At 42.7% G+C, this 144179-nt stretch overlaps 4 protein-coding genes across 5 annotated transcripts in view; 2 read left to right on the plus strand and 2 right to left on the minus strand.

Moving 5' to 3' along the window:
• Window positions 1-40721: 40721 nt before the first annotated feature.
• On the plus strand, window positions 40722-56205 carry LOC119660536 (probable cytochrome P450 28d1). 2 transcript variants are annotated; one of them, XM_038069165.1, is made up of 9 exons: window positions 40722-40801; window positions 40861-41067; window positions 41131-41269; window positions 54458-54565; window positions 54626-54730; window positions 54802-55215; window positions 55413-55536; window positions 55595-55864; window positions 55934-56205. In XM_038069165.1, exons 2-9 carry the CDS (start codon window positions 40874-40876, stop codon window positions 56101-56103), a joined length of 1524 nt encoding a protein of 507 aa, XP_037925093.1. In that variant the 5' UTR covers window positions 40722-40801; window positions 40861-40873; the 3' UTR covers window positions 56104-56205. The 2 variants fall into 2 exon arrangements, with proteins under 2 accessions (XP_037925093.1, XP_037925092.1); XM_038069164.1 differs by having other exon boundaries at window positions 40724-41067.
• Window positions 56206-59217: 3012 nt separating this feature from the next.
• Window positions 59218-60998, plus strand: LOC119659068 (probable cytochrome P450 28d1; the record flags this gene model as incomplete). The annotated part of the gene is made up of 6 exons (XM_038066977.1): window positions 59218-59358; window positions 59419-59523; window positions 59595-60008; window positions 60206-60329; window positions 60388-60657; window positions 60727-60998. Coding segments are annotated over 6 exons (1224 nt in total), but the record flags the coding sequence as incomplete, so codon positions are not given.
• A 23608-nt stretch (window positions 60999-84606) lies between these two features.
• Window positions 84607-108961, minus strand: LOC119659499 (retinal dehydrogenase 1-like). The gene is made up of 7 exons (XM_038067623.1): window positions 108284-108961; window positions 100709-100813; window positions 100551-100651; window positions 90944-91227; window positions 90491-90781; window positions 85057-85406; window positions 84607-84994 (listed from the first exon to the last, which is right to left on the minus strand). The coding sequence occupies exons 1-7, from the start codon at window positions 108311-108313 to the stop codon at window positions 84692-84694; spliced, it is 1464 nt and encodes a 487-aa protein (XP_037923551.1). The 5' UTR covers window positions 108314-108961; the 3' UTR covers window positions 84607-84691.
• Window positions 108962-126809: 17848 nt separating this feature from the next.
• The window catches only part of LOC119658905 (retinal dehydrogenase 1-like), a 23348-nt gene continuing 5978 nt past the window's right edge, over window positions 126810-144179 (minus strand). The window contains exons 2-7 of the mRNA XM_038066711.1: window positions 128543-128647; window positions 128383-128483; window positions 128016-128299; window positions 127668-127958; window positions 127257-127606; window positions 126810-127192 (exon numbers count right to left, since the gene is read on the minus strand). Coding sequence (XP_037922639.1) covers window positions 126890-127192; window positions 127257-127606; window positions 127668-127958; window positions 128016-128299; window positions 128383-128483; window positions 128543-128647 — 1434 coding nt within the window. The 3' untranslated portion in view covers window positions 126810-126889. The remainder of the gene's footprint in view (window positions 127193-127256; window positions 127607-127667; window positions 127959-128015; window positions 128300-128382; window positions 128484-128542; window positions 128648-144179) is intronic.

Genomic DNA, 144179 nt, shown 5'->3' on the forward strand with positions numbered 1-144179 from the left:
AGGCGATGGAAAAACTGTTGGAATATAGACAAAAGTTGCACCACCTGTTCATCGACTTTAAAGCCGCCTATGATTGCATAGCCAGGGTAAAACTGTACACAGCCATGAGAGAATTCGGTATCCCGACGAAATTAATAAGACTGATTAGGCTGACCCTGACCAACGTGCGAGGCCAGATAAAAGCAGCAGGATCACTCTCAAGACCATTCGACATCAACAACGGTCTACGACAAGGGGATGCCCTATCATGCGTCCTCTTTAACCGGGCCCTCGAGAAAGTGATCCGTGATGCTGAGGTGAATGCAAGAGGTACGATCCTCTTCAAGTCCACCCAACTACTGGCCTATGCTGACGATATCGACATCATGGGAAGAACCACCCGAGACGTACAAACTGCCTTCATCCAGATCGAGCAGGCGGCGCGAGATCTTGGGCCGCACATCAATGAAGGCAAAACAAAATATATGGTGGCAACGTCAGCACCGAAGAAGAATCAACCAACAACATCAAACCGCACTGGTCAAACACAAACACGAACAAGAATAAGGATAGGAGAATACAACTTTGAGATCGTTGACAATTTCTCCTATCTAGGGTCGAGAGTCACAACCGATAACAACTACGATGATGAAATCCGCGCACGGTTGCTGTCAGCCAACAGACCCTATTTCAGCTTACAAAGACTGTTCCGCTCGAAACGTCTCACCATAGGGTCAAAGCTCTTACTGTACAAGACTATGATCTTGCCAGTCCTCATGTATTCCTCAGAAACTTGGGTTCTTAGCAAGAAAAATTGCGAACTCTTGGCCGCGTTCGAGAGAAGTATCCTCCGAAGAATTTTTGGCCCCCTACATGAGGATGGACGATTCCGTAGCCTACACAATGACGAAATCTATGAGCGATACCATGACCGTCCGGTTGTGGATAAAATCCGGCTCAATAGGTTACGGTGGGCGGATCACTTAATCCGTATGGATGCCTAAGATAGAGCGATGGCGTGGGCCAGGACGCCAGACAGCTTTTAGGGATATCGATTTGGTGGACCTCGGCGCAAAACCGGGATGTCTGGAGTTCCTTATTAAGGCAGGCCTAGACCGGATACCGGTTGTTGCGCCGTTGATGATGATGATGAACAGATGGTGCAACTGTTGTCCATATTCCAACAGTTTTTCGATTGCTTGCCGCAGAGAGAAAATCTGATCTGTTGCTGATTTGTCTGGAGTGAAGCCTCCTTGGTGTGGGCCAATGATGTTCTGGGCGTATTGGGCTATCCGGCCTAGCAAGATAGTGGAGAATATTTTATAGATGGTACTCAGCGACGTGATACCTCTATAATTGCGGCACTGTGTGATATCTCCCTTTTTATGTATGGGACAGATAATGCCTCGTTGCCAATCGTCAGGCACTGATTCGCTGTCCCATATCTTGGGCACAAGTTTATGAACCACTTGGTGTAACTGGTCGCATCCATATTTAACTAATTCGGCTGTAATTCCATCGGCTCCTGGCGACTTATGATTTTTTAGCCGATGGATTGCACGGATTGTTTCTTCTAAACTTGGTGGTGACAACATTTGTCCGTTGTCTTCAGTTGGCGGGGCCTCCAACTCGCCGATGTTCTGGTTGTTTAATAGCTTATCAAAGTAGTCAACCCATCGCTCCAATATGCTCATTCTGTCGGAAATCAGATTTCCCCCTTTGTCTCGGCAGGATGCGCATCGAGGTGTATAAGGCTTCATCCTGCTGACTTGTTGGTAAAACTTCCGCAAGCCAGATATGTTAGCTGTTGGATCATATCTAGAAAGCTATCGGCATCATTCCAGGAATGGTGCATCTCGTGTCAACCAAGGTGGTCTTGAAGCCAAAACTTCCTCTAACGGCGGTTCTTCTATAAATAGCATTCATATTTTGGGGTTTGTATGTGCAACTGCCCAAGCCCAATTGCCCCTGCTCTACCTACAAGCAGCTTACGAGTAGAATCATGATGTCATTAGACGTCTCACTGCAACCATTCTGCATATGTTATTACAAGTTTAGCCTAGCATCTGTTATCAGAGTAAAGTATTTGAAAGCAGGTTTGCAAGTGATGTCGTCGCTCCCTTTTCTCATACAGGCAAATAAGCTGGTGATTAGCGCGATATGCACTTGGATTCTCTGCCTCACTCCCTGGCAGCAACCCCTTTCTTCTGACAAGTTGTGTATCACCCGATTTAATCGGTAGAGCTTGCGGATTCCTTCGTAAGGTAAGGACATGAGACATTTGTAGCAACTTTTCAAAGATTGCTCTCTTAGTCGGTCGATGCACCATCGAATACGGACTTTTTTTGCCGTGCAAGTTGTCTCTCCTGGTAATCGTATGGTTGCCACGTGTGTGTCAACATTGGCTTTCTAGAGGCTAGTAATACGTATCTCGGGTAAGTTTCGCAGTTTAAAACGTGTAGTGCAGAATTCTCCTTTAAATGTCACCATGGCTAGGTGATTTCGTGCTTTTGATCGTGCACAGCAGCTTTTTCCTAAAGTAAAAGTTTTGCTTGCTCTCACTGGACCTTCTCAGCTTTGACATGAGACCTTTATTTTGGTTACTGCTCATCCTGCTGACATTACACCCTAGGACTTTTGCGAATCAATGTATGATAGGTCCAACTCTGATGCGATTGCTGGTACTACAGTTTGTGTGTCCTTATGCATTTTTGTCGTAGGTGCTCTATGGAGCAATGCAAGCAAGATATTCGACAACGAGGCACTGTGGCCGAGGCATATCGATAAGTAGGCGCCTTCTTGCTCACTTCTAAAATCCTCCGATACTGAACATCCAAGTCCTTTTATTGTAAACTTGCTCTCTGCTTTTTTCCACGTTGGTTTTTAAGGTTTTGTTTCTTATCTGGTTATGTCCAATTTAGTGAAAATCCCACTGTTATCATACTGTAGTAGGCCAAAGTTGTTCTTATTAAAAATAATCAAGAGCCCATTTTGAAGGTTTTGTATAATATAAGATTCACATTCGATCTGAACCGGAGCACACGTTCCATAAAAAATGTGTAAACCGTTAGTCTGTTTTCATTCTCGGGTTCGTCGTTGTGAAATCCATCCTCTCCGATGCTCCTTTCGTGGCTTCCAATGTCAGTTTTTCGCGCAGGGTTGTCAACCCTATTATAAAATATAGAAAGCAATATTAAGCAAGCTGTTCAACTCTTCCTATTACTAACAAAGTTATGATATGATAAGTAGGTATCAATGGGCGTTGTGGTGCGCCGTTTTGATGCCAGAAACTCCTAAGGACGTGACTGCTGTTATGAGACCAAAGAGGCAGAGTCCAGCCGACTCGTATCTTCAGAGCTAGCCCGTAGCATTCACGAAGGAAAACAACTCGCCCACCCTGCAGCTAGAAATCTCTCCCCAGGCAATGGTGTACCCAGTGTCAATAGCCTGACTCTAGCTAGAGCTTGACAATCGCAGAAAAAGTGCATGAGGGCGTCAATTCTTCTCCGCAGCTTCGGCAATCCGAATTGTAGGGTATCCCGAGCCTGTCAGCATGATCCTCTATAGGCTAGTGCCCCGTGCAGACCGCCGTAATCTTGAATGCATTTGTACGCTTCTGACACAGGAGTCCTCGTGACCGGGCTGTGTTATAAGCAGGACAAATCCTCCTTGACTTCGTTCAGCTGGTAAGCCTTCACCATCTAAGGCGAGTAGACTCCGCTCTTGACAGCCGCCAGCGAGACACAGACTGTATCCGCAGAAGGGCTGTCAAGAGCAGAGCCCCACCTGGCCAGTCCGTCAGCGCACTCATTCTCCTCTACTCAGTACAAGGCCTTGATGGGCACTTGACTGTCGGTTAGAATAGTTATGTTACGTTTGGGGCTCGTATCACGCTCCAGCCATCGCCAGACTTCGAATATCGCCAGTACTTCCGCTTGGAATATACCTGCAAAACCTGGGAGACCATGCGACTCGGATACACTGTGTGTATTCGAGAAAACCGCGCCGACTTCACAAACAATTTTTGATCCATTGGTAAAGAATACTGCGTCATAACCTTGCAAAACGCCGCCGGTCTTCCATTTTGCCCTGGTTGGAGAGTCCGCAGTAAAGTTTCTCGTAATCAGACAGCACTGCGCGCTACAACATATTTAATGTGGAGGTCTAGGAGGAGGAGATACAGGAGTATATTGAGCGCATCTGTTGTTCAGGGCTGCAGAGCCCCAGTAGCACCTGCACACGCGGTCTTTTGAATCCTATTAAGTTTCATCCTATTATACTTTTTACTCAGAGCCTGCCACCATACAATAGAGCCGTATGTTAGGATTGGGCGCACCACAGCGGTGTACACCCAGATAACCATCCTTGGTCGGAGACCCCATTTCTTTGCAAAGGTTCTCTTGCAGGCATAGAAGGCTATACAGGCCTTCTTAACCCTCAGTTCTCCTGTGCGGAGTTGCCAAATCTCCCATCAGGCGCGTCCCTTCGTGCGGATAAGGGAATGCTCGGCGAATGTGTCATGGGCGTGCACATGCACGCATCCGGAGATGTGCATGTATGGGCATGCTTATGCGCAGGCCGGGTAGGTGGGAAGTAAACGCCCACCCGTGGATAAAAATTGGCTATGGGAAGGACACCCAGAAATTAAACCAAATATGGAAGAGGAAAAAAGTAGTTTTTTTACGGTGCAGGGCTTCGGAAACCCAGTGCCGGCGGTTTTTGGGAGTGAGCAAACGGGCTCCCGGCCGTCGATATCCAACGACCGCAGTGCCTCAGTAGTGGGAAACTTGGCTACTGTGGCATCTAATGCTACAAGAGATAATGGTGGAGTGGAAATTAGGTCCACACCGGATCCCTTTAGGAGGAGTTCGAAGCTTGGGAGATCACCACCGAGAACAATGGTTCTTTTTGGTAGTCGAGATTCGTCGCGGGACTCTGAAAGAAATACGAATAGTCCCTTAATCGAGATCATTCCTTGTGGCGCAAGGCGCGAAAGCAAACGGGAACATACCGGAATGGCATTCGTTACACTCGGGGAACGAATAAATGAACTGTGCGAGTTCAAGGAGAGGCGAAATATCCACCAAAATATTCGAGCCTTGATAAGAGGCATTAAATTGTCTTATATCAAGGCACTCGAAGAAAAGAATTCCGAAGCGTCAGTTGGCAAGGTCACAAGGGAAACGCAGGTGACGCCTCCCCGTGATAAAGCAGGCGGGAAGACAGGAAAACGGGCTAGAGACGGTACCAGCGAGCCTCTTCGACCACAGCAAGTCCCGAAGAAGAAAAAAGCCTCTTCACCAAAGAAAGCGGAGCCGGCGAAAGTACCCGCGAAAGTCGGTAATCTCACGATTGCAGCCACAACACCTACAAACGTGAAAGAAACTAACGCCCGAAGGCCCGAACAATGGACTAAGCAACAAGAGGAAAAAGGACAAAAAGAAGCTCCGCCCGGAAATAATAATTATTTCCAAGAAGGGAAATATATCCTATGCCGACATCCTCCGAAAGGTGAAGTCAGACCCGGAATTGAAGGATTTGGGGGATAGTGTGAGCCGTATCAGGCGAACACAGAGAGGGGATCTGATGCTGGAGTTAAGTAAATCCGCCGACAAGTCGGCCGATAACTTCCGCGGGAAGGTGGAAAGTGTATTTGGAGAGGAAGCTAAGGTAAGAGCTCGGAAACAGGAGATAGTGGTCGAATGCAAGGACCTAGATGAAGTCACCTCACGGGAGGACATCTGTGCTGCGCTAAAGCAGGAGTTCAACCTTGGCGATATAGACCAGAGTGCCATAAAAAGGATGAAGAAGGCATATGGTGGCACACAGACCGCTATTATTAGTTTGTCGGCGGAATCAGCTATTAAGTTAATTACCGCGGGCAAGGTAAGAGTAGGTTGCGTCGTGTGCAGGCTCAGGGAGCAAATCTCTCTAAGGAGATGCTTCAGATGCCTCGATTTCGGCCATTTTGCGGCGGCATGCACTAGCCAGCAGGAGTTGCAGGAAGTGTGGGGAAGAGGGCCACCTCATCAAAGATTGCACCGGAGATCCACGGTGTATGTTATGTAGTGGGAAAGAGGGCGTGGACGGTCGGCATATTGCGGGAAGCAGCAAATGTCCGGTATATAGGGGGGAGCTGAACCGCACAGGCAAATGAGATTGATACAAATCAATCTCAATCACTGTGAGGCAGCTCAGGACCTGCTCTCGCAAACCATTCGAGAGTCGAATGTCGATGTCGCGGTTATTTGCGAGCCGTACAGAAACTACGGCGGTGCGACTTGGGCGGTGGATGCGTCTGGCAACGCCGCAATCTGGGCGTGCGGAAGACAGGCCATTCAGGAAGTCATGCCCCCCCCCCCCCGGCAGCCGGTTTTATAAGGACGAAGGTCAACGGTGTCCATATTTACAGCTGCTACGCTCCTCCTAGTGTCAACCTTAGCACAATATGAGGAGATGTTAGACAGTCTGGTGTTGGATGCTAGAGACCGCAGCCCTAAAATCATTGCGGGCGATTTCAACGCGTGGGCCCTGGAGTGGGGAAGCCGATCGACGAACACCAGAGATCAAATTCTGTTGGGGTCATTTGCGGAGCTGCACATCGTGCTGGCCAACGTTGGATGCGTGCCCACCTTTCGAGGAAGAGGGTCGGGTTCAATCGTTGACCTGACATTTGTTAGCACTTCACTGGTGAGGGGGATGGCTTGGCAAGTGAGGGAGCACTACACCCACAGTGAGGAGGAATACAGGGATCTGCGAAGCAACCTTAAGAAGGCCATTCGGAGAAGCAAGCAGGAATGCTACCAGAAGCTCTGCATGGAGGCTAATACGAATCCGTGGGGTACAGCCTACCAAATTGTAATGAAGAAGATCCGCGGACGAAAATCATCTCAGGTGACATGCCCACGGCTCTTGTTGCAAATAATTGCAACTCTTTTCCCGCAGCAGGAGCAGGACGAAAGAGAACCCCAACTGGCAGCTCAGCAGCACGTCTTCTCGATCCCTGATGTTACCGAAGAGGAACTTTGAGAAATCTGCAGACGTATTGGGGACAGCAAGGCTCCGGGATTGGACGGAATTCCGAACAGGGCTCTGAAGGTGGCGGTCAAGGCCAGACCAAGGTGGTTCGCAAGCACATTCGAATCGTGCATGGCGGAAGGAGTGTTTCCCGCCCAGTGGAAGAGGCAGAAGCTGGTGTTGCTACCGAAGCCCCGAAAACCACCCGGCGTGCCCTCTTCATATCGCCCTATTTGTCTCTTAGACACCATGGGGAAGATGTTGGAGAGGGTGATATACAACAGGCTGCTCCCGTTCATCGAGCTTGCGGGTGGTCTTTCAGAGCGACAATATCGGTTTCGGCGAGCCCGTTCTACGGTCGATGCAGTAGCAAAGGTCGTGGAGTTGGCTCGAAATGCAATGGCCATGGGCAAATGCTGTGCTCTGGTGACGCTGGACGTCAAAAATGCTTTTAACTCAGCCAACTGGGGCTGGATTAAGGGCGCTTTGGCCAAACTGGGTGTTCCTAGCTACTTGGCTCGGCTCATCGAGAGTTACTTTTCTGACAGACTTCTCTGATAAGAGACGGACGACGGGCCGAAGGAGTACATTGTGACAGCAGGTGTGCCTCAAGGTTCTGTATTGGGACCGCTGCTGTGGAACATAATGTACGACGGAGTGCTTGGCCTTCGCGTGCCGGAGGAGACAACGCCGATTGGTTTTGCGGACGACTTGGCGGTAGTTGCAATTGCAAAGCATCCCGAGGACGTGGAGCTTCATGCAAATGAAGCCATTCATACCATCAAGTTATGGTTACGAATGGCCAAGCTGGACCTGGCAGACGAAAAGACGGAGGCGGTCCTCATTACCAACCGTAGGAAGAACAACACGGTTACCATCCAGGTTGGTAATCGTGAGGTCGTCTCAAAATCGGTTGTCAAATACCTGGGGGCGATGATCGATGAAAAGCTGAGTTTCAAGGGACACTTGGATTATGCATGAGAGAAGGCAGCAAATGCCAGCTCATCCCTTGCAAGGATGATGCCTAACGTGGGAGGGCCGAAGTATAGTCGCAGGCTACTCATCGCGGGAGTGGTGAGGTCGATCCTGCTATACGCGGCCCCTGTCTGGGCGGGAGCGTTGAACCACGCTGTCAACCGGAGGAAGATATGTTCGGCATACCGGCCAATTGCGCTAAGGGTGTGCAGCGCATTTAGGACGGCGTCGACGGAGGCAGTGTGTGTTATCGCAGGAATGATCCCTATAGATCTTCTAGCGAGGGAGGCGCACTGGCTCTACGAAAAAAGGAAGGCGAATCCAGCCGTGGTGAATGCGGATTTCCGAAAAGCCATCAGGAGAGAGTTGTGTGGCAAGTGGCAACAACGATGGGATAACTCCGACAAGGGCAGGTGGACCCATACATTGATCCCGTGCATCGAGAAATGGGTCAACCGAAAGCACGGAGAATTGAATTACCACCTGACACAGTTCCTTACGGGACACGGTGGCTATAAGAAGTACTTGCATCGCTTCGAGTTGGACGAGTCTCCCAACTGTCCTGAATGCGGTGCTACACCCGAGGACCCGGAGCACGTTATGTTCCATTGTCCCAGATTTCTGCAGCAGAAAAGGAGGTTGAACAGCATCTTAGGGGCGGACATCGAGCCCTCCAACCTGGTGGAAGAGATGTTGAAATCGGAGGAAAACTGGATGGCGGTAAATGAGGCAGTAGCCGTGGTGCAGACAAAACTCCTGGAGTTGGATCGAGCTCGGAAGGCGGCGCGACAGAGACGCGGCATGGACGAGCTGGTATAGCGAACCAGAGCATCCCCCGCGAAGTAATACTTCACGGTGGTCCCGCGGGGAGGGGCGGAAGAGTGGGGGTGGTTTTAGTGGGTGTGTATCCCACACACTGCTGCAACCAGGCGCAGCAGCGTCTTTCAAAGATTTCCACCTCCATCCATAAAAAAAAAAAAAAAAACCCTCAGTTCTATGTTCAATTTCCAATTTAGTTTTGGATTCAAGATTACACCCAGATACTTTACATTGGAGGAAAGAAGTAATATTTGTTCATTCAGCCGTGGTAGGGCTCATTCTGGAATTCAGGTATCCTTGTCTTAGTGGAGAATAGCATTAGTTCCGTTTTGGTTAGGTTTATGCCGAGTCTGCATCTTGCGGCCCACACGAACACCATCCGCAACGCTTCTTCCATGAAGTCGCTCATAACAGACGGAAACATCCCTGACACTAATATCATCATGTCTTAGGCATAAACCACTACCTCCACTTCGCTGCAGTCCAATATTCGTGAAACTTCGTCCGTTACTATTAACCAGAGCACCGGAGAGATGGTGCCATCCTGGGGTGTGCCTCTATCCGCAGCTCTGGTTGCCTCCCAGATCCGACTGGATTATCTTGGTACTTAGCATGAATATAAACCAATGCGTAAGATAAACTCCAATCCAATGCTGGTCAAGGGCTCTTTGATGGCGTTGGTACGTTGTTGAAAGCTCCGTCTATATCCAGGAAGGCAGCTTGGGTATATTGCTTGTACTACAGTGACCGGTCAACCATTCCAATTCCCTCGTAGAGAGCGGTTTCTATGGATTTTCCTTTGAGGTAGGCAGTCTGGAACTTAGAGAAAGGTGTTCTCTCCATAATCGTTCTTAAGTGGATATCCAGGTAACGCTCTAGGGTCTTCAGCACGAAAGAGGTGAGGCTGATTGGTCTAAAGTCCTCCGCGTACTCCTCCGCGCCTGCCCGCTTTCGATATGAAAACCACTCGTGCGCGTCTCGAAGTCTGTGGTGTGTCTCCTAAAGAGATGCATATCCGGTAAATCTCAACAAGCCACGGCACAACCCATTCCTACTGCTTCTGTAGCATGACTGGCATTATGCCATCTGGGCCCGGATGCGGAGAAGCTGTTTATAGCCCAGCCGATCTTATCCTCAGTAATTACCGATTTAATAGTCTCGCACTGCGGGGGTGGCCGCAAACCCTGCAATCAACGCTCTGACTCACAGTTCTCCCCGCTGGCGGGAAAGTGCGTCTGAACCTGCAGCTCCAAGGTTTCACCAGAAGATTCCATCCAGGAGCCTTCCAACTTTTTAGGAAATGGTGGGCTCTTATCTTCCTTGGACAGAGTATTGCTGAGGCTTGCGGATTTGCTTGTCTTTTTGATGTTCTGGCAATATTCAAACCAAGAGCGCCTCTTGACGGGCTTGATGACCGACATGTACTTTATCAGGCAGTCCTTGCTTAGCTGTCAATATTTGTGCCTGTAGCAGATGTTGAAGATTTCCCTGGTAAGTTTCCTGAGGCTGGAGAGATTTTCATTCCACGGCGGTGGCAGTGCCTTCTTGCTGTACTTAGTTGGCCACTGGACTGAATGCCTTTTATAGAACCTCGACCTTTGACTCCAGTTCGTCTGTTGTGCCAATTTTACCAATTTGCACACCGGAGAGTTTTTTCTTAATTACTTGACCAAACTTTCTCCAGTCAATCCTCCTGGGGTCTCTAAAGGGTTTGGAAACCTCTGCGGCGAGATCTAGACTGAAAAGTATTCGAATGTGATCTGAGAAGGATCTCTGGTCAGGCACTCTCCAGTTCTCCACCCTAAAAATCCCATTATCCGAGCTGGAGAAATGGAAGGTGGCCCTGGTAATACACCGATAGGTCTCGAAGTAATAATAAAATCAAAGAATGACTCACCTCTCTCATTGATTTCCAAGCTGCCACATTCTCTGCCCCCCGCTTGATCACGACTAAGTCACTGGAACTCAGGTCCGGACGCAGAAAAGCATGCAGACTCTTCTCGCAAGAATACATGCTCTAGGTCTGTCTTGATCAGCGTCTCCTATGCTACAGAATAAATTAAAATATTTGCTTTGGAGCCCTTTGATGATTCGGTCGCCTCCGACCCAGGGCTTCTATATCAGTGCGAAGTCGATATCTTCCCCAAGGAAAAAGCCAAGCAGATTAGCCGAGGCGCACTTCGACCGGTGCAGATTTATCTGCGGTACCCTCAGCATGATCTGCTTGCATGAGAGATTCGTCAGTTCCCGTCGATCCAAGAGCTTGTTGGCGGCGTCGATTGGATCTAGGTCGTCGTTCAATTTTGCAGTGCGGAAAGCTTTCAGTCAGGTTCCTGACTCGGAACCGCACTTTATAGTCAATCTTTTCTAGTGCCTCCAGGTTTGTACGGAGTAGAAACTTTTGGCTGTTTGTCTGGGGTTCCTCCTCACTGATAACAACCCAGTCGCCCCTGGGAATCCTGGAGTTTTGAAGGCGCAAGAATTGGACGAGCTTGTCCTTATCCATGCTGATCTTCCCAAGCGCTGCTAATCTTAGCGACCCACGAACCGAGACAGAGAATTGGTCCTCAGAAGCTATAACGTGGAATCCGCAGACCACCTGAGAAGAATCGTAGCAGGGGATGAATCCCGTGTGTTTGCCTTCGCCATCGAGGAGATGCTTAATGACCATGTCCGACAGTCTGGCTTCAACACTAGCCCACACCTCCGACACTAATTTGTCGCTAGTGGAATTATCATTCGTCAGCGCCATACGTAAGCGGCTCCTGGCCACGTCGCTGAAGGATTTAGTCTTTACTTTTGAGGGATCTCCCGACGTCGAGGGCTTCAGGTTAGGAGTACTATATCTGGTACTCGCTACAGTCAGTTTGACGGCAGTGAATTCCAGGCTGGGAAACACTAGTCCCGCTTTGTTCTGGGAGGTCCCTCCGGTTGGTTTCAGTACAGCGTTGCTACGGCTGACACCGAATGTATTGCTATCAACGGCTACTGTCTCCTGGCTGGATGCCAGCAGCTCATCCCCCGATGATGCGCCAGGCATCACCCTCTCTTCTTCTATCGTTGTTTTCTTTATTTTTAAAATTGAATCCCGGTCTTGGTTCCACGAATAGTCCGGGAAGAATGTCGAACTTGGCTAGCCCGCCCACCAGGGTAAAGCTCTTATTTGATACTGAAGGTACCAATACCTTGGGCAGAGAGGGTTCGCTTCGTTAAGGTCAAGCTCCCCATTGGCCACGCAGCCTTAGGCGTATGCTGTTCCACCTTGACTTGGGGTCCTATTAGCACCTTCTCCAATGCAAGGAGGACGATGCCCGGGCTGTTGCTTCGGTCCATCCCCCGTCAGATCTACTTGCCCCTAACATATGATCAGCACACAAGCAGATCCTCGTCAGCTGGATGAGCCTACTCCCAGCCCGGCTCTACATACTCTTGGCTCATCCGATGACGGTTTCCAGTGGCCACCACGAGAAGGTCGTGTGAGGACTTGCCGAATTATGCAACTTTAACCTGAAGCATAATCAGACCAGGCTGCCAAAATTATGGCAGTACACAATTTTCGGTCTTTCACGTACCTTTAATGAGCTAGAACCTTAATATCATACATCTATGTGTTTCTGCATGATAGAAAGTTTTGTATACTTGAAGACTTGAACTTCCAGTTTCCAAATTACAAAATTAGATGCATTTTTTCTTTATTTGCTAATGTAATTTTCTCAGTACTTAGCAATAAGATTGTGTGACGCTGTATCGCCCCCAAAAGAAATAACCAGAAAGCACACCACCTTCATCAAACATCCAGGAATTACCAGCGTATTGGCACTCCCACTGACCTATCTACTTTTGTTTTCATTAGCCTAGAACCTAAAGTGGTCTTCTTTACTCTCTCTGCTATTGCAAAGCTTAATCGAGGTAATCTGCGGTGCTAACTTGAATGGCTTCCATCTAGAAATTAATTCATCCAGGAAATCCTACATATCCTGATATCGTATTTGCGATGCAGTGGGCTGGTGCGCAAACAATAACTGTCTGTGTCTTATGAAACCAAGTTTCAAGTCCAACACTCACTTCCAATCCTCTGTAGTCTCCGCGGCTTTCCTCTAAATCCATGTGGTTTGATTTAATTTTTGCTTCGGCAACACCGACTTTTAATTTGAAGTTCAAGGCCAGGCTCGACGGAATCAGGAATTAGTAAGTAGTAATTCCCATTAGTTGATTTCACAAATAAATAGAGTCGTGGTTATCCTTGAGTGATTACTTTACTACTATCTTACTACTATCCATCGGCTAAAAAATCATAAGCCGCGAGGAGCCGATGGAATTACAGCCGAATTGGTTAAATATGGAGGCGACCAGTTACACCAAGTGGTTCATCAACTTGTGCTCAAGGTATGGGACAGTGAATCAATGCCTGACGATTGGCAACGAGGCATTATCTGTCCCATACATAAAAGCGGAGATATCACATAGTGCAGTAATTATAGAAGTATCACGTTGCTGAGTACCATCTATAAAATATTCTCCGCTATCTTGCTAGGCCGGATAGCTCCATACGCCCAGAACATCATTGGCCCATACTCCAGGCGAATCCACAACAGATCAGATTTTCTCTGTGCGTCAAGCGTTGGGAAAACTGTTGGAATATGGACAACAGTTGCAACATCAATTCATCGACTTTAAAGCCGCCTATGATAGCATAGCCAGGGTAAAACTGTACACGGCCATGAGAGAATTCGGTATCCGGACGAAATTAATAAGACTGACTAGGCTGACCCTGACCAACGTGCGAGGCCAGATAAAAGCAGCAGGATCACTCTCAAGACCATTCGACATCTACAACGGTCTACGACAAGGGGATGCCCTATCATGCGTCCTCTTTAACCGGGCCCTCGAGAAAGTGATCCGTGATGCTGAGGTAAATGGAAGAGGTACGATCCGCTTCAAGTCCACCCAACTACTGGCCTATGCTGACGATATCGACATCATGGGAAGAACCACCCGAGACGTACAAACTGCCTTCATCCAGATCGAGCAGATGGGCTGCACATCAATGAAGGCAAAACAAAATTTACGGTGGCAATGTCAGCAGTAAAAACCAAACAATCAACAGGATCAAACCGCACTGGTCAAACGGGAAAAATAAAGATAGGAGAATACAACTTTGAGACCGTTGAAAATTTCTCCTATCTAGGGTCGAAAATCACAACCGATAACAGTTACGATGATGAAATCCGCGCACGGTTGTTTTCAGCCAATAGAACCTATTTAAACTTACAAAAACTGTTCCGCTCCAAACGTCTCACCATAGGGTCAAAACTCTTACTGTACAAGACTATGATCTTGCCAGTCCTCATGTATTCCTCGGAAACTTGGGTTCTTAGCAAGAAAAATTGCGAACTCTTGGCCGCGCTCGAGAGAAAATCCTCCGAAGAATTTTCGGCCCCCTACATGAGGATGGCCGATTGCGTAGGCTATACAATAACGAAATCTCTGAGCAATACTATGACCGTCCGGTTGTGGATAAAATCCGGCTCAATAGGTTACGGTGGGCGGATCACTTAATCCGTATGGATGAGGATGATCGCACCAGAAAAGTCTATAAGGGCAATATCAATGGTAGGAAAAAAAGACGAGGCAGACCCTGCCTAAGATGGAGCGATGGCGTAGGTCAGGGCACAGACAGCTTTTAGGGATATCGCGCGGGGGGGGGGATGGAGTTTCTTATGAAGGCAGGCCTAGATTGGAAAGCGGTTGTTGCGCCATTGATGATGATTACTTTGATCGAAATAATAGTTGCTGTTGACAATTAAGAGAGTTTTTAGATACTAGGACAAATTTAAAAATTGAAATAATTGTGGAAAACGTGCACAAATTGTTTGAATTGGTTGCGATCGGTCAAAATTATCTTTATTTATTTGAGAACCGGGCCTTGTGAGGTCGGAAAGAAAGAGACGGGTACTATTTGATTTCTATTTTCTTATTCCCCTTATTTTTATCTGTAGCATAGTATTTCCGTTTAAATTCTTCGCGTTCGTCTTATTCTTAATCTTAAGTGCATCAACATTGTTTTTTATTTACCCCTTTTAAAGGTTTTGTGTGAAACAAAACCTTATTAGAATCGATTCGATGTGTTGTCTGTCTGTCTTTTTTTTTTTTTTTTTTGAGGAGGTGGAAATCTTCAAAAGACTGAAGGTCTGGACACACCAGCGTGTGGGATTTTTACCCACTAAAACCACCCCCGACTCCCTCGCTGCCCCGCGGAACCACCATAAGGTATTACATCACGGGGCGGAGTCAGCTCACTCTAGCTTAATCCCATTTCTTCTATACGCGACGCACGTGACCGCGCTTTTCTTCTTTCCTCTGCCTTTCGCAATTTATCTTGAATAGAAGCGATCATGTAGTTGACCGCATCCCAATTCTCTTGATGTGCTAGCATTTTCGGCACCAGATTTTCTGGTACCAGCACCTCTCCTAGGGTCTCCTCTAGATTCCTCCTTTCTTCCACAAATCGCGGACAGTGGAAGAATACATGCATGCTCTGGGTCCTCTGGGACTCCCTCGCAATTTGGACAGTCGGGTGAAGTCTCCAATTCAAACCTGTGAAGGTATTGGAGATATCCTCCATGTCCCGTGAGAAACTGGGTGAGATTATAATTAATCTCACCGAGTCGTCTCTCCAACCACTCCTTGATGGCAGGAATGAGCCTGTGAGTCCACCGAACCTTTCCCGAGCGTTCCCACCGCTCTTGCCATCTATTTATGGATTTCTCCCTCTCAGCCTTCTTCGTTTGCAATAAGGGAGAGATTGGCTTCGCATTGTATATATTCGCTATCTTCGCTATCCCAAGTATTTGATGGTAGGCCTGGAGGTGATGATATGATTCCCGATTCTAACACAGGCATAATTTCTCTTCCGGCGCTTCGTGATGAGGACCGCTTCTGTTTTTTCCACCGCAAGCGTCAGACCAGAGCTCTCTAACCACCATTTGACAGCACTGATTGCCTGCTTGTGTATAACTCAGCATCTTCGAGATGCTTTGCGACAACAACCAGTGCAATGTCGTCAGCGTAACCCACCACTGTGGCTTCCTCCGGAAGGGGAAGATTAAGTACATCACTGTACATGATGGTCCACAATAGAGGGCCCAATACGGAGCCCTGTGGGACACCCGCGGAAAGAACATACTCCTGGGGTCCATCATCAGTGTCATACCAGAGCCTCCTTTCAGTTAAGTAACTATCGACATTAGCAGCGAGATAGGCGGGAATACCAACCTTCGCTAGGGATTTGCGTATTAGATTCCAATTGGCCGAATTGAATGCATTTTTCACGTCCAGGGTTACTACCGCGCAATATTTGCTGGTACTACCCTTTCCGTGAATTGCATCTTTGCCCAGACCAGTAACCAATTTGATGGCATCAATGGTTGATCTGGCTGTTCGGAACCCATACTGCCGATCTGAAAGGCCGCCTTGGCTCTCAACAACCGAGAGTAATCTATTATAGATTACCCGCTCTAACATTTTCCCCACCATGTCCAAAAGACATATGGGTCGGTATGACGATGGTTCACCTGGAGGTTTACCAGGCTTAGGCAGAAGTACCAACTTCTGTCGCTTCCATCTTGCTGGAAATATTCCTTCGGACATGCACGCTTCCGCTGTCTGTCACAGCCGATTTATTCGGAAACGGCAGGACCGATTGTCACGAAAATTGGTAGGAGTATGTGATCTGCCGTTCCCTTTACATGCAGCATTTTTTGTTAAGTTTAAAGGGACTCCCCATACGTGTGAAAGGAGGGTGCAAAATTTTTTTCCACAGAATGTAGCCATGTGGGATATCAAATGAAAGGTCTCAATTAGTACTTTCCGAAACTGGTTCAATATTTGATATTGGGTGAAAGATAGGGGAGTGAGGGCTCAAAATATAACCATCAAAAAGTGTAACAGGTCTCGTTCTCAGAACCTATCCAACGGAAAAATCTGAAAAAAATTGCAGTAGTGCACCTCTACCAAATCTAGGCCTCAAAATATATCCGGTTCCGATATCTGCACAAATAAAGTTAATAATAGTATATTTCCACATTTTAGAAATTTACCCGATACTCCCCTCATGTTCGTCCCAGAAGTACAAAATTTGGCAGGCGTGTACTGAAGAACATAGTGCACAATTTGGTCAAGTTTGAAGAAAATCAAGCTATTATTAACAAAGTTATAGGGGGTAAAACTTTACAATTTTTTGTGAATTTCGTTCACTCTACAACCTGCATGACGTCATCCTCACATATTAATTCGTCAATACCACAACGAAGTAAGTTCGTATGAATTGGGTGGAAAAGGATTATTTTGTTTTAGTTTTTTAGTCACTTGTATATGAATATCAATTATTCCAACGAGACATGTGTGTATATAGGCATATAGTATGTCCGTGCTAATGGACTTTGCGGGTAGTGCCTAATTAAGATAGATGTAAGAAGTAAATCGGATATATGGGTACGATCAATTTATATACGTGCCTATATGTGTACAGTATTCGAAAATAGGCAGTTTGTTTGTTTAGGGTGAGCGTAACATCTACGACTGTAATATGTACGTATGTCTCGTAGTTTTGTAGCTGTATACGGATAGAAAAATGTACGTTGAAATTTCTTAGATAAGGTGAACACAAAACCTTTATACCCGAAGCGCAAGCTTCCGGTATTCCGACTTGTTTAAATTTTTTTTCTTTCATTTTTTTAAAGGTGTCTGGATTATTAACATTTTCTTATAATGCTTTTATTTTAATTCAAATTATTTTCTATTTATTTTAAGGGGGTCATCCCATGTGTCGGATCCGAGGAATCGAATTTTTTTTGGCATCAATTATATTAGATATAGTGTAGGGTAAAGTGTTTCTTTGACATTTGGAGTCGTTCGGAAATTATAGTGTTAAACATGTGATAAGTTACATGCTAGATTTATATCGATCGCCGTAATTATGCTCGTATTTATCGGTCCAAATGACTTCGCTAAAAGGACAAGAATTGAAGCCAAGGCCGTACATGTGTTTCTTCAAGAAAGCTAATATTTATGGACTAAGTATAGCAAATTGATGGTCAGTTAAGGTTTTATGGCTAAAAATCGCATTCTATTTTTTAAATGCGTTTCCCACCATAGCCCAAAATCTATCCAAAGAAATTCTTTGAAATTTTCACCACTTATTCAGAACGTATTTCTACGGTCCGCAAACTAGGATAATTGCGATTCATTCAGTAGTTTTTTTTTATTCATTGAAGAAGCCGTAAAAAAACATCAAAATTCACAAAAAAAAAGTTTAACAAGGCACCAAAAATTTAGCTTTCAATATTTTTTAATAATCCAAGTTTGCAAACTGTAGTTAAGTCTGTACGTTAAAATGCTGTTTACTTTTTTCTCTAAGATTATCACAGCGCCCCCTAGCGTGGCAGCAGAAAAATACCTTTTTTGGAGATGGCTGTATAAATTGCTCTGTATTTCAATAACGAACTATGTGATCGGACTGGAAAAATTACTATACACGCTCAAGATATTAATAAATCTATGGTGAAAAATTCGTATTCGTATCTTTATCCAGTTCTTCACAAAACATGTCTAAAAAAGCTAAAAAAATGGCCTTCACACGGGTGGATTTTTAATCTCTTTTTGATTTGAGGACTTCTTCTCTTTTAATGGGGCATATTTTGAGGCCAAGCTTTCATATAAATACACCACCCTGATTTTTGTCAGATTTTGGGGTTCTGAGAGAAGGAGAGGGGACAGTATCACGTATTCGCATGTCAAGTTTCATTGAAATCCGGCTATTGGTATCAAAGTGAGAGCATTTTTTATCAACTTCGCTTGAATTTACTGCGTCTTAAGCCATGCAAATAAAATGCTGACGTCATAATTAACGAGAATAATTGATATTTGGGGGAAATATTGAATTTCCACTTAGGAAGAACTTCTTTTCAGCCTTTTGTGTATTTGTTGTCGAAGTCGACCGCTGATGGGAAACAGGGAGGACCGGATTCTTCATATTGGATAATCGGTGTATATTATTTTTGTGGGGTTCTGTTTTAAGAGGAAAAGTACCGTAGGTCTAAAATTAATTATTATGTATGGAAGGACACTGGCCCAGAATAGCTTCAAGTAGATGTTAGTGTGAAAATAGTTGCATTTCCAAATTTTGGACAAAACAGTGAAAACGGATTCGGTACTGGAAATGCGTCGAACGTTTCCTAGATAAATAGAATAATCGATGCCTTGGATGTTCTGCCTATTATTGTACCGGAGGGCCTGTTCTAACGAGGCTCAAAAGTCCTGGGGCTTTTTCTAGACACATTAGTCTCTCTCCCGTCATTGACAAAAGCATCAATTCGGTGCGTTAGAACTGCACTTCTGTCTAAAATAATAAACAAGGAAATTTCGCGAAAAGTTTTGGAAATGCACCCGAAGTTACAATTGGAAAATCAAAAAGGAAAACATCGGCTCGACCGTGCATTAAGAGGGACTAAAGTACCCAAAAGACCGTCTGCAATAACAATCAATCATTGCAAAACAGCGCCCAACGTGGGCTTCTCGGATTAATGGCCACACTTCGTCTAAAATTGAATAGAAAGGACATGAGATGAAAATATCACACACGATGCTATTTCCCTTCTTGTTTGCGTCGCTTTTATGAGTTCTCCTGTTCCATCCTTTTCATATTCCATGATAACACCTGTTGACGCGAAGTTTGGTGGAATCCATACAGTGAATTACGTTTAGTTTAATTGTGGCGTGGGTTACTTTTCTAATCGAATATGACCATGAATGGTATCAAATGAAAAGTGTCAATTATGCAGTTTTCGATAGAAATGTTAGTTTTGACACTAGTTTTGAAGGAGTAGAATGCCAGATGGTCACTTATTTCAAGGATCATCAAACGATGATGGTGCCTGTAAGTGGAGCACCCAAATATTCTTAATCTTATTCTTAATCCATAAACCCTTTCATACCTGTTCTCTTCTTAGTATAGGTCTGCAATTGGGATTGCCAATATCATTATTCTGCATTGCGTCCTAGAAGAATTATTGTGCCCCTTTTATCGGTTATAGTGTACCTATATATATTTCCTACTCTCATATAGGCAATGTGGCAATTATGTAAGTTTCAAAATTGATCGTATAAAAATAGTATAAGTGGCTTTATCAATGCGCGGCAACAAGTAGAACAAGGTCTACTGAACGAACCTAAAAAATTTCATCAGTATAGCTGCACGCTTCGTAGAGTTACAGTGTTTCGTGCGTGTTTTTGACTTAGAATTGCTGTCATCGAAACCTATCACGAGTAACGAGTGGTGACTAAGTTTTGTTTCAAAATTGGTTTGACGGCTACGGAGACTCTTAAAATGTTGAAAAGGGTGCACGGTGATGCGTGTTTATTGCAAACGATTATGTTTGAATGGTTTGGTAAATTTAGCGATGGACCCAAAAGTGATTCGACAGTTTTTGGCCAGAAAGAACTCAATTGTGCTTCACCACCCGCCGCCCTCTCCCGATCTGGCTCCGGTTGAAGGTGAAGAGTCGTCCTTTTGGAGGCACTACCAGCATAAAAAAAACAAGTCGGGAAACCGGAACCTGGACGCTTCAGGTATGGTTTTGTGTATTGTTTTAGAATCTCCACTTCCTCGTAATATTGACACTCAAACGAGCGACAAATTTGACCTATTATAACTTTGCTAATAATAGTGCAATTTCCACTAAACTTGATAGGCTCATAATCTATGCTGTAGCTTATAGCTTTCCTGATTCTAGGATGAACTCCGCCATGCTATTAATATGCTGGTCCCAATCCCAGGTCAAGGAGGAGGGTTTGCCGCAACGTACTTTGTACTATCCTCAGTAACAAAAAACTAATATAACATGCTGAGATCAAAGAAAGAGATAAATTAACTATAGTTCGAATTATTATACTATTCCAAATCCTACTTGATCTCTCTTGGTGACAGCTCCCGCGACAGGCTGACCAATATCGTTAGAAACAACATGAGCCTCGGAGAAATGGTAAGGGTTAGTCGACGCGGCAGGACAGGCGCCGCTCCTGTCGAAAAATGGGTACGGCTTCTTGACGCATGGACGACGTCGGGATGTTAGTAAGTTAGACCTAGCAAAACAAATACATTTTATTGTGCGAACACTAAAACGCAAATCAACTTTTCATAAGACGTTGACATTTTATCATCGTCACTCATTGCAAAGCCGCTTCCTATGAGACCATGGCACCTCAACATCGGTCGTTGATTGCCGTTCTGTGAATTAAGCCAACGATAAATCAGCATGAGGAACGCACCGGCCCCACGTGCATTAAATCAACAAAGCCCCCTATGCAACGCTCGGGCTCACCAAGCCAGGTAAGCGGTACATCAACCGAGATACTTGACTTTGGAATGAAGATGTTGAAATCAAGGTTCGTGAAAAGAAACGCCTCAACTACAAGTTTCTCGACGATAAAACACTCGTCAATTGACAAATCTATAAGAATGCCAACCGAAAAGCAAAGAAAGCGATCGCTGTCATCCGAACGGTCCATTACAAAGGTCTCTACGAAAGATTGGACACTCCGGATGGCGAGAAAGATCTGTACCGATTTGCCAAAGACCTGCATTATGAAATTGCTTCACACATTACCGAAAAATGGATGAAGTGCGTTCGACAACTGATGTTCTTTGTGATCGATGTATCAACGAACGCCTAAAGTCTAAAATTTACCGCAATGTCATTGGTCCTGTCGTTCTCGATGATTCTGAATGTTGGCCGACTAGAAAAGGCAATGAACGGCTTCTTGCGATAATGGAGATGAAAATGTTGCGTTGGACGACAAGTTGCGTGACAAGTTTTGACCACTTCCGAGATGAGGATATCCGCGATCAATATGGGGTTGCACCGATCATGAAAAAACTGCGAGAGACGCGTCGTCGATGGTATGAACACGTAATTGAGAATGGGTCCCTGAGAGGAATGATTACTTTCGACCCACAAACTCCCTACCTTTGCAACAAAACTAACAGCGGCTTCTGAAAGTACTGACCGAGACCTTTCATTTGATACCCCACAGGACTATATTTGGTAAAAAAAGTTAAATCTCCCTTTTGCATGTATTCTTACGAAGGCAATGTCTACCACAGAACCCACCCTCCCTTAGATTCCCATATTCATCATCATCATGAACGGCGCAACAACTGGTATCCGCACGGTTGTTGTCAGCCAACAGAGCCTATTTCAGCTTACAAAGACTGTTTCGCTCGAAACGTCTCACCATAGGGTCAAAGCTCTTACTGTATAAGACTATGATCTTGCCAGTCCTCATGTATTCCTCGGAAACTTGGGTTCTTAGCAAGAAAAATTGTGAACTCTTAGCCGCGTTCGAGAGAAAAATCCTCGCAAGAATTTTTGGGCCCCTACATGAGGATGAACGATTCCGTAGCCTACACAATGACGAAATGTATGAGCGATACAATGACCGTCCGGTTGTGGATAAAATCCGGCTCCATCCGGTGGGCGTGTCACTTAATCCGTATGGATGAGGATGATCCCACCCGGAAAGTCTATAAGGGCAATATATATGGTAGAAAAAAAAGACGAGGCAGACCCTGCCTAAGATGGAGCGATGGCGTAGGTCAGGACGCCAGGCAGCTTTTAGGGATATCGAATTGGTGGACCTCGGCGCAAAACCGGGATGTCTGGAGTTCCTTATGAAGGCAGGCCTAGACCGGATACCGGTTGTTGCGCCGTTGATGATGATGATGAATATCACAAAAGTGATATCATATTAAAAATTTAATGTCGAGCAAAACGACAGAAAATGCATACGTATATTTCTAAGTGAAATAATGCTTGTTTGTGCCTTTCCAGCGCTTGCGTGCTGACCTCCCGACAAGTAGACCAAAGGCAATGAACGCGGTATCGCTGTGTCAGAACATCAATCAATGCAATCAATATGTTTTCTTGATAGGTTTGGAGGAAAGTGGAAATAAAAAATGCTACAGCGCCAGTTTGCAGCGATGTGTGTAGCATTACTTACGTGATGTATTAGTTTGCGGGAGGAATCTAATATAGACCACCACAATTAAGTAATGCGGCAGTACCGTTTTCTGGCCTTCATTACCTTGTTACGTCTGTCGTGCACCAGTTTGCTTTCGACCTCAGCATCCCCTCCACGAAATTATGGGGTCCGATAACAATGTTGAAAGCGTCGTTCCAACTTCCAATTCTTTCAATCTCACACAATGAAACAGTGGCCCATTCGGGACAGTCGAGTAAGTCGTCCATCTTTCTCTATTCTTCTTCTTGTTCAGCCTTTGTTCCGTTTGGTTCGCCTCGTCATGATCGATGGCGCCGTTTTGTTTGTTGTTTGCCTAATCTGGATGCAGTCGCGAGATTTTCAAATGTCCATCCAGTGTACCAAGCCACCGTTGTTTGAGCCGGCTTTTTGATCGCTTACCATCGACTTCGACGTTCAGACCAATTTTGGGAAATGAGTTTTCTTCAACGCGATCGATCGCGAATATCCTCATTTCAGATGTGGTCACGTCGTGTTACATCATTAATCCAACTCAACATTGTCCTTTTATAGTTTGCCAGTACTCAGAACTATAAACGGCAACATGGCGGACGGCACTGCGGTCAATTTTACATTTGCAACGTTTGTTAGCACGTCGATCTCAAAGAACACCAGTTGTGCGTTAAGCAATCTCATAACACAGTTGCTTCTTGCCTGATAGCATTGACCCGAGATATTTAGATCACTCAGTTGTGGGTAAGTTACTGCAATTGCAGTGATAGTATCTTTTATGAAAAAAATTCAGTTTTATTCAGGTTCAATCTGAGACCGTTTTGTATGAGGTGATCATTCCATTTTTGGGTAAGTTCCTGGAGATTATTTTGCTACTAGACGCTAGGAAAACATCATCTGTATTAAGTGACCTACCCAAGATGAAAACCTGGTCTACGTACCGTCATATCCCTTCTTCATCTTTTTTGTCGCATTCTATCCTATTCCCGTCAGGTCCTTGAGTCCTTGAACTTGATTATAATCTGCTGCTTTCGGGGTTTAACTTCTGCTAGGCTGCCCCATCTGGCCGATAAAACTTCCGGCAGACTTCTGGCTGGATTTAATCAGCTGCAGCATCAAGTTCAGTTGATACCGCTAAGTTCATCAATGCCGGATCCACTTTCACTTTTAGAAGAATATCATCATGGGACATATCTTCTTCTTGGAAATAATTATTATTTCCGGGCGGACCAGCTTTTGGTTCCATTGCTTGGATTTACGAAATGCCCATTATTCCACTTTTACCGTTATTGAGGCCGTAATCGACGAACACTCAACTTCTCTCGCAGTTATTGCCAGCTCAGCTTCTCTCGGTGAAGAAGCTTTTTTCTCCTTGTGCGCTTGCTAAGCACCGAACGGTTCATTAATACTGCCCCTCCTCCATTTCCACGTGTTCTCACTTACCTTGTGTTGAGGAAGTGCCACCCGCAACTTTAACACATGACGCTTGAGCGTTTTTCACCTCCATTGTCCTAATATAGGACAACTTAATGCCCCGTATCAGAACTTTGATATTCTGGTGGATATTCTGCCTCTCTTTGATGAACTCACAGAGATCATTTATGCGTTCTCCCAGTGGGAAAAGAACCTTGTTTCAACTCTTCGTTTTCTACATTCGATTTTTGTAGCGGGAGCAGTAATGTCAATCCGGGTACCGGGTATTCCTTTCGGAGTCCTGCGACGAATTTCGTCCGCAGAGGGGTAACGTTGCCCTCGGCGACCTTTCAAGCTTTGAGCTATTACAAAAACAATGTGGTGTCGCTTTCACTCATTTATTATCTCTTGTAGCATTAAATGTCAAAGTAGACAAGTTTCCCTATACTAAAGCATTGCGGACGCTGGATATTGATTGCTGGGAGCTCCCGGCGTCTCCGACTAGGTTTCCGAACCCCAGCACTGTAAAAAAAACTTCCTTTCTCGTCATCCATATTTGTTTTGGTTTGTGGGTACCCTTCTCATGGATGATTTTTATCTACGGGTGGCCGTTTGTTCCCACCTAACCATGCTATGCATGAGCATGCCCTTACGTGTACATCTTCTGATGGTCATGACTCTAATGCATCCGTTCAATGTTACTTCATCGCCACAACGGAACGCGCCTAATGGGAGATTTGTCACATGCAATTTTCTCAGAAACAATTGCACTTATTGACATAAAATTTAGTATTAAAGTTCGAACTATGAACATAATTTTTTGTTGGATAAGTTCTGAGAGCGAGACTTTGTCATCCGTACATTGAGAGTTATAAATCCTTCATCATCTAGCTGATGTTAAAATTTAGGCAAGTGCTAAAAAGTACTGATTGTGATCGGTTGCCCCATTTTGCTCTATCGAAGGCTTGATTTGGATATAGTCGCGTGATTTCTAACTTCCCTTCCAGCGTATCAAATCATAGTTCCTGCGGTCGATTTTTGGCCGCATATCACCGAATTCGATGTTCAAGCGAAATCTCGCCCCTTAACCATACCAGCAAAGATGCCTCTCTAGCAATCTTTCCACGAAACATTTTCGTCTCCATTACCACGAGACGCCGTTCGTTGTCTTTTATAGTTAGCCAACACTCCGAACTATAAAGGGCGACAGGGTGGACAATACTACGGTAAATTTTAGATTTGAGAAGTTTATTGGTACGTCGAGGAGAAATGACTGCTCCTTGATGAACACCGACGGAGACAATAAGTGGTTTTGATATGCCTGCTACACTTCGCACTTTATTTTTCGGATCATGATAAAGCAATTTAATCCAGCGCACATTTTCTTCTGGTACTAGGCGTTGTCGTACAGCCTTACAGATAAGTTTGTTTGGCACACGGTCAAGCATCTTCTCTAGACCGGGAAATGCAATGTAAACAGGGCAATATTTCTCACGGTATTGACTGAGCCACAGTGTTGGGTCACAGCTCCCAGCTCTTCGCTCTCCAGAGTTCAGATACGATGTCATCAGTTTCTGTTGCTTTTCCCGATTTTATTAGTTTTATTCCGTCCTTGACTTCGCTGGCAGGTGAAATTGTCTGCAATGCTTGTGGCACTGGAAACTGCTCGAAAAATGCCTACCATTTAGCTTCCCGGTTGGCATTTAAGTCAGTTTCCCAATTGGCTAGCGCATTATGGTGAAGAAACGGATGTGCAAATCTCGGTTGACGAACCGCTTACTGGCTTGGAGGCCACAAAGGCTGCATTGCCGCTGTGTGAATCTTGTTCTTAATTTATTTCCACGATTCTTTTATATCCGTGATGGTTGGTAATGTCGTAAATGAGATCATTTCTTCATTTTTCTCACGAAATCGCCACCATTTGATACGCGGCGGGTCAGTGCGCACCTGAAGCGACCGATAAAACATGGCTTGATTCGCGCGATACCAATCAACGGTCGATGTTGAGGTGCGATGGTCTGATAGGGGACTGTGGTCGAATGTCGACGTCCTATGAGAATATAGTCGAATTGCGTTTTACTGTTCTCGCTATAAAATGTAGGAAGATGAGACAATCGTTTAATGAACCATGTATTCAAAAGTACAAAGATAATGAGCGTCCGCAAATTGACTATATGCTCGTCACCCGCTGCGCGCTCTCCATTGCACCTGTTGCCGTTTGCCTCTTTACGCAGATGACAATTAAAGTCACCCGCAATGATGATATAATCATCAGCAGGCACCTTGCAAGTATCCAGAAGGCTCGTCTGCGGTGCGTAGGTTTAAAGATCTCTTAACACTATCACGCTGAGAGGTTGTCAGCGGCACTGAAAAGTCGGGGACTCAATAAAACGAATGTAATTGGGAAAAGCAACAAGACCAGACAACATCGCATCTGAAACAGTCACTATCACTGGCAGTGACCTACGCAGAACTAAGCGATTTCAATATCTTCGGGCAATGCTATCAGCCAGTGATGAACTCCATTATGAAATTGCTTCACGCATTAGCGCAACATGGATGAAGTGGCGTTCCACAAAAGTTGTTCTTTGTAATCGACGAAATGAGTGCTGATTCCAGTTAACCCGTTGGGGAGTTCCATCCCCACGTACTTGAGAAGGGCGATCAGACCCGGCTCTGCAAGTGTCTGAAGTGGCTTCGGTCACGAAGCCTCACCGGAGGTTATCTGGTACCATGGGAACCGGAACAGCCCTCTGAGCATATGCTCCAGGAGAATTTCTGGAGGATGTGTTCTCGGCCCAGTTACTTGCGGTTGGCCCCCTAGTGGGTGTTTCCTGGTGGTTGTGGTTATGCCTACATCGCAGGCAGAGCTCCTCGTGGAGTTGCGCTGTACATCTCGGGTGCCGTACCCCTTAGTTGCGGTAGAGGCGTTAGATAGGCCTCGCATCGACTGGTATGAATGCTGAGCCTGCACTCAGTATAAACCAAGACCGCTGTGCTTGCATGGCGGGGCTCTGATTGTGGTCCCAAAATCAATCCGTGTCCGAAGAGGATCGTGGGATTATGTGTACACGGCAGGTACTCACGTCAAACCCCCAGGACTTTCATCCGAAATGAGTAAATCACGTCTCCGATGGTATAATTACCGTTATTCACGATAAGGAAAAATTACTTGTCATGAGTCGATGGGAAATAAGTAAAAGGCCGTCCAAAACAACGGTGGCTTCATACGTTGGATAGTATTTTGAAAGCATCGCAGCTGCATCCAGATAATGCCTGAGCAGCAAAATGGCGTAACCGATCAAGACGAACTCCTAAACGAAATAAAGGTTGAACAAGGAGAGGTAAAAAGAAAGACAGATGTGTCGACACGCTTGAATCGATTTTACACGGAGCCTTAAAAAACAATTTCATTCAAGATCGTAATGGTCCGCTGTAGGTGATACACTGTAGGTAGCAATGTGGTCAGCACTTTGCGTCTTCGCGATTATTACGCTAGTCGGCTGATATCCGGCATCTAATCAGGGCAAGGATTCTTCTGCCACCAGTGAAATTTGATCTTCCCAGCCCAGCGTTCTGACCACTGAGCTATCCGAACATATAGTAGGTGACATTATCGAAGTAGGGGTGGGAAGAGAGGATTTCTCACGAAACCAAAGTTTTCTTGGGGAGCCGGAATGGAAATTTCAATGAATGATAAGGATGTTAAGGGTTTCGCATAGCTTTCACCCCGGGCTCCGCATTTCTGCATAATTTTTACCTCGGGCCCGGGTTTCTCTTTACGACCCTGCACACCCTGTCTACAAAAAACAAAGTGTTACGCCTGCTAATTGCATATAAATAGAATCCTCAGAACATCTTCACGCCAATCTTTCAAATAACATTTTCAAAACGAATAGTCATGCTTATTTTTCAATTTTTAAGTTCAAGAATAAAAATTACCTCAGATATTTACTTATAAATCGCTAGTCACTCTGAAGTTCGAATGTCATCCATTGAAAATATGCCAGTCATTCTGAGTTGTAGAAATCCAGATTTGTAAATCATTTCATTGATAAGAAGTAGGAAATATGATGCTTTGTACTCGTAGCTAGTAAGAGTATTTGGGTTTATACTTTTTTTTATATAAAGAAAGAATAACATGATTATAGCTCTATTAAATCTTGATTAACAGATTGAGTAAGAAACAAAAGGAATCAACTGGTCTTTACTTTAAGGGCGGCTGTTGTATCATATTTCGATTTCAAATCATCTCATATACTACACTAAGCGCGTAGTATCATAGAAAAGATCAAAAGGAGCACTCTAATGCCGTGTGTTTACCTATCAAGAACACGTTCGAATATTTTGGCATCTGGTTTAATTTAAAAACACTGTCTCTTATATTCAAGTAAGGATTACTATAGTGTAAATTGATTCCTCTTCTCACATTGAAAACCACATTGATGGCCACTTCTAGTCCTCCGAAAAAGGGCAACCATTTGGACTATAGCAACTGAAGGGTGTTTAGGTACTTCTTGCTGTTCCGAAATAGCTAAAGTCATTGTAGCACGGAGCAAGGAATATCTTAAAAGGATAATCGAAAGAAAGCAGGCTTTTGTCTACTTTGAATCCTCCTCTACCGTCACATTAATACTCATCCGCTAATTGTTCGGAGTTTATTTCGGAGTCCGGCAGGGCTGCATTCTGTCGCCGACAGTTTGTCTACCTTTGTTAATAATGACACCGAACTCCATGTTAATCAACGCATTAGCAGCGCTAGAGCCGTCTTTGCTATTTTCTCTAATATTTGAGGTTGCTCCGCGCCAATATTCTCTCTCTTCTGTTATATGGGAGCAGTACATGAAAAGCCCAGTCTTCCTTTAACAACTATCTCCGTAGTACCCGCTGCTCTGGAGATCTAGCATCATATCACCCGATCAGCCTGCTAGATACAAAGGGGAAGATGATGGAGAGAATAATCTAAACCAGAGGGCTAATCATCAATAATTTATCAAAGCGTCAGTATGGTTTTCAGGCTGCCTACTCCGGCTGCAGAAAAATTCTGCCAACGAGAACCAAATTAAAGGAACGGATATTTAACAAGTCGGATTGAATATTGCCTTTCAGAGGGTATTCCCTGGTAAGGGACGGTTGAGGGCCGGAAAGAATAAATCGTTCCAGCGAGGTACTACAAGGTTCAATACTGGATTCGCTGTTGTGGAATGCCATGTATAATCAGTGGCTTGCTGCTTCGGTCCCAACCGATTATCGACTTTAGGGATGACCTGGCTGTTGTAATTATTAGTTAAGAGCAAAGCAGATGAAAGCCCCCGGAAGACAAACTGTGAGAGCGGTAAAGTTCTCAGTGCTCTCAAAGCCGGCTATCAAATACCTGGACTGACGATTGATGCCAAAATGAGCTTTAGATAACACCTAAAGTACGCATTTAAAATGGCAGTGCCGTCGCGGCTCTTGCAAAAGTGTTGCCTAATATTGGCGAGCCGAAACACTGCGAATGGCAGAAGCCAGATCCCGGAAAATATTGTTGCGGATATGTTGATGTCGAAGGATAACTGGCTTACGGTTTCTTCCGCAATCACAAAAATTCAGTAGCAGTTGCTGAAGAAAGAAAGAAGGAGGAAAGCAAAAAAAGCAGAAGGATGAGGCTGTATTAGAGCTAGAGAGACCAGGGTGGCTTATAGAGGGTGCAAATCCCATACGGGTCCGCTATAACTCCAACGTTCGCGCGGTAGAGCTGTCTTTCTAAGATTTCTCCGCTGCATGTGCGAAGAAAGAAAATCAATTCATAGAGGGCACATTTTCCTTGGAAATTCCGAATCACTTCTAGGGACACGACATGTATATGCAGTCCCTGATCATTGAAAATAATTTTGATTTTCAGTCTTTAAAAGCTCTTTTCGTCGTTCCTATTTGTCTGTGTCTGCCTCATAAGGAGTCATAAAACCGGAAGCTCGGCGCTTCAGATATGAAAAGTTTTGTTTGTTTGTTTTTTATGTGAGTATATTTGAGTGCAGAACTATCGTAGCCAGTAATGTATAAGTATATTTATCATCTCAAACTATCCACTTTGGGATGATATTAATATGTAGCATTTTGGGATGCAGTAAATTTATACGGCAAAGACAACTTTGAGCTACTAACTACTAACTTTATCAGTAACAGTACGATTTTGATATAACTTGATATACTATATACATTATATAAAATTGTACACCCCCTTTCCATTTTGAGGCCCCTTTTAAATTCAAGGTAGAAAAATATAACTTACTGCATGTGTGGTGCTGGTTCACAGTTCCACCTCTTCACCGAATTTCATATCAACCGATGCAGCCGTTTCTGTGAAAAGTGCATGTGACAGATAGACAGAAAGACGGATAGACAGACAGACGTTGAACAGATTTTAATAGGGTTTTACTTTACTAACAAAATTTCAACAATAATGTTAAAAAAATTTCTGAGTACGTTTGCTGCTTCTTCAGTAGAATGAACTAAACTGATTTTCTAAAACTTAATCAATACTTATTTTTACAATTACTGGACGTTAATTAAAACATCATTTTCGCGACTTTACAATCCAATTTAGGCGTGGATCCTTTCTCCAATCACCTCGATAGATCGATCCGAAATCCGAGTAATGATGCACTCGCTATCTTCGTCAACAGAATGTGCCCAGCGCTTACGTCCTCCGTCGCTTCGTCCTTCTGTTCTTCCTTTAAATACCATTTCAGAATCGTCCATACGCTGAACGTGGCCAGCCTATTGCACCATCCGAAGTGTTATTAAGTCGAAGACTTCAGGGTCATCAAATATGCAGTACAACTCATGGTCGTATCTGATCCGTCATTGGTCGTTTCCTCGTTTAACTCCTATTATTCTCCTCAGGATCCTGCACGCGAAGGTATTCCCCAGTTTTTCCGAAGTTTGTATAAGGGTCCATGTCTCACATCCATAGCATAGCACTAGTTTTATCACTTTGTGTGTTTGCAGCCTTGCTTTCCTGTGAATGCAGCTTTTAAAATGGTTTTGACCGGGTAGAAAGCTTTGTTTACAACCTGAATTCGTCACTTTATTTTATCAAGCTCATTTCCATTTTTCATCACTTGAACACCTAAGTACATATGAAAAGTATCAATACTGTACTCGTCAATCGCTATATTTAGTTATTATAACGTATATTTGGCTATCATTAGTACCAGTGAAGATATATATGAGTATCCATTACTTACTTCTGTGAATTTTCGTTCCTCTTTCATAATCAAAACGCTTTCGTAGATTCCTAATATTTTTGTGCTTAATCTCTTGGTCCACCACTACTTACTGCATTTTATGCCCTTTTTCTATTATATGCCATGTGCCAGAAAAACTGATATGTTATCTTTCTTCCATTCTACCAATTCTGCTTCCTTCGGGCGATCTTTGACCCGAGTGCTAACTAACCTTTTCATATGAATTCATGGAAATTTCCCTTTGGTGGGGTATAGCGCGTCAACCACACTTACCTGAAATCGCTCGCGGTTACCCGAAATGTAGTTCAACTCCGTCCACGAGTTCTGGCATTCCTCCATTGTTCTGCGGCAAGTGCCTTTCGGGTGGCCCAATCGTCGGCTACCTCGGAAGAGTGGATTCCACTGCAGGGCGTAACCAGCAACGCAATTGACACTCGTCCTTAATGTGTGACCAAGCCATTGCCTCTTCCTCCATGCGAACACATCGCCTACCGGTGACTGGCCTGTTTGCCGACTAAGTTCTTTGTTTGAGATAGTAACCAAGGTATTCCACTGATACGACGCAGGCAGGTGCTCAAGAAGGTTTGAAGCTTTGGAGTGAACAAAGAGGTAATTTTCCATGTGCTACTCCCATATAGCAGAATGACCACTATCACAGAACATCTTGCGCTGTTAATGCGTCGGGCAACATCCAGTTCGCTAATGCCGGCGGCAGAAATGTTGCTTCAGAGAAACACAAATAGATCAACGCTTTCGATGCTTTGCACATTAATGCAGATAGGGATAGTACGATGGCCCGTCATACTAAGAACCTAGGCCTTGCTGGTATTTATCGTCAGTCCAATACGATGACTAGCCATTTCATCCACAAGAGGAAGAACTTCACCGGATGTGATATAGTTAAGGCTGTAGTGAAGTATGCCTTGATGATGCGTCAGCTTCACGATGTCGACGTCGTGTCCCGTGATAAAAAGGTATTAAATAGTACTTTTATATGAATGCACTTAGGTTCAAGCAGAAAGAAAAAAAATCACCTCTGTTGTTGTTGTATTTTGTGCCATAATAATAGATCTCTCAACCAATCCCAACAGAGCGTCCAGACAGTCCAGTTTTCGGTGACGGAAGCAAAAGAGTATTAGCGTGGACTTTGGCAGTTACTCGCCCAGCATGCTGAGTGGATCACCGCCGAAGACACCCGCCATGCCAATACCGACCGAAGAGGAAGTCCGACGAGCCATAAACAGCCCGAATAACAGGAGGGGCCCAGGTCTGGATCGGGTGCAGAATTTCTGGTATAAGAAATTTATCAGCGTACACAGTCGGTTGGCACGCAGTATAAATGATGTCATGAATCAGCCAGAGGAATTTGCACTCTTCCTCACTGCGGGGATTACTTACCTTATCCCTAAGAAGGACACGGTGCAGGACCCTGCAAACACATGACCGATTACTTGCTTACCAACCTATCTACAAATTCATCACGTCCATTGTTAGTGGAAGGATCAAAGCGCACCTCGAGATCAACAATATTCTGTCCGAGGAGCAGAAAGGCTGCCGAGTTGAGTCAAGGGGTTGCAAAGAGCATTATCGACTCGGTAGTTGTAGGACAAGCAACTAGAGGCCAGAGTTGCTATATCGATTATGCCAAGACTTCTGTAAGGCAAATTGTGAGCTAACTCCACTTAACTTGAAGGATCGATCTTTCAATCCTCTGAGTGGGGTGAAGTCGGACCAAGAGCGGATCGATGAATGGAAGTCGAAGGCAATGCACGGTAAACACGTGAATTATCTTTTGCAGCCATCTATCGATTTGCATTTGTCGAACAAATGGCTGTGTGCTGAGGAGCTTCAGGAGCTCTTTGCTGAGACGGAGGGGTTCATATGTGCCATTCAGGATAGCGTGGTCGCCACCCGAGCTTATAAAAAGCTCATCATGAAAGAACGGGTGGAGAACGACCAGTGCAGAATGTGTGGTTCGGCATTAGAGACGTTAAACCATCTCATTTCTGGCTGTACTGTTATTGCAATACATCACTAGGCATAATGCTGTATGTAAGGATATCCATCAAAATCTTGCATACAAGCATGGGCTGATCACGGGGACATGTCCTGTTTACCGATATGGGCCGCAAGGCTACTTGATAGTTCTGCTTTCAGCATGTATTGGGACCGGCAACTTCTGACTGATCGCCATACTGCACATAACAAGCCTGACGTACTGTTAGTTGACGAGACGGGTCGCTCCGCGTATATGTTGATGTTGATGTTGCTACTTCTTCTTCTTTTTCTTCAACCTTTGTCCCGTTCACGTTCGCTTGTGAACGGGACACAAGCGGGGTCGGCTACTCGTGATCGGTTTCGCCATTTGGCTCTATCGAATGCTCGATCTGGGTGCAATCTCCAGGCTTTCAAATCCCCATCTAGCGTATCAAGCCACCGTTGTTTAGGTCTGCCTTTTGGTCGTTTACCATCGACTTCGATGTTCAGACCAATTTTGGCAAGTGAATTCTCTTTGGCACGAATTGCGTGACCATACCATCGAAGACGCTTCTCTCGCAACTTTTCCACGATCGGTGCAACCCCATAACGATCGCGGATATCCTCATTTTGGATGTGATCTAAACGTATGACGCCACTAGTCCAACGTAGCATCTTCGTTCGATGTCTTTTATAGTTCGTTCATTGTCTTTTATAGTTGGCCAACACTCAGAACCATAGAGAGCGACTGGACAGACGACATTGCGGTAAATTATTGACGATGCTCTCCCCCATAATAGCAACATTGAACGGAAATACGTGGAGAAGAAGGGGAACTATGAGCCATTGGCTCGGGAAATCAAAGAAATTTGGCGTCTCGAGCGGGTGGTTGTAGTTCCCATAATATTGTCAGCTACAGGTATTGTACTTAAATCCCTCAAGGCTTTCCTTGATGTCGTGGGACTTTTGCACAGTCTGGTTCAAACCATGCAGAAGTACACCATTCTGGATAGGTGCTCGATGTTGCGGGGAGTTCTCGGCGGATTCTCCCATTAACCTACTACCGGCACTTCCGCCAGCGCCCCTTTAGTAAGTAGGATCATCCGAGCCTTAATGCTTGGCACTTAGTGCTAGTATTAATTAAAATCCGGCATTTGCTGAGATTGTGATAACTCGGAAATAATAATAATCGTTGGCGCAACAATCGATATTTGATCCGAGCCTTGAAGCTTGTTAGAGCACTTCGCTACGTAACGTAACGGTACACTACAGGATTAAAGCACCCTGTAGGAGGCAATATGGTTAGCATTGCGCTCGTCCGAAATTATTATCCTGATTTAACTCAGGAACTCATTTACAGCTGAGTCCGACGTCAAATCACGATACAAATTCTACTGCCACCAGTGAGATTCGAACCGCGACCTTCCGTACGACAGCCTTGTGCTCTAACCACGGAGCTATCCGGACACTTTTGTGTCATGCCAATGGATATTGCGTAATGAGAGTGGAAGTTGAACGGCGCGCATCTAAACACATATTAGACGATACAAATGAAAAGATCGAAACATTTATTCTCACATAATACATACAACACACAGACGGCATCGAAAATAAAGTTAACCGAGCGCAGCAAGTGATTTAGTGACTCAGCACAACGTGGAGCTGGCTCGACATCTAGGTGTCATGACGACCAGGAGGATAGGACCAATCTTAGGCAGCAGGTCAAGTGGAAAAAGGAAATGAACCTCTTTATCGTCCCCTTCGAATATGAAATAACGAGGCAGGTATACCATCATACCTTCCGCGTTGCACCAGATATTCGTCAAGCGCTTTCCGCAATACGCGCACGTGACTGTGCAGCTGGTCGCAGGTCACTGCCGTTTTATTTCTTGCAGTTGCATAATCCCGGCTATCATCAACAAGCTTGTTCCGCTTGAAGTCATCGCAGAAACTAGTGACAAAGAGCGAATGTGGGAAGAGACGGCGGCATCAACAACACCATTCCGCACTGAGGGCAACAGTTTCATTACTCGCCGAAGCACTCTTTTTCGCTGCCCGGCTGAAGTCTTCGCTGAGGTTTAGGACGAATTCCAAAGAGGGCGCAAAGAGCTCTCAGTAATGGAACCTTTACATATACCAGGTAATCTCAGCCGCTAATCATCTCCTGCACCTCTGAGATTTATATTTCAAATCGATGATGAGATTGCGTGTCGACTTTGTGCTGTAATGTCGTTCCTGCAACTCTAATCGCTTGTGTATTGTGGGGCAGTTGCGGTTGTTAGATTTCACGGCTTGAAGATTCGTTTTTGCGTTATTGGTTCGAGTGACCGAAGAGATCCCTTATGGAAAAGTCGTCCAGAACTTCGGCGTGAGTCATTCGGTTGGCACATAGCATAAATCAGGTGATTAGTCGGCCTGAAAAAATTCCACCTTCCCACAGTGCAGGAATTACCTACCTTCCCTGAAAAGGACACGCTGTAGAACCTCTCAGACACAAGACCGATTACTTACTCACCAACCCGCCACATACCCATAGCGTCCATTATAAGTGGAACAGAAAGGTTTCCAAACTGGCTCAACGGGTCTCAAAAAACAACTCATTAATTAATATATGAATTAAGTCAAGGCTTTTGATAGCGTGCAGCATACCTGGCTAATCGATGTCCAACATCTGTATTGCATTGACCCGAAAAAATTTTATGGCGGCAGGCATGGAAGAATATCTCAGGGAAGAATATAATAAGCGCACTGAACGTGTTTACTAGCTTATAAATTCGGAATATTGCCGTGGACGAAGTTTGATCTGGAAAACACCCAGTAACGGATACGGACTACTATGTCAAAATTCGGAATGCATCACCCAAACTCTGCCGTGGAGCGGATGAACCAGCCTTGTGACATCGGAGACAGGGGCGTGGTTGACGTTGTGGTACAACATCATCGCCAAGTGGACCCTCCACGCATTTCTTTTATAGCAAAAAGCAGGCGAGTCACTTGCATACTGCATAAGGCCATTTAACCATCCATTTAACTTGAAGAATAGATATTTTGATGATAATGGACTGCGGATTATTCAATTAGCAGTGTCACACGAAATGGTTGTTGGAAGTACCTGGTTTGCGCGGAAAGTGGTCCACAAACATGCATGGGCCTCTCCAGACTGGACGACTTTCAACCAATTTGACCACGTGATGATCGAACGCCGCCACCACTCAGCCTAAATGAATGTCAGAACAAAAAGGGGCCAATATAGACTCGGATCACTATCTCGTTGTCATAGTGTTCCGAGCTCGAATAACAATACCACCCAGAATCCCCTCTGACAATCAGGTGAGAGTTAACACTGAAGCCATCCACAACACAGCCCTCCGCGACTACTATAAGAGGGAAATGGATGCCGCAATAACCGCTGTTAACAGAGGACCTGAAGATAAAGCATCAACAAATGATCATCACAACCACTTGAAGAACGTTATCATTGATACGGCCTCAAACATACTTGGACCCAGCTGCAAAAGGCGTCGGAACGACTAGTTTGACGATGAATGTAAGCTGGCAACGGAACGGGAAAATGCTGCATACCACGTAATGTAGCATTTTCAAAGAATGCGGGCACGCGCAGAGGCTTATCACGAACTCCGTCAAGCGGAGAAACGACTTCACAGACGGAAAAAAGAAGCGTGGGAGAACCAATAAGTCTGTGAATTAGAAAAGTACAGGGAGCAACCGCACCAGGCGCGCAAGTTTCACCAACAAGTCAGCAGGATGAAGCCTTATACTCCTCGATGCTTATCCTGCTGAGACAAAGAGGGAAATCTGATTTCCGACAGAATGGGCATATTGGAGCGATGGATTGAGTACTTTGATGAGTTACTGAACAACCAGAAAATCGGCCAGTTGGAGATCTAGCCAACTCAAGATGACGGACAAATACTTCCACCACCAAGTGTAGGAGAAACAGTCCGTGCAATTCATCGACTAAAAAATCATAAGTCACCAGGAGCCGATGGAATTACAGCCGAATTGGTTAAATATGGAGGCGACCAATTACACCAAGTGGTTCATCAACTTGTGCTCAACGTATGGGACAGCGTATCAATATCTGACGATTGGCAACGAGGCATTATCAGGCATTAGCATACTTAAATAGGGAGACATCACACAGTGCAGCAATTCTAGAGGTATCCCGTTGCTGAGTACCATCTATAAGATATTGTCCGCTATCTTGTAAGGCCGGATAGCCCCATACGCCCAAAACATCATTGGCCCATACCAAAGAGAGTTCACCCCAGGCAAGTCAGCAACAGATCAGATTTTCTCTCTATGGCAAGCGATGGCAAAACTGGTGGAATATGGACACCAGCTGTACAATTTATTCATCGACTTTAAAGCCGCCTATGATAGCATAGCCAGGGTAAAACTGTACACCGCCATGAGAGAATTCAGTATCCCGACGAAATTATTAGGACTGACTAGCCTGACCCTAATCAATGTGCGAGGTCAGATAAAAGCAGCAAAATCACTCTCAAGACCATTCGACATCAACAACGGTCTACGACAAGGGGATACCCTATCATGCGTCCTCTCTAACCTGGCCCTCGACAAAGTGATGCGTGATGCTGAGGTAAATTCAAGAGGTACGATCCTCGTTAAGTCTACCCAACTACTGGCCTATGCTGACGATATCGACATCATGGGAAGAACCACCCGAGACGTTCAAACCGCCTTCATCCAGATCGAGCAGGCGGCGCGAAATCTTGGGCTGCACATCAAAGAAGGCAAGATAAAGTATATGTTGGCAACGTCAGCACCGAAAACCAACCAACCAACAACATCAAACCGTACTGGTCAAACGGGAAGAATAAAGATAGGAGAATACAACTTTGAGACCGTTGATAATTTGGAGAAAGGAGTATCTTCTTCTTTTTCTTCAGCCTTTATCCCGTTCACAAGCGGGGTCGACTCGTCCATGCGTCACGAACCCTTGCCCATTCCTCGACAGGACCGACGCCCGTCCTGCCGCGTCGACTGAGGTGGACGCCCTAGCATTTCTTCGAGGCTTGTGACTCAATCCGATCATCATGTTTGTAACGACATTGTATGCATTTTCTTGGTCGACCTGTCGCCGGACCTGTCACCAAGAGAGATCAGGTAAAATATAACATAGTGGGATAACTCCAGCTATTCTCTATTTATCTCTTTCGCTGATCTCACCATTTTATTTTTGTTTTACTGAGGTTAGTACAGAGTACGTTGCCTCAAATTTTCCTCCTTTACCTGGGCTTGGGACCAGCGTACTGTGTTAATAGCATGGCGGAGTTGTTGATAATTTCTCCTATCTAGGGTCGAAAATCTCAACCGATAACAACTACGATGATACAATCCACGCACGATTGTTGTCAGCCAACAGAGCCTATTTCAGCTTACAAAAACTTTTCCGGTTAAAGCTCTTAATGTACAAGACAATGATCTTGCCAGTCCCTCGTATTCCTCGGAGACTTGGGTTCTTAGCAAGAAAAATTGCGAACTCTTGGCCGCGTTTGAGGAAAGAATCCTCCGAAAAATTTGTGGCCCCTACATGAGGATGGACGATTGCGTAGCCTACATAACGACGAAATCTATGAGCGGTACCATTACCGTCCGGTTGTGGATAAAATCTGGCTCAGTAGGTTACGGTGGGCGGGTCACTTAATCCATATGGATGATCCCACCCGGAAAGTCTCTAAGGGCAATATCTATGGCAGAAAAAGAAGACGAGGCAGATCCTGCCTAAGATGGAGCAATGGCGTAGGTCAGGACGCCAGACAGCTTTTAGGGATATCGAATTGGTGAACCTCGGCGTAAAACGGTGAGGTCTGGAGTTTTATTAAGGCCAGCCTAGACTGGATACGGTTGTCGCACCGTTGATGATGATTATGATGACAGATCTTTTAATCCGCTGAGTGGGGTGGAGTCAGAACAAAAGCGGATTAATGAAAAGAAGTGGAATGTAATGAACGAGAAACACGAGGCAGACAGACAGACAAACAATGACTCGATTTTAATAAGGTTTGGTTTTACACAAAACGTTAAAAAGACATTGTTGATTTTTACTCTTCGGTAATATGATATTGTGTATATTGAAAAAAAAAGTTAAACAAAATCACTTTTTCGAAAAAAATCAACACCATTTTCGAAACAAAAACTCAAATAAAGAGACTAAAAAGCTTAAGTTAAGCGATTAATTCTTCCGGCTCATAAATGTCAGCAAAAATCTTCCTCTGGAACCACCGAATCAATACCGCTTTCAGGAATGTCAGGATCGTCATCATTACTCGTACCAAAATCGAATATTACTTCGCGGAAAACTGATGAACGTGCATTTTCGTTCTAAGGGTCACCAAAATGCCAGGTCTTTCTTAGGTAGTCTTTACACAGTGCGACTTTAGCTTCATCAGTCAACCCTGCCTAAACCATACCATGCTTAACTGATTTTCGACAATTTTGAAACATGTGACCCTAGGAACTAGACCCTTCATAAATACTAGACTATTAATCAAGGTCGGAAAACATACTTTTATGTATGTATAATACGTAGTAGGATGGTGCACTATTTCTCGCATTGAAGAAAAATATTAAAGGGGAAGAAAGACAGGTTCGCCCTGAATCTGCTTTGAAAGTGCAATCAAATGTTCTATTAGGGAAAGGACGAAGGGATGGACCATGAACTTCAATCATAAGTCGGTGCTCGCTGTCAGGTAGAAGAACCAAAACAATAAAATCTTATTAGATCAGAAAAATCAACTTAGATGCCCAGTGTAATTTCTGCTCATAGAAAGGGCCAAAATTGCGAATACAAAAAAGCTCCGGTTCTAATTAGTTTCATCTTATGATTACTATAGAAGCACAATAGACTAACAAGGGAAACTAGTGCGAGTAATAGCTGCCATTCTGAATGTAGGAACAATCAACAGAACAGGGATGGCAACTTTGTGTTCACGTACCCACTGGCTATTAGTGTACTTGATCTATAATACATCCCACAGTTCATCGTATCAACAGTAACTTACTGGCCGGCCGCCCCCATCATTTCTATCAAACAATTCGAGGGTAATGTCAAGTATATGTGCACATATACTGCAACATACATATATGTTGTACGTATGCTTACTGAGTAACAACAATTTGTACATAGAGGGCTTCTCCGTTCACTGACTTTTCTTTTTATTTTTTTCCAATTGATATCTCCAGTAAGTGGAATATATAAAAGCGGCTCCGCTATCAATTCAAACGCATTCAGTTGTGTAGATCCCAATAGTGGACGCTCATTTCTTTCATAACAATCAAAGAAATTACGCTAAGAAGTAGGTTCCAGTTACTTTCTCGATCAGTTCAGTTCATTGCTAACATTTGATACATTCAGCCGAAACATCCCCATGGCTTTCCTTCTCCTAACGTTGTCCTTATTTGGAGCAATTGGAGGGCTCCTTTACCTTTTCTTAGTGTCTAACTTCAACTACTGGAAGAAGCGTGGGGTGTTAGGCCCGAAGCCACGACTTTTGTTTGGCAACATCCCTAATATAGTATTACGGAAGCGAAATTTTCAATATGATATTATCGACATCTACCGGTGAGAATGGTTTGAAGTGTGCATCAGTGATATGGTGAACGCTATTTGTGTGTTTTTTTATAGTGAATATAAAGGAAAAGATAGATTTGTTGGGATTTTCAATGTTCGGAACCCGCAACTCCTCATTATTGACCCTAAATTGGTGCAAGATGTACTTATAACAAACTTCCGGAATTTTAGTGAAAATGAGGTTTCCAAGTGGGTAAGTAAAATAAATTATAGTAAGACGGTCACCCCCCAGGGGCGTATCAGTTATTCTTCTTCTTTAGTCTTAGTTCGCTCTGATACTCGTGGTACGCTGCGTGTATTGTGTCCTTAACTGAATTTAGCCCTTTTTCGACACTCTCGATGGTAAGAAATTGTGTAAGTCAAATAATTTGGCATTTCTTCTCCTTGCCTGTGCCTTGTTTCAACGGTATACTACCATGCAGAACTGCAATCAAAAGTCGACATTGAGTATCGTAGGATATGACTTTGCTCTAAAAAGTAGGAAAATGGAAGAGCTCTTGCAAATTGCCACATTTCATTTCATTTAATTTCAAGGGTACCCATGAAAACATATCAGCCACGTAGTGCAACTATAGGGGATTTTGCTTTGAAAGTCACAATCTAGGACAAAACTCTGATAATAGGTATTAGTTCCTTCGGAACACCTCTTCGCAGAGCGCTCACCGTATACCTCCTTTTGAGTCAATCAAGAGGAGTTGCGCAGTTTTTTTTTTTTTTTGATGGATGAAGGTGGAAATCTTAGAAAGACGCTGCTGCGCCAGGTTGCAGCAGTGTGTGGGATTCGCACCCACTAAAACCACCCCTTCTCTTCCGCCCCTCCCCGCGGGACCACCGTGAAGTATTACTTCGCGGGGGAGGCTCTGGTTCGCTATACCAGCTCGTCCATGTCACGTCTCCGTCGCGCCGCCTTCCGAGCTCGATCCAACCCAGGAGTTTTGTCTGCACCACTGCTACTGCCTCATTTACCGGCATCCATATAACGTGCTCCGGGTCCTCGGGTGTAGCACCGCATTCAGGACAGTTGGGAGTCTCGTCCAACTCGAAGCGATGCAAGTACTTCCTATAGCCACCGTGTCCCGTAAGGAACTGTGTCAGGTGGTGATTCAATTCTCCATGCTTTCGGATGACCCATTTCTCGATACACGGGATCAATGTATGGGTCCACTGGCCCTTGTCGGAGTTATCCCATCGTTGTTGCCACTTGCCACACAACTCTCTCCTGATGGCTTTTCGGAAATCCGCATTCACCACGGCTGGATTCGCCTTCCTTTTTTCGTAGAGCCAGTGTGCCTCGCTCGCTAGAAGATCAATAGGGATCATTCCTGCGATGACACACACTACCTCCGTCGACCCCGTCCTAAATGCACTGCACACCCTTCGCGCAATTGGCCGGTATGCCGAACTTATCTTCCTCCGGTTGACAGCGTGGTTCAACGCTCCCGCCCAGACAGTGGCCGCGTATAGCAGGATAGACCTCACCACTCCCGCGATGAGTAGCCTGCGACTATACTTCGGCCCTCCCATGTTAGGCATCATCCTTGCAAGGGATGAGCTGGCATTTGTTGCCTTCTCTCGCGCATAATCCAAGTGTCCCTTGAAACTCAGCTTGGCATCGATCATCACCCCCAGGTATTTGACAACCGATTTTGAGACGACCTCACTATTACCAACCCGGATGGTAACCGTGTTGTTCTTCCTACGGTTGGTAATGAGGACCGCCTCCGTCTTTTCGTCCGCCAAATCCAACTTGGCCATTCGTAACCATGACTTGATGGTATGAATGCTTCATTTGCATAAACCTCCACGTCCTCGGGATGGTTTGTAATTGCAACTACCGTCAGGTCGTCCGCAAAACCCTGGAGTCGCGTAGTTAACAGAAGGGAAGTTAAGCAGTCATGTATACTATGCATATTGCCCCACAATGATCCGAAGGATATCAACGTGGTCAGTACAGGCTTATTTTGTGCGAAAGCCAACCTTCTTTCTATCTTTCAAATTTCTTAGATATTTCTTGATATATTTCAAGATTAGTTGAACTATTATCTCTTGCGTTGTTGTACTCAAAACAGGTTCCTTTCTTCGGGATTTTAAAGTTCATCCCATTCTCCTTAGGGCAAATCTCACAATCTCCTCCACAACTACCACGCATGGTGAACCGTAACCACTCTATAAACTGTAAGTAAATGCGTTAATGCATAAGCTCCCTATCAGTCACAATTTATTAAAAAACGCATGCAGGTAGCCCTGTGTTTTGGGGGCTTAAAAATACACTCAAAATCTTCCCCGCTTGTTACAATAAGCAACTTAAAAATATATAAATTCGTGCACTAGCAACCTGCAAATTTTCAAATTTTATTGCTACTGAAACGTCAACAATGCCTCGGATAGGCACTGACCTCACGGAAACGACCTTTGACTATAGAAAACGGGCTATAACTGATAGGAAGCTCAACGTAGTGTACGCGGTGACAAGAAACAATTTGTTATTGCGCTGGTCAGGGAACCGAAAAATGCCGCACATAGCAACGATTGCAGGAATGTATACCGCATCATGAAAAAGTTTGTGGCCCTGTGACGGTGGAAAGAATGTGGCGCGGCAGGATCTGCAGCATTCGAAATTTATTTCGAATGTTGCGGATGCGGACGGGTAGATGGCGCGGAACTCTCCACTCACTCATTTTCGGAACGCACCAGGAGAGTGGAGAATTAGCGGTGGAAAAATGCCGTTGGTTGGGACAGTAAGGACCGCATGGAAATAAGCCGGTCTCTTCTGTTCCCAACCGCGGCGGCGAACTGATCTTTGTTTTTTTTCTTCTTCTATTTCGCTATTAAATAAATTTATTTAAATTTGAAAATTATCTTCAGAAGTAAACACCTAGAAATTATAATATCGCTTAGTATAATTCAAGTCAAAGATTGTGATCAAATCAGAATAAGAACATTTCACCATGGTTCTTAACCGTATCACATCCGGTGAATTTCCTCCTCTTCCTCCATCAATGCACTCAAACGGAGTAAAGCTGCTAGGATTGACGTCGACAATTGAATTACGGCCTACGCCACACAGTGGAATCCAATCTCGTCATCCCAAGAGCACTTGGCGCAGAACAGAAGAGGAGGAATGTAAGTTACAATACTTTGCAGCAAGGGTGCATAAAGCCAAATTAATTTTCCAACTTAGCCTTTGGCTTTTTCACGATCAGTGCACCCTCATATCGATTGTGGATATCCTCATTTCGGATGTGATCAAAACGTGTTACGCCACTAGTCCTAAGCAACATCTTAGTCTCCATTACCGCTAGACGCGGTTCATTGTTTTTTATAGTTGGCCAACACTCAAAACCATAGAGGGCGACAGGACGGACGACATTGCGGTAAATTTTAGATTTGAGACGTTCGTCGATAACAAAGAACACCGGTTGTGGAATGCCATTTCATCCAGGTTGCGTTAATCCGTGAAGCAATTTCATAACGCAGTTCTCCGTTGGCTGATAGCGTTGACCCGAGATATTTTAATCGCTCAGTTCTGAGCAGGTCGCTGCTGTGGCGCAGCGGGGTTTAATATTTAAATATAAATTTCGAATGTTGTTAATTTTATTGACAGTGGCCACTATCGGTGTTCTCCATGGCGGTGCAGGCCATGATAAAAATGACAAATTTAGAAAGAAATGAATTGTTTTTCTTTTGGGAGTGTGAGTTTTTAAGAATAGAGTGGAGAAAAGTCTTGTTCATCGAAATGGGTTGTATTTAAATGAAAATAAAATTACATGATGCCCAAGAACCTTCGTAAATCCTTCACGGTTTTCGAACGCGGGAAGCTTGAGATTGCGTGCACCTTGTCTGGGTCAGGCTGTATTCCGTCAGGGGAAATCAAGTAGCCGTGGAATCTTACCTGTCTAAAGGAACTTGAATTTTTCAACGTTTAGGACTAATCCGGCCTCAAGGAGACTCTGTGGAAGAAGTGACCAAAACATCATCCAAATATACGAAACAATAGACCAGGTTTCGTAGGACCGAGTGGATGAACTTTTGAAAGGTTTGCGCCGCATTGCACAACCTGAAAGTCATCCGTGTGAACTGAAAGAGTCCAAAGGGTGTGCATATTGCCGTCTTTGGAATGTCTTCTGGAGCTACAGGGATTTGGTGATATGCCTTGGTTAAATCCAAGGTCGAAAAAATGCGGCAGTTTGCAAGATGATGCGCAAAGTCATGAATGAGAGAAATGGGATATCGGTCTGGAACAGTCTGCGCGTTTAGCTTTCTGTAATCCCCACAGGGGAGCCATTCGCCGTTTGGCTTAGGGACCATATGGAGAGGGGAAAACCAACAGCTGTCCGAAGGTTTGCAGATACCCTGTTGCATAAGTTGTTCAAACTCTTTCCGTGCAATATCCAGCTTCTGGGGTGGTAGGGGACGCACCTTCGAGAAGATAGGGGAACCAGTAGTGTTAATGTGGTGCTGCACATTGTGCTTAACTGGTTTAGAGAGACTACAGTCGGTAGTAATCTGGCTGAATTTTTCGAGGAGTGCCCAAAGACGAGAGTCAGTAATGGTACTTGGGTGAGATGAGATTCGGCCCGACGAATTAAGGTTAGTCGTGAGATCTATAAGAGACTTGTTTTGCAAGTCCACCAGCAACTCATAGTGACACAAGAAGTCTACACCTAATGTGGGGAAGCTGACATCCGCCAGAATGAATCGCCATGAAAACGTCCTACGCAAGCCAAGACTCACATCTACTTGCCTATACCCGTAGGTGTTAATTTGGGAGGAATTTGCTGCCGCCAGTTTCAACGGTTGAGGAAATAGTCGATGGTGCCGGGGTACGGGAAGAACCGAAACCTCCGCACCAGTATCTACGAGATATCTGCGCCCGCTGAGAGGATCATAAATTGTTAAGCGACGTGGCGTTGAGTTCTGGGTGGTCGTCGCCAGAACCTCCGCAGACCTAGTTTTTTGGGCGTAGGCGCGAATTTACACTGGATCGTACATTTGGTGGCTTTCTCATCGAATCTGCGATGGTACCAACAAATACTTCGGTCCGTAGGTTGTCCTGACGACCTGCTACCCGATCGCCTTTGTCGAGCAGCAGACTGCAAGCTATCTCGCGGCCTGGCGCCCGAACGCTAAGCGTCCAGCGTCGCACTCATTTCAGCCACACTGGCCACTAGCGCGGTTATTTCACGCTTCAGCTCGCCAACTTCAGTGTCCGTAACATGAACAAAGAGGAGTGGTAAGAGGGCGCTACATTGATGAATGCCAACAGAGACACGAAGCGGTTTTGATACACCCGCCACACTTCGAACTTTACTTTACGGATCGTGGTAGAGCAATTGAACCCAGTGCATGAATTCTTCTGGCACTAAGTGTTGTCTTAGAGCATATCAGATGAGTTTGTGTGGCACATGGTCAAATGCTTATACAGATCCAGAAATGCAATGTAAAGAGCGCGATACTTCTCACGGTGCTTCTCCATGAGTAACCGCACAAAGTGCGTTTATACATTTCAGACGCGGTGATCAGAAACATCCCCCTTATGTTATGACGGACGATTGTAAATGTTGAATCATTGGTAAAAATTGTTAATGCTGATAGACTAACTCGTAGAATTCGTGAGCCGGGTGTTGATAGAGTGCTTTCTACCACTGTGAGGGTAACCTACTTGGTGAACGATTTATCTGATCTTGTCTTTATCGCCTACACGAGAGTCGAAGTCTTCCACATAAAACTAAGGGCGTCGCAATGTGTTAAGTGTGGTAGAGCTAGCCACGTCAACAAGTTTTGTAAGGCCCGAACCTTCTGATGTCTTAATTGTGCTGCAGAAAATTTCTCTTCTGAGGTCAAAAAAGTCCTATTGTGAGGTCTCTCACAACGCTATGGATAAGAGATGCCCTAAATGAGTAGATTATATCAAAAATGTAGAAATTGCTTCGATTCGAAACATAACTACTCGGGTGTCAAACAATTATCATAACGCACTGCAAGGTTTGGATAGCTACGATAGGTTTTTCCCCTCTCCTCCCAGTAAAGGGAGCTCCAGTACAACAACACCACTCTGAACTCTAATAGGGTTGCCAGAGGTCTAGCCAAGTATAGTAATGTTGTAAAGAAGAGAAGTCCGGGCTTGATTAATTCTCAATGAACCTGTTATAAGAGCAGATGATCAGGAACTCAAGAGTAAGGCCTCTGACATTGTATAGACACTTAATCAAACCGATTTGAAATATGATCACCTAATTTCCCTGGTAGAAATAGTGAAAATACTTCAGCATAATATTCAAAGCCTAAGGGCAAATAAATCAAACATAGAATATTATGCTAATAGCAATAACTTCGATATTCTTGCCCTGCAAAAAACTTATACTATTCACCATTCCCTGCTCTCAAATTTTTTTTTCTTTTTTTGGTTTTAATCTAGTAGCAAAGTTTAGGGAAGACAGGTATGGCGGCGTTATTTCGGCGTTCCGCAAATCCATTCGTTTCCGCCAAGTCAACTATGTTTCAGATTACTTCTAATTTCGTGGTCGTGTCAGTACCTCTAACTGGCAGTTCAACACAGCCTTTGGCGGGCTCCTCATTTTTGCGAGAAGTATAACAATGTACTCATCACTGGGGATTTTAATGCTGGATCCAAAAATCTGAGTGACTAACTCAGCAAGAAAGGCATGAGATTGGAGGCCATACACCACACTCCCATTTGCTTTTCTATGCAGGTGCTAAATGTGTCTCCTAAATCTAAGACTGATTTAAATAAGTCAAAGGCGCAGATCAACAACTTAGAGCCTCTAGCAGATATCACTCCTCTTACTAACACTTTGAAAAGGGAAACTACTGATGCAACTAGACTTTGCACTAATCACATGGGGCAGCCGGAGGCGTGGTGGACCCCGGAGCCTAAATTGTACTTTAAAAGGAAACAAATCACATATAGGTGATTCATGGCTAGATCCAGCACTGATAGTTTTCTCCTATTTGAGGATTGTGAAAAATGGTTGTGGCTGACGCGAAGCGGAAGAGTTGGCGTGAAATTTGGTCTGACTTATCTGTGACGAAAGATGTCAAATCCTTCTGAAAATTCATGATGGGCTTTCGTGGTTACCTCAGCGACAAATCCCCATGTTGGAATCTTAAGAAAAACCTTGAATATCTTGATTTTCTTGTTGGGCAGTAGAGCCTCCCTTCACCCTCCCTCCCGGATATCGTTAGATATCCCATTGTCTGTCAGCCCTTTTCCCTAGAAGAGCTCAAGGCTGCATTGCTAAGGCGCAAGCGTACGAATAATATCACTTATCAACATGTACGCTGGTTGGCGCCAAAAAAATTCTCTGCACTGGTACAAGGGATTAACCTCATCTGGTGCAGGTTGAGGAGGACTGACTGAGAATTATTATATTACTCGCGTGGTACCTATCCCAATAACACTTAAAGACCCAGAACTTTTGACCATTTACCGCCCTATTGCTCTCATTAATGTGTTTGTCAAACTACTTATCTCCATGGTCAAGGTTCGTATCAATAATTTCATTGATGAAAGTCCTGCCTGCTAACTATGCCTGTTCGACAGGCAAATCTACGTCTGCTTGAATCAATTATATCCTTTTGACACATTTCAATATAAAAAAGTAAAGGTCTGCAGGTATTGGCTGCGGTGCTGGATGTGAAGAATGCCTATGAGAGCCACATTTCCGCTTTCCTGTGAAGATTGTTTTATGGGTGTCAACGATAATGTTCAATCGACGCCTACAACTAGGGCTGGACAGCGTTCAAGTTGAAAATTATATTCCTTAAGGATGCGTTTTAAGTCCAAAGCTGTTTAATATAATATTTATGCAATGCTCCTGCATAATAAATGCTCTGATAACATTGAAAACTTCCAATATCCGGACGATTTCCTCATTTTGGCCACTGGAGACGATTAGTTGTCGACTTCCAAATGTCAACAAACACAGGCACATGCGTTTGTTGATTAATCCTGAAGATCGGGGCTACCAATTAACATAACCAAATTCCAACTATATCCTTCAAAAGAAGTAGGGTAACACCCCTGCTCATTAAAATTAATAATCTTACCCTTGCTCATGTCAAATCCATCACCTTTTTAGACGAGTTCCGTCTAAGACCATTTGAACTCCATTGTTCCGTAACCGGGGGAAACCGTAAAGGCAGGCAGGTTGATTAATTTTTCAACTGGTTTTTCTGGGGTCTCACACCCCGTAACGCCATCAATCTCTATAGAAAAATGGTACGGCCAACGAGCCGCCTCTCCGTTTCAGAAGGCTCCTCCTGGCAGCCAGAGAACTTCTTAAATTAATGCAAAGAAATCCCAAAATCTATCGCGGGTGCTGAAAATGGCCTCTCCTCGATCTATAAGTCGTTTTGCACCTTTTTTGACACCGTAATTCCCAATGGTTCAGAACCCGGATACTGAAAATGGTGTCTCTTCGATCTGTAAGTCGTTCTGCACCTTATTTAACATTGTAATTCCCAATGTTATTTCCGCAACCTCTAATAAGATTCAGATTGTCCTGTCGTATGTTTTGGGGGCCATCTGTGGCAGAGCCCAAGTGGCGGCTGCATGTGGCCTCAAATCAAGGAATTTTCTGGTCCTGGTGTCTGATGTTGCGTTCATGCATGGTGAATGTGCCTCGGCAGTTGTTGGTCCGGATGGGACGCAAGTCTCACTTTTTTCCATGGATGTCAGTTCATGCATTGATCTATCAGTACCCCTTAGCGCTCCAGTGGTTCGCAATGGTTAGTAAAGTTCTGAAGAAGTACCTAATTCACACGGTGTCAGATACATTTAAATTACCGAGAAACTTCTATATGATCAAATTGCTACCGGATTTCTGGTCTGCGCTGGGGGCCTTTGGGATGGATGATGTGAACAATCTTTTATTTCACACGAAGGAATGTTGAATCTTGGCTTTGCGGACTTTAACCACCTTCGATTCTACAATACATCCTATTTTTCACCTGCAATAACGACTAGAAAACATGCAGCATCGCGTGAATTAATTTTTTCAACTTAAAAATTATCAACTCAATAACGACTAAACATTTATCACCCTAAAACATTAATAACTAATACCTGTTCGACCAGGCTTTGACACTGATGTGTTTGTAATTAAAGAAAGAATCAAATTTATTAAATTTGTGTTTGACTGTTTTTGGCTATAAACGATAGTGTGTTTCAGACCACCTAGGCTAAGTGCCTATTTAGTATTCTGGGGTGCAGTAGTTTACACGGAAAAGGCACTTTTGAACTACTATAACTTAGCAGTAAATAACAGTAAAATTCAGATCAAACTTGCTTCATACTTTAGTCTATATTACTATATTATTTTTATGATGCTACGATAAACTTTAGGGGGTTCCTACACAATTCCCGAAAACATAGTAATATATTATTATTAACTTCAAAAAAATATACACCCCCATTTTTCATGTATGGACAACTTAACGAATGATATAGCCTACTACATGTATGGGCGCTAACGTTAATTCTCATCGAATTTCGCCGCTCCTAAGGAAAGTGCGTGTGACAAACAGACAGACAAATTTTGGACCGATTTTAATAAGGTTTTCTTTTACAAACAAAAAATCTTGCTGACTTCTCGACAGAACGTGGGCCCGTCCAACCATGCTGACAGAAGTGGACGCCCTAGTATTTTTCGGATGATTGTGGCATAATCATTTTTGTAAGGACATTCAATGCGTGTTAACGGTTGGTCTCCGGCAGGACCTGTCACCAAGAGAGATCAGTCAAGATATAAGATATTTTATCACTTTCTCTACCCACAAGATTTTATTATGCTGTGGAAACCCTCTTAGCGTCCCCTCTTGGGCGGACCATTTTTCACTGATTATGATTTGCCTCTTTTAGGCGGACACCCCTTTTGACCAGGCGAGTAGATTTTATAACTAAAAAAACCCTCATAGCCAGACACGAACCTTCTCAAACACATACATGACGCACAAAATTGCGCGTAGGAATTCAAACGTAGAAGTCCACAAACTAATTTGGGGATTCCCCTGATAAGAAATGTTTGTGCTAATTTCGCAACATCATCTCATTCAATCGCAACAAGTTGTAGCGAAAAGTTTAAAAGGTAAAATAATTAATAATGTCAGAGAGGATAGTGTTTTCTTTAAAAGAGAAAATAGGTACTCTCAATGCGTATGATGAAAATATATCAGTGGGTGCGCTAGCCAAAAGGTAAAACGATAGGCAAATAATCTAAAACAGTTTCAATATCAATAAATTAATTTGACTTGTCTCAACCAGATTTGATACAGGAAAGACCAGGCTTCCCTTATTGGGCGTGACAAAGAGGCATCAAGGGTCAGATGGTTTCCTAGAGAAAATATCGACAGTAAAAAACACTTCATTAATTCAAAAGGGACAAATATTGATAGCATGCTTTATGACTGGTTTTGCAAGGGCCGAAGTCAAAGCAGTCCATTATCAGGATCAAAGCCAAGGAAACAGCTTTAAGCCTTGGAATTAAAGATTTCGCTGCATTTAATTGTTGGCTGCAAAGATTTCGTAGTAGACACAATATAGTATTTCGATGTGTGTCTGGTGAAGCCTCTGCTGTTAATCCAGAAGACGTTGAACAATTAAAGAACTAAAAGAACTTCCATCACTTCTAATTTTTTATAGATCGTAAAACATTTATAATGCCGACGAAACAGGCTCTTCCTTAGAGCATTACCCAACAAAACGCTTGGGATAAGTGTCAAGGTGGAAAATTGTCCAAAGAAAGGTTAACAATTTTACTGTGCGGTAATTTAGCAGGAGAAAAATAAAAACCACTCGTGATTGGGCAAGCTGCACGTCTCAGAGTATTTGCCTTCATGGACATCAAGCGGTTGCAAATAATTTCGCATGACATGCGAGTTAATGATTCAGTGGTTAATGGAATTTGACCGAAAAATTCATCATCATCAACGGCGCAACAACCGGTATCCGGTCTAGGCCTGCCTTAATAAGGAACTCCAGCCATCCCAGTTTTGTGCCGAGGTCCACCAATTCGATATCTCTGACAGCTGCCTCACGTCCTGACCTACACGATTTTTCCATCTCAGGCAGGGTCTGCTCCGTCTTCTTTTTCTACAATAGATACTGCCCTTATAGACTTTCCGGGTTGGATCATCCTCACCCATACGGATTAGGTGACCCGCCCGTCGCAACCTATTGAGCCGGATTTTATCCACAACCAGAAGGTCGTGATATCGCTCATAGATTTCGTCGTTATGTAGACTACGGAATCGTCCATCCTCATGAAGGGGCCAACAATTCTTCGGAGGATTCTTCTCTCGAACGCGGCCGTAAGTTCGCAATTTTTCTTGATGAACCAAAGTTTGCGGGGAATATATGAGGACTGGTAAGATCATAGTCTTGTACAGTAAGAGCTTTGACGTTTCGAGCGGAACAGTTTTCGTAAGCTAAAATGGGCTCTGTTGGCTGACAACAACCGTGCGCGGATTTCCTCATCGTAACTGTTGTCGGTTGTGATTTTCGATAGGAGAAATTATCAAAGGTCTCCTTGTTCTTCCCGTTTGACCAGTACGGTTTGATGTTTTTGGTTGGTTGGTTTTCGGTGCTGACGTTGCCACCATATACTTTGTCTTGCCTTCATTGATGTGCAGCCCAAGATCTCGCGCCGCCTGCTCGATCTGGATGAAGGCAGTTTGTACGTCTCGGGTCGTTCTTCCCATTATGTCGATATCGTCAACATAGGTCAGTAGTTGGGTGAACTTAAAGAGGACGTACCTCTTGCATTTAAATCAGCATCACGGATCACTTTCTCGAGGGCCAGGTTAATGAGGACACATGATAGGGCATCCTCCTGTCGTAGATCGTTGTTGATGTCGAATGGTCTTGGGAGTGATCCTGCTGCTTTTAGCTGGCCTCGCACATTGGTCAGGGTCAGCCTAGTCAGTCTTATCAATTTCGTCGTAATACCGAATTCTCTCATGGCCGTGTACAGTTTTATCCTGGCTATTCTATCATAGGCGGCTTTAAGGTCGATGAATAGATGGTGCAACTGTTGTCCATATTCCAACAGTTTTTCCATCGCTTGCCGCAGATTCTGATCTTTTGCTGATTTTCCTGGAGTGAAGTGTCTTTGGTATGGGCCAATGATATTCTGAGCGTATGGGGCTATCTGGCCTAGCAAGATAGCTGACAATGTCTTATAGATGGTACTTACTCAGCAACGTGATACCGCTATAACCGCTGCACTATGTGATATCTCCTTTTTTATGTATGAGACAGATAATGTCTCGCTGCCAGTCGTCTGGCATTAATTCGCTGTCAGGATCAGTTGATGAACCCCTTGGTGTGGTTGGTAATTTTCCCAGCCTTTTTTTGTATTTGACGTAGGTTACATTCGTGGCATTTGCTTATAATATTAATTTGAGAGTGTTAAGCGTATGAGGTTGACTATTACCAATACAGGGGTTTCCATCAAATGATTTATTTAAATCGTTTTCTAAAAAATAGAAGGCAATGGAATTTTTAGCTATGTGACACGGAGTTATCGTGCACTCGTCGCTCCTCACATCTTTTTCTTTTGCTTCAGCCTTCGCCCCGTTAACGATAATAAGTAATATCGAGGTCTTTAAATCCCCAGCCAGCGTATCAAGCCACCGTTGTTCCGGCCGGCCTTTTAGTCGCTTACCATTGACTTCGATGTTCAGACCAATATTAGTAAGTGAATTCACGTTAGCGTGAATTACGTGACCACACCATCGGAAACGCCCCTCTCGCCTTTCTCGCGGATATTCTCCTTTCATACGTGATCAAAATGTCTCACGCCACCAGTGCAATGCAACATCTTCGTTCCCATTATCGTTAGACGCCTTTCTTTGTCTTTTGTAGTCGGCCAACACTCAAAACAATAGAGAGCGGCAGACGGACGACATTGCAGTAAATTTTTGATTTGAGACATGCGTTGATACGTCGATCACAAAGAAGACCAGTTGTAGAATGTCACTTCAACAAGGTTGCATTAATGCGTGAAGCAATTTCACTACACAATTCGCCATTGGCTGATAGCATCGATCCGAGATATTTAAATCGGTCAGTTTTGGGCAGGTGACTTCTACTGGTAGAACTGAGAGATTTAAATATCTCGAGTCAATGCTATCAGCCAATGAAAAACTGCGTTATGCTCCTCACATAGGGAAACACAAAACCTTTTATACTTGAAGCGTCAAGCATTACAATGAAAACCTCAGGGAAGATTAACCAGACGAAAGAAGATTTAGTTTCTTTTTCACGGAGAAATAACATATCTTTCTAACATTGCTTCAGTTCTTCAGCAATCAATTTCACTTTTAATCCATAACTAGAACCTATGAAATTTTTGTGCAGGTAGATAAAGAAGTGGATCCTTTATTAGGACGAAATCCCTTTATTTTATCAGGAAATGAATGGAAGGGAAACAGAGGCGAAGTGACGCCTGCACTGACGACTAATAGGGTAAAAAATGTATCTAGATATAAAAATATGAATATTACTTATCTTGATAAATAAATATAGATAAAAGCTAGCTATCCGATAATGTTATCTGTTTGTGGAAAAATGACCAAATATCTCGAAAAAGAAACCAAGAAACATATTGCAGATGGAATCGAAGCCAGAGAGGTAAATGCTTTATCCTTTCTATGTTAGATTATTTTTGAACCACTCCAAATTATTTATGTGAATTTTCATAGTTGGCAGCTAGATATACGACCGAAGTCGTTAGTAATTGCATCTATGGAATTGAAGCTGGGGCATTCGAGGAGGGGCCTTGTGAAATTCGCGAAAAGGGAGCCGCTGTTTTGGACCAATCCTCTGCGTCGATAGCATATTTCATGTTGATGTCTACACTACCGGATTGTTTTAGAGGAGTCTTCAAGCGGCCATTTATGAAGAAAGATATGCAAACATATTTCATACAACTCATGAAGGAAGCCATCAGAATTAGACAGAACACAATAAGTGATCGGGTTGACTTCTTGAATTATTTACTGCAGCTAAGGGAGAAGAAGAATTTGTCTGAAATAGAGGTGGCTGCGCACACAATAACATTTTTCGCCGACGGTTTCGAAACATCGAGTGTACTGATTTCGAACTGTATAAGATGCGTAAGTTAAATATACTTTTTGGGAATAAAAGACAATTTCATGTTTAAACGACGCATACGTATCCACCATAAAATGTACTCAATAGTTCAATTCCAAATTATTATCTAATGTTTTTCGGCATATATGTATGTACATAGTCAGTTATAATTTACCAATATGTACAATATAACTAAATAAATACTGCATGCTTTCTTCAGCTTGCTCAACATGAAAGTGTCCAACAGAAACTCCGTGACGAGATAAATAAAACAATGAAAGAAAATGGGGAAGTGTCATTTGAAAACCTGCAGGAGCTGTCCTACCTAGACCAATGCATTAATGGTAAGCAAACATATCATTATTAGTATTCATATTGTACCTAACAGTCAACTTCTTTCAGAATGCTTACGATTATATCCACCGGCGATTGCTTCCAATAAAATGTGCTCAAATACATGTGAATTAATGTCTAGTAAAGAAAAACCCATTAAAATTGAAAAAGGAACTCCAATTCTGCTACCCTTTTACGCACTGCATCATGACCCGGAGTATTACCCAAACCCGGAAGCATTTATACCAGAACGCTTCAGCCCTGAAAATGGTGGGGCCAAAAAATACAAAGAAATGGGCGTATTTCTTCCATTTGGTGATGGACCACGAATTTGCTTAGGTATTTTCTTTCAGCTTTCTGTAGAAGCATTCTCACTGCTTTCGTGTTAATTTTCAAATTCTGTTTCAGGTATGAAATTCGCGTTATACCAATCCAAGGCAGCTATTGTGGAAGTAATACGAAATTGGAAAGTTAAGTTGAACCCAAAGACAAACCCAAATTTCATCATCGATACTCAACATTTTCTGTGCGTTCCTGAAGGGGGAACTTGGGTGGACTTTGAACGAATTAATAACTGATATAATTAGAGGATTTAATGTAGCCACAATTTAAAACAAAGCATCGAATGGTTAAAGTAAATGTTAGTAGACACGAAGGAAATACATAAAAAATACAAACAGTATTTGGAGTCTCACTTATAAATAAATAAATAATAAATTACTACTTCGTCAGACTTGCTGACTGGGTCGGGCTCCCGTAATGGACAGCACGGCTTCGAAACCACTAGTCGTGGTGCGGTTCGACGTCTAGGCGCCACGACGACCAGGAGCATAGCTCCGCCTGCTGCAACTGTTTCGCTACAATCTTTGGCGACCACTTCAGCAGGTTTGCGTAAGCAGCGGATGAAGTGCCCTGAAGAAATGAACCTCTTCATCATCTGCTCCTACTACGAAATAACGGCGGGAACGGGTACAACATCTTACCGCCCCTTGTTGCACCAGAGATTCGACGAGCGTTTCCCGCAATTCACGCACCTGACTGTGCAGCGAGTCGCAGACCAGTACCGCTTTATAACTCGCAGCGACACAATCCCGACCATCATCAGGGAGCGTGTTCGACTTGAGGTCATCGGGGAAACTGCCGACCGAGAGTCGATGGGTGCAGAGGTGGCGGCATCAACAACACTACGCCGCATTGCAGGCAACAGTTTCAGTACTCGCCGAAGCACTCTTCCAGCTGAGGTTTCCGCTGAGGTTTGGGACGAGTTTCAAAGAGCGTGTATAGAATTCTCGGATATGGATCTTTTGCATGGACCAGGTATTCCCAGGCTCTATGCATCTCCAGCAACTCCGGGAATTCTATCTCAAATCAATGATCTCGACTGTGTGCTGATATGTCGGTGCTGCAACTACAATCACTTGTGTATTGTGGTGCAGTTACGGCTGTCAGATTGCACGGTCAGAAGATTCGCTTTCTTGTTATTGGTTTGAGTGACCAAAGGGATCCACCATGGAAAATTCGTCTGAATCGTCGGCGGGACTCACTAAGGCAGCACATTGCTAGGCTGATTCAGATCAGCACTGGCAATGCCAGCAGACGGTTGAGAAATAAAGTGCAGAGGGTTTACAGAAACTAAGCCATCCCCAGTGAAACACCCGTAGTTGAAATTCTGGGCACATTAAAGCAGAAACTTTCTGTCATATGCAATCGGTTACGACGGTGTGGCGAAAATCATTCCTCTACAAATTCATTACGTCCATTATTAGTGGAAGGGACAACGCGCACTTCGAGACCAACAACATTCTGTCCGAGGAGCAAGTTGGTTCAAGGGGTTGCAAAGAGCAACTCATTATCGACTCGATAGTTGTAGGAGAAACAACTAACGGCCAAAGAAACCTCTTTAGTTGCTATATGGATTATGCCAAGGCTTCCCGCATATCTGGCTAATTGATGTCCTACATCTGTATCGCATTGATCCGAAACTAATGAAGTTTTTGGCGGCAGTCATGGAAGGGTGGTATACCACCTTATCAGTGCGTACACCTTAGGGTGCTAATACCTCAGAACCCATCCGTATACAGAGGGGCATCTTCCAGGGAGATTCGTTGAGTCCCCTTTGGTTTTGTATGGCACTGAACCTCCTTTCATGGAGACTGAATGATGCTAGAAGGCAAGGTTTTGCAATTAAATACGGCCTACGTGCTAAGTGCAAACTGACACACTTGATGTACTTAGATAACTTCAAGCTGTATGCTGGTACTGACGACCATCTTAGAACTCGGTTGCGATCAATAGACATGTTCAGCTGTGATATTCGGATGGAGTTTAAATTAGACAAATGTCGACATTTCATTCATACATTTGGCTTATCCGTTTGTGGACCAGTCAAATCTGAAAGCCTAACAACACCTTCATCTTCAATTGCTTTTTTCTGAACTAACGTTTTGGCATTCTTCATGGGCTGCCCAAGGAAACTGGGTGATCCTGGAGCTACAATATCCCCTATGGGGCTATCTGGCCTAGCAAGATAGCTGACAATGTCTTATAGATGGTACTTACTCAGCAACGTGATACCGCTATAACCGCTGCACTATGTGATATCTCCTTTTTTATGTATGAGACAGATAATGTCTCGCTGCCAGTCGTCTGGCATTAATTCGCTGTCAGGATCAGTTGATGAACCCCTTGGTGTGGTTGGTAATTTTCCCAGCCTTTTTTTGTATTTGACGTAGGTTACATTCGTGGCATTTGCTTATAATATTAATTTGAGAGTGTTAAGCGTATGAGGTTGACTATTACCAATACAGGGGTTTCCATCAAATGATTTATTTAAATCGTTTTCTAAAAAATAGAAGGCAATGGAATTTTTAGCTATGTGACACGGAGTTATCGTGCACTCGTCGCTCCTCACATCTTTTTCTTTTGCTTCAGCCTTCGCCCCGTTAACGATAATAAGTAATATCGAGGTCTTTAAATCCCCAGCCAGCGTATCAAGCCACCGTTGTTCCGGCCGGCCTTTTAGTCGCTTACCATTGACTTCGATGTTCAGACCAATATTAGTAAGTGAATTCACGTTAGCGTGAATTACGTGACCACACCATCGGAAACGCCCCTCTCGCCTTTCTCGCGGATATTCTCCTTTCATACGTGATCAAAATGTCTCACGCCACCAGTGCAATGCAACATCTTCGTTCCCATTATCGTTAGACGCCTTTCTTTGTCTTTTGTAGTCGGCCAACACTCAAAACAATAGAGAGCGGCAGACGGACGACATTGCAGTAAATTTTTGATTTGAGACATGCGTTGATACGTCGATCACAAAGAAGACCAGTTGTAGAATGTCACTTCAACAAGGTTGCATTAATGCGTGAAGCAATTTCACTACACAATTCGCCATTGGCTGATAGCATCGATCCGAGATATTTAAATCGGTCAGTTTTGGGCAGGTGACTTCTACTGGTAGAACTGAGAGATTTAAATATCTCGAGTCAATGCTATCAGCCAATGAAAAACTGCGTTATGCTCCTCACATAGGGAAACACAAAACCTTTTATACTTGAAGCGTCAAGCATTACAATGAAAACCTCAGGGAAGATTAACCAGACGAAAGAAGATTTAGTTTCTTTTTCACGGAGAAATAACATATCTTTCTAACATTGCTTCAGTTCTTCAGCAATCAATTTCACTTTTAATCCATAACTAGAACCTATGAAATTTTTGTGCAGGTAGATAAAGAAGTGGATCCTTTATTAGGACGAAATCCCTTTATTTTATCAGGAAATGAATGGAAGGGAAACAGAGGCGAAGTGACGCCTGCACTGACGACTAATAGGGTAAAAAATGTATCTAGATATAAAAATATGAATATTACTTATCTTGATAAATAAATATAGATAAAAGCTAGCTATCCGATAATGTTATCTGTTTGTGGAAAAATGACCAAATATCTCGAAAAAGAAACCAAGAAACATATTGCAGATGGAATCGAAGCCAGAGAGGTAAATGCTTTATCCTTTCTATGTTAGATTATTTTTGAACCACTCCAAATTATTTATGTGAATTTTCATAGTTGGCAGCTAGATATACGACCGAAGTCGTTAGTAATTGCATCTATGGAATTGAAGCTGGGGCATTCGAGGAGGGGCCTTGTGAAATTCGCGAAAAGGGAGCCGCTGTTTTGGACCAATCCTCTGCGTCGATAGCATATTTCATGTTGATGTCTACACTACCGGATTGTTTTAGAGGAGTCTTCAAGCGGCCATTTATGAAGAAAGATATGCAAACATATTTCATACAACTCATGAAGGAAGCCATCAGAATTAGACAGAACACAATAAGTGATCGGGTTGACTTCTTGAATTATTTACTGCAGCTAAGGGAGAAGAAGAATTTGTCTGAAATAGAGGTGGCTGCGCACACAATAACATTTTTCGCCGACGGTTTCGAAACATCGAGTGTACTGATTTCGAACTGTATAAGATGCGTAAGTTAAATATACTTTTTGGGAATAAAAGACAATTTCATGTTTAAACGACGCATACGTATCCACCATAAAATGTACTCAATAGTTCAATTCCAAATTATTATCTAATGTTTTTCGGCATATATGTATGTACATAGTCAGTTATAATTTACCAATATGTACAATATAACTAAATAAATACTGCATGCTTTCTTCAGCTTGCTCAACATGAAAGTGTCCAACAGAAACTCCGTGACGAGATAAATAAAACAATGAAAGAAAATGGGGAAGTGTCATTTGAAAACCTGCAGGAGCTGTCCTACCTAGACCAATGCATTAATGGTAAGCAAACATATCATTATTAGTATTCATATTGTACCTAACAGTCAACTTCTTTCAGAATGCTTACGATTATATCCACCGGCGATTGCTTCCAATAAAATGTGCTCAAATACATGTGAATTAATGTCTAGTAAAGAAAAACCCATTAAAATTGAAAAAGGAACTCCAATTCTGCTACCCTTTTACGCACTGCATCATGACCCGGAGTATTACCCAAACCCGGAAGCATTTATACCAGAACGCTTCAGCCCTGAAAATGGTGGGGCCAAAAAATACAAAGAAATGGGCGTATTTCTTCCATTTGGTGATGGACCACGAATTTGCTTAGGTATTTTCTTTCAGCTTTCTGTAGAAGCATTCTCACTGCTTTCGTGTTAATTTTCAAATTCTGTTTCAGGTATGAAATTCGCGTTATACCAATCCAAGGCAGCTATTGTGGAAGTAATACGAAATTGGAAAGTTAAGTTGAACCCAAAGACAAACCCAAATTTCATCATCGATACTCAACATTTTCTGTGCGTTCCTGAAGGGGGAACTTGGGTGGACTTTGAACGAATTAATAACTGATATAATTAGAGGATTTAATGTAGCCACAATTTAAAACAAAGCATCGAATGGTTAAAGTAAATGTTAGTAGACACGAAGGAAATACATAAAAAATACAAACAGTATTTGGAGTCTCACTTATAAATAAATAAATAATAAATTACTACTTCGTCAGACTTGCTGACTGGGTCGGGCTCCCGTAATGGACAGCACGGCTTCGAAACCACTAGTCGTGGTGCGGTTCGACGTCTAGGCGCCACGACGACCAGGAGCATAGCTCCGCCTGCTGCAACTGTTTCGCTACAATCTTTGGCGACCACTTCAGCAGGTTTGCGTAAGCAGCGGATGAAGTGCCCTGAAGAAATGAACCTCTTCATCATCTGCTCCTACTACGAAATAACGGCGGGAACGGGTACAACATCTTACCGCCCCTTGTTGCACCAGAGATTCGACGAGCGTTTCCCGCAATTCACGCACCTGACTGTGCAGCGAGTCGCAGACCAGTACCGCTTTATAACTCGCAGCGACACAATCCCGACCATCATCAGGGAGCGTGTTCGACTTGAGGTCATCGGGGAAACTGCCGACCGAGAGTCGATGGGTGCAGAGGTGGCGGCATCAACAACACTACGCCGCATTGCAGGCAACAGTTTCAGTACTCGCCGAAGCACTCTTCCAGCTGAGGTTTCCGCTGAGGTTTGGGACGAGTTTCAAAGAGCGTGTATAGAATTCTCGGATATGGATCTTTTGCATGGACCAGGTATTCCCAGGCTCTATGCATCTCCAGCAACTCCGGGAATTCTATCTCAAATCAATGATCTCGACTGTGTGCTGATATGTCGGTGCTGCAACTACAATCACTTGTGTATTGTGGTGCAGTTACGGCTGTCAGATTGCACGGTCAGAAGATTCGCTTTCTTGTTATTGGTTTGAGTGACCAAAGGGATCCACCATGGAAAATTCGTCTGAATCGTCGGCGGGACTCACTAAGGCAGCACATTGCTAGGCTGATTCAGATCAGCACTGGCAATGCCAGCAGACGGTTGAGAAATAAAGTGCAGAGGGTTTACAGAAACTAAGCCATCCCCAGTGAAACACCCGTAGTTGAAATTCTGGGCACATTAAAGCAGAAACTTTCTGTCATATGCAATCGGTTACGACGGTGTGGCGAAAATCATTCCTCTACAAATTCATTACGTCCATTATTAGTGGAAGGGACAACGCGCACTTCGAGACCAACAACATTCTGTCCGAGGAGCAAGTTGGTTCAAGGGGTTGCAAAGAGCAACTCATTATCGACTCGATAGTTGTAGGAGAAACAACTAACGGCCAAAGAAACCTCTTTAGTTGCTATATGGATTATGCCAAGGCTTCCCGCATATCTGGCTAATTGATGTCCTACATCTGTATCGCATTGATCCGAAACTAATGAAGTTTTTGGCGGCAGTCATGGAAGGGTGGTATACCACCTTATCAGTGCGTACACCTTAGGGTGCTAATACCTCAGAACCCATCCGTATACAGAGGGGCATCTTCCAGGGAGATTCGTTGAGTCCCCTTTGGTTTTGTATGGCACTGAACCTCCTTTCATGGAGACTGAATGATGCTAGAAGGCAAGGTTTTGCAATTAAATACGGCCTACGTGCTAAGTGCAAACTGACACACTTGATGTACTTAGATAACTTCAAGCTGTATGCTGGTACTGACGACCATCTTAGAACTCGGTTGCGATCAATAGACATGTTCAGCTGTGATATTCGGATGGAGTTTAAATTAGACAAATGTCGACATTTCATTCATACATTTGGCTTATCCGTTTGTGGACCAGTCAAATCTGAAAGCCTAACAACACCTTCATCTTCAATTGCTTTTTTCTGAACTAACGTTTTGGCATTCTTCATGGGCTGCCCAAGGAAACTGGGTGATCCTGGAGCTACAATATCCCCTAAGGGCGGTCGATATTTTAGGATTTATACTTATACAATATTGATTGCAGCTACACAGGCTGACTAATCCCTTCTCTTCCTATAAACAACCTACGAATAGAATCATGATAGATGTCTTACTGTAACCATGTTGCAACTGTTGCTTCAAATTTGACTTGGCATCTCATTTCACTGTCGCTCCCTACTCTGATGCAGGTGAATGTGTTTTTACGGCACTCTCTGGTTAACACTGCATGCACTTGGAGTCTCTGTCGCACTCGCTGGCATGGTAATTTTTTTTTCATGAAGAATAAACCTAAACCAACAAAATAAATCGACGAATTAGCAGGGAAAGAGGAAGGGTTGAGTCCGTTTGAGCGCAACACAAAAATTCATCGTTCACCGCAGCGACCAGCGAAAGAGGCAGCGGGGGCTAAAGCAGCGGGACCCCCAAATAAAGGGGAAGTCTTACCAAATGGCGCGACTTACGAACTCCAATACCTTTTAGTGACCCTGTTCCGAAAAAAAGCACAGTCAGAATCGCTAGTCCTGAGTTGGTGATTCCGGCCATGAACTAAGAGGAAGTGCAGTCGACTGTCCCAGCTAGAGCCAAAGCGGAAAGGCTCATCAAGAAATGCGCGGCAGTGGTAAGCATATGCGGTCGGCAACATTCCTCCAGAGGAACGTCAGAAAAGGCGGCTGATGGAACTAGAGGAACTATTGGATCGTATCTGCTTCTAAAACTAACGTGGAGAGCAGCGGAAGATGATTGGAAAGCAGAAACAGCCACACTCCCCGCTGAGAACCCTGCTTGCAAACCGCAGGTAGCCTACTGCAAAGCGAACTGGGGAAAAAGCGGAAAGAAGACGACGTGCCTGAAGGAGACTTTATCAAAATTATTTTCCAGGGCCGAAAAAAAGAAGCCGAAGGAAACAGCAGACCATGCGGTCAGAGACCCATCTGTCCAAAGACAAGGAGGCTGCAATCCAAAAGTCAGAAGCAGAAAAGACGAGCAAACGATGAAGGACTAGACCGTCGGCTCTGATCATTCAACCGACGAAAGGCAAGACACTTGCGGAAGTCCTTAGTGAAATCCGCAATAGGAGGAAACGCGAAGAAAAAGGAGCGGACGTGTCTTCCATACGGAAAACGAGAGGTGGCGGAGTCCTCGTCGAACTGAGCCCGATGCGGTCAAGGGTTTTATTGGGGGAGAAGGCCTTAGCAAACAAACAACAAACAAAAGTTAGTAAATAAAATGCTGAGATCAGAGAAACAGATAAATAAAGCAGAGTTACATGCACTATTCCACTATGCAAAATCCTACCTGCTCTTTCTTGGTGACAGGTCCCAGGGCAGGCCGACCAAGAAAATGCATCCAATGGCGTTAAAAAGGAAATGATCTTGACATGACGACATAAGCCTCGCAAAATTCAATGGTGTTCACCTCAGTCGACGCGGCAGAATGGTCCCGGCCCTGTCGAAAAATTCCCAAGGGTTCTTGACGCATGGACGGCGTCACGACGTGTCTTCACGCTAAATATTGACAGCCCCACTGGAAAGACTGGGAAATTCGTAAGAGCTCTATGGAAAAGACACATTGATATATGCACTCTAACAGAAAGCTGCGACATAGAACGCGGCGACGACATTTTACCACCGCCATTGATTGCAAAGCCGTTCCCTATGAGACCACTGCACCTCCGCATCGGACGTTGCTGTCTTGCGAATTAAGCCAGCGATAAAACACGGTGAGGAACGCACTAGCCCGCCGCGCATTAAATTATGGCGATTTCGTGAGAAGGAAGAATAAATGATCGCACTATCGCGACACGATCCACAAAGTGGCCTATTCAGCTCCCGAGGTTCCCAAACAGTGTAAACCGTAACCGGCTGGAATTACGATGATGAAATGAAGATCCGTGAAAAGAAACGCCTCTATCGCAAGTTTCTCCACAACAAAATGATGGCCAATAGCAAATTTATAATGCCAACCAGCAAGGAAAGAAAGCGATCGTTGTCACCCGAACAGTCCATTATAAAGATTCTTGCGATACACTGGACTTGAAAAAGCCGAGACTAAGGTACACAGGATTGCGTTAATGATAAAAACGATACTTTGCTTAGGGACGAGCCACGACGACTAAATGGCGAGAATATTTGTCTAAGATGGAGCGATGGTCGTAGGCCAGGACGCCAGACAGCTTTTAGGGATATCGAATTGGTGGATCTCGGCGTAAAACCGAGATGTTTGGAGTTCCTTATTAAGGCAGGCCTAGACCGGATACCGGTTGTTGCGCCGTTGATGATGATCCCCATGAAACAGGCATTGTCACTGTTAGTGACCTACCCAGAACTGGACAATTTAAATATCTCGGGTCATTGCTATCAACCAATGAAAACTGCATTATGAAATTTCTTTACGAATTAGGACAAGCTGGATGGAGTGGCGTTTGACGACTGGTGTTCTTTGTGAGCGTCGTATCAACTAACATTTCAAATCTAAAATTTTCCGCAATGTCGTCCGTTCTGTTGCCCTCTATGGTTTTGAATGTTGGCCGACTATAAAAGACATTGAGCCTAGATGGTCGTCTTATATGTGTGCCCACATTCCATATGCAAGCCATCAACTGCGTGCTCGGAAGTACGGGGCCGCACACCAATGTACTGCGTCACATATACGGCGCTAACGCAAGAGTAAATGCGCCAAATTTTTTACGTGCAAGTGGTCCAGGAACGTCGAACATGTGCAATGCTTTTCTTTCATCATACATTCAAGCAATGCATCGGGAGACGAATCTATTGTGTGCAGTCTTATTGAGTCTAAGTAACACAAGCTATGTATTTAGCTGCTTAATGTAACGCAATCAGGTTCACAGTCACACTGTACCAGTTTGTGCCGTTTAGTATTGCGTTAATCCTCACGTATATACGGTGCTGCAATATAAATATCGATTTCTGAATTGAAATATCTAGAAGTACATATGGACCTCAATTCCGCACATTAACATATTGCGTTTGACAACACGGCAAAATTGTTCATACGTACCTACGTCGAGTTTTATAACTATTATTATCTTCAGTCTATCTGTTTCTGTAATACTAATTTCCTGCAGTCTAATTTTTAAATAAATTTTACTAAAACCTATATGAATTTAACAGATTTTACATGCACGGGTGACCTTCATCTAGTTTCTGACTATCTTTTTTTCCAAACACGCTTCCGACATTCATACTGGATTATTTTTCACACAAGAAACACATACGTTTAACAACAATCGCATTGCTTCAAAATCACCAATTACCCAACAAATTTCCTGTTCTCTGTTCCTGTTCCCTTATACTCTACCTTGCAACCCTTCATATGACACCTCCCTAATCAATGCAATCTACACTTCAAAGCAGCTTCCGAAGGAAAGTTGATTGGCATCTTAATGAAAATTTTGCCCTCCAAGCATTTTACTGAAAGTTGTAATCAAACACTCAAACAAATTAAATTATAAATGCATATTGATGACTTTGCCTTTTATTATTAAAAGCCTATAAATCATGGAAGAAGCGCCGCCACTTTCATTCGAATTCCGACAAGAAGTGGAAGGACTTCAAACCCCGTCGTTTGCGCTTTTCTATATTGTATGTAGGATAGAGTTTTCTCCGACGTTAGCGGTGTGAAGGAGCAACAACAAAGAAAAGCGCTGATAACGCGGATTTCTTTCAAGATGCGATGGAAAAAAGAACTCGATTTGCCTTTTCCAGAATCAGATATAGACACAGATCAAACAGGAGTAGACTGCAAATCCGTGGAACTTTTGAAGAGTAAGACTTGGGATGAGGATTAGAACTTTTGTTCTATTGGTGGATGCGAAGTTCATTAGGAAAGCCAATAAACGAAGTGGAAATCTTGTTTAACAACATGCAGATTATGCGAATACATTACAAGGAAAATTTGTAAACTGGGGTATCAAGTCGCAGTGTTAAAAATTTCTCAGACGATTCACGAATATGGATCCATTTTACGTTCGTTTATAAACAATCAGTGCTACTCGAACTTACATATCTACATATATGAGATACTCAATTCCGAAATTTAATTAACGGAAAACTAATCAAATGGTTCATTAAAAAAGTGAAATATTTCTTGGCCCCGATTCTCTCTTTGTATTTTCTTCATACCATGTAAAATGCAAAAGAATATATTTCCAACAATTTCATGATACTGAAAATATTTCTATAATGACAAACAAGTCTATCGACTTGGAGAATATCGGAACCTGGTGCTTCAGATATAAAGGCTTTGTGTTCATCTTATGTGAGAAACTTCCTACGCACATTTTTCCATTCGTATAAGGCCCAAAATATTCCTTCATATTTTTTTCAACCTACAAGAGATACATACGCACATATTACGGATGTAGATATTATGCTCGCCCTAAACGAACAATCATTGCCTATTCCCGAATACCTTACATATATATGCAGGGATATAAATTGATCGTACACAGATTTCCGATTTATTTAGTTGTTGCAAATGAAATGGCCGTTTTGGTACTAAAATTTGAAACGACTGCAAAGCTTACAAAAATTTATTTATTTAATCAACACACTTCTCCCAACGACATTCAAGAGCATTTATGCCAGTTTCGTAGAAGTCCAACTGTCGGGTGTTGATAAATTCGTCGAAGGCAATTTTGACAGCCTCTTCGTTCCTGAATTGTTTTTCCGCCGAAAAATGATCCAAATGCTTAAAAAAGTGGTAATCGGTTGGCGAAAGGTCCGGTGAATATGGTGGATGAGGCAGAGTCTTATACTGCAATTTGTTTAAATTTTGAACCGTTCTGGATTCATGAGGTCGAGCTTTGTCGTGAAGCAGTATCACATAATTTCTGTTGACTAATCTCGGCCGTTGAGTACTGAATTTTTGGTGCATTTCCTCAAGTTTGGCACAGTATTTGTGTACATTAATCGTTTCTCCAGGTGCCAAGAAAGAATGGTGGATAACTCCAGCTGTAAACCACCGAACAGTCACCATTACCTTCTTCGGATGGAGGCTCAGTTTCGGCATACGCTTCGGTGGCTCATCAACATCTAGCCATTGTGCTGATCGACGACGATTGTCGTATAATAGCCACTTTTCATCACATGTCACTATTCTGTGCAAAAAGGGATCGCTTCTGTTGCGGAAGAGTCAAGAATTGCAAATTTCCATCCGAAGCGCCATGTTTTGCTCCATAAGGGCATGCGGAACCCATTTGTCGAGCTTTTTCACCTTTCCAAGTTGTTGCAAATGCCGGGAAACTGTCGAATAGTGTACGCACAGTTTCTCTGCAATGTCCCTCACAGACTGACGTGTGTCGGATTCGAATAGCAAACGCAGCTCGTTGTTGTCAATCGATGGTCCTGAATGTCCACGTGACTCACTTTGAAGGTTTACGTCACCTGACCGGAATTTTTCGAACACCGCCGTGTGGTTCGTTCGCTTACCATATTACTTTATAATACTATATATTCTTACAATACTAATGCCCTTAAGCTAGGATAAGTTTCTTTTTTCTGATTTTCTGTTTTTAAAATATTTAGAGTTTTATTCTTGTGGGAATCATTTTTGGAACAATTTCAGGGCTTTATCTTTAATATATTATACTTATCTATAGTTTCTAATCTTAGATCGCTATGTATGTCTAGATTTCTTATATAATGCGGGACATTAAAAAATTTTCTTACAGCTATATTCTGACATATTTGCAGTTGTTTTTTATGTCTTACATGTTTGGTAAAAAATACTGCTCCCGTATAGCAGAGATGGACGAATTAATTGCTTATAAATTAAGTCTATTCTTAATGTTTAGTTTCTTAGATCTAATTAAAGGGAATTCAACGTACCTGTGCATGCATCTCTTTTCAACTTGATGTGTTTTCTCCAATTTAGTCTGCTGTCGAAAGTCAGTCCTAAATATTTCGCTGTTGGTTTCCAATCGATGGGCTGATTTTCGATTTTCGGTTTCTGTTCTTTTTCTTGTGATGAAGATTGCCTGGGTCTTCTCCGGGTTTATTTTTATCTTCCAGTTTTTGAAGTATTCCAACATTGTGTTGGTTGCCTTCTGAAGATTGCTTGTGATGAGGCGTGCCTGTTTCGATGTGTGGAAGAGGCATGTGTCGTCCGCGAATAAGGAGATCCCTGTGAAGCGGTTAAATTGTCTTGGAATGTCCACCGTGAAAACTGTGTATAACAGCGGGGAAAGCGGCGATCCTTGGGGTACTCCTGCCTCTATTCTTTTTTCCGTTGATTGGTGCCCCTCCAGTGCCACCCTAAGACTTCGATCTGCAATAAAGGATTGGATTAGTCTTATCATTGAATCAGATATTTTAAATTTCTTTAGTTTGGCTACGAGCCCTGCGTGCCAGACTTTATCGAAAGCTTTCGATATATCGAACATTATTAGTCCAGTCGATTTCCGCTTGTTCAAACCACTGCGAATGTGCTGGACTACTCTGGCCAGTTGAAGCTCGCATGAATGATCTCGTTGGAATCCGTATTGTTCCTCTAGGATGATGTTGAGCTCGTTGAGTTGATCCTGCAGTCTGCTCCGTATTACCCTTTCTGCAATTTTTCCAATTGTTGAAGTAGGCTGATGGGTCTCCAGTTCTGTGGGAAGGTTGGGTTCTTTCCCGGCTTCGGCAGAAGGATGATGATGGACTTTTTCCATGCTTTTGGATATGTTCTGAGACGGAGTGCTGCATTTATTACTGCGGTGATTGATTCGGCGATGTTATTCGGTGCGTTCTTGATGCACTCGTTTGTAAGCATATCCCATCCTGGGGCTTTTTTACTGCTTAGTCCATGGATGATGGTTTGGACTTCCACCTGATCTGTTTGCAGTTCCCAGTCTTCTCTTTGTGTTGAGTCATCTTGTGTCTCTGTTTCTGACTCGTACTCTTCTTCAGATTCATCGTCCGATGCGGTGTTCTCCCTGAACTGGAGTTCGAGTGAGTCCGCGAACGCTTCGGCCTTTGCCTCTTTATAGAATTCAAGGCCATTGGGACCATGAATTGTAGGCATTTGCCTTCTCGAGCCCCTTTTAAAATATTTGCTGAGCCGCCAGAAGTTGTTGCTTCCCGGCTCTAGGTTTTGGAGAAAGTATTCCCACTGTTCGTTCCTGAATCGGTCAATGTCATCTCTAATAACGTTAATGAGCCGATTCGCTTCTCTTTTCAGATTGGGATCTCCTGTCATTCTTCCTCTTTTTCTGATGCGATTTCTCTCCCTTATTCTTTCTTTAATATTTCTTGGGAGCCAGAAGTATTGTTGGTCGTTTACTTCTGTCTCCGTTGAGCTTTCCTGCTTGGCTGAAGTTAGTTGGGCGGTTAGGTTTTGAATCTCTGTCTCTACCTGCTCCGATGTTTCTAGTTTTGAGGTTGTGGTGTATTGTCTTAGAATGTGGCGGTAGGTGTCCCAGTTGGTGCTTTTTATCATTTTCGGCGGATTTTCAATATATATGTTGTATATTGAAAATAGCACTGGTTTGTGGTCCGACGAGAGGTCGTCCAACACATTGATTATGATGTGGTTGTTGTAATTCTTTGTAAGAGCCACATTGATTATGGTGCCGGTCGTGCTGCGTCCATAATGTGTTGGTTCCTCTGGTGCGTGAATAGTTGCTCCGTTTCCATTTAGGAAAGTGAGCAGTTCTCTCCCCGCTTTGGTGTTTCGGGTTGCTCCCCAGTCTCGATGACGCGCGTTCAGATCCCTGGCGATAAAAGTCGGTTTGTCCTCGTTGAGTAGCAGTTGAAGGTCCTCTGAAAAGTTATCTGCTAATGGTGGACGGTAGGCTGATATAATTTTTACATCAGCTGGTCCTGTCCTTGCTTCGATGACTGTAGCTTCCATTCCAGTGATGAGTGGTGTTTCCAGGCGGTGATGCTCGATGCTTCTCTTAATGAGGACTGCAGTTCCTCCTCCACGGCCAGTAAGTCGGTCGTTTCTATATATTTCGTAGTTGGGTACTTTAAGTGGATCTGTTGGTTTGAGGGACGTTTCCTGGATGAGTAGTATATCTACTTCTGCCTCGTAAAGGAATTCTTTCAATTCTCCCATTTTTCCTTTTACGGAATTTGCGTTCCATGAGATAATGTTAAGCTTAATGTTTACCATGGTGGATCTTAGTTGGGTTGCCTAGAGGGATCTGAGAGCTAAACAGGTTTTGGATCATTTTAGTCATCATTGACTCCATCATGTTTTGTATCTGTGCTTGCATGCTGCTCAGCACTTGATCCATTTGCACAGGCTTCGGTTTCGCTGAGGAAGAGGGAGTTTTCGGTGCTGTTGGAGTTTTTCCTGTCGGTTTGTTGATTGGTTGTGTTACTTGTGATACCTGTAGAGAAGAATTAGATTTCGCCATCTGGGCGAAGGTTTTTAGGGTTTTTTGGACATCCGCCGTAGCTGGCTGGATGATCCCCTTTGCAGTTGGTGCAGGTTGCCTTCTGCTCCTGCTTCCTCTCGCATTTGGAAAAGTGATGCGATCCCTCGCATTTAACGCAACGTGCGTCGGCGAAACAGTTGTTCGCAGAGTGTCCAAACTGCTGACAGTTATGGCACTGCGATTGGGAAGTCCTCGGTTTTTGGGACTCGATTTTCACGATCAGGTGGCATTTGACATTGTATATGCCGGTTTCGTCTTTCGGCATTAACACCTTTAATAGTCTGGAGGGCCCGTTCTTCATTTTTATGAAGAAACACTCTATAGGATGGAAGCCCTGATCCTCAAGGTCTTCCTTCACATCTTCGGGCGCTATTCCCTCAAGCCCCCGGATTATAATGTTGATGTAATTCTCTTCTGGGAGAAGATATGTGTGGAATTGAATTCCGCTTTCTCAAAAGAATTTGGTGATCTTCCGGTGGTCGCTCGGCTGCTCTGGAGCTATTCGCACTCCCAGGTGTATCCTCCTCGCGTGAAGGATATTAATTTTCCTTTTTCTCAACTCTTTCTCAATGGCTGGCCATTTTGATGGCTGCCTTAAAATCACGGGTACCATGCCCTTTTCGGCTTCTTTAGCCTTAGGACTTTCCTGTCCTGAAGGCTTTGGCTTTTCCGGTGACTTCACTACGGTTTTTTTAAAAGAAGTGGACGGAAGAGTTGGCGCTGGTTTCGGTGACGGCAGAGGTGGAAAGTCCACATCTTCCTCCTCCTCGGTGACAGTGTTGTCCGTGTTGTCGGTGGACATCTCCTCTTCCGATGAGGAGTTACTTTCGGTGTCCGACACTTGTGGACTCTCGATACACAAACGCTTGCCATTTTCTTTCCTCTCCCTGGTCTGTAGGTCTATTGACTCTTGCAAGCTTTTGATGAGGGCTGTCAGACCCTCGTTCTGCTTCCGCTGCTCCTCTATCTCAATTTTTGCAGCGGCTAGCTGCTTGTTGATTTCATCCAGACTGCGTTGCAGACTGGCGATTAGCTTTTCTTGGGATTGGTCCGATAGTAATCGGACCTCTGGGGCTTTCTGGGCCCTCGTCTCCATAACGATTTCTGCTGAAAATTCTTCAAAAACAAAAACTATTTTCTACCCACAAAAACTTAACACTATCCACGTTTATCACTAAAGGGTACCTAAAAAAGAAAATAAATTTGTAATTAGAAATTCTCAAAAACTTTTACCACTCTGCTGCTGTCCAAAGACGTCTGCTGCGTTCGGCTGAACTCTCAAGAATGACTCCTTGATTAAATGGAGGCGTATTTATACTTCATTATCCGATACCAACAGCGCCAACTGGTGGTGGTTTGGTACAGCAAAATCGCAACAAACTTCACTTGATAATACTTCGTGCATTAAAATATACATATGTACATCTAAAGTACATATATTGTATACCACTTGCCCAATGTACAAATATACCTCTCTGAATTAGGCACTACGCCAAAATTTCACTTGCATATATGTATTATACATATAAATATACACATATATCTGTCTGGAGTAATTGATAGCTTCACGAATTTTTTCAGATTTTTCGGTTGTGTAGTTTCTGAGATTGAGTCCGTTAAAGAAACCATCAATTTGCACCCCTCCCACTCCCCGCATTTCTAACAAATCACAAAATTAAGCGACCAGTTACACCAAGTGGTTCATCAACTTGTGCTCAAGGTATGGGACAGTCAATCAATGCCTGACGATTGGCAACGAGGCATTATCAGTCTCATACATAATAAGGGAGATATTACGCAGTGCAGCAATTATAGAGGTATCACGTTGATGAGTACCATTTATAAGATATTCTCCTCTATCTTGCTAGGACGGCTAGCCCCATATGCCCAGAACATCGTTGGCTCATATCACAGAGGCTTCACTCCAGGCAAATCAGCAACAGATCAGATTTTCTGTGTGCGGCGAGCGATGGAAAAACTATTGGAATATGGACAACAGTTGCACCATTTATTCATATACTTTAAAGCCGCCTATGATAGCATAGCCAGGGTAAAACTGTACACGGCCATGAGAGAATTCGGTATCTCGACGAAATTGATAAAACTGACTAGGTTGACCAGTGCGAGGCCAGATAAAAGCAGCAGGATCGCTCTCAAGACCATTCGACTATCATGCGTCCTCTTTAACCTGGCCCTCGCGAAAGTGATCCGTGATGCTGAGGTAAATGCAAGAGGTACGATCCTCTTTAAGTTCACCCAACTACTGGCTTATGTTGACGATATCGACATAATGGGAAGAACGACCCGAGACGTACAAACTGCCTTCATCCAGATCGAGCAGGCGGCGCGAGATCTTGGGCTGCACATCAATGAAGGCAAGACAAAGTATATGGTGGCAACGTCAGCACCGAAAACCAACCAACCAACAACATCAAACCGATCTGGTCAAACGGGAAGAATATAGATAGGAGGATACAACTTTAATAATTGCTTCGCACTACGATCATGATATCCGCGCACGGTTGTTGTCAGCCAACAGACCCTATTTCAGCTTACAAAAACTGTTCCGCTCGAAACGTCTCACCATAAGGTTAAAGCTCTTACTGTAAAGACAATAATCTTGCCAGTCTCATGTATTCCTCGGAGACTTGGGTTCTTAGCAAGAAAAATTGCGAACTCTTGGCCGTGTTCGAGAGAGGAATCCTCCGAAGAATTTTTAGCCCCCTACATGAAGATGGACGATTCCGTAGCCTACACAATAAAGAAATCTATGAGCGATATCATGACCGTCCAGTTGTGGATAAAATCCGGCTCAATAAGTTACGGTGGGCGGGTCACTTAATCCGTGTGGATGAGGATGATCCCATAGAAAAAGAAGACGATGCAGATTCTGCCTGAGATGGAGCGATGGCATAGGCCAGGACGCCAGACAGGTTTTAGGGATATCGAATTGGTGGACCTTGGTGCAAAACAAGGATACCGGCTGCTGCGACGTTGATGATGATTGGTGCATTTTGTTCCGACTTTGCTGACAAACAAAGCTGTAATATGCAGCTTTTCCACATGCAAAATATTATTTTAATGTAAAAAGTAGGTGCGTAAAAAAAAATATTTTTAAAGTCAGAAACAACTGGTTTCATTTTTCTTAAGAACTACTAAGAGAGTGGGAAAACAGGGAGACGACGATTAAGAAATAATAAGGCTCCAAAATTGGTGGACGTTCGAGGCTAAAGAGCCTCAAATTACGGCGCTCGCAAGGAAGTAATTTCCAGACAAAATTAGTGGTCGCTAAAAATCAATAAATTTTCAATTATTGCGATCAATTGGTGCATCGACCAGAAAAATTAGCAAACAACTTCATGGCTCAAGGATGCCTTCAAGGGTAATCTTCCACACAGTTTTGGAAAATTTAGCGGGTTTTTTGATAATTCAAAATGGTCCTTCAGCCAATCATCGATAAACAGCAGGAGCGCTTGCTAAAAATTAAGGATATTTGGGAATCCTGCAAATCAGCCTGCTTGGAGCCCCCGAGCTAGTGAACATCCAGATTACCGCATTAACGTACATTTCAAACATGATCAGTTTCTGACCGGAAGAAGTTTCAGAGAAGAATTGCCTCCGGTACCTGATATCCCCAATTTTGAAGGAAATCTTAGCCAGTATGATTCGTTCAAAGGTACTTTTAATTCAGTTTACGATGGTTCAGACATAGGCAGGGCTGAGAGGTTGATTATGCTGCAAAGCAAATTTGGAGGTAACGACAAACGAGTAATTAATAACCTCGGGGTGTGCGGCGGTAATTACACTAATGCGTGGGACTTATTGGACCGGCGGTACAGCAATCACCGGGCTCTAGTAGAAAAGGGTATTCGGACATTGATCGACTTACAGTCAATAACTCAAAAAGGACTCCAGCAGCCTTGTGAGAGCCTTAGATACCATGAGATCAGTCATTCAAAATCTTCGGAAGGCTGGATTTTACCCCGAAGTTGGATGTTGCAACTCGAAGGGAGTTCGACATAACACTGAGAAACCCGAACTTATCAGTTTCAGTTGAGGACGTTGATCAATTCCTCGAAAATCGATTTGACATAATATTCCCCTGGTTGGGATGGTGGAGTAGCATGGTTAATCAGGCCGAAGTAAGCACAAAACGCAAACCTCAAAAGGAAATTACGCTGTTACCAAGTCATAACGGGGAAAAGAAGAAGTGGGCAGAGTATCTTATCTCCACTTAAGTTTTAGCATTCCTAACTTCCGGAAAGTGACAAAAAAGAGGGTTTGCTGCGTCAGTTGCGCCTCCCACAAGTATAAGCGAGTGCCTTGCAATAAACGAAAAGCCCTTAAACGTAATATTTACAAGGAGCAAAACCTTACAGATATACACCTTTGCAAGCATCAGAGGAAAGTTGAGGACAATGTTGAAATTGAATCACATCATCCAGGAAACGCAACGAAATTAACTTACTCCAACACTGGTTTTCCCACAGCTCTCATTCAGATAAGGCAGAAGATGATCGAAAGGTTTTCTGTTCATCTTATGGGAGAAGCTCTCTGTGCACTATTTTCCATTCGTAGACAGCTAAGAATCCATTATTTTTTGTCAAAGTCCAAGATACACATATGTACTACTTACCAACGATATGAACACTGTGTTCATTCTTAATAAAGAAATATTTTCTATTACCAGATTAGAGATGCGCGAAACATTATCTTAGTTGGTAATATGATGGTAATATGATATCACATCACTTTTTGAAAAAGTTATATTACAATGTAATATCACAAACATCACCTTTCTTCACAAAAAAAACAGACAATACCTTTTATTATTAATCGCTAAAGTCATATGCAATTTCAATTGCTTTGCTCTGTATTGTGCCTGTCAATCTAACATGTTAAAATTGGATAACACTGAGGTTAGCGGATTTAAAAATCAAATGACTATTTACACTATATGGGATGAAACCACCCACGAAATTAATACTTTACCATTGAATAAATTCTATAACCAAAAATAAAAGGATACTCGCATTATAGTCGACAAATAGAGTGAATAATGAAACTAAGTAAGAATTTTTAGTATGCAATTAAAACCGCTTTCTTATCATTATTTCTACCATTGCGTGCCATATTACGCAAATGTCAATAGAAATGGACGGCACTGATACAAATTACGGATAGAGTAATATATATACCATAAACAAGAATTACACCGTACATAAGAAACGTAAAGATCCTCACAACTTTTGAGCAGCACATTTCATAAAACATTGACCTCGGCTGCCTTACTTAATCTTACATTTGGTCTAGCACCAGCAACATATCCATCATCAAGAGTGCAAAGATGCGTTGTCAATATTGGTGGAAACTACCATCCAATAATATGCCAATCGAAGAAATCCTCGAGGTGCTGAAGCAGAAGCTTGCGACATGCCCTAATCGCATCCGTAGGTATCAAAAGGGCTTTCATCGAAGGACAGACAACACCTTATTCTTCCAAAGCCAACGAGAATTTTATAAAAATATCACCAACTCAGGTCGTAAAAATAACTTCCATCTGGATAAGGAAGAGGACTTCTGGAAAAATGTTTGGAGCGAACCCAGCCGTTGCAATCTAGAAGCGGAGTGATTGCCACACCTTATACGTTTATGTGAGGCCCTCCCCGAAGCGGCCATGCTTAACGTAACTGAAGTCGACGTAAAAACAACCCTTCAAAAGGCAGGTAATTGGCAGGCGTCAGAATTTGATCAGATTGACAACTTTCGGCATTTTAAACAGATTTCTCACTAAGGGGATAACTTTCTTTACCCCCAACGAACAGGGTGCCTCGTCTCCTTCAAAATATCGACCAATTACATGTCTTCCTACCATCCACAAAGTCTTCACTTCACTTCACTTCACGACTTTGAACGCGGTCTGGATCTTGTTCTGAAAACTAAGCTGTTCGGGAAAAATTAAATCGTGGTATATACATATTATATATATATACACATATGTATTGTTAAAAAAACCCATGCACCCTCTTCCCGTCCAACCGGGTCAGAGGCGATCAATCTAAGGATGGGCTGAAGGCAACATCCAAAGGCCAGCATCACAGCGATGGTACATTTCAACGCAAATTTTCGCGACCATGTGGTCAAAGGGTAGTATAGCTCCCAGGGCGAAACGTGGATTGGTACCCACGATGGAGCATAAAACCTGGGAAATGCCTGCTGAACCAACACCGACAGCTCTACTACCAAATCCTGTCTTCACCTCCACGTGGTGACCCCTGGGAGCTTTTTCTTAACGAAAAGCTGCAGACGGAGAAGGATGAAGGTGAGTCTCCCGCGCCTAAAAACGGGACAAATTGTACCAACGGGTCATCCAGGTTGGGGGTTGGGTAGTGCTGACAACCCTACATGGAAAACAACTTATTACGAAACTACAACAGGAACCTCTGACTGGACGAATTACACAACGACGAACTCGGCAACGACAAAGGAATAACGATTTGCGCATTTTCTCATGGAACGTGCGCCCCTGTACAGAGATGAAGCTGCTGAGTAGCTAGCCGATACCCTGTCCCAATATAAGGCTGATGTGTTACAGGAGATGCGTTGAATAGGGTCCGGTTTCCTGGAGAAGAGCCGCTACACCATACATTATAGTCGCTATCCAGTAAACCATGGATTAGGTTTCTTAGTCAGCCAAAAAATGAAAATTGCTCTTATCGGCTTTGAAAACATAAGCGAAAGGCTATGCACTCTGCGCTTGCGAGGCAAGTTTAGAAATATAAGCTTCATTAACGTTCACGCCCCTACAGAGGAGACTGCAGAGTCGGAGAAGGTTGCTTTCTACGAGGTAGTAGAACGAACCCTCGAAGCCTGTCCCAGATATGATATCAAAATCATACTTGGGGATTTCAACAGCCAAGTAGAGAAAGAGCCCGTATTCAGGCGATACGCTGGCTCCTATAGCTTATACCAAAATACAAATGATAACGGACTGCAGATTATTCAATTAGCTGGGTCACACGAAATGGTTGTTGGAAGTACCTGGTTTGCGCGGAAAGCGGTCCACAATCATACGTGGGCCTCTCCAGACGGGACCACTTTCAACCAAATTGACCACGTGTTGATCGAATGCCGCTACCTCTCAGTCTTCATGAATATCGGAACATATAGGGGGGCCAATATAGACTCGGATCACTATCTCGTTGGCATGGTGTTCCGAGTTCGAATAGCAACACCACCCAGAATCCCCTCTGACAATCAGGTGAGAGTTAACACTGAAGCCATCCACAACACAGCCCTCCGTGACACCTATAAGAGGGATATGGATCCCGCAATAACCGCAGTCAACAGAGGACCTGGAGATGAAGCATCAACAAATTATCTTCACAACCACCTGAAGAACGTTATCATGGATACGGCCATAAACATACTTGGCCCCAGCCGCAAAAGGTGTCGGAACGGCTGGTTTGACGATGAATTTAAGCTAGCAACGGAACAGAAGAATGCCGCATACCGAGTAATGTTGCATTCTCAAAGAACGCGGGCATGCGCAGAGACTTATCACGAACTCCGTCGAGCGGAGAAGCGACTTCACAGTCGGAAAAAGGAAGCCTGGGAGAACCAACAAGTCTGTGAACTAGAAAAGTACAACCCCACCAGGCGCGGAAATTTCAGGATGAAGCCTTATACACGTCGATGCTCATCCCGCCGAAACAAAGAGGGAAATCTGATTTCCGACAGAATGGGCATATTGGAGCGATGCGTTGAGTACTTTGATGAGCTACTGAACCACCAGAAAATCGGCGAGTTGGAGGTCCCGCTAACTGAAGACGGTGGATAAATACTGCCACCACCAAGTACAGGAGAAACAGTCCGTGCAATTCATCGGCTAAGAAATCATAAGTCGCCAGAAGCCGACGAAATCACAGCCGAATTAGTTAAATATGAAGGCGACCAGTTACCCCAAGTGGTTCATCAACTTGTGCTCAAGGTATGGGACAGTGAATCAATGCCTGACGATTGGCAAACAGGCATTATCTGTCTCATACATAAAAAGGAAGATATCGCACAGTGCAGCAATCATAGAGGTATCACATTGCTGAGTACCATCTATAAGATATTCTCCTCTATCTTGCTAGGCCGGATAGCCCCATATGTACTGAACATCATTGGCCCATACCAAAGAGGCTTCACTCCAGGCAAATCAGCAACAGATCAGATTTTCTCTCTGCGGCAAGCGATGAAAGCCCCCCAGGACTTAACCTGAGTGCCTGCCGTGAAGGCATAATCCCACGGTCCTCTTCGGACGCGGGTTGGTTTTGTGACCACAATCAGAGCCCCGCCATGCAAGCACAGCGGTCCTGGTTGATACTGAGTGCAGGCTCACCATTAATACCGGGGGATGCGAGGCCTATCTAACACCTCTGCTGCAACTAAAGAATACGGCACCCGAGTTGTACAGCGCAACTCCACGCTTGAGCTCCGAGGAGCTCTGCCCGCAATGTAGGCATAACCACAACCACCATGAAACTCCCACTAGGGGGCCAACCACAACGGAACCTTTCGCCAGCTAACTACCGCTCTGCGTACAATACAACACAAAGGACATCACAAGACAATACTAATACCAAACACGCAAGACTAGCGGCTAACCACCGCGGCCACTAGGCCATTCGCCCATCAGCTGCAAGCGAAGCGGCGTCGAGGAGCTCCCTCCTTCGTCGGAAGGCAGCACGCGCGAACGCATTAGCGCATATAAGTGTTCCACTGCTAACAAGACACTGGCTAACATCGAAAATACCGTTCAATACGTGAACGCCCATGTCGTCGAGATTGCGGATGCTACGGTACGCTGGACAGACACAGAGAACATGTAACGAGTCCTCCGAGTCAGCCCTACATAAAACACAGCCCTGACTGGAGGCAAACATTTCCAGCAGATTTTAAATGGAAGACAGTGCGAATCAAGACTGAACCCCACTAGGTCAGATTGTTACCGGACCGGACTCTTCGGACTTAAGCACAGGTTGCAAGGATGATCGCTTTTTGCAATTCCATGTATAGTCCAGCTCTAAGATCCAGCGTTTTTATGAAAACTTTGCGGAGCTAATTCCGTCGCTGAAATTACCAAATTCGATCTTTTGTAGTCTCAAAGTCTGCTTCATATTGTCCGCCACAAGCCGTAGTTCCGGATTTTTTCTTGCTGTTTTTCAACAGTGTTCCGGTCCAACGGTACGGCTACATCGATTATGAAGGACGCTCGTTCTTCCTTCAGAAGCAGAACTAGATCGGGTCTGTTGTGATTAACACTGTGGTCGGTGGCAAAAGTGTAATCCCATAGTTGTTTGGCCCTACCACTTTCCAAGATTCTCTACTGAGTATACTTATAACAAGGATGGAAGGTACCCACTAAGTTATACTTCAACGTAAGGTTTTTATAGAGAATCTTGCAGACGGAGTAATGACAATTGGTGTACTCGGTATTGCTCAATATTCTTCACGCATATGTCACGTGCCGGATGGTCTCCTCTTCGCAGTTGCATAACTTACAACTGGCATTGGTGATTGAGAAGTCGTGAAAGATGTACCGTTTGTAATTTTCCGTTGGAACCAAAGTATCCTGGATTGAATTTAGGAATGCTTCGGTCTCATTGAAGAGTACAAAAACCTTTTTTTTAAGGAGGTTTACTTCCCCATAGGAAGGTAAAGGATTTAGGAGGAGTGTGGAGGCATAGACTATTTAACACAGATTCGTCCGGGCTCCGCACAGGCCAAGATGGTCTGACTGCTTTCCGGAAGTCGCTGCAACTACAACGACCTCAGAGGCTTACCACTAACCTTATCCCCGCACCCTGATCAATCAACTGTCGGTAAGTGAGCCGGAAAAGGTTAATCACTTACTGACAGACCTCACCTTAGGCGACCGCTCCCCGAGCCAACTGCTGCGTGAGATGAAGGTTGGTGGTTGCTTCTGAAGTCGTTGTGGTGTTTACAAAAGCACTCAGGCCATCTTGGCCTGGGCGGAGCCCGGAGGAATCCGTATTAATTAGAATGTGCCTCCACAGAACGAATACAAATGGAAACGTTCTGCTTGTCTATGGCTACTTATATACAAAATTAACTTACGATATTCGTAGCTGACCCCGTGGGCCTAGTCATTATCCACAACCCATGACACGCGCATCGTCTCATGCATCTCTGCGTTTGTACTTAGGTCGTGATTAACCTGGTATGCCATATATGTTGATATATATATTGTTGCCATTCACACCTTGATGGAGTGTAGTGTCTCAACTACACCTATACACCGCCAACCTTCTCTCTGTCAAGCTTTCGAGATGTTCTTTGATACGTTCCAGAATTCTTTTAGCTATAATCTTTTCGGACGGCAGCGAGCATGCAGATGGCACTCCAATTGACACACTCAAATCGGGTTCCTTCGTTTGGGATCTTGACAATCATCCATTGTTCCTCTCTCTGGAAAAGCTCTCGGATTCCCAAGATTTCTGTACGAGGGGAAGCAACAGATCAGCAGTAACTGCAAGTGCAACGATAAATAACTCTGCGGGAAAACCGTCAAGCCCAGCGGCTTTACTCCATTTGATTGGGTTACTCGGTATATCTGCCGTTCGATCAGCAAAATAGCGATTGATATTGAACTTAGGGGATCGCAGCTTTCCTATCCTGCGGGAATTTGCGGACGCCACACCCAAACGAACGTAAGCAACCAGCAGATGGTCATCCCTTTCGAAGCCGATGCCATTGCCTCTCTTGTTACGCATATATAGGAGATAACTCCTAAATCCCCTGGTGGTCACGAAATGGTTGATCTCGTGCGGTCAGTTGAAACCGAGTTGACCTTATGGCAGGCTCTGTTCTTGAACAATGTGCCACCAATGACGAGACCATTGAAGTTGCAAAAATCCACTAGCCTCCATTGCGTCCATTGCCAAAATCGTATTTCTACATCACATGTCTGAGCAAAGTGTAGTCAGATCCCACCTTCGCATTCGGATTGCCCATCACGATCACAATGTCACCTTTAGAAAGCCTCCCCTGAGCTGCGTTTATTTGCTGGTAGGAAGCATATTTCTCTTCTATATCGGAAGCCTCCATTTGTGCGTTGCATTGTACAATTGCTCCTTAACCTGACCGGGAATCTTACAGTTAGAAGTCTGTCAGAAATTGGTTCCCAGGCGAACAGAGTGGCCTTGCGACAAAGGTCGGAAGTAACCCGACACCGGATTTGCGTCTGCTGCGCTTGGCTTAGCAGAGTGCAAAAGCACATTGCCCTTAGTGTGGCAAGAGGAGTATTATCCAGGGTCCCATCATATTACTTCATTTAGGCCCAGAATATCCAGCTTATATTGCTGGAATTTCATTCAACTTTTAGCTAGCTAGCTAGTATTTTGAGGACCCACGCTACCGTTATCGAGGAACGTCGCAGATTATAGAAATAAAACGTAGCCCACTTTGGATGGCCAATGGTCTTTGGCGTGAGGTCACTCCCAAGGCGTCGTTGACGTTTCAGTAGCAGTGAACTTTGAAAATTTGCGGGTTGCTAGCGCACAGTTTTCTATCCCTTTTAGTTCTCTTACGACAGGCTTGTTGCTTTTCACAGGGTCAACTTTGCATATTTCTTGGTTATGATTGGAAAGGTTGGGTATATTTAGCAGCGTTAAGACACTGCCACCTGCTATTATGAGTAGCTTGTTCCAAGTTTCGATAGCGGCATTAGCCAATGATACTGACATTCCAGTTCCTGGTTCCGGCCCCGCTATGAGGGAAATTGAACCCTCGTTCGCTAAAGCATGCGAGATTTTTTTTAAATAATTAAGACTTGCCTTTTCATTTCGTCAGTAACATTTATTAACCTTGCAAGTGCTGATATTGCGGGAACCACTTGTTCCCCTTATCAGTGCTACAAGTCGGACTAGACTAGACTCCATATGCCTGAGGCACCAATTGTCAATCAAATCCACGGTTCGTTGTATATTTCTACACAATGTTCCGAGATCGCAACCAACAACTAGCACAGAAACTATACTGAAGGAAAAATAGCACACCATCTTGGGGGTAGCCTTTCGTTGCTTTCGTTTTTAGGTAGCGATCAACTTACACTTCAGCACACAGCAACCTCTGCGTCAGTATAGCATAGATCCACTTAATTAAAGTTTCATCAACACCATGCTTTCTGCCCGCATCACAGAGCTTTTAAAAGGATGCACAGTCAAATGCCCATTCAATGTCTCCAACCCCCCTTTCATCGCGTATTCGCCTTTCGGAGTTGCATCTTCTTTCTCTCAAACCAAGGAGTGAAGAGCAGACTCGCAAGACTTTCCACGGTGATAAGTGTGTTGGTTTTCATTTAGTGGGTGCGACATTAGCGCCTTCTTGCGAATGTGACGCTCAACCAGTCTCGCCAGATATTTCGGCGAAAATTATGTACCAGAAATATATAATTAGAGTTCAGGAATTTTGCCAGCTTTAACTGCCAGTAGATAGAAAGAGACCCTTGCTCTTATATTTATAGATACAGGTGTAGTCTAATATGAGAACCACCACTAATTGAAGAGTTTGCTGCGTTTAGTGTAGATCTAATCGGGGTCACTAGTTTGTCTTCAATTTCCGTCGAAACCAGGTTCACAGTGTCCGGGCTGCATTGATCTGTTTCCACATACCGGAATTAGACCAGTAGCGTCCATATCATCAGGTTCCCTTTCTTCCGTTTCTCTTAATACAAGGCGGAAGAGAAGGTTCAAACAAACAACCCTCTAGTCCCTTCTCCTTTGCGGCTGAAACTTCCTTGTACCGAGCCTTCTTCTCCCATTTTCCGGAATAATTAGGCAATAGTCTCACCGACAGGTCAGACGTAGTTAAGTTTCAACCTCCTCTCATCAAAGAAGTTGTTGTACTATCCTTTCTGGCTGAGTGCGCTGTAGGTATTGGGTGCAGGCTTTCCATTGAACTGGGGAGCATATCCTCCACAGCTTTCTCCATGGGGAAACATGAATCTAGTGTGGCTTTCAAAATCCGTGCCTCGCCACGACTTGATTTCTCCACCCGCGGGTAAAGTCTTTGAAGCCTGCCTTCGTCGGTTGTCCTTCACCTTACATATTAACGTTGTCTGGTTGTCGAAGTAACTTTATTCAGCCCAATTATTCACAAATCGTAGAAGCGATAGGGTAAGATAAATGATTTTGCTAAAAGGATGAGGAGCAGAATATCATTTTAACATTCCTTAACATTAATTTGGTGTGGGGTGACCTGAACGACTGCCAATCGTTACTTTAGTAGGATAGGTATAGTCAGCTTTCGAAATTCTCAAAAGCTAACTTCGAAGGATTTTTTAACCAATAAATAAATCAACATGTATAAATGGACAAGATCCAATCTCTCTTGAAAACTCTACTTTATTGTTATAATTTTTACGCACACGGTACACATTTAATGTCACCCAAAACGAATACATGTAACACTAGATGGCTGGGGAAATATTGATTGTAATTGTCTTAGTTTCAAGGTAGTTTTCCAATCCATAACGACCAAGTTCTCTTCCAATACCCGATTGTTTATATCCTCCAAAAGGACTAGAAAGTGACATGGACATATATCCATTGACCCATACCAAGCCCGATTCAATCGCACTTGCATAAGTCATCGCCTTGTTAATATCATTAGTCAATATTCCTGAAGCCAATCCGAAGTGTGTGTTATTAGCGCGATCAATGACCTCATCCATTGTTTTATATTTTAAAACGCATAGAACTGGACCGAAAATCTGAAAGACAACATCCAAAAATCATAAAACTTCAGACAAGGACATCATATGCAGCTTCTTACCTCCTCCTTTGCAATTCGCATACTATCAGTAACATCTGCAAAAACGGTTGGTTCAATGAAGTAACCTTTTTTGTCCAAGGGTTTTCCACCGGCTACAAGTTTGGCCCCTTCAGTTTTCCCAATTTCGATATAGTTGATTACCCTCTTAAACATTGCCTCGTTAACTTGCGGGCCCTGTTCAATGCCTGTTTCTAAAGGATTACCGACTTTACGTGATTTAGCCTTCGCTACTAACTTTTCCAAGAAAGCATCGTGAATGCTCTCGTGAACAAAAACCCGGCTTGGAGCAACACAAATTTGACCAGCGTTTGCAAAAATGCCTCTATAAGAAATTTCAGCTGCTTTATCCACTGAAAAAATATGAAAGTGAAATTTTAATAAATAATAAGGACAATGAATGGCGATTTTAAAGGGCGGACAATTTTTATGTTAAAAATATGATGCGTTCATGAGTTACCACATGCAGTTTCAGCAGACTTCAATGGTTAATATTTGCCAAGTTTTCAATATGTAGCATAGCTCTGCCTTTGTGGTTATCGACGCGGGTAAGCTGCTTGATCCCACTCCAGACACCTTTCTTCTCTATTTCAGTTATCCCGTTAAAAAGGAGGAGGAAGGCCGATTTAGCGCCGCTAATGCATCGGTGACTTAGAGTCAGTGGGGCCGTCAACAGAAATAAGGCTAGCCAGATATATAAATTGTTGGACGCCTTTGATGTTCTGCCGATTAATGCAAATAAAAAAATTGCGACGACCACTCTACCTGAGAACCTTGCTTACTTTTCAGCATACCCAGCCGTTGAACCAAGGTTCATGAAATGTTTGAGGAGAGATGGCGTATGTAGATGGTGTAGAAGAGCATCAACGATAACGTGAAGAAGGACTCCGTTCTCCACTACAAATTCTCCCAAAATTCTAGCTTGATACAGGCCCTGATATTTTGCGTCGTCATGTCTTAATCTGACAATAGCTATTATTTCCCTGGAGGGAACCCTCTGCGTAGAGCAATCCAGATTAACAGAGAGTGAATGCTGTTGAATGCAGGTAAACGGGTGACTTAAACTCCGCGCTGATCTACCATGATCCAAAAGGCATTAATGTGTTCGCCACGGAAGGATCCGGGACGAAAACCAGCCTGGTCTCTGACGATCAAGCATTCCAGGATGATTTTAGCGAACATCTTTGCAACAGCAAGAAGTACTCCAATAGCCCTGCAGTTGTCTTACACAATGCAGGTAAGTGCCTTTCTTTAGAAGCTTACCGACCACCTTGAGTCACGGGCGGAAACCTCAAATTCCCACCATTTACAAATGAATGATAATATCAGCTCTAAAAAGATTGTAGGTAATGTATGGAAAAGTTTTGCGCAGAAACTGTGATCTCCCGTGGACTTGCTTCATTTGAAAGCGTTGTTGGTAACGATCGTTGTTACTTCGAGTTGACAGGTCATTCACAAGAGGTAGAACCTCGCTAGATGTTATATGATTCAAAATCGTGGTAAAGTGATCCTTCCACCTCTTCAATTGATTACCATTGTGGATGAAAAGCCTACCGTTAATGTCTCTCACAACAACATCGAAAGGCTTATCCGATCCAATATCAACATTACCATCATCAACGGCGCAACAACCGGTATACGGTCTAGGTTTGCCTTAATAAAGAACTCCAGACATTCCAGTTTTGAACCGAGGCCCACCAATTCGATAACACTAGTAGTATGGGTCTCCGAGGAATAGGTGAGGACTGACAAGATTATTGTCTTTTACAGTAAGAGCTTTGATCCTATGATGGAGCGTTTCGAGAGGAACAGTTTTTATAAGCTGAAGTAGGCTCTGTTGGCTGCCAACGACAGGGCGCGGATTTCATAGTCATAGCTGTTATTGGTTGTGATTAGACAGGAAAAACTATCAACGGTCTCAAAGTTGTTGTCTCCTAACTTCTTCCCGTTTGACCGGTGCGGTTTGATGTTGTCGTTTGGTTGGTTTTAGGTGCTGACGTTACCACCATATATTTTGTCTTGCCTTCATTGATGTGCAGCCCAAGATCTCGCGTCGTCTACTCGATCTGGATGGAGGCAGTTCATATGTTTGTTCTTCCCATGATGTAGATATCGTCAGCATAGACCATTAGTTGCGTGGACTTAAAGAGGATCGTACTCCTGGCATTTACCTCAGCATCACGGATCATTTTCTCCAGTGTCAGGTTAAATAGGACGCATGATAGGGCATCCCCTTGTCTTAGACCGTTGTTGCTGTTGCATGGTCTTGAGAGTAATCCTACTGCTTTTATCTGGCTTCGTACATTGGTTAAGGGGCCAGACTAGTCAGTCTTATCAATTTCGTTAGAATACGGAATTCTCTCACGGCCGTGCACACTTTTACCCAGGCTATGCCATCATAAGCGGCCTTCAAGTCTTTGAAATTGGCCAATTATATTCTGACATAGCAAGTTAGCGAAGAATATCTTATCGATAGGCTCAGCGCGTGATGCCTCTATGATTGCTGCACCATCAGATGATAGTTGTTACGCGCATTCAGGAAACTATCTAAACTATAAATCTACTGCCGATCGCGACACGGTCGATATGGTTAACGGGTCCACAAATCTCTCCGCCTTCAACGACAAGCAAGGAATACTTTGAGTGTGTTCTTAAATCTCAACTTACGACTTCCTCAACTTACGAGTTTCCTTTTTTCCGCCAACCCGGTAGGGTATAAACTCCGTAAAACAAAGGATGACAAGTTGTCAGGTGAGGTTGTAAAAATCAAATGTCAAACCAGAATATACTATACCAGAGGCAGGCCTGACAAAAGGGTGATGGAAATGGGGAGATTCGCTTGGGCCCGCAGTTTTGTCGGGGAACATTTTCACTCTAGATCCACACAATTTTCACCGGAACCGCGTTTTTTAACGATTTTTGTTTTTCCGAACTATGAAATCCCAAGGATACATTGAATGACATTAATTTGCGTACAGTTTAAAGGGGGTCCAAAATACATGTAAAAGGTGATGTAAAAATTTTTGTCATCGAATATAGCCATGTGGGGTATCAAATGAAAGGTCCTGGTGAGTAGTTTCTGAAGCTGAACTTATTTGTGAAATTTGTTGGAAAAGTGGAAGTGCAAGGGGTCGAAAATGATCATTTCTTTAATGGACTCATTCTGGGAAACTACTCAACCGAAAAAGCTGAAATGAATCAAGAGGCTGCCACTATATAAATATAAATAAATAAAGTTAATAATAGTATATTACCATAACTTTTAGTAATTGGCTGCAAAACCCCCATTCACTCTAATGCCACGAAATGTAACAATATAGAATATAACATAGAGCATGATTATACCAAATTTGGTTTAAATCACGCTATTACTAATAAAGTTATAATAGGTCAAAGTTGCCGTTTCTTAACAAATTCAATACTGAATGTGAATATTCCCACGTAATACATTTATATATTACGTGCTACGTACTAATGCTCTTCATAAAAGCGTCCAGTTTCCGTTTTCCTTACTTGTTTGTATCTGTTGTAAGTTAAGTTTGACTAACAATATTGAAATTCGAGTGTGAAGCGTATGAGGTTAACTATTATCAATGCAATGCTTTCCATCAAATGATTTATTTAAATCTCTTTCTAAAAAATGGAGGGCAATAGAATTTTAAACTATGTGATGCAGAACTGTCATGCCCTCATTTCTCCTCACATCTTCTTCTTTTTCTTCAGCCTTTGTCCCGTTCATCAGCTCGTCGTGATCGGTTTCGCCACTTAATTTGATGAAATGCCTGATCTGAGTATACTCATGAGGCTTTTAAATCCCCATCCAGCGTATTAAGGCACCGTTGTCTCGACCGGCCTTTTGGTCGCTTACAATTGACTTCGATGTTCAGACCAATGTTGGCAAGTCAATTCTCGTTAGCACGAATTACGTGAGCATCAAAGACGCCTTTCTCGCAGTTTTTCCTCGATCGTGTAACCCCATATCGATCGCGGATATCCTCATTTCGGATGTGATCAAAGGGTGTCACGCCACTAGTCCAACGCACTATCTTCGTCTCCATTACCGCGAGGCGCCGTTCATTGTCGTTTATAGTCGGCCAACACTCAGAACTATAGAGAGCGGCAGACGGACGACTTCGCAGTAAATTTTAGATTTGAGACGTTTGCTGATACGTCGATCACCAACAACACCAGTTGTGGAATTCCACTTCATCCAGGTTGCGTTAATACGTGAAGCAATTTCATTACGCAGTTCTCCATTGGCTGATAGCGTTGACGCACTCAGTTCTGGGCAGGTCACTCCCGCTAACAGAACTGAGCGATTCAAATATCTTGAGTCATGCTCATAACATAGAGAAACACAAAACCTTTTATACCTGCAGCGTCAAGCTTCCGGTTTCTCGACTTGTTTTAGGATAATCTCCGCTTCGAGCCCACATTTTCTCTCTACGGGCCTGGAGTAGAGGTGTAATCGAAGTTACATCACTGGCGAAGTTAGAGATCTCTGGGCCCGCTGATCTTTTGGAATGGAAAAGGAAGATGTAAGAGAAGTGATTAAATAGGTTTCAGCTAATGGGTTCAGCCTCGCAGTGAAATCGACAGCTGTTGCTTCCGGGGGTGAAAAAAGGGTGATCGCTAGCCTCCCCCGGTAAGCTAAACACCGTCGCTGCGGTGAAAGACGAGCACCATCCAGCGTCTACAGAACAAGAGTAAAATAATGAGGTCATTCTATAAATATTCGAGAAAAGTTTTTATGTGCCGTTTGATATAGGAGTCGTTTCCCATGAATGGATTTGACTGTATCAGCATGTAAGCAGGGGTTCACACAGTGCAATTTTGTAGCACAACAATGAAACCTCCGACATCCAAAAACATGTTAAAAAGAGTCTCCTTGGTAGAGCGAAAAATAGACTAGGGGTAGCAAAACGTGTTTATTTTAACAAAAATTCTTCCTAGACATATTCTTCCAGCACTGACACCTGGTGTATCCCTACTACCTTATAGTTAATTACCGGAATGGAAACCTCCTCCCCCAGTCTATTTAGTTTCCAATTAAAAAGAGGTGACTCAAAAAACGGGCGACAATATTCAATTGTTAAATTTTTAGATGTGTATTATTCACACTGTGTCTGGATAGCTTAGTGGTTAGAGCACAAGGCTGTCGTACGGAAGGTCGCGGTTCAAATCTCGCTAGCAGCAGTGGGATTTGTATCGTCATTTGATGTCAGATACGAGTTGACTCAGCTGTGAATGAGTACCTGAATCAAATGAGGGTAATAATCTCGGGCGAGCGTAATGCTGACCACATTGCCTCCTACAGTGTTGTGTAGTGTACCATTACGGTCTTGAATGAAGTGCTCTAACACACTTTAAGGCCCTGATCCAACATGGATTGTTGTGCCAACGATTATTATTATTATTATTCACACTGAATACTTACGATCAAAATCCTCGCAAACAACTAATGGACTCTTGCCACCTAGCTCCAAAGTTACACGCTTCAAATTTGAATTGGCAGCTGCAGCCATTATGAGCTTTCCAGTAGGAATGGATCCAGTGAAAGCAACTTTATTTATATCCATATGACTTGCAATTGCAGCGCCGGCAGTGCGGCCATATCCAGGAACTACATTTATAACACCAGGCGGAAAACCTGCTTCTAAAACTAGAGATGCAATGTGTAGAGCTCCTAACGGCGTATCTTCTGCCGGTTTAAGGACTATCGTACAACCTGTAATAAAATAAATCATTAGTTCATAATCGACAGGATAGACAGGATAGATAAACACTTTCATATATGTATATACAGATGTATCTATGTACAGCGTCGGATAAAGAATATTTCCTCATCAGAAAATGAAATAAGGTACTATGTGCCACATGCATATCTTACCTGCAGCCAAAGCTGGACCCCATTTCCAACCTAACATGGTAATGGGACCATTCCACGGAATTATTTGTCCAACAACTCCAACTGGTTCCTTCCTGGTCATTGAGATGAGGTTTCCTGGTGCAGGACAGGTTTCACCAAAAAATTTATCACACCAAGCAGCATAATGGCGTAAAACCTGAACGGCTAATCCAACTGAGTATTTTGATTCAATTAATGGTTTACCGACTTCCATGGTCTCTATAGTTGATAGGATTTCCTGATCGCGCTCTATTAAATCAGCCAATCTGTAAAGGTTAAATATTTGAGGCGGAACTGGACAATTTAATAGGGATATTTTCTGCTTTTATCGAATCAACAATAAATGATCAAATCTTACGGACTCAAAAAATATAAATTCCTCCCTAATGTTTGCAATCTTTGAATAAGAGTTCAGTTAAAGTGATATTCGAAACGGTAATCTTAGAAACGATTGTACCAATTTACACTAAATTTAGTAGAAGTAGAAGTAGAAGCTACATCGTTCTATGTGGTACTTGAGGGGAAGGGCTAGCTCGACAAATATAGTCATCTTCTTCTTTTTCTTCAGCCTTTGTCCCGTTCACAAGCAGGGTCGGCTCGTCGTGATCGGCTTCGCCATTTGGCTCTATCGAATGCCTGATCTGGGTGCAATTTCGAGGCTTTCAAATCGCCATCCAGCGTATCAAGCCACCGTTGCTTAGGTCTGCCTTTTGGTCGTTTACCATCGACTTCGATGTTCAGACCAATCTTGGTAAGTGAATTCTCGTTTGCACGAATTGCGTGACCATACCATCGAAGACGCCTCTCTCGCAACTTTTCCACGATCGGTGCAACCCCGTAACGATCGCGGATATCCTCATTTCGGATGTGATCTAAACGTGTGACGCCACTAGCATCTTCGTCTCCATTACCGCAAGACGCCGTTCATTGTCTTTTATGGTTGGCCAACACTCCGAACCATAGAGAGCGACTGGACGGACGACATTCCGGTAAATTTTAGATTTGAGACGTTCGTTGATACGTCGATCACAAAGGACACCAGTTGTGGAACGCCACTTCATCCAGGTTGCGTTAATGCGTGAAGCAATTTCATAACGCAGCTCTCCATTGGCTGATACCGTTGACCCGAGGTATTTAAATCGCTCAGTTCTGGGCAGATCACTGCCGCTGACAGTGATTGTGCCTGTTTCATGGGGATCGGTCGTCAAAAATTCAGTTTTGTTTAAATTCAATCTGAGACCGTGTTGCATGAGGCGATCATTCCATTTTTGAACAAGTTGCTCGAGATCATTTTTGCTATCAGATGCTAGGAAAACATCATCTGCATAAAGCAGTGTGTAGGGCGCTGGACGTTGGATATCTCGTGTGACGGTGTCCATAACAAGCACAAAGAGGAGTGGTGAGAGGGCACTTCCTTGATGAACTCCAACAGAAACACGAAGCGGTTTTGATACACCCGCCATACTTCGAACTTTACTTTTCGGATCGTGGTAGAGCAATTGAACCCAGCGCACGAGTTCTTCTGGCACGAAGTGTTGTCGTAAAGCATACCAGATGAGTTCATGTGGTACACGGTAAAACGCTTTCTCTAGATCCAGAAAGGCAATGTAAAGAGGGCGATGCTTCTCACGGTGTTTCTCCATGAGTAACCGCGCAGCGTGTATTGCGTCAGTAGTGGAGGTGAAAGGTCTCGATTAGTACTTTTCAGTACTGTCCTCAGTTCAGATACTTAAGGGGGGAGGAGCTGGAAAGTGATTATTCCATTCTCAGAACCAACCCAACCGAAAAATCTGAAAAAGTCAAGAAGCTGCCACTATACCGTGCTTAGGCTCCGAAAAAATATGCTCCATAGTGATATCTGTTAAAATAAAGTTAATAGTAGTATATTACTAGAATTTTTAATAATTGGCTGGAAACCCCCTTTAAGTTCATCCCAGTATCATGAGATTTTGCAAGTTTGGTGCAATTCGCACAACAAAGTTATAGTAGGTAAAAGTTGTCGCTTCAGTGTAAATTCTAAGACTAATTCTGTAAATTTTGAGACTTTGTCAGTATCACGCTAAATTGAGTATTATGACATAATAGATACGTAAGGTATTAACGTGCTAGGACAAATGTACACTCAAATGATTTTATAAAAGAAATACACAAAACCTTTCATTTATTATTTAGATCTCGATATAAGTTATTTTTTTCGATAAATGAAGGTGAATTTCCTATTATTCATAGGATGTTCCACTACGTTTGTTTGAATAGTTTGAAGTTAGTAGCTTTCATTGCGCTCCTTAACTGAATTCCACTTACGTTCTTTTAGCTTCGATGTGTTTCCTCCAAGTAAAGCATCGATCGAAATGGAAGTCAAGATATCTGATATTGTCGGAATGACCGAACTTTCATAGACGATTTTAAAATATCGTACATGTTTGCTGGGAGGATTTTTCTAACCTTATATTGCAGTCCTCTCTCGAAATGTTTAATCGTACCATGCTTTTCTTTGAAGAGTTATTCCACTGGATTGGCGTGAACTCATACATTGCCGATATTTCAACCAGTTTGTGGATTTGTTCGTTAGAGCTTCCCTTTCGTTTTCTCTCTGCTGTTCAAATAACTCTAGGCGAGTTTCATTTGGAGCTATTGCGACGATTCCGCTTCCATTTGATTCCAAATGTCATTGCAGGCCGAACTGCCATGGCATATTCAAATGTTTTTAGCGAATTCAATTAATTTCGACAGGAAATTTTTATTTGAGATTCTCTGAGATTACAATCGCTTCTATTATTTTATCTTTTCCAGAACTACAAAGCGTTGGATTCTCATTTAACATTTTTATTCCATTGTCCAGTAAACTATCATATTGACAGCAGCAACAGGGACTGGGGACTGATCTGTGAGCTGATAACCTTGTTTAGCTGAAACCATTTCCCGTTGGATATTTTTCGTAGTTTCGAAATCAACAAAATGCGACTGTCGGTTGGCCAGTAGGTATCCAATTAGAAGTTACCGGAAAATGAATTGCTAACATTCAAAGCAAATTAAAAAAAGTCCGAAACGGCAAGTTCTGCGGATTTTTGAAGTGAAGAAGAATTGACCCTTTTTGGACCTATGAACTCCTCACTTTTTTAACTAATGTCAAAACTAATACCCTGTGATAGACAGCAAGACAAACAGTGTGGTGAGATCGCTTGCCTAGTTTGGCGAGAAGCATTGCAAATTCCAGTTAACGCTAATAAACTGAATGCAATTTACTGGAGGACAGTGCTGAGGATGTGATCTACATTGAGGACTGAGACAGATACACAATTCTTCATCTCGGGAATGATGCCGAGTGACATCTTGGCAGATGGAATGACGAGCATATACAATGCGAAACCAATCACTACCTTACTGGATCAACTATAATTTCTGTTGCAGGGGATAAAAATCCCAACCGCTGTTTTGACGATGAATGTAAGCTAGCAACGGAACGGAAGAATGCAGCATTCCGAGTAATTTTGTATTATCAAAGAATGCGGACAAGCGCAGGGACCTACCAAGAACTCCGTCGAATGGAGAAGCGACTTCACAGACGAAAAAAGGAAGCCTCGGAGAACCAAAAAGCCTGTGTCTGTGAACTGAAGGTTTTACTAACAAGTCAGCAGGATGAAGCCTTACATACCTCGATGCTCATCCTGACAATACAAAGAGGAAAATCTGACAGAATGAGCATTTTGGAGCAATGGGTTGAGTATTTTGATGAACTGCTCCACAGTCAAAATATCGGTGAGTTGGAGGTCCCACTAACTGAAGACGACGGACAAATGCTGCCACCATCAAGCATAGAAAGAAATAGTCCGTGCTATCCATCTGCTTAAAACCCATAAGTCGCCAGGAGCCAACGGAATTACAGACGAATTGATTGAATATGGAGACGCGCAATTAGACCAAGTGGTTCATCAATTTATGACGACTGGAAACTAGGCATTATCTGTTCCATACATGAAAAGGGGGATATCACACAGTCCAGCAATTAAAGAGGTATCAAGTTGCTGAGCACCATCTTCTCCGCCCAAAGCATCGTTAGCCCGTACCAAAAGGGATTCCCTCCAAGCAAATCAGCAACAGATCAGATTTTCTCTGTGCGATAAGCAATGGAAAAACTGTTGAAATATGGACATCAGTTGCACCATCTTTTCATCAACTTTAAAGCCGCCGTCTGCAGACGTAAATGCGAGACGTACCATCTTATTCAAGTCTACCCTGGCCTGCGCAGACGATATTGACTTAATCGGAAGAACAACCCCAGAGTTATCTTCATCCATATTGGGCAATCGGCGCGCGGTCTCAGGCTGTACATCAATGAAGGCAAGACGAAGTACATGGTGGCAACCTCAGCGTCAAAAACCAAAGAACGAACAACATCGAATCGCACTGGTCAGACGCAAACAATGAATGATCACTTCTCCTATCTAGGGTCGAAAATCACAACCGATAACAGCTATGACGATGAAATCCGTGCACGATTTTTTTTTCAAACTATAAGATATACGTACATATTACAGACGTAGATATTATGCTCACCTTAAATAAAGAAACATTGCCTATTACCGAATACTATACTTATACATGCAGCTATATAAGTTGATCGTACACGTATGTTGTGGTATTGACTAATTGATATGTTATGATATACGTTGTGAAGAATACTCGAAATTTATATAAAATGTAAAATTTTCATCTTCTATAATTCTGTTAACAATAGTTGGATTTCATTCAAACTGCCCAAAGCTATGCCTTATGTTATCACTTATACCACTGACATTTTTTGTGCTTCTAGCATGAAATTAAGGGGCGTTTCGGGTTTAATTTCTAAAATATACCAATATACTATTATTGACTTTATTTGTATGGATATTGCAGCGGGATGTATTTTGAAACCCAAATTTCATATAGATACACCACTGTGATTTTTTTTTCAGATTTTTCGGTTGGTTCGGTCGGTTCGACGTGTTACATTTTTCGAGGGCAATATTTTCAGTCCTCACTCACCACTGCGAAAGCGGAACAAAACCTTACCAAGAACATCAATTACGAAGTCAAAAAATAACGAGTTGAAAGGAGATCGCCGCCCGACTAAGATGATTTCGACACCCACCGTGTTTGTCCAAGAGGGACGGCTAAAGGAGGTACTGCGACGGTGATCTTCTAGGGAATCAGCAAGCGCCTAGGAGAAAACAAGTCGAGAAACCGGAAGCATGAAGCTTCAGGTATGAAAGGTTTTGTGCATTTCTTTTATCAAGAGATTTGAGTGTGCATTTGTCCCATTAGTATGTAGCACGTAATATATGCATATATTATGTGAGAATTTGCAGAGAAGCCACAGCTTTGACCTAGTACAACTTTGTTAGTAATAATGTGATTTTCAGCATTTGGCAGGATCATGCTCTATGCTGTAGCCTACATTAATGCAAAATTTCGTGATTTTAAGGTGAACTTAAGGGGGTATTAATGTCAATTACTAAAAATTATAGTAATGTACTATTATTAACTTTATTTGAACAAATATCGGTATGGAGGCCATTTCGGAGCCCAGGCACCATATAATGGCAGCCCTCTGATTTTATTTAGATTTTTCGGTTGGGTAGTTTCTGAGAATGGGTTCGTTAAAAAAATTATCACTTTCAACCCTCCGCACTACCCACCTTTCCAACAAATCTCAAAACTAAGACCGACTTCGAAAAGTACGAACCGAGACCTTTAATTCGATACCCCACATGTTATATTTAATGAAAAAAAGTATACACCCCCCTTTTGCATGTATGGGGACCCCCCTTAAATTCGACGTAAAAGGATGTAACTCACTATATGCGTGAGCGTTCATAGTTCCCACCTTTCTACTAGGTGTCAATCGCTACAACCGTCTCCGAGAAAAATGCGTGTGACGTGTTTACACAAAACCTTAAAAAGTACCCAGTAGTTCCGAAGAACAGAACTAAACTAAGTACGGCAGGTAAGCGTTAGCGATCGTAGGGAAACCTAAGCGAAACGAAAATGGTGGATGGACGCAACGTTAATAAAAAGGTAAAGAACAACGCAAAAGTGCGGACTCGCCCAAGCGAAATTACGTCCGAAGTAAAATCGTCAATCACATCGTCACTTCCATGCCGACCATTAAATACTTTGGAGTGATGATAGATACCAAGGTAAATTTGAAACAGCACGTACAATATGGTTGTGACAAGGTATCCACGACCAGTATGGCCCTGGCAATGCCGAACGTTGGAGGCCACGGTATACTTGTAGGCTACTTATTGCCAGGGAGGTGAGTTCGACCTTGCTTTATGCCATCCCTATTTGGAAAAAGTCATTTCGCATATATCATGTCATGCTCATAAACTGAGTGCGATCTATAAGAGGACAGCCCTAGGGCTGTGTTCTGCCTTCAGAAGTGCCACAGAAGAGGCTGCATTCGTTATCTCCGGAATGATGCCAATTAACAACTTGGGAGATAAGATGACGAGTATATACAATCTAAAGTCAGTCTCTCCTTTGTCGCAGACGAAGAACGCCGAAAGGAAGAGATCTGTAAATGGATAGCAGGAGCGTTGGGATCACTCGGAAAGGGCCGGTGGACACACAGGCTGGGGGACAACATAGGGAGATTAATTATAATCTCACCCAGTTTCTGACGAGGCATGGAGGATATCGCCACTACTTCTACAGGTTCAAATTGGACAATTCGCCCAATTGTCCGAACTGCAAGGGAGTCCCCGAGGACCCACAGCATGTATTCTTCCACTGTCCGAGATTCAAGGACGAGAGGAAAAACTTAGAAGAAACTTTAGGTGAAGCAGTGATATCGGAAAATGTGGTGAGGAAACTGCTAACATCACATGAGGATTGGAATGTGATCAACTAACTGATCGCATCAATCCAAGACAAACTGCAGAAAGCGGACGAGTTTAGAAAGGCGCAGTTACGAAGATCGCGCCTAAAAGATAGGAGAAATAGCTAGAGTGAGCTAACTTCGCCCCGTGATGTAATACGTTATGGTGGTTCCACGGGGCAAGGGTTTTAGTGGGTAAAAATCCTACACTCTAGCGTGTCCAGGCCAAAATCTTTGGAAGATTTTCACCTCCTTACAAAAAGAAGACAGACAGACAGGCAGACAGGCAGTCAGATATCGTATCGATTCTAATGAGCTTTTATTTCACACACAAATGTAAGAAATATTTTATGTGCTGTTTTCTGTTCGTGTTTGAATGGAAGCGAACAATTTTTGAAAACGATACATATTAAATAAATGAACCAATGCTCGAACCAATGGAATTTGAGACGCATAGCAAGAGTATCACATGCACGTTTTGTATGTTACAACAGAAATTTTATCTGCGGCAATGCCAACAATGAATCCTGATTTCCACCGTATATCACACCTCTAATCGGCATTGACTATATTAACATTTCAAAAGAATCAAAACCAAGAAAATGATCGAATATCTTTTCAGGTCTGCTATCCATGCGGATAATTGAAGGAGTAGTTGAAGTAACCTTGCCCAATATGACCCTTAAAATATGTGCGTTTCGCATTTGAAACGTTTTATAATTTCCTAATATGAAAAAAATTACGTCATGAATGCATTTTAACAGGATACTAACATTTTGTAATGCCAAACACCGCAAACAAACAATTTTGACTTATTATCACTTTGTTAATAATAGAAGGTTTTTCAGCAAACTTTCCAGTATAGTATGTTGTGTGATGGCCTATAATGCCGTAAATTTTATATTTCACACCAAGAAAAAACTTTTTCCATCCTCCCTTTGCATCAATAAAGCTAAACACATCTTATTCGATCATTAAAAGAGTGTAGACCTACCACGTCTCCATCTTCTTATTGTTATTTTGCAGAACTTTTATTTTAATTAAGGTGGTTTATTTCATTATACTCAATGCTATACAAATGATGAGCTTACAGCAATAAGGCAAGATGAATACAAACATCAATAATGGGTGGGATTAAAACTTCGAGAAACCAGATAGAGAGGTTGACGCTCAACTAACTCATCCATAGAGCCAGGTGTGAAAAGCCCTTTCATAGTTTATAGCTCCAGCTTCTCCACTAAATTCTGTCAATCGGTGCAATTATTTGCAGCGAGTTGCGGGAAGCAGGTACCCGGACGGACGAAAATAGACCTGCGGGGAGTATCCAAGTCGCCTATTTGTCTACAGTGTCTGCTTTGGTAGCGTTTTCTGTAGTTGAGTGGACTAAAATGGGTATGGAAAGGACACTCCTAGTAGTCATCATGGAGTAGAGAAGTGGAAGCAGCGGTTCAATAATTCGAAACTCCTTTAGAAGTGAGCAAACAGGCTCTTCGTCGATCGTGGATCTCCCGCGTTACTCCAATATGCCTTAGCCCTCGACAAGACTGCCCAAAGAAGTCCTCTATAGTCCTGCGTGGCATTTTTTCTGCCGACCCACTCGCCGTCCACTCCAGGATAGTGAACTCCACTACATGGCATAGCCAACACTCCACCACAGCGGTCTCAAGCTCGTTAGAGAGAGGAGAAGGAAAGAGTCACAATAGTTTGAATGACGATGTAGATAATACCTAGTTGCCTCTAAGTATAGGTGCTGTATATTTACAGCATTTGCTACTAAGCCGGGAAGTTGGTGCTCCAATCAAGTACTCTCTCAACTAAGTTAGGGATAAGAATTTGATTGATGAGTCTTCCCTACTTTCCATTTAAAGCAATAGAGTGGGCTACCACCCTGCAAATCGTGAATTTTATTTTAGAGTGCATAAATGGTTGTCATGCTTTCCAGGTGGAAGCAGAAAGGTCGGAAGAGACAATAATCGATTGTGAGTTTGGACAAAGACACTAACAAAGGCGACCTCCATAAGGAACTGCTGAGTCATTTCGATTTACAGAAACTGGTGCTGCTTTAAAACCCGTTCGGTAGACCACAGGTAATGGTAAGCAATTTACGGGCAGAATCAGCGTCATTATCAACAGCGCCACAGCTGGTGTCCGGTCTTGGTCAAGCTTAATATAAAAAAGTCCAAATAGCCTAGTGTTGCACCATAATTCGATATCCCTAATATCTGTCTTAGCCTACGCCATCGCGCTATTTGGCGCAGGGTCTGCAATATCTTTTATTCTCCTATACATATGGTACAGGTTAGGTACTTGGTAAACCCCAGTCAAACGACGTGAAATATTGACGATATGTATATGTACGTCAATCGGAAATTCACCTTAAAGTATAATTTAAAGGCTAAAAATCAGCAACTCAAACTGCATTTCAAATATTTTATGTGGATATTCAACGAAAGATCACGATCGATCCTTAACTGCAAGGTGTTAATGTACATGTGGTTTCTAAATGTATATGCACATACGGGATTCACTTATGACGCTCTACCAAACTACTTAACATTAACCTGCTTGTTGCAACTAACTCAGAGGCCACATACCACACTGGAGATTACCTCAACCTAATGGTAAATAACATCTGAAGACAAAGTCGCTACTAAATTTGTAAATGTTAGAATTCGCTATTTCAAAAAATAAAGCTTATCACTATACTAACTTTCAATTAATACGTACTTATTTATCAGTTGGGATCGCCCAGATGGATCTAATTTCCTCCAAGCAGAATTTCTGTGGAATGCTTTTCTAGCAGCTAACACAGCAGAATCGACGTCAGCCTGTTAAACGGTTATATGTAATAGATAAATTTCTTTCCAGGAAATTTTAATATATACTTCTTCTGCCTCAGCTACATCTGCAAGCTTCTCCAGAGTTGCTGGATTGATTACTTCAAAAGTTTTCCCAGACTTTGCGGGAACAAACTCATTGTTGATGAACAGCTGTAATTTAGAAAAATGCAAAAATATTAGGTTTCAAAATTTTTTAAATATTCCGGAAAAAAATAATATTAACACCAATTACCATCCACTAGAAAAAGGATAGAAAAGGAAGCATGTGTTGTAATATTGTCTACAATGTAGACTATACACCTGTCTGGTGTCCAAGTCTATATGAAGTGTAAAGCATCATTACACGCTTACGGTTAGGCAACTATGCTAAATCCTGATCTCGTCTGGTGTCAACTCCGACAACTCCTGCAGCGGAGTGTAGTTATCATAAATGATCATCTCACTAATTAAAATAAATAGCCCTGCAGGGCGGGCTTTGGTCCTATTGAGAAATAAGTGAGGATTCTTGATGAAAAGATGGCGTCAGAACGTGGGCATATTTATCTGAGCCACACAAATGAAAATGTCCGGACACTTAACATCCTTATTCAGTAAAGAGGCGGGCACGCGCAGAAACTTATTACGAACTCCGTCGAGTGGAAAAGCGACTTCACAGACGGAAAAAGGAAGCCTGGGATAACCAACAAGTCTGTGAACTAGAAAAGTACAGGGAGCAACCGTACCAGGCGCGGAAGTTTTACCAACAAGTCAGCAGGATGAAGCCTTATACACCTCGATGCTCATCCTGCCGAGACAAAGAGACAAATCTGATTTCCGACAGAATGGGCATATTGGAACGATGGGTCGAGTACTTTGATGAGCTACTGAACAACCAGGACATCGGCGAGTTGGAGGTCACGCCAACTGAAGACGACGGACAAATACTGCCACCACCAAGTTTAAGAGAAACAGTCCGTGCAACTCATCGACTAAAAAATCATAAGTCGCCAGGAGCCGATGGAATTACAGCCGAATTGGTTAAATATGGAGGCAACCAGTTACACCAAGTGGTTCATCAACTTCCGCTCAAGGTATGGAACAGCGAATCAAAGCCTGACGATTGGAAACGAGGTCTTATCTGTCTGATACATAAAAAGGGAGATATCACACAGCGCAGCAATTATAGAGGTATCACGTTGCTAAGTACCATCTGTAAGATATTCTCTGCTATCTTGCTAGGCCGGATAGCCCCATACGCCTAGAACATCATTGGCCCATACCAAAGAGGCTTCACTCTAGCAAATCAGCAACAGATCAGATTTTCTGTGTCCGGCAAGCGATGGAAAAACTGTTGGAATATGGACAACAGTTGCACCGTTCATTCATCGACTTTAAAGTCGCCTATGATAGAATAGCCAGTGTAAAACTGTACACGGCCATGAGAGAATTCAGTATCCCGACGAAATTGTGCGAGGCCAGATAAAAGCAGCAGGATCTCTCTCAAGACCATTCGACATCAACAACGATCTACGGCAAGGGGATGCGCTATCATGCGTCCTCTTTAACCTGGCCTTCGAGAAATTGATCCGTGTTGCTGAAATAAATGCAAGAGGTACGATCCTCTTCAAGTCCACCCAACTACTGGCCTATGCTGACGATATCGACATCATGGGAAGAACCACCCGAGATGTACAAACTGCCTTCATCCAGATCGAGCAGGCGGCGCGAAATCTTGGGCTGCACATCAATGAAGGCAAGACAAAATATATGGTGACAACGTCAGCACCGAAGACGAATCAACCAACAACATCAAACCGCACTGGTCAAACACGAAGAAGAATAAGGATAGGAGAATACAACTTTGAGACCGTTGACAATTTCTCCTATCTAGGATCGAAAATCACAACCGGTAACGACTACGATGATGAAATCCGCGCACGGTTGTTGTCAGCCAACAGAGCTTACAGCTTACAAAGACTGTTCCACTAGAAACGTCTCACCATAGGATCAAAGCTCTTACTGCACAATACTATTATCTTGCCAGTCCTCATGTATTCCTCGGAAACTTGGGTTCTTAGCAAGAAAAATTGCGAACTCTTGGCCGCGTTCGAGAGAAGAATCCTCCGAAGAATTTTTGGCCCCCTACATTAGGATGGATGATTCCGTAGCCTACACAATGACGAAATCTATAAGCGATACCATGACCGTCCGGTTGTGGATAAAATCCGGCTGAATAGGTTACAGTGGGCGGGTCACTTAATCCGTATGGATGAGGATGATGCCACCCGGAAAGTCTATAAGGGCAATATCTATGGTAGAAAAAGAAGACGAGGCAGACCCTGCTTAAGATGTAGCGATGAAGCCGGACAGCTTTTAGGGATATCGAATTGGTGGTCCTCGGCGCTAAACCGGGATGTCTGGAGTTCCTTATTAAGGCAAATGGTCTTAAATCGGATTACATTCTTCCCAACCCAATATGCATATTTTAGAAAACTCACAAAAAATAAATAAACGAGCTATACTAAATTTTCAAAATTTAGTCAGTTATATTCAAAATGTTTAATTTGCGGCGAATAATGAATTGATTAAACAGGAATGAAGGAAAGATATCGGCTTAAAATTCCTCATGTTATCTGCATAGCATAGCACCAGCGTCCCGATCCCAGATAAATGAAGAGCGCTTAAGGCAACGTACTTTATACTATCCTCAGTAAAACAAAAATAAAACGTTGAGATCAGGAAAAAAAATAAATACCACTCTTGGTGGTCGACCAAGAAAATGCATCCAATGTCGTTCAAAACCAAAATGATTATGTTGAGATATTCTAAGCCTCAGGAAAATGCTAGGGCTTTTACCTCTATCGACATGGCAGGACGGGCGCTGACTGATCCGTAGGAAGTAAATAAATTAGTCCAAACGACACAAATACGTGTCTTCAGGCTAAATATTGCTACCGAGACCGAGGAACTGCAAGAGTGCTTCAGAGGAGAAACCCAAAGGTTTGGCACCAAAAGCTGCGATATAGGACGCGACCCCGGTAAAAATGGCTATAAACTCTATTTCGGTAGCCCACACAATTAATACGATGTTGGTAAGAGGGTTTCCGTGATGCCATTAAAGTAGTTGAACGATTTGATGATCGGCTGATGAAGCTCACTCTTATATGATGACTATGTTTTCATTGCAGGGTCCTTAATGGACATGTGGGTAAAAAGGCAGTCGGAAATGGGTGCATTGGGAGACAAGAGTTTGGAGCGCGCAATAAAGGTGGCGAGCGTATAGTTGGTTTTGCAGACATCGATGACCTCGCACTTGTGAATACATGGATTGAATACGATTGTCTCATCTTCCTACATTTTTCATTGGATTGCTCTCTTGCAAATCAAGCTACCCATAAAACATCTGAACGAACCCACTGGCTCGCCACGTATTAATTTCGGTACAAAAAGGAGGAAACGAACACATTTACGCGGTTAGCAATCATTACGAATATAGAAGAAGCTTGGAACCAAGTTATAAACACGATTCACGAAGCGTCTTATGCAACCCTCTGTGCCATCAAGCCAGGTAAGCAGTTCATCAATGGAGATAATTAGCTTTGGAATGACGATGTTCAAACGAAGATCTGCAAAAAGAACCGCAGCTGACCAATTGACAAATTTATAAAAAAGCACAACGTGCAACGTATTATAACTAAAACTGCTCTGTATCACCTGACAGAGGTACTACGAGATGCCATAGAAACTAAAGAAATTGCACTGTGCGCGGGGATATCGAAGGAGCATTCGACAACACATCGCACACAGAGACACCAGATGCACTGGGCCGCAAGGGAGTGGGAACACCCTGGTATTCTGCATGGGCAAAATCCTAGAAAGCTGGCAAATAGAAGTACCGACAAGTACAAATTCTATTGTCATGAACACCACTCAAGGCTGTCCACAGGGTGGGGTACTATCGCCGCTGATGTGGAGTATGGTAGTGATGAACTCCTGGACGTGTTAAAAAATACTGGAATACAAGTCCAGGGTTACGCGGACGACATTGTTTTAATCTGTAGGGGCAAATATGAGGATACTCTATGTGATAGAACCCAAACTGGACTAAGGGTTACTAGTGCCTGGTGCAGGAAGGTGGGACTGCGGATCAACCCAGCCAAAACCACCATAGTAGTACCATTCACTAGGAGGCGTAGGCTTGATCACCTGAAAGCCATAACATTACATGATATGGAGGTGAAACGAGAAACAGAGGTCAAATATTTGGGAATTACGCTAGACCAAAAATTACTCTGGAAGACACGTGTCGGAAACATTTGTCGATGATGACTTGCAGGTATATAGCAGGAAAAAAATGGAGTTGCAGCCCGAAGATACTACTCTGGATATATACTGCAATAGTAAGGTCAATGATTACCTATGGAGCGGTAATCTGGGCAGAAAGCACCGAACACAATCCAGGGAATTACTAGGCTCCAAAGTCTGGCTTGCGTGTGTATCAGTGGGGCAATGAGGACATGCCCAACGGCATCCCTGGAGGTCCTTCTGGGATTAACCCCTCTGAATCTGCAAATACAGATGGAGGCAAGGAGGGCAATATTCAGGATGGCCGGTAGTATCAGTGAGTCAGGGAGCTGCCTAAATCGAAGGAAGATTGATATCCTTTCTAGGCGGTATCCCGAATTACTGATACCGAGGGACAACATTACAACGAGGTTTCACTTCGATAAGAAGTTTGAAACACGTTGGAGTAACAAGGCAAAGTGGGAGAGCGTGGCTGCGACATACGGCTTAAACTAGCAACTGATTACTTGGTGCGCTGTCGCCATAGACAAATGTGTCCTTCAATTTGCAAAGGAACTACAGGGGTAGAACATAGCTATTCTCACCGATAGCCAAGCAGCGATCAAGGCACTTCGGTCCAACCAGGTGAACTCTAAACTGGTGTGGAAATGCCTTGCGAGACTGATAACACTCGGCTCGTCCAACAAGGTCTGGATAATTTGCGTTCCAAGCCATGCTGCGCCAACAAGGGAGCAGGGACGCCTTTACACGGGCCAGAGCCCTTCTATGAAATCGGAAACGGTTTCATGGCTATGACTCTAAGAAATGAAGAGGAACGGTTGAGGGAACTATAGTGGGCGGACCTACCAGGGATGGAGCAGTCCAGGGTGCTTATTGGGGGATACGAACCCATGCGCACAAAGAATTGCTGAAACTTCACCAAAAACAACCTCCGAATCATAGTGGAATTTCTCACTGGTCATTGTCGGCTGAACTATCACCTAGGGAAGCTAAGGATATCTACAGACACTGCCTGCAGGTTTTGTGAGGAGTATGACGAAACCTCTATACACGTCCTGGGACAGTGTCCGGCACTTGTGTAAAATAGATCGAGGCATCTTGGAGAACACTTAATACCAGGTGCAAAGCTGAAAGATGTGGAAGTAGGGAACATATTAAAGTTCCTAACGGTTATAGGCCTGCTTGAGATACTACGATCAATAGGTACACTATAACCAGTAAAAAGGGCACAATAGTTCTTTAAGGACGCGGTTCGACTTTCCCTTAACAGAATAATAATAATAACGTATTCGGAGTCATGGGGAGAAAGTGAAAAATCTAAGGGAAGTGATGATATCCAATTGTATACCAGCAGATGCGCGGAGAAATAAAAGGGTGCGATAAAAGAAGAAGGAGTACAGGCAACCAACAGGCAGAACCGATAATAATGACCGAAACGCACACCAAAGAATTTTTGGGCCCCCTACATGAGGATGGATGATTCCGTAGCCTACATAACGACGAAATCTATGAGCGATACCATGACCGTCAGGTTGTGGATAAAATCCGGCTCAATAGGTTACGGTGGGCGGGTCACTTAATCCGTATGGATGAGGATGATCCCGCCCAGAAAATCTATAAGGGCATTATCTATGGTAGAAAAAGAAAACGAGGCAGACCCTGCCTAAGATGGAGCGACGGCGTAAATCAGGACGCCAGACAGTTTTTAGGGATATCGAATTGGTGGACCTCGGCGCAAAACCGGGATGCCTGGAGTGCCTTATTAAGGCAGGCCTAGACCGGATACCGGTTGTTGCGCCGTTGATGATGATGATGATGAAACGCACACTAGTGCCAGCAAGCAGATTCGAAGTTTTACCAAATCCGGAAATCACATGTCCCAATGTCCTCCTGAAAATTGTTCAAGATTAATTTCTTAACATGGGCGGGCAGCTGGGAGAAGCGAGTATAGTGCAGTAATTACCAAATGTGGCGATTATCATGGGGCGTCGTAAGTAAATGACGGCTCCCATGAGAATGAGGAACCAAATTATTATTTCAAAACAAGCAATCAAATTCCTTGGAAGAATAATAAATGATAGGATTAGGACATTTAATGTCAGAATGCCCTGGCAAGGATACTGCTCTACGTATAACACATCCAAAGCCCAAAATTTGCGCGATTTATAGGAGGAACATCGCAAAAATAAGCTGTGGTTCCGCGACTGCTGCAAACGATGAGGTACACTTGATAGCTGGAATGATGCTCATCAACATTTTGACTACTGATGAAGCGTATCTATAATGGGACCGGTTCGTTCACTGATCGACGGGTGAAATACGTCGAAATAAAAAAATAGTTGAATAAATAGCAACAACGGTTGGAACGGGCGGAAAAGGCTCGATGAGCTCAGAGATTAATTGCCAACGTCGGGATCTGTCCACAGAGAAGGCATCGAGAGATAAACTACAAGCTCACGTAACTTCCCACAATATGTACAGCTATGCCCACTACCTGACATAATAAAATTTGTTTTTGCACAAAACCTCGTCAGTGCAAGAATTTAATTTCAAAAGAGACGAATAGTATAGACAATATGAGAGAATTAAGTTAGTGAATAATTTTTTGTCAATATCTCTCCATATGTGCATGCCAGTACTCTTTTGAAGAAGGTAGCATGTAGCTATCGAAATGGGCATATTGAAAAATAAACAAAAAAATATTCACTGACTAAAACGAAGAAGTTTTATTATAATTATATTTTTCACAGGCAAAGAATTGAAAAGCTATAGATATCAAGACGATCTCATCCAAAACTTTTAATAATTTGAAAGATTTAACGGTATTCTGAATATGCCAGAATATTAATCTGAATATGCCAGGCATACAATAAGCAGCACACAATGATTTCAGTCTTAACTGCACAATCAGACAGTTATGTATATTTTAAAGCATATTTGCACCTAGTTTTCATTCATTGCTCAGAATCTTGGATGAGTAAGTTAGGATGGTTTTTGCTAGAAACCCTTTTCACAAAATGTCTATAAGAGAAGAACAAAACGCTTCAGATTTTGAGTAACCTGTCATTTCAGCAAATTATCATCCAAATACAGCAACTAAATTTTCATTTTAATTAGTCGCTTGCACTATTCTGTTGGAAAACTGCTCTAAATTCGTTTCTTGATTGTTGATATTTCAATGCATAATTTTGCTGAATAAGCAACTTATTTTTCAAGTGGTATTCACAATAAACACTATTTTCAAACCTGCTCCTAACATAGGGCCAATTTTAAGATTTCTTTTCTAAATACTATACTACCGTTTGGGAAAAAACCGTATGTACCATTGAATCTTACATTTGTATACTTAATTTCCACACTCTTCATTTTATTACACTTTATAAATCCCACAAAACAAGCAAAAACAAATTGAAGTCAACCACTGCTTCAACAAACAACTAGTGACTACCTGAAATGTCCAATATTTATACATATTTTAGGGATCTTAGAACAGTTATTGTCCACAGTAAATTTATTTAATTGAGCTCACAATTTCCACCTTGAGCAAAAACCAACCCGTAACAGATTCAAAGGAACAATTTTCTCCATCGTCATTACGAAAAGTGGCAAGTCATCCTATAATATCAAAAATCTTCATTGGAGTTTGTCATTGTTTTAAATGGACCAGGTTCCGAAAATTATTAAAATGATGCTTTCCAGAGTGACATAATAAGATAATTACTTCCATCAAAATTTGTATATGTACGCCCAAATGAAAATATATGTATGTATAAAACTTCCTCAATCTTCCTCCAGTTTCAGTAATTTCAATTTATAAATCCATATATGCATATGTAATATGCATTTGTCTATTTTATTTAATATAGATGTACACAACTGCTTCAATAAAGAGAATATTATCTAAATCTATTTTTAAAAAGTGCAATCAACTTTTTAATGGAAATGGGTACCTCTACAGATTTGAATGTTATTTTTAACATATCTTACGTGTTTGACGGAAGATCATCAAATGCTTCCAGATCTTCGTTATTTAAATTTTAAATACTTAGATTCGTTTAGGTTATATAATTTAACTATGCAAACAAATTAATAAAACTAAGAACTAAATTCTAATACCCCGGGGTACCCAGGTACATGCAAAAACTTAATTCGTATGCGGAATTTCATTGTAATGAATAGTTGAACTAATGTGAGGCGGTAGAAAATAATATTACATATTTGAGATAATAAAAAACTTTTCTTTTCCGCTGGCGTAGATATTTATTCTTGCAAATTCCGATATTTCGGGAACCACTTGTTCCCTTCATTAGTGCTAACAAGTCTTCTCCTGAGTAGGTTTATTAGTTGTATTTATACTAATCTAAATCTATACTATATACTATACTATTCTAATTATGGCTAAATCAGATTTTTGAAAGACTTATATCTAGATCCTGTAAATGAATAAATATTTAAATACATTTTAATGACTTGTTTATCGATCCTGAAAGAAAAAGAGGTTTATTTAATTAGTTTTTGTTTAAAAAAGTTTTTTAAATAATGGGGAATAGCAATTGCCTAGATCTGAATTCAACCTAGTGTCTACCGGCTGTTTGCTAATGAACGAGCTTTCGTAGGTGTCCAGCTGGTTAATTTTCCTGACCTACTTTAACACTTGCAAATCATCGGCGCTTATTTTATGGCCGCATTGCACGATATGTTTAGCCACCATTGATTTTGTAGGTTTTCGGGAGTACTTGACTGCCAACTCTGCCTCCTTCGTATGTTTCCTAAATCTGGTATTTACCAGTCTTTTCATTTGTCCGATATACACCTTCCTACAATCTGAGCATATATACCGCTCATCTCCTCTACCGTTTTTCGGTCCTTTTCCCTGACCAGCTGGGATTTTAGCTGGTAGATACGACTTGATCCTACCTTGAGCCTTTTCAATGTCCATCTTATATGCTTGGACAGATTTGAGACGGTGATACTTGTTTTTAAGGTTTTGTTTTTTTTATTAAAATCGATTCAATGTCTGTCTGGCTGTCTGTCTGCCTGTCTGTCACACACACTTTTCTCCAAAACCGCTAAACCGATCTGAACGAAATTTGGTGGACAGATGGGAATTATGAAATCCCACGCATAGAGCGAGTGGCATAAATTTAAATTTAGTTTAAAGGAGGGCTCCGCGTAAATGCAAGGGGGGATCCAAAAAATTTTTTCACCGGATGTAGCCGCGTAGGGTATCAAATGAAAGGTCTCGATTTATACTTTCCGAAACTGACATTAGTTAGGCGTGAATTGCAAAGTGCGTGAGTAAGGAGTCAAAATGTACGCGCTTAAAGTGAGACAGGACTCATTTTCCGAAACTAACCCACCTAAAAATCCGAAAAAATTGGGGTGGTGCGCATTGTTGAAATCTAGGTCTCAAAATATGTCCCATTACGATATCTGCTCAAAAAAACTTACTAATAGTATATTACTAACTTTTAGAAATTTACTGAAAAACCCCCCTTAAATTCATCCAAGGACTTCCGAATTTTGTACCAGCATAGTGGACCATATTTCGTGCTAAATTTCATGACAGTCCGGCCATTAACGCCAAAGTTATAGCAGTTCAAACGTAGCAATTTCGCGCGAGTTAACTGCTTCTAAAGCCATGCAAATAAGATGCTGACGTCATAATTAACGGGAATAATTGACATTCGCGTGAAATATTAAAGTCGCATTTATGAAGAATCTACTTATCTGCAGCACTTTTTAAGGTTTTGTGTAAAACACTTAAGTGAAATCTAATCTTCGAGAAATGTCCCATTCCAGTATCTGCTCAAATAAATTTACTAATAGTATATTATCAACTGTTAGAAATTGACTAAAAAACTCCCCTTAAGCTCATCCTAGATGTACCAAATTTTGCACAGACATGATTCAATTATTCAATTATTAGTGTCAAAGTTATAGCAGTTCAAACTTATCAATTTCAGCATCCTAGGCCATACAAATAAGATGCTGACGTTATAATTAACGAGAATAATTGACATTCGAGTGAAATATTAAAATTCTATTCAAGAAGAATCTAATTCTCCCCAGTCTTTTTGGCAAAACAAAACTTTATTAAAATCGGTTCAATATCTGTCTATCTATCCGTCTGTCTGTCTGCCTGTCTATCTGTCTGTTTGTCTGTCTGTCAGCCTCTCTGTCTGCCATATGCACTTTTCTCAGACACGACTATCCCGATTGATACAAAATTTAGTGAGAAAGTAGGAACTGTGGACGCCAGACATGCAGTGAGTGATATACACGTTGAGATTCCATACATGCAACAGCGGAGTGTAAAATTTTTTTCGCCAAATATGATCATGCTGGGTATCAAATGAAAGGTCTCGATTAGTACTTTTCGAAGCCGGTCTTAGTTTTGACATTTTTTAGAAAGGTGGGGAGTGAGGGGGTGGAAACTGATGATTTCTATAACGAAGCCATTCTCAGAAACTAACTCACCAAAAAATCTGAAAAAAATCATCTATATGGTGTACAGGCCTCAAAATACTCTCCATATTGGTACCTGCTCAAATTAAGTTAATAATAGTATATTACCATATTTTTGAGGAAATTGAGTGAAAACCCCCCTTAAGTTTATCCTAAAAGTTTGTAATATTATAGAATATAATATGAAGCTATCTCCAAGTTTGATCAAAATCATACTATTACTAACAAAGTAGCTCAAAGTTAGCTTTACCGTGTAAATTTACTACCACTAAACATCAATATCACACTAAAGTGGGTACTCAGACATAAATGCACATACATAATGGGCAACGTACAAATGGGATAGTTCTACACTCAAATATACTCACAGAAGAAGCAAACAAAACCTTTCATACCTGAAGCGTGAGATTCCGGTATCGTCGTGATCGGTTTCGTCGTTTTATTTTATCAAATGACTGATCAGGAGGAATGGAGATGCCTTTAAATCCCCATCCAGCATATCAAGCCACCGTTGTTTCGGCCGGCCTTTTAGACGCTTACCATTGGCTTCGATGTTCAGACCAATATTGGTAAGTGAATTCCCATTAGCGTAAATTACGTGACCACACCATCGAAAACGCCTCTCTCGTAGTTTTTCCACGATCGGTGCAAACCCATATCGACCAAGGATATTCGCATTTCATACGTGATCAAAACATCTCATGCCACCAGTGCAATGCAACATCTTCGTCCCCATTACCGGAAGACGCCGTGCATTGGCTTTTATAATCGCCAAACATTCAGAACTATAGAGAGCGGCAGACGGACGACATTGCATTCCAGTAAATTTTAGATTTGGGACGCCCGCTGATACGTCGATCACAAAGAGCACTAGTTACGAAATGCCACCTCATCCAGGTTGCGTTAATGCGTGAAGCAATTTCATTACGCAGTTCTCCATTGGCTGATAGCATTGAATCGAGATATTTGAATCGCTGAGTTCTGGCAATGGCAGCAACCTGCCCCTCGAGATATTTAAATCGCTCAGTTCTGGCAATGGTAGTAACCTGCCCAGAACGGAGCGATTTGAATATCTTGGGTCAATGCTATCAGCCAATGGAGAACTATGTTATGCTCCTCACATAGGGAAACACAAAACCTTTTATACCTGAAGCGTCAAGCTTCCGGTTTCCCGACTTGTTTTTTAGAGCGGTAGAGGTCGATTGTTGGGTGTACAGTGTGGTGAGATTACTACGTTCTAACCTTCATGCGTATCTCCTGATCATCGTGTCTATGGTGGTGCTGGTATACCCGTTGTAATGTTTTTCGCTCCGGTAGTCTTCCTCTGTGAGTGGAATTGTTAGGAGGCTGTGGATCATTGTGCCATAAGCTGCCATTTTATGCTGGTAGCCATGGAACGAAGTGGCCTGGATTGTACGCTGGGTGCTGGTGGGTTTCCTGAAAATAGAAAAAGAAAATTCTCCGTTTTGACGTTTGATTAATATACCTAAGAAAGGCAATTGGTTGTTAACTTCAATCTCATGAGTGAAGGTTATTCTAGGGTGTAGCGTGCTGATTTTCTCCAAAATATTTTGAATACTTGTGTCCGGGATCACTGTCAAAGTGTCATCCACGTACCTCAACCATATATTTGGCAATAATCCATCCTGCTCCATTTTCTCCTCCAGTGATACCATCAAGATTTCACTCAGGAGTGAGGAAAGAGAATTACCCAACGCTACACCCGAGGTTGTCTTGAAATATTTTCCCCTGAATGTGAAATAATTTTCATTCATGCAGAGAGAAGCCAACCTCGCATATTGTTTAGTCTTTCTTCTCCATTCTGGTGTCGAACCAAACCGTAGTAGCCACGCTTCAAATTTTGTTATTGCCTCTTTTACAGGCATACTGGGAAATAGAGCTTTGATATCAAATGGCACTAGGCGTTCATTATCATTCATCTACACCAGCGAAAAAGAAAAAACAAGTTTTTTATTATTTCAAATAATTAATCGCTGGAAACACCGCATAATTACACTCAGATAATATTAAATAAACAAATAGAAGAAGAGATTTCACTTTTAATGATTTTTATTATATACTTATATATACGTATGTTATAGTTGTAATTTATATATAAAATAGTTTATATGCAAGCTATTCTTGAAAACATACGTTACATTTTGTTATTGCTTTTGAATACTTACCAGCCACAGGTTTACTACAATCTTCACAAAATTTTCCCGTCTTCCTCCGTTTTTTTTTTTGACAGCTTTTTCTCCAGTGAATCTGTCTGTCGTGTAGACTCAGTTAATTTTGTCGCTATATTTGAGGGATCGATGGGTTTTCCGTAGATGCTTTCGATTGCGATTTTAGAAGTTACGTCCTTGGTTGTTTAACGTGAGAATCTGTTGCGTAGGCTTAACCCCATAGTCTTCTTAAGACACGGATTTACTTTGTGACCACAAGCAGGGCCCCGCTGAGACAAGAAACACCGGTAACAGTCTATACTGACTTCATGGCTAACCATTCATACCGGCACATGCCAGACCTACCAAAATATCTACCGAACTAAGGCCGTTTGAGGCCCGGAGTCCCCATGTCCATGTTATTGCGTTGGTTGTGTTTTGGACCAAATAATTTGATCCATGGCTATAAATCTTGATTATAATGAATAAAGCATACATACGACCGGAACTAAGACGCTGACTTTCATCTCGACATTGGTAGCTTATTTTTAACTTAGGTTGAACTTAGCTATCTTAATTCTACTTCAATGGGTGGCTGTTACATTTGTTTGGCCTATCCGACCTTCTATGTATGATAAATTCACTTTCCTGTGTATTTCATATACATACATAAATCCTGACATTTTCTTAGTTACCCAACATTAGCTTTATTTTATAAAAGGCACCAGAAAGTTTTTATTCTACTTACTTGAAAAACTACTATTTGCATGCTTAATTATAACTTTGGATAGTTACAACTACTTAAAACTACCATATACAATCGCATATCACAGAAACTTGTGCTTATCCTCTATGTACCTCTACCAGGCCAGGAGTGTCAAAGAGGGAAAAGATCGAGAGTTTTAGGTTATTACTCACAATTTGGCAGGGCCTGAGAAATATGGTCCATAGGTCTACCCAATAGGGTAAAGTTGCCAAATTAATGGATTTGGGTGATCTTCTGTTTTCTCAAAAAACTTTTCCATCAAATTGAGAATATATTCTCGAAGTGGTTTCAATGTTGCTCGTTGATATGCTCCGGCATTTTTCCCGACCTTTCTAGTCTTCCTGTTATAAAATAGGCCGGTGCAATATCTTAATATTCGGTGTTCAAACGCTTCGCACTCATTCATGGCAGGGTTGGAGCAGGTGGTCCACATAGGTGCTCCGTAACAGATGATGGGTCTTATCAGGGTCTTGGAGAGCTCCAGGTGCGGATTAAATTTGAGAAATTCGTGAAACTTAACTCCCAAATATTTGATTGGCTGTGAATTGTTGTTGTTGTTGTTGTGATAATCGGACTTGGGAAGTTGTTTTCGATTAGTTTGTATTATATGTATATCCAATGTACAGGCTACGGTTGGTTGGTGAAAGTACCTCAGTACATGTTGCATTCCATGTTTATGACGGAAATCGAACTGGTGACTGGAAATGATGATTTTTGATTACAATGCTGGGCAAATTCAGTTGCGAATCCACTGGTTTGACTGCGGTAATCATAGCCGAAAAGTCAATAACTTATTGGAATGTTTGGAAAGGGAATTTCTAATTGTCGCTTGAACAGTCGCAGTTAAGGCCGGATTGTTTCGAAACGAAAAGGTATTGAACTGAGCCTCAAATTATTTGCAAGAACTTGCGCTTTTTTAACGTCACGTCAGGCAGGTTCCCCGTTCTTAGTAAGAACGAAGTCTCGGGACTCGTGTTTACCCGTCCACCTGTTTATGTTATGAGATATATTAGGCCCGGGTTTTATGTCTACTAATTTCCGGGTTAATTCTTTATTTCGGAAATTCGTCACCATTTCCCGAATAATTATACACAGGCAATCAATCCAGGAAAGCAATACTTTGTATTCTGCATTGACTTTATTTCCATATTTGTGAAAAGTCCGCTTAAGGTTCTTGCACCATATCTGCCTGGGTTTCATGTGTAACATGCCATAGGGTAGAGAATTATATTCAAACTCGTTCTTTTTCTTTTAGCTTGGTATTTCTAGATGTAGTCTTGTTAATGGCGTCGGTAGCCACAATTATTGCTTCGTCGATTTCTTTATATGACAAGTTTCGAGTTATAATGAGTTTCTTCATGTTCAGATTAGGGCCTGAGCTTGAGTTGGATTTGTCCCAATCTGTGTGAGCGAAGGATCTGCTAATCGTTAGGACTCGCTTTTGTCGGAGAAAGTTGGAGTTCAACTGTAAAGTGATCAGACATGCCTGGTGATGTTTTACAGGATTTCAAACTTTGTTTGGTTTCGTCAGACAGCAGGAAGTAGTCGAGGATAGACTACTTGTCGGTGTATCTGGCAAAACCATCTCTAAGAAATTAGATATTGTCTTCTATTTGTAGTTAAGTCTAAAATTGATAGACCAGTAGCTTACTCTCAATATTGGTGTTGGTTGTTGTTGGTTGAAAGTGATAATGGTTAGTTCCATAAGTTAAAAATAAGTTTTATCACAGCAAACTGACCCTGCTCGTTGCTGGGCACAGAAGCGAAAGCTTCATCCAATTCTCAGAAACCTTTGTTTGGTTGCTTGGCGTTTGCTTGATTTGCTACTTTGGGAAGAGATTTCGTAGCAACTTACGCGTACGACACGCATGAGCTGGTCAAACTCTGTGAAAGTTGAATCTTTGTTTGCTTGACTGATGATTTCTCAGTTGCCTTCCGGGTTTTGGCAGCTTCCCGTTCGGCTACCCACGATAGCTTGCAGGGCGCCAAGTTTGGCCGCTGTTACAGCAGTGGGGAACATCTGTCGTGGGTCTTGAGCACTCCACACGCCAATGGCTCTTTACACATTTAACACATCTGTGCACCATCGAGCAATTCTGCTCGAAATGCCCGAAGGTTAGGCAATTGTAACACTGCACTTCCTCCACTGGTTTGACCTTTTCAAAGGTAATCTTTTGATGAAAGATGTACTTCACCTTGAAAACTTCACATAGCTTTTGGCAGGGCTCATAATTACCTATAAAAAGGCCAGATTCCAACGAGGGATTCTCCAGTGCTCAAAGGGTAGTATAGGTCCCAGGGCGAAACGTAGATTGGTACCCACGATGGAGCATAAAACCTGGGAAACCCCTGTTGAACCAACATCAACAGCTCTACTAACAAACCTTTTCTCCACCTACACGTGGTGACCGCTGGGAGCTCTTTCGTAACGAAAAGCTGCAGACGGAGAAGGATGAAGGTGAGTCTCCCGCGCCTAAAAACGGGACAAATTTTACCAACTGGTCCTCAAGGTTGGGGGTTGGGTAGGCCTGACAACCCTACACGGAAAATAATCAGTTACGAAGCCACAATAGGAGCCTCCGACTGGACGGATTACACAACAACGAACCCGGCAGCGACAAAGGATTAAGGATTTGCGCATTTTCTCAAGGAACGTGCGCTCCCTGTACAGATATGGAGCTGCTGAGCAGCTAGCTGATACGCTGTCCCAATATAGGGCTGATGTAACAGCTTACAGGAAATGCATTGGGCAGGGACCGGTTTCCTGGAGAAGAGCCACTACACCATATATTATAATGGCCATCCAGTAAACCATGTGCTCGGAGTAGGTTTCTTAATCAGCCAAAAAATAAAATCTGCTGTTATCGGCTTTGAAAATATAAGTGAACGGCCATGTACTCTATGCTTGCGAGGCAAGTTTAGAAATATAAGCCTCATTAACGTTCTCGCCCCCACAGTGGAGACTGCAGAGTCGGGGAAGGGTACCTTCTACGAGGCGGTAAAACGAACCCTCAAAGCCTGCCCTAAATATGATATCAAAATTATACTTGGGGATTTTAACAGCCAAGTAGGGGACCCCGTATTCAGGCGATATGTTGGCTCCCATAGCAAATACAAATGATAACGGACTGCAGATTATTCAATTAGCAGTGTCACACGAAATTGTTGTTGGAAGTACCTGGTTTGCGCGGAAAGCGGTCCACAAACATACGTGGGATTCTCCAGACGGGACCACTTTCAACCAAATTGACCACATGTTGATCGAACGTCGTCACTGCTTACCCTTGATGAATGTCAGAACATATAGGGGGGCCAATATAGACTCGGATCACTATCTCGTTGGCATGCTGCAGCTCGAATAACAACACCACCCAGATTCCCCTCTGATAATCAGGTGAGAGTGAACACTGAAGCCATCCACAACACAGCCCTAAGTGACACCTATAAGAGCGAAATGGATGCCGCAATAACCGCAACCCATAGAGGTACTGGAGATGAAGCATCAACAAATGATATTCACAACCACCTGAAGAACGTTATCATGGATACGACCACAAACATACTTGGCCCCAGCCGCAAAAGGAGTCGGAACGGCTGGTTTGACGATGAACGGAAGAATGCCGCATATCGAGTAATGTTGTATTCTCAAAAAACGCGAGCACGCGCAGAGACTTATCACGGACTCCGTCGAGCGGAGAAGCGACTTAACGGGCGGAAGAAGGAAGCCTGGGAGAACCAACAAATCTGTGAACTCGAAAAGTACAGGGAGCAACCGCACCAGGCGCGCAAGTTTTACCAATAAGTCAGCAGGATGAAGCCCTATACACCGCAATGCTCATTCTGCTGAGACCAAGAGAGAAATCTGATTTCCGACAGAATGGGCATATTGGAGCGATGGGTTGAGTACTTTGATGAGCTACTGAACAACCAGAACATCGGCGAGTTGGAGGGTCCCGCCAACTGAAGACGACGGACAAATACTACCTCTACCAAGTATAGAAGAAACAGTCCGTGCAATTCATTGTCTAAAAGATCATAAGTCGCCAAGAGCTGATGGAATTACAGCCGAATTGGTTTAATATGGATGCGGCCAGTTACACCAAGTGGTTCATCAACTTGTGCTCAACGTATTGGACAACAAATCAATGTCTGACGATTGGCAACGAGGCATTATCTGTCTCATACATAAAAAGGGAGATATCACACAGTGCAGCAATTATAGAGGTATCACGTTGCTGAATACCATCTATAAGATATTGTCCGCGATTTTGCTAGGGCGGTTAGCCCCATACGCCCAAAAAGGCTTCACTACAGGCAAATCAGCAACAAATCAGATTTTCTCTCTACGGCAAGCCATGGAAAAGCTGTTGGAATATGGACAACAATTGCACCATTTATTCATCGAATTTAAAGCCACCCATGATAGCATGGCCAGGGTAAAACTGTACACGGCCATGAGAAAATTCGATATCCCCACGAAATTGATAAGACTGACTAGGTTGACGCTGACTTGTGCGAGGCCAGATAAAAGCAGCAGGATCACTCTGAAGACCATTCGACATCAACAACGGTCTACGACAAGGGGATGCCCTATCATGCGTCCTCTTTAACCTGGCCCTCGAGAAAGTGATCCGTGATGCTGAAGTAAATGCAAGAGGTACGATCCTCTTCAAGTCCACCCAACTACTGGCCTATGCTGACGATATCGACATCATAGGATGAACGACCCGAGACGTACAAACTGCCTTCATCCAGATCGAGCAGGCACTGATTGGCGCGGGATCTTGGGCTGCACATCAATGAAGGCAAGACAAAGTATACGGTGGCAACGTCAGCACCGAAAACCAACCAACCAACAACATCAAACCGCACTAGTCAAACGGAAAGAATAAAGATAGGAGACTACAACTTTGAGACAGTTGATAATTTCTCCTATCTAGGGTCGAAAATCAAAACCGATAACAGCTATGATGGTGAAATCCGCGCACGGTTGTTGGCAGCCAACAGAGCCTATTTCAGTTTACAAAACTGTTCCGCTCAAAGCTTTTACTGTACAAGACAATGATCTTGCCAGTCCTCATGTATTCCTCGGAGACTTGGGTTCTTAGCAAGAAGAATTGCGAACTCTTGGTTGCGTTCGAGAGAAAAATCCTTGCAAAGTCTATAAGGGCAATATCTATGTTAGGAAAAGAAGACGAAGCAGACTCTGCCTAAGATGGAGCAATAACGTAGTTTATGGCGCCAGGGATATCAAATTGGTGGACCTCGGCACAAAACTGCCTGGAGTTCCTTATTAAGGCACGCCTGGACCGGATACCGGTTGTTGCGCCGTTGGTGATGATGATGGGGGATTCTGCCTGTGGAGGACCTTATCTTGTTTGATCACAAAATTTGCAACCGAGTGAAATTTCAGAAGTGATTCTGAGGTGATTTTAGCCATAATTTCTTCAGGGTCTTTAATGCCCTTTAATGCGAATGAAATTTTGACATGGTCTTCTGTGGACCCTGCAAAAATGAGGGTTTTATCACTCTTCGTGTTTTTAGGGTTGCCTTTACGCCTTTGCCTTAAGGGATTTCAGTAGCTGTGTGACATTAATATTGTATGCCCTAATTAGAGGAATTTTCCTCTTTTTGGGCTTTAAGACACTAGCAGAGGAGGCACTGACACTTGGCACTTGGGGAGCGCTTACACTTTTAGCCCTCATCTTTTGCTTTTTAGGCTTTTTCCGCCGACAGACGAAGTTGAAAGGGTCTTCTTGTTGCTCCTCTTCGATGATCTCAAGGAAGATCTTTTCTCCTTCGGGTTCCTCCGTTGGCTCACTTGCGGGTTCCTCCGCGTTGGGCGGAATGACGAAGTCGCTCCTTGACTTGGACCGCGTAGTGGAGGATAAGCAGCTGATACTTCCGTTGACTTGGTCAGGGCAGCAGCGTGCTGTCCCACATTCATAGCGGGAAAAACTGTCGCCAACATAGATTGCAAAAATTTCACTGTGTCACTAAATTCGCTGATTGTTTTCGTCAACAGCTCGATTTGAGTATGCTGATTCTCACTTTGCCGCAGCACATCATCATACTTAGCTCGCATTTCGCTAAGCGCACTGTCATTGTCATGGGATGGCATGGGTATAACTCCGGTCCGTCGTTAATACGCTGAGCATCGTTAGGAGTTTTGCGGCGGTGGGGCCGCTTTTCTCCACACTCATTACATGGAATTGCTAAAATCTATTCTTAAAAAGTGTTTTCTTGGTCCGCACAAAGTGCCTAAAAGTTAGTTGACGAGTCACAGTGTCCCCGACAGTCTAGTGGCAATATAAATCTCTACCCCTAAAAGCTGACACTTGATAGCGGCGGTGAGAAATTTCCTTGGGTAGGCACAGGTGCAAGTTGGTAGCAGTCCACTTCCTTTGAGCCTGAGAAAAAATATCCGCTGTCCACGGCAGTCAGATGCAGAGTGGATTATATGCCCGTTTTGATACTTGGCTAGAAAATAGATTGACATATACAACCACGGGCTTGCAACCAAGTCATCACCCAGATAAGAACGATACCCCGATGAAAACAAAGACTCGCGAAGGTATGCAGGATATATCTGACCATTTTATCAAGAGGTACTTTTGAGTCGGCAGTTTTGTCTCCTGGGTATAGTTTTCTTATTTCCGAAAAAAAAAACAACCGGAAAACAGACATTTTCGAAGCCTGTCTGTCTGATTGACGCGAAAAGGTGGGAACTGTGAACGCCCAGACATGCAGTAAGTAATATCCTTATACGTTAGTTATAGATTAAGGGGGTCTCCATACATGCAAAACGGGGGTGTAATATTTTTTTCACCCAATATAGTCATGTTGGGTGGCAAATGAAAGGTCTCGATTAGTACTTTTCGAAGCCGATCTTAGTTCTGACATTTGGTAGAAAGGTGGAGAGTGGGAGGGGTGGAAAGTGATGATTTCTTTAGCAGACCCATTCTCAGAAACTACTCAACCAAAAAATCTGAAAAAAGTCATGAAGCTGGTTCTATATAGTATCCAGGCCTCGAAATACCCTCCGCATCGATATCTGCTCAAATTGAGTAAAAAAACCCCTTAAGTTTATGTTAGAGTTATAAAAGTAAACGCGTATACATAATGGGCTACGTACAAATTGGATAGTTCTGCGCTCAAATATATTCACAGAGAAGCAAACAAAACCTTTCATACCTGAGCTTCCGGTTTCCCGACTTTGAAAAAAGTTTTCATAAAGTAACAACTTTTATTCTTGCCTTCCGTTACAAATGCAACTGACAAACGACTAACAACAAACGTTTAATTGCACTTATTGATTGAAGAAATGCGCCAGACCATAGGTCAGCAAAAAGATGTTGTGCATGCAGGTATTAATTGTGTTGTGCGTGCAGGTTTTAACTTGTTTGCAAACTAATTGTTACTAACTTCGCTCGACTGTAAACTTCTTGATTTTGACATACCACAAACTTAAAATGTTAGTGACATTACTACTTCTGAAGATCTTCGTGATTCCATTAATGAAATTGAGTGAATTGATGACCACCTTACTATTGTCCCCTGTATGAGGCATAACCCGTCAACCACATTTACGTACCATCGTTGACAATTCACGGCAATGTTTTATAACTGCCTCCACAATTTTCCTATCAGCTTGCACCCTTCTTCAAATATCCTACGCCGTGCGGTTCTAACGCGGGACACTTGTCGGCCATCCTGTAATATCATAGAAAGTTCCATTCCACGGGATAACCTACAATCGAGTTACTATTCTTCTTTAGTCATACATTATATATTTCCCATTCGCTGCCACCGCCGTTTTTTTTATCAACACGTTCTTTGGTATCTGACCCGTAAGCCGACCGAATTCTCCATTGGTTATTGACTTGGGCAAAATATTTCGCTAAAACGACGCAAACGTTGATAAAAGCTTGCACAAGTTTCACAAGACCCCGGATTTTTTTTGGCGACCGCGAAAGCTGGACACTTTAGGTATAAAAGCTCTTCATCATCACCAACGGCGCAACAATCGATATCCGATCTAGGCCTGCCTTAATAATGAACTCCAGACATGCGCCGAAGTCCATCAATTCGATATTCCTAAAAGCTGACTGGCATCCTGACCTACGCCATCACATCATTTTAGGTAGGATCTGTTCCGTCTTTTTTTCTACCATAGAAATTGCCTCTTTAGACTTTTTGGGCTACCTATTGAGCCGGATTTTTTACATAACCAGACAGTCGTGGTATCGCTCATATATTCCGTCGTAAGGCAGACTAGGGAATCGTCCATCCTCATCCTCATGTAGAGGGCCTAAAATTCTTCGGAGGATTCTTTTCTCGAACGCGGCTAAGAATTCGCAACTTTTCTTGTTAAAAACCCAGGCTTCCGAGGAATACATAAGGACTGGCAAGACCATAGCCTTGTATAATAAGAGCTTTGACCCTATGGTGAGACGTTTCGAGCGGAACAGTTTTGTAAACTGAAATAGGCTCTGTTGGCTGCCAACAACCGTGCGCGGATTTCATTGTCACAGCTGTTATCGGTTGTGATTTTCGACCCTAGATAGGAGAAATTTTCAACGATCTCAAAGTTACAATCTCCTATCTTTATTCTTCCCGTTTGACCTATGCGATTCGATGTTGTTCGTTTTTGGTTTTTGGCACCACCATGTACTTCGTCTTGCCTTCATTAATGTGCAGCCCGAGATCTCGTACTGATAGCCGCCTGCTCAATCTGGATTAAGGTTGACTGTACATCTCGGGTTGTTCTTCCCATGATGTCAATATCGTTAGCGTAGGCCAGTAGTTGGGTGGACTTGAAGAGGATGATACCTCTCACATTTACGTCTGCAGACGGCATCGCGAAATACTTATTCCAGGGTCAGGTTGAAGAGGACGCATGATAGGGCATCCCTTGGTCTTAGACCATTGTTGATGTTGAATGGTCTCGAAAGTGATCTTGCTGCTTTTATCTGGCCTCGCACATTGGTCGAGGCATCCTAGTCAGTGTTCCTAATTTCGTCGGGATACCGAATGCTCTCATGGCCGTATACAGTTTTGGCCTGGCTATGCTATCATAGGCAGCCTTAAAGTCAATGAAAAGATGATGTAAGCGATGTCCATATTCCAACAGTTTTGCGATCGCTTGCCGCACAGAGAAAATCACAGATAACGCCTCGTTGCCAGTCGTCAGAAATTTATTCGCTGTCTCACACCTTGAGCATCAGTTGATGGACCACTTGGTGTAGTTGGTCGCCTCCATATTTAACAAATTCGGCTGTAATTCCATCGGCACCTGGCGACTTATGGTTTTTTAGCCGGTGGATTGCACGGGCTGTTTCTTTCATGTTTGCGTGGTGGCAGAATTTGTCCGTCATGTTTAGTTGGCAGGACCTCCGATATTTCGGTTGTTGAGCAATTCATCGAAATGCTCGAATATGCCCATCCTGTCGGAAACCAGATTTTCCTCTTTGTTTCATCAAAGTGTATAAGACTTCATGCTGTTGACTTGTTAGTAAAACTCCCGCGCCCGTGCGGTTGCTGCCTGTACTTTTTCCGTCTGTGAAATCGCTTCTCTGCTCGACAAAGTTCGGGATAAGTTTTCGCCCGTGCCCGCGTTCTTTGAGAATACAACATTTTTCGGTACGCGGCATTCTTCTGTTCCATTACTGGCTTACATTCATCGTCAAACCAACCGTTCTGACTTTTCTTGCGACTGGGGCCAAGTATGTATCAATGATAACGCTCTCCAGGTGGTTGTAATGATTCATCTCCAGGATCTCTGTTCACTCCGATTATTGCGGCATCCATTTCCGCCTTATAGATGTTGCGGAGGGCTGTGTTGTGGATGGCTTCAGTGTTCACTCTCACCTGATTATCAGAAAGGATTCTGGGCGATGTTGTTATTCGAGCTCGGAGCACCATGCTATCGAGATAGTGATCCGCGTCTATATTGCCCCCCCCCCCATATGTTCTTACATTCATCGAGGCTGAGATGTGACGGCATTCGATCAGAACATGGATGAAAGTGGTAACGTCTGGAGAGGCCCACGATTGTTTGCGTATCGCTTTCCGCGCAAACCAGGTACTTCCAACAACCTTTTCGTGCGATGCTGCTGGCTGAGTAATCCGCAGTCCATTATCATTTGAATTTTGATGTAAGCTATGGGAGCCAGACGATACGTTGAATACGGGGTCCCCTACTTGGCTGTTAAAATCCCCAAGTATGATTTTGATATCATATCTGGGACAGGCTTCGAGGGTTCGTTCTACTGCCTCGTAGAAGGTATCCTTCTCCGACTCCGCAGTCTCCTCTGTAGGGGCGTGAACGTTAATAAAACTTATATTTCTAAATTTGCCTCGCAAGCGTAGAGTGCATAGCGGTTCGCTTATGTATTCAAAGCCGATAACAGCAGGTTTCATTCTTTGGCTGACTAAGAAACCTATTCCAAGCACATGGTTTAAGGGATGACCACTATATGGTGTAGCGGTCCCTATCCAAAGCATCTCCTGTAACACTGTTACATCAGTCCTATATTGGAACAGGGTATCGGGCAGCTGCTCAGCAGCTTCATCTCTGTACATGGAGTGCACGTTCTATGAGAAAATGCGCAAATCATTATTCCTTTGTCGTTGCCGGTTTCGTCATTGTGAAGTCCATCCTGTCCGAGGCTACTTCTTTGGCTTCGTAACGTTGATTTTCCGTGTAGGGTTGTCAGCTCTACCAAACCGCCAACCTGGCGAACCAGTTGGTACAATTTGTCCCGTTTTTAGGCGCGGGAGAATCGCCTTCAGTCTTCTCCGTCTGCAGCTTTTCATCAAGAAAGAGCTCCAGCGGTCACCACATGGAGGTGGAGATAGGGTTTGGTAGTAGAGCTATTGGTGTTGGTTCAGCAAGCGTTTCCCCGGTTTTATGCTCCATTGTGGGTACTAATTCACGATTCGTCCTGGGACCTATACTTCCCTTTGACCACCACTCTTGTTTATTTGTCGACATAATCTTGAAGGTCAATATCATCATAGACATAAGCTAATAAGAGGTTGGGGAATCTCACGCCATCCGTTTCCTTTCGTGCGAGTAAGAGAATTCTGCGAGTTTCTTGCAAAACGCAATAATATTAGAGCTATGATAAGAGGCATCAGTTTGCAGACAATAAAGTTCAAGGGGCCTAAAAAAATATGTGGCTCAGGAAATTGGGGAAGAGGCTCTTGTGGAACTTGTGGAAAGTGACGAATGCTGTGAGTAAAAAATATGAAAAAAGTCAAGCGACGACGGCTTTACGGTTTCTTACCAGGGCAGAGGCAAATCGTCAGACGCTGCCTCACCTCTGCCCTGGGAGCAGCGTGACCGTAGCGGCTCGCAGATGTTGAATGCTCCTTGATATAATTCGTAGAACACGACATGCCTACGAATTATATTGAGCGCAAATCCGCCTTATTGACCGAGAGCTGGCCAGAGCTGAAATATTCGTTTTGAGAATGAAGGGGGTCCTAAGTCCGCATCAACTTGATGCAGGACCGGACCAATTGGAGAGCAACTTACTCCCTCTTTTCTGGTCCACGGACCACGGACCTCACCAGGTGAGGCAGCGTCTGACGATTTGCCTCTGCCCTGGTAACAAACCGTAAAGCCGTCGTCGCTTGACTTTTTTTTAAAAAAGTTTGGGTGCAAGCCCTAAGCAAGGGGTCCGTGGACCAGAAAAGAGGGAGTAAGTTGCTCTCCAATTGGTCCGGTCCTGCATCAAGTTGATGCGGACTTAGGACCCCCTTCATTCTCAAAACGAAAAAATATGAAGTTCGAAAAAAAATAAAGTTCGCTCATATCAGGCGTCACAGAGTATAGTCCAATAATTAAAGCTTTCAACCTCCAAATTCTTTCAGTCAAAACCGATTCACATGAAATTACGCCCGCCTCCGTACCTTTCGTTTCCCGTACCACAAACAACGAAGAATCTTCCGCGATTTTCGCACCCTCTTCAAATTGTTGATGACATTTGCAATTGAAAAAATATTCATTGATAAGAAATGCTATGTAGTTTTCAAAAACGGTATAAAATCTGGAATTAAATGACTGAGGGAATGGTAAACTGTGATCTTTTTGGGAAAGACAAGCTTTTTGGCACTATTCTCGAAAAAAGCTGTAACGGACATGGACGAATTTTTCTCAAACAAATGGTACTACCCACCATTTAAATTTTGTATCATCATAAACGGGGCACCCTGTATAGTACATAAATTAGCCAAATCAAAGAAATTGTTGCCATTCTGTCACCGCACGACAATAACAGTGAAAGACAAACAAAGAAACAAGGTGATTCCAGTTACTGGGGAAGAAATGCAGAAAATATGTCGGCGGATACGACAGCAAAAAGGCTCCAAGTTTGAAAGGATGAATTGTTGATTCTAATGAAATTTAAATTCAAGATCAATAATTTAATCGAAAAGAAAATGTATGCTCGCATGTATTAAAAACTTTTACATTTTTATATTTTAGAAATTTTGGTAGACACTAGTATGTTATTAATACTTAAGAAAAGGAATTTAATTGACTGGATTTATATTCATTGTAATGGTTTTTGTTTCCAAATAATTTTCCAGGCCATATATGCCATTTTCCCTTCCAATGCCTGATTGCTTATATCCTCCAAAAGGAGCCGAAGCAGCAAAAGCCATATAACAGTTAACCCAAACGGATCCAGCTTCTACAGCGTTAGCAAAATTCATGGCTTTGTTAATATCGTTCGTTAATATCCCAGCTGCCAATCCATAGGTTGTATTATTAGCGCGCTCAATAACCTCCTCCATTGTTTTGAACTTGAGAACACATTGAACAGGACCGAAAATCTAACATAAAAGATTAGAAAAACATTAGCACAAACACATGAACTACTAAAGAAGGCTTTTTTACCTCTTCCTTGGCAATTTTCATATCATCAGTCACATTTGTGAAAACAGTTGGTTCGATGAAATATCCTTTGTCTCCAATCGGATTACCACCAACCTCCAACTTCGCACCTTCTTTCTTTCCAACCTCAATATAACTCAACACCCTCTTGTATATTGCTTCGTTTACTTGCGGTCCTTGTTGTACTCCAGATTCGAAAGGATCGCCAACTTTTCGGGCTTTGGCCTGGTCAACCAATTTAGACACAAATGCATCATGAATACTTTCATGCACGAATACACGACTCGGAGCAATACAGATTTGCCCCGAATTGAAGCAAATAAAATTGTGACACAATGCCGCTGCCGTATTCACTGCAATATCAAAACTTAGATGAGAGAAATTGCTCACAATCGAGGGTGATAAAGCCTTTACCATCAAAGTCCTCGCATACAATTAAAGGACTTTTACCCCCAAGTTCCAAAGTAACCCTTTTCAGATTAGAAGCAGCTGCAGCTTCCATAATTTTTTTACCTACACCAACGGACCCAGTGAAAGCAACTTTATTGACATCCATGTGGCTTGAAATAGCCGCGCCTGCCGTGTGGCCATATCCTGGAACCACGTTAATAACACCTGGTGGAAAACCTGCTTCTTTCACCAATGAAGCGACGTGTAATGCACCAAGAGGCGTTGATTCAGCTGGTTTCAAAACAATTGTGCAACCTAGAAAGGTGGCATATATTTAAAGCCTGTACTCTTCGAAAAGGAATATTTACTAACCTGCAGCCAAAGCCGGACCCCATTTCCAGGTTAACATTAAAACAGGGACATTCCAAGGAATAATTTGACCAACAACTCCAACTGGTTCTTTCCTTGTCATCGATACCATGTTGCCAGGCGCCTGGAATGTTTCTCCAGAATATTTATCACACCATTCACCATAATAACGTAACGCATTAATTGCACCAATAACTTCTTGTTTTGCATCTCCGATGGGTTTCCCAACTTCAAGGGATTCCAATGTCGCTAAGATGTCTTGATCGCGTTCCATTAAATCTGCTAACCTAATCGAATGAATATATATGGTCAATAAGTTGCCAAGAAATCAAACATCTTCATGTCTATGGGTAAAGCGGCCAATATTTACTTGTAAATGAGCTTAGAACGACCAGATGGATCCATCTTTCGCCATTCTGAGTTTCTTGCAAAGGCTTTCTTTGCCGCAGCTACTGCTGCATCTACATCAGCCTGTGAAACAGTGCAAATAGATATTATAAAATAGTTGTAAATACTGAAAATTAACGAACCTTATCTCCTTCAGCGATTTCCGCGATAATTTGCTTATTTGCTGGATTTATGACTGAGAATGTCTTCCCTGATTTGGCTGGAACAAATTCATTATTGATGAAAATCTGCAACAAAACAAGGTAAAGTTAACCTTTCACTCAAAATGTCCTTTCTGTAGATATTATGTATGAAAGTAGAGTATAATCTTGGTTATATCAGGTGGGCTCAAAAGTTCGTAGTTGCCTTCAGTAACGATACAATAATTGTAGCGGTCGTATTATTTTTTCGATACCATTTTTATATTACGATTTGTCTTTAGCCTCCAAATAGGTATCGGTGTCGGCGATTACCGGTCGGTTCACCACATGCAGTCAGCTCAGATGACGATAGTTTGATTCTCCTGTGAAATAATGGGGCCAAGTTTTGTCCATTGTCACATATCGACACATAAATTCGGTATTTTTTTACGGAGGAAGAACTCCAAACACTGCTCAGAATTGTCAACTGATTATTGTTTTTGGTCGATTGTCAACTAGGGCGGCACTTTGCTTTCCGGTCATCTAAAATTATTTTGTGGACTTTTAAGGCTTTGTGTGAAACAAAACCTTATTAGAATCGATTCGGTGTACGTCTATCTGTCTGTCTATCTGTCACACCCGATTTGTTCGGAAACGGCTTGGCCGATTGTCGAAAAAATTGGTAAGAGCGTGTGCAGCAAGTGGCGCCGTTTTGTGTGTTTAAGGGGAGGCTTCCCATACATGTGAATGGAAGGTGCAACATTTTTTTTCATAAAAGGTAGCCATGTGGGATATAAAATGGAAGGGCTCAATTAGTAATTTTCGAAACTGGTTCCATATTTTATATCGGGTGAAACATAGGGAAGTGAAGGGCTCAAAATATGACCCACAAAGAGTGTAACAGGTCTCGTTCTCAGAATTTATTAAACCGAAAAATCTGAAAAAAATCACAGTGTATCTGTACAAAAGCTAGGCCTCAAAATACTTCTGGTTCCGATATCTGCACAAATAAAGTTAACAACAGTATATTTTCACATTTTAGAAATCTATCCCGCAACCCCCCTTATGTCCCAGAAGTACAAAATTTGGCATACGTATAATAAATAAAATAATACGTAATTTGGTCAAGTTCGAAGAAAATCCAAATATTATAATATTAACAAAGTTATAGGGGGTGAAACTTTGCCATTTTTTGTGAATTTCGTACATTCTACAACGTGTATGACGTCGTCATCATATATCAATTCGCCAATACCACAACAAAATGAGTTCTTATGAATGGGGTGGAAAAGAATTATTGTGTTTTAGTTTTTTAGTCATTTGTATGCATATGAATATCAATTACTCCAAACAGGCATGTGTGTATTATGTATATAATATATGCATGCTAATAAAGTTTGCGGGTAGTGTGTAATTCAGATAGATATATTTGTACATTAAACCAGTCGTATTTAATATACGTACTATAAATGCTATCTATGCTTTTGCGCACGAAGTAAATCGGAAATATGGGTACGATCAATTTATGTACCTGCATATATATGCACAGTAACACGGTTACCATCCGGGTTGGTAATCGTGAGGTCGTCTCAAAATCGGTTGTCAAATACCTGGGGGTGATGATCGATGCCAAGCTGAGTTTCGAGGGACACTTGGATTATGCGCGAGAGAAGGCAGCAAATGCCAGCTCATCCCTTGCAAGGATGATGCCTAACGTGGGAGGGCCGAAGTATAGTCGCAGACTACTCATCGTGGGAGTGGTGAGGTCGATCCTGCTATACGCGGCCACTGTCTGGGCGGGAGCGTTGAACCACGCTGTCAACCGGAGGAAGATAGGTTCGGCATACCGGCCAATTGCGCTAAGGGTGTGCAGCGCATTTAGGACGGCGTCGACGGAGGCAGTGTGTGTCATCGCAGGAATGATCCCTATAGATCTTCTAGCGAGCGAGGCACACTGGCTCTACGAAAAACGGAAGGCAAATCCAGCCGAGGTGAATGCGGATTTCCGAAAAGCCATCAGGAGGGAGTTGTGTGGCAAGTGGCAACAACGATGGGATAACTCCGACAAGGGCCGATGGACCCATACATTGACCCCGTGTATCGAGAAATGGGTCGACCGAAAGCACGGAGAATTGAATTACCACCTGACACAGTTCCTTACGGGACTCGGTGGCTATAGGAAGTACTTGCATCGCTTCGAGTTGGACGAGTCTTGCAACTGTCCTGAATGCGGTGCTACACCCGAGGACCCGGAGCACGTTATGTTCCATTGTCCCAGATTTCTGCAGCAGAAAAGGAAAAGATTGAACAGCATCTTAGGGGCGGACATCGAGCCCTCCAACCTGGTGGAAGAGATGCTGAAGTCGGAGGAAAACTGGATGCCGGTAAATGAGGCAGTAGCAGTGGTGCAGACAAAACTCCTGGAGTTGGATCGAGCTCGGAAGGCGGCGCGACAGAGACGCGACATGGACGAGCTGATATAGCGAACCAGAGCCTCCCCCGCGAAGCAATACTTCACGGTGGTCCCGCGGGGAGGGGCGGAAGAGAGGAGGTGATTTTAGTGGGTGCGAATCCCACACACTGGTGCAACCTGGCGCAGCAGAGTCTTTCAAAGATTTCCACCTCCATCCATAAAAAAAAAAAAAACAAAAAAATATATATGCACAGTGTTTGTTTAGAGTGAGAATAATATCTATGGCCGTAATATGTACGTATGCTATTAATATGGTATACTGGTCCCAAGCCCAGGTAAAGGTAGGTAGGTATCAGTGGCCGCTCCGAGGAGCCCAATTAGCGCTTTGGTGCGTTGTTTTGATGACACAAACTCCTAACACCGTGACTGTTGTTATGGGGGCAGGGAGGCAGAGTCCCTCCGGCTCGGATCTTCAGAGCCAGCCCGTAGCATTCACGAAAGAAAGCAGCTCTCCCACCCTGCAGCTAGAAATCTCTCTGAAGTCCCCAAAGAATTGTTTACCCAGTGTCCGCAGCCTGACTCTAGTCAGAGCTGGGCAATCGCAGAGAAAGTGCATCAGGCTATGTTATAAGCGGGGCAAATTCGCCTTGACTTACACAGCTCGTAAGCCATCGCCATCTTAGGCCCGCGGCTGGAAAGTAGTGCGAATAGACTCGGCCCCCGACAGCCGCCAGCGAAACAATAACTGTATTCGCCGAAGGACTGCCAAGAGCACAGCCCGCTATGCCCGGGAACCCAGAGATGACTGATACTATGCGTGCTGCCCAGACGGTTCAACGCGTCTCTGCACTGCCCCACTAGCCTGGAAGATGTCGTCGCTGAGTACAAGGCCTTGATGGCCGCTTGGCTGTCGGTCAGAATGACTATGTTACGCTTGGGGCTCGAATCTCGTTCCGGCCATCGACAGACTGCCAATATCGCCAGTACTACCGCCTGGAATACACTGGCGAAACCTGGCATACCATACGCTCTGGATACACTATGTGTATTCGAGAAACACCCGCGCCGACTCTACAGGCCATCTTTGATACATCCGTAAAGAATACTGTGCCATAATCTTGCAACAAGTCGCCGGTGGCCCTGGTTGGGAGGTCCACAGCAAAGTTTGGGGAGGGTTTGACGCAACGTACTCTGTACTATCCTCAGTAAAACAAAAATAAAATGCTGAGATCAGGGAAAGAGATAAATAGAGTATAGTTGGAGTTATTCCACTATGCTAAATACAACCTGACCTCTCTTGGTGACAGGTCTCGCGACAGGCCGATCAAGAAAATGCATACAATTTCGTTACAAACGGGATGATCGGATTGAGTCACAAGCATCGGAAAAATACTAGTGCGTCCACCTTAGCCAACGCAGCAGGACGGGCCCTGGTCTTGTCGAGAAATGGGCAAGGATTCTTGACGCATGAACGGCGTCAGGACGTAAGCAAGTTAGTCCGAACAAAACGAACGAAACAAATACGTTTTGCACGCTAAATGTTGGTACCCTAACTGCAAAGAACGTGGTAAAAATAGCTACAAACTTCTCTATTTTGGTAACCCACACACTCAATATGTTGTTGGCATTGCCATTTCAGAGGGTTTTCGTGATGCTATTAAAGAAGTTGAACGATTTGATGATCGGCTGATGAAGCCCACCATTATATCAGCTGATCGCACTATTCACTTCTTCACTGCGTACGCACCACAGGCAGGTCGACCTGATGCCGAGAAAAATGTCTTCTGGCAACTTGTCGATGAAAAGACTTGATATGTGCCTGTTGATGACTATATTATCATTGCCGGCGACCTTAATGATCATGTGGGTAAAAAGACAGACGCTAACAGGTTCCATGGGGGAAAGGGGCTCGGAGCGAGCAATGAGGGTGGCAAGCGTATAATCAATTTTGCGGACACCCACGACCTTGTACTTATGAATACATCAAACGATTGTTTCATCTTCCTACATTTTATAGTGGGAACAGTAAAACGTAAGTCGATTATATTCTCATAAGACGCCAACATTTTACCATTGTCACTGATTGCAGAGTCGTTCCCTATGAGACCTTCGCACCTCAACATCGGCCGTTGATTGCCGTCGTGCGAATTAAACCACCGATAAAACAGCGTGAGGAACGCACTGCCCCGCCGCGCATTAAATGGTGGCGATTTGGTGAGAAGAAAGAAGAACCGGTCACACTCATTTGATTGCTGACCATTACGAATGTGGAAGAATCATGGAACCAAATGAAAGGCACGATCCACAAAGCGGCCTCTGCAACCCTCGGGGTAACCAAGCCGGGTAAGCGGTACATCAACCGAAATACTTGGCTTTGGAATGATGATGTTGAAATGAAGGTCCGTGAAAAGAAACGCCTCTACCATAAATTTATCGATGATAAAACGCCTGCTAATTGGCGAATTTATAAGAATGAACCGGAAAGCAAAGAAAGCAGTCGCTGTCACCCGAGTAAACCATTACAAAAATCTTTACGATAAACTCGACACTCGGGATGGCGATAGAGATCTGTACCGACTTGCTAAAAGCCGTAACGAACAAACACAAGATATCGAACATTTCTGTTGCTTTAATGACAAGAACGGTACTTTGCTTACCAACCCTCGAGCCGCAACGGATAGATGGCGAGAATACTTCGAAAAGATTTCAACTGAGGAATTTGCTCATCCTCCACTTCCACAATCATTGCCGACATTTGGAACAGTTCCACCAGTCAGCACAACTGAAGTCGAGGAAGCAATGAAACGGGGAAAGCCAGAGGACCTGATGATATCGCATTTGAGCTCTGGAAATCAAAGAGCTGGGACCCAACACTGGGGCTCAGTGAATTCTTCAATCGGGTTATTCAAGAAGGAGGAACACCATCTGACTGGCAAGAAAGTACTAGAGTTCTAATATAGAAAAAGAATGGCAGTCCAGCAGAATGTTCAAATTACCGTCCGATCCGGTTACTTTCCCATACCATGAAGATTTTTGAACGCATTCTTGACAACCGTATTCGCGAAATTGTTGAAATAACCGTGAATCAAGCCGGATTTGTCAAAAACTGCCGAACTACTGACACAATACACGCTACACGTGAGGAGCATCGCCCTCTTTACATTGCCTTTCTGGATCTAGAGAAAGCGTTTGACCGTGTACCACACGAACTCATCTGGTATGCTTTACGACAACACTTCGTGCTAGAAAAACTCGTGCGCTGGGTTCAATTGCTCTACCACGATCCGAAAAGTAAAGTTCGAAGTTTGGCGGGTGTGTCAAAACCGCTTCGTGTCTCTTTTGGTCTTCATCAAGGAAGCACCCTCTCACCACTCCACTTTGTTCTTGTTATGGACACCGTCACACGAGATATCCAATGTCCAGCGCCCTACACACTGCTTTATGCTGGTGATGTTTTTTATCATTCACCTCCTGGACATTATCATTGGAACGACCGCAAACATACTTCGCCTCCTGTGAAGAGTAGGAATGACTTCGACGATTAATGGCAACTAGTAACAGAACGGAAGAAATTTGCATACCAGCCAATGCTGCAATCTCAAAAGCACGCGGAGACCTATTATGAGCTACGTCGGTGGAGAAGCGACTTCACAAGTAGAAAAAGGAAGTATAGAGCAGTACAGCGAGCAACCGTTCAAAGCGCAGAAGTTTTACCAACAAGTCAGCAGGATGTAGCCTTATATACCTCAATGATGATCTTGTTGAAATCTGATTTCCGACCCTATGGGCATATTGGAGCGATGGGTTGAGTAGTTTGAGAAATTGCTCAAGAATCGAAATATCGATGAGCAATAACAGTTCGTGCAATTCATCAGCTTAGGAATCATAAGTCGCCGGAACCCAATGGAAATACAGCCGAACTGGTTAAATATGAAGCCAACCATTCCGAGCTTTTCAATTTATGCTCAAGATCACTTATCACTTTGAAGATTTTGTGTAAAACAAAGCAAAACTTTTCCATATGCGCATAGCCTACTAGATTCCACCAACTTTTTTTAAATAGAGATTTACAGAGTTAGAGGTCTATGGTATACTGTTTACCTAGGCCCTATTTTTACGTGCGTGTTTGAACATAATTGTATAAGAGGGTCATCCCATGTGTCGGATCCAAGAAATCGACTTTTTTGCATCAATTGGATCTAGATAGAGTGTAGAATATTTGGAAAAATTGATTTTTTGATATTCGGAATCGTTCGGAAATTAAACTGTAAAACAGGTAAAGTGTGGTATGACAGGCCGTAAAGAAGTGCGAATTTACCGGTCCAGATGACGTTCAAATGACTTTGCTAAAAGAGTGAAAATTGAAGCCAAGGCTTTACATGTGTTTTCTAAGGAGGTTTATTGACTAGGTATAGCAAAATAACGGTCTGTTAAAATTTTATGGTTAATGATCACATTCTAGTTTTAAAATGCGTTTTTCTCGAAACCGAAAATCTGCTGCCACCATAGCCCAAAATCTATCTAACGAAATTCTTTGAAATTTTCACAACTTATTCAAAACATGTTTCTATCGTCCGGAAACTAAAATGCCGTTTATTTTTTTCTTTAAGCTGAGCACATCGCCCTCTAACGTAGCAGCGGAAAACACCTTTTTTGGAGATGGGTGTATAAGTAATAGCACAATATGAATATTTAGGGTATACATATAGAATAAATATTATTGGGTGCAGGCATAATGTATTTTATATTGCCTGTACCATAGTTGTAGACATATTCTTATCTTAAGATAATAACAGGACCTTGTTCGAAGAACGCATCTTGTTTTGTAACATGTGTGAACGGGCCTGATAATAAAAATGGTACAAGCATAATTTTATTTATATTACTTGTACCCTATTTCGTAAGAAATGTGTGAAGACATTTTGACCTGTGCATTGTAAAATGCAATATGGACATGTGCGCGACACATGATAAAGATAGGATAATGTTTACAAGATAGGTTACTTTGTAAGAAATATTGTAAGTAGTCTTTAGTCTAAGTTTGGAATTTAAATAAAATGATCATACTATCCTTCCCAAACGGACTCGAACCGAATTTTATTTTAATTGGCGCCCAACGTGGTTTGAACCACAATCTTTAATCCTTGTATAAGGAGTCGATATTAATTTCGTAAAAAAGTGTGTGAAAGTTTAGTTATATAAATGTTCACGATCGTGCGAATTTAAAACTAAACAATAATCGAGTGAAGCGGCTGGCAGCGGAGTTTTCAGACGTACCTACATATTGCAACAAGTGACTGTGACTGGGTGAACGAGATATCTAATCAAAGCGAATCGAATCAACTGGTGGCGTGTGTCTAACTTGCAAACAGATATGAATATCTGTACGAGTATTATGTATGTACAATTAATTTAAAAACATCCTAACATATTAAATTGAGAAATTTAAGCTTAAAAAGGGCCGACTACAGGGTTAACCGAATCGACAGTTTAAATTTTTTAAATCTCTTAGAAAAAAAGTAATAGAAATGTCTCTATCTGCCGAAGCTATTTCGAATATGATTGAAAGGGTTAACCTTTCATTAGCTGTTCAGCTTAGGAAGGAATTTCAAGACGCAATTGCGGAATTGAAATCTCAGCCAGGTCCGTCAACTCAAGGGAGTGACATTCACAGTGTTGTTTCTCAGTTAAGGCAGGAATTTCATTCTACCATACAGGAACTGCGAGCGTCAGCACCACCTGTTGAAAATCAGAGTGATATTAATGTGGTTGTTTCGCAATTAAGGGAAGAATTTCAGTCTTCTTTGCAGCAACTGAAGACACCGGGTCCTTCTGTACAGAGGTATGAGGAAATTGCCATCACAAGTAGGGTTGTTGGTGGTAATATGAGGCTTGACTTACCAAAATCAATGCACGAGTTTAGCGGTGTTATGGATAAGTATCCATCATGGCGACAGTCAGCCAAAGCTGCAATAAAGCCGTATCAACCATATGTTGGTTCTGACATATATTATTAAGCTGTTGCTATTATCCGCAACAAAATTACTGGTTCTGCTGATATGGTTTTATCGTCGTTCAGTACACCACTGAATTTTGACGCTATATTGGCTAGATTGGACCATACGTATTCCGATAAGAGACCACTGTATTTACTCGAGCAGGAATTGTCTACTCTTAGACAAGGTCGTTTTTCTTTTCCACAATTTTATGATATGGTAGAAAAACAATTGACTTTAATAACCAATAAAACTATTATGCAATATGGCGATGAAAGCGTAGTTTTGAAATCCTTGAATGAAAAGTATAGAGACGACGCATTGCGTATTTTCATTTCTGGTATTAAAAGACCTATCGGTGATACTCTCTTTGCGAGTCAACCAAAGGATTTACCATCTGCCTTGGCTCTCGCACAGGAACTAGAGTCTAACAGACAACGCTATAATTTCGCCGCTGCTTTTGCTAATTCGAACTCTGATAGGGAACATACGAGTAATTTGGGTAAAAGTCCACATTATAAAATGGTTAACAAAACTACCCGAGATGAAGCTCAATCTCCACCTGAACCAATGGATGTAGATCCATCAACGTCTCGATTTAGAGAAAATTCGGGAAAAAATAATAATTTTCGTTCGAAAACATCAAACAATAATTTTTCAAAAAGACATCAATTGAACACATTCCGGGTAGAGAAATTAAAGGATAGTTCTGTTGTATATACATGTTACAATCGAAAGCATGTCTTCCATACGTTCAACACACTTTGTTAAACGGTGAGAAAATTAAACTTCTTTTGGACACAGCTGCCGAAAGAAACTATGTGAAAAATCTTCCATTTCTAGTTGGTGTATCTAAATTAAAAAACGATGAATTTGATGTACATTCCATTCATGGGGAAACACGTATCACCGCGAAATGTCAGATAAGCATTATGGGACGTACTTCTGATTTTTATGTATTGTCTGAAATAAATGATATGGATGTATTATAATTATAGGTTACAGATTTCTAAAGGAAATCAATGCAATGATTGATGTCACTGGTAGTAAACTTTATTCTATCGGTGGAATTCAAGAGGTTTTTCCTTCTAATAGCACACAAATAAATCTCCTACAGGATTTAGATTACAATTCTATTCCTGAGGAAGGTGTAGACGGGTTTAAGAAAATCGTTACGGAAAATCAAAAAGCATTTGCTGATCCAAATGAAGCATTGCCTTATAATACTAACATTGTGGCTACGATTAAAACTACCACTGACGAAGCAATATATTCAAGGAGTTACCCATACCAGATGACGGCAACTAAATTTGTAAATTCTGAGGTTGAAACTATGCTACGTGATGGTATAATCAGAAAGAGTTCTTCTCCTTATAATAACCCAATTTGGGTAGTTAATAAAAAGGGTGTAGATGAAATGGGAAATCCTAAACTACGTCTGGTAATTGACTTTCGAAAACTCAATGCGGATAAATATCCTATTCCAGATACTTCAGTTATATTGTCGAATTTAGGAAAATCCAAGTATTATTCTACTTTAGATTTAAAGTCAGGTTTTCATCAAATCTTGTTGTCAGAAAAAGATCGTAAGAAAACGACGTTTTCCGTTAATAATGACAAATACGAATATTGTCGAATGCCATTTGGTCTGAAAAATGCTCCGAGTATCTTTCAGAGAGCGATCGATGATGTATTAAGGGACGACTTAGGAGTCCGTTGCCACGTCTACATTGATGACGTTATAATTTTTTCTTCCGATATTCAGAGTCATTTAAAAGATATTGAAATAGTAATAAAAAAGCTTCGAGATGCGAATATGCGCATTTCATTGGGAAAATGTAATTTTTTCAAAACGCAACTCGAGTTCTTGGGTTTCGTTGTATCTGAAAATGGTTTAAAAACTGCAGATAGCAAAGTAAGTGCTATTCTTAATTTCAAAGAGCCAACTACTATTAAGGGCCTTAGATCCTTCTTAGGATTATCGAGTTAATATCGACGGTTTATACGTGATTATGCAAAAATTGCAAAATCTTTGACTCAATTATTGCGAGGAGAAAATGGTGATGTTAGTGCAAAAAAGTCAGAAAAAAAGAAAATTACATTGTTGAAGGATACTCAAGATGCCTTCAACAAGTTAAAGCAGATTTTAGTATCAGAGGACGTTACTTTACGTTTTCCGGATTTCAGCAGACCATTCGAGCTCACAACTGATGCCTCATCGGTAGCAATTGGTGCTGTGTTATCTCAGGACAAACATCCGATTACTTTCGTATCACGAACGCTTAGTGCGACTGAGCAAAACTATGCGACCAATGAGAGAGAAATGCTTGCCATAGTATGGGCATTGCAGTCTCTTAGAAATTATCTCTATGGAGTAAACAATCTTCACATTTATACCGATCATCAACCACTAACATTCGCGATATCTGATCGAAATCCTAACACCAAGCTAAAGCGTTGGAAAAGCTTTATCGAAGAATTCACACCGACTTTTCATTATAAGCCTGGGTCTCAAAATGTTGTCGCAGACGCGCTATCTCGCCAGTATATTCAGAATCTTACTGGAAATGGTGAATCTAGCGGAAATTGCTATAACAGTGAGGTATCCCTATCTCAGGTCATAAGGACAGTGTCAACGCCTATAAATTGCTTTAAAAGTTAGATTATTCTTTCGGTGGGCAAGGATCTAAAAGTAACAACAATTAGATTGTTTAATGGGTACCTACGTCACGAAATTGATTTTTCGAACACCGAAAGTCTATATTCAAAGTTAAAGGAGATAGTTGACGCGAAGGTAGTTAATGGAGTCCACTGTTCTTTGGAAATTCTTGGAAAAATACAGAATGATATTATCAATCTGTTTCCCTCGGTTCGTTTTAAGCATACCGAAAAGATTGTGATGGATTTAATAAATGAAAATGATCAGCTGGAAACTATTGCAATGGAACACAATAGAGCGCATCGTTCAGCGAAGGAGAACTATAACCAAATTCTGGATACATACTTTTTTCCTGGACTTCGTAAGGAAATAAAAAAATTCGTTAGTAATTGTAAAATTTGCGTAGAGTCTAAATACCAAAGACATCCGAAAAGGCAAATTATGAAGCGTACGCCATTACCCAAATATCCTGGTGAAATCCTGCATATGGATATTTACAGTACTCAGAATAATTACTTCCTTACGTGCATAGACAAATTTTCAAAATATGCTCTAGTGGAACAAATTGATTCACGTTCAATTGTAGATATTAAAATTCCTCTTACGAAAATAATTGGTTTCTTCAAAAATCCGAAAATATTAGTTACGGATAATGAGCCATCACTCTGTTCAAATGTTATACAATCCCTTATTAGGGACCACTTTGGTATGTCTTACCATAAAGTTCCAGCTATGCACAGTACAAGCAATGGACAAGTCGAGAGATTCCATTCAACTCTAGCAGAAATATCGAGAGCGATAAAAAGGATATGCAACTTACAGATCTTAGTGAAATTATCCAATTAGCGTTAATAAAGTATAACAATTATATACACTCTGTAACAAAAGCAAGACCTATTGACTTACTTTGGAACATTTCTGATTCAAATAAACTTAATACGGAAAAACTTTTGTTAAATGCCCAAAAAGCTCAAAATAACTATCACAACAAAAAAAGGGTCAATAGAAAATTTAAAAAGGGGCAAGAAATATTTGTCAAAAGGAATAAACGTTGTGGGAATAAGCTTTCGAATAAGTATGATAGGAAAAATGTGCAGAAAGATTTAGGTACTGCGGTACTAGTAGATGGTAAAGAGGTGCACAAAGATAATATTCGTTAATGTTTCTCTTCCCAGATTAACATTGGTCACCACCGTCGCCGGCAAAATCTTTGACTATAGTTCATCTAATTATATATCATTACGAAAAGGGGACGTGGGACTGTACGAAGATTATATAAGTTAACCCGAACGGAAATGCTGCACGCGCAAACACACCTGTGTCAGCACCACATCCAAAAGCGACGTCTGCAACTATTGGGGTCATCGGTGCAATCGATGAAATCGCATGATTGCACATTAGGCAAAATCATATTAATTTCTTTTATATTTCAAAAAATTGTAGTTAGTTGTAATTAGAATGCCAAACAGGCATGAAGTAATAAATTGTTTTTTTTAATATAACTACTCGATATTTTTATTAACTGGCGCCCGAGCAGGGACCGCTTCGCACGTGTGATTTTTTTGATAAGTCTTATCCTTAGAATCTCTAGTAACTTCGTTACATTATCGCAAAGTTTCCGCGAATTTTAAAACGATACGCGATAACCAAGTAATCGTTTTCGTGTAAACACGAATGAAAAGTTTTCGGAGTGGAAAAGATAAAACCGGAATTAACCAAAATTTCGAAGCACGCGTGTTTTTCCTGATTTAGCCCCAAGTAGCCTTTGAATAACCAAAGGAGGCAAAAAGGACAATCGCTGATTAAGGATCCGAAGCAGTTCACCATAAAATTCGAACAAAACAAAATTTCATCCGATATGAAAGCAAGAGCGTTCCTAATGTAAGTAATTACAAATTATTATTGTAAAATTACGCCAAATTGATTTCTCTAAAAAAGCTAACCAGATTCAATTAGAATAAATTCAAAGTTTTAAAGGTTCAATTAAGAATTGTATGTTTTGTTTTACCTTATATTCATTTATTAAAGCTATTGCATTATTGTCACTAAATTGTCTTTTATATACAAAAATATTTAATTTATTTTAATTCAAAAGAAAAATATTCGAAAAGCGAATCGTTTGAATTGATATAATCAAAAGTGAAATAATTAAAAGTGATTGAATTCAGGAAGTGAATAGTGAATATCTGCAATCTTTTTGAACTTATCGGGAAAGGTGATCTTTTAGTTATTCAAAAATGTCGAATCCTCATAATTTGATTCAACCACCGCGATTAAATCTCGATGGCCTTGCTGATGCTTTGCCCACTTTAGAACCACCGGTTAATGGCAATCATAATGAGTCTAATAATGCTCCGAACTACGAACTGCTCCAAACTATTTCCCGAGTAGTTGAGGAAACTCTCCGTACTCAAGGGAGACAAATGTTTAGTGCATTATTGAATCCCGCATCTGACATTGGAGATGAAGTAGACGTACCAGTTAATATCAGTAATAATGAGAATCTGTCCGAAATGGATAGAATTCCTGACGTCTTTAAGAGCTTGAGGACATTTTCTGGGGAACCAGGTGAATTCAGCTCATGGCGAAAGAGCGTTGATAGAATCCTTCATATTTATGACCATCTAAGAGGCACGCCGAAATATTACGGTATACTATCGGTTATAAGAAACAAAATTGTAGGTAACGCAGATATAGCATTAGAATCGTACAATACCCCTCTGAATTGGACTAAAATCTCCAAATGTTTAAATCTGCATTACGCGGATAAAAGAGATCTTGGTACCTTAGAGTACCAGATGACAACCTTAGTCCAAGGTGCGAATACCGTTTCCCAATTCTATCAAGAAGTGTATAATCACCTACCTCTTATACTTAACAAATTAGGGTCGATTGAAATGAGTCAGGACGCGATGAATATCATGACTCAATCGTACCGCGAAAAAGCACTTGATACGTTTATCAGAGGACTAAAAGGTGATTTGCCACGGTTGCTTAGCATTCGCGAACCGGCAGACCTACCGCAGGCCTTACATTTGTGTTTCAAACTTCAAAACATGGATTATCGTGCCCAATACGCGAATAATTCCAGCACCAATCCACGGAAGGTTCTCCATAATACTCCACCTCTTGTTCCACCACGTAGAATGAGGTCTCTTCCTTCTAGACAGGCACCAATACCAGCCCCTAGGCGCGATTTTCATCCACAATTGGTCCATAATCCTCAAGTGCCACAGAGACCACAATTCTACTCACAAGGTTACCAACAACCCCAACATGAGACTCCCCAAAATAAGTTACCTCCTCCTCGACCACCACGAGGACCAGTACCTATGGATGTTGACCAATCCATCAGGTCTCACGCCATAAATTATGCCAATAGACCCCAAAACCAACGTTGGCTACCAAAACGTCCCCAACAAGCCTCCCAGAGGCATCACCCTCCACCTAAGATACAAAGAGTGTACTACACAGAACCTGATGAAACCAATGATGTTACAGAGGAATAATACGAACAAGACATGAACCAAGAGGACCTTAATTATGACCAGACCCTAACTGACTATGTGGACACTAGTGACGAACCAAGTATCGACCAATCCGAACAGCTGGACGATATCTATTTTTTAGATTAACACGCTCTTCACTCCCATATTTCGAGCATGTAGTACGAAGTGGAGAGCGTCTCAGATTTCTTGTGGACACAGGGTCTAACAAAAATTATATACAGCCTAGACACATCCGAAACCATATACCAAACAACAGAGCTTTCTACGCTAACTCCGTAGGAGGTAGCATCGAAATTACGCATCATGCATTTGTAAACTTATTTGGCCCTGATGCAACGAAAATTCAATTTTTTATCCTTCCAAGTTTGATTTCATTCGATGGTATAATTGGTAATGACACCCTTAAACAAATGAAAGCTATCATTCACACAGACGAAAACTATATGACACTTCACCCTAACTTACACATTCCTTTGAAACAGCATATCTCAGAGACTGTTAACAGCATTAACATCAGAACAACACATCTAAGCCAGGAGCAATCGAGTAGGTTAAAGTTAATCCTTAAGAATTGCTCGAAACTACTCACAGAACCCGACGAAAAGTTAACATATACTAGCACAGTAAAGGGAGAGATACGTACGAAGACCGACGACCCTGTATACTCCAGGTCATATCCCTACCCAATGGCCTTGAAAGGAGAAGTTGAGAAAGAAGTAAACAAGCTTCTCAAAGATGGAATAATAAGACCCTCCAAATCCGCTTATAATTCACCAGTTTGGATCATTCCTAAAAAGCAAGACGCATCCGGTGAGAAAAAGTATCGAATGGTAATAGATTATCGCAAGCTCAACACGGTTACTATCCCAGAGAGATACCCCATTCCCGAAATAAGTGAAATTTTAGCGAATTTGGGCAAAAACAAATTTTTCTCTATAATCGACCTGAAGAGTGGATTCCACCAAATCCCACTCAAGGAGCGCGACATACCAAAAACGGCTTTTTCCATTAACAACGGTAAATTCGAGTTTACCCGTCTTCCGTTTGGGTTGAAGAATGCTCC

The sequence above is a fragment of the Hermetia illucens genome, chromosome 6 (assembly GCF_905115235.1).
Source record: "Hermetia illucens chromosome 6, iHerIll2.2.curated.20191125, whole genome shotgun sequence".
In the NCBI taxonomy this organism is placed as follows: Eukaryota; Metazoa; Arthropoda; class Insecta; order Diptera; family Stratiomyidae; genus Hermetia; species Hermetia illucens.

Bases quoted from the DNA above. Each gene is read 5' to 3' on its own strand.
- LOC119660536 (XM_038069165.1), top strand. From the start codon at position 40,874: ATGGCTTTCCTTCTCCTAACGTTGTCCTTATTTGGAGCAATTGGAGGG. The intron at 41,270-54,457 runs GTAAGTAAAATA...ATTTTTGTGCAG, and splicing joins AAAATGAGGTTTCCAAGTGG to GTAGATAAAGAAGTGGATCC. The intron at 55,865-55,933 runs GTATTTTCTTTC...ATTCTGTTTCAG, and splicing joins TGGACCACGAATTTGCTTAG to GTATGAAATTCGCGTTATAC.
- LOC119659499 (XM_038067623.1), bottom strand. From the start codon at position 108,313: ATGAAGAGTGTGGAAATTAAGTATACAAAT. The intron at 90,782-90,943 runs GTAAGATATGCA...ATTTTATTACAG, and splicing joins GGGTCCAGCTTTGGCTGCAG to GTTGTACGATAGTCCTTAAA. The intron at 84,995-85,056 runs GTAAGAAGCTGC...GTTGTCTTTCAG, and splicing joins TGCGAATTGCAAAGGAGGAG to ATTTTCGGTCCAGTTCTATG.